We start from the raw sequence: 143,045 nt of genomic DNA, 5'->3' as shown, positions 1-143,045 counted from the left end.
CCTCCCTTGTGCTCCCAGGAAGATTCTGTCTACCAGGGTCTTACAGATCTAAGATGCCCCAAAGCAGGAAAATGACAGCTGCCATGATGGGCAGGGCTCCAGGTGTGGAAGGCTCGGCAGCATGGAGTTTTGACTGAGGAGGGCTTGAACCCAAATCTTTCTTTTGGAGTTACTTCTTGACCTTTAAAGTGGTTTGTGCCCTTACAAAAGATGTGGTTGTTCCACAAAAACACATAGAAACAGAAGAAACAATGCTTCAGAATCCTACCAATCATGGTGGCCGCTATGGACGAGTTGGCATTTTTCCACCCAGTTCTTTTCTGTGCGTTCTTTATAGACTTAGGATCGCAGAGTGCTTTCAGTTTTTTTTCTTTAAATGACACATGATAAACACTGTCCATACACATGCTTTTTTCCCTCTAAGTTTTCATTATTTTATTGTTATTGTTGAGAATATACACAGCAAAACATACACCAATTCAACAATTTATACGTGTACAATTCAGGGACATTGAGTACATTCTTCGAGTTGTGCAACCGTTCTCACTCTCCTTTTCTGAATTGTTCCTACCCCTTTAACATAAACTCTCTGCCCCCTAAGGTTCCTATCTAAAGTTTTGAGTTGCTGTTGTCAGTTTGATCCCATGTACACAGTTCTTAAAAGAGCTTAATGCTTAAGGCAGACCTTTTTTTTACTAGTTAAGCTAAACTATTATTAAGTTTTAAGAAGACTTCAGGGGATATTTTTGGTTTAAAGTTTAAAAATTGTCTCAGGGCTATAGTTTCAGTAATTCACCCATGCTCTATGGCTCCTGAAAGTCTGGGTTCCATGAGAATTTAAAATTCAGTTGTGAATTTTCCCCCTTTTGGTCAGGATTCTTCTATGGCATCTTTGGTCAAAATGTTCTGTAATGCTCACTGGGCATCATCCAGTTTATCTAGTCTCACCACAAAGGAGGCAGTTGTTAATGGAGGCAATTAGCCATACATTCCATATCTTCCTCCTATTCCTGACTCTCCTTGTTCCTCTGTTGCTGCAGGTAATTAGAGACCAACTGATGTGCCTTGAATGTCTGCTTGCAAGTTTTTAAGACCCGAGGCACTACACAATGAACCAGGAGGTAGAACAGAAGCACTAAAGGTGTTATGAGGCCATTTAACTGGGATGTCCCATGAAACTATGATCCTAAACCTCCAAACCAAGGAAGGAAATCCCATGAGGTGTTTGGTTGTACACAGGCAGTTTCAGCAGCTACTTTTTATTTTGTAAATATATCTATCATGAAACTTTTCCCAGTTTAACTTTTTACAAGTGTACAACTTATCGAAGGCAATTACAATAATCAGCTGTGCAACACTACCCTTAATTGATGCAATTTTTTTCATCTCCATTAGCCCTCCCTTTACATCTCCCTCCTGCCTCTGGTAACCACTAATAAACTTCCATCAGTTTATACATCTGCCTTTTCTTGTCTTTTTATATAAGTGAGGTCAGACAATATTTGTCCTTTGGTAATTGGCTCATTTCACTCAGCATAATTTCTTCAACTCCATCTATACCGTAGCATATATCAAGACTTCATTTCTCCTACTGGCTGAGTAGTATTCCATTGTATGTTTATACTGTGTTTTGTTTATCCATTCACCTGTTGATGGACGTTTAGGTTGTTTCCACTTTTCGGCTATTGTGAATAGTGCTACAGAGAACATTCGTATACAAGTGTCTCTTTGTATCTCTGCTTTCAAGTCTTTCGAGTATATACTTAGGGGTGGAATTGCTGAGTCTTATGGTAGTTCTATTTTTAGTCTTTTAACGAACCACCACACTGTTCTCCACAGTGGCTATATTACTTTGTATTCCTACCAGCAATGGATAATAGCATACACATGCTCTTTAACGGCTGCCTAGTACTAGGTTAAATGAAGAAAAGACTGAAGTTGTCAAGGATTTCATTTTATTTGGAGCCATAATCAACACCCATGGGGGCAGTGGTCCAGAAATCAAATGACATATTATTGCATTGGGCAAATCTGCTGCAAAAGAGCTCTTTAAAGTGTTGAAAAGCAAAGTTGTCACTTTGAGGCCTAAGCTGTTCCTGACCCAAGCTATGGTGTTTTCGATTGCTTCATCTGTATTTGAAAGCTGAACAATGAATAAGGAAGATCAAAGAATCTATGCCTTTGAACTATGGTGATGGCAAAGAATATTAAATATACCATGGACTGCCAAAAGAGCAAACAAATCTGCCTTGGAAGAAGAGCACCATGAATGCTCACTAAAAGTGAGGATGGCTAGACTTTGTCTCAAGTATTTTGGACATGTTGTCAGGAGGGATCAGTCCTTGGAGGAGGACGTCATGCTTGATAAAGTAGAGGGTCATCCAAAAAGAGGAAGACCCTCAATGAAATGGATTGACACAGTGGCTGCAGCAATGGGCTAAAGCATAAAAATGACTGTGAGGATGGCATAGGACTGGGCAATGTTTTGTTCTGTTGTGCATAGAGTTGCTGTGAGTCAGAATTGACCCATAACACTTAACTAAGTAGTGTTAGGTTGGTGTTTGCTGCTGTGGAGTTTACCTCTGATTCATGGTGACCCCATGCACAACATGATGGGCTGTTGTGATCCACAGGGTTTTCATTGGATGATTCTGGGAGATTACCAGTCCTTTCTTCCTAGTCCTTCTTAGTCTGGGATCTCTGTTGAAACCCGTTCAGCATCATAGCAACAGACAAGCCTTTCATGAGGTGCATTGGCCAGGAATCCAACTTGGATCTCCTTCATAGATGGTGAGAATTCTTCCCCTGAACTAGCACCGCCCTTTGTGCTGGCTTGTAGGGGGATGTAACCACTGATTTGCTGTCCTCCTGTGGAGCATTTACTTTATTTCCCTTACTTTCAGCCTTCCTGCCTTCTCTTTCCTACATGTGTGTGAGCAAACATCTTTGCTGACATTTCAGGTTGTTTCTTTGGGTTGCCTGCCTTGAAGGGGGACACTGGGTTAGAGACAGGGACAACTTTGTGGATCCAGGTACCTCCTGCTAACAGTTTTCCCACAGCTCTGAGCTCTAGCTCTCATATCCCCACAACTTCCTAGGCTGTAAGTAATAATTTTGACTCCTATGGTCTAATCAATATAAAACCAGTTCAGCTTCTTACCCTCAAATCTTATTTCCAATGATAAATTTAAATCCCCCGGAGGATGGGATGCAGAGGCTAATCATCTATCTTTTAATCATAGAAAATTTTGAAATTAAAATGTAAATTATTTCCACCTAAACATACTCTAAATATGTGAGTGTGCCTGGGTATCTCATCTTCCTCACCCTTGATGAGATGCGTGTCTCAAAGAGAAAGCTCAGGGGAAGCTTCTGAAGGCCTTTCTCCCTCAGTATCATTCTGAACTCCTTGCCAAAAGAATACATTCTGAACTCCTGCAACCCCTCAGAACTCACTGGAATGTGGTGTCAGCTTTGGTCTTAGTTACCTGGTGCTGTTGTAACAGAAACATCACAGATTGGTGGTTTTAAAGAATAGACATTTATTTTCTCACAGTTTAGGAGTCTAGCTGTCTGGATTCACTGGCTCCAGGGGAAGACTCGCTCTCTCTGTCAGCTCTGGGAGATCCTTGTCTCAGCTTCTCTAGCACCCTTCTTGGTGTCCCCTAGTGATCTCCATTTGGTCCCTATCCTTCCTCCACCTGTGCTTGCATCTCTTTGTGCTTAACCTGCTCTTTTTATGTAGTTGTTAAGTTTAAGACACTGATATGGCCTCATTAACATAAAAAGAAAACTCTATTCCCAGATGGGATTACACCCACAAGTATAGGGGTTAGCGTTGTAACACAGATTTTGGGGGACACAATTCAATCCATAACACTATTCATGCAGGCTTCTTTTGTCACTGCAATCACCCCACACCTCCATTCCACCACATCTCTGAAGACCGCCATGAGTGGACTTGACCCTAACGTCAGTGTGCAGGATAGATTGCTTTTTAATCCAGAACACTTAATTGTGTTCCTGAGCAGCCTGTACACAGATCAAGAGGCAGTCATTAGAACAGAACAAAAGGATACTGTATGGTTTAAAGTCAGGAAAGTTGTAGGTCAGGGTATATCCTTTCACTATACCTACTCAATCTGTACTCTGAGCAAGTAATCTGAGAAGCTGGACTATATGACGAAGAATGGGGCATCAGGATTGGAGGAAGACTCATTAGCAACCTGTGTTATGCAGATGACACAACCTTGCTTGCTGAAAGTGAAGGAGACTTGAAGCACTTACTGACGAAGATCAAAGCCACAGCCTTCAGTATGGATTACACCTCAACATAGAGAAAAAAAAAATCCTCACAACTGGACCAATAAGCAACATCATGATAAATGGAGATAAGATTGAAGTTGTGAAAGGATTTCATTTTGCTTGGATCCACAATCAACAACTATGGAAGCAGCAGTCAAAAAATCAAAAGACGTGTTGCATTGGGCAAATCTGCTGCAAAAGACCTCTTTTTTGTGTTAAAAAGCAAAGGTATCAGTTTAAGGACTAAGGTGGGCCTGACCCAATCTGTGATGTTTTCAATCACCTCAAGCCCACAAAAGCTGGACAATTAATAATGAAGTCCGAAGAAGAATTGATGCCTTCGAATTGTGGTGTTGGGAAGAACATTGAATGCACCACCAACTGCCAAAAGAATGAATAAATCTGTCTGGGAAGAAGCACAACCAAAAAGCTCCTCAGAAGCAAGGATGGCGAGACTTTCTCTCACATACTTTGGACATGTTATCAGAAGGACCAGTCCCTGGAGAAGGAAACCACACTTGGTAGAGTGTCATGGAAAAAGAGGAAGACCCTCAATCTGACGGATGGACGCAGTGGCTGCAACAATGGGCTCAAGCATAACAGCAATTGTGAGGACTGGGCAGTGCTTCGTTCTGTTGTGCATAGGGTCATTAGGAGTTGGAACCGACTTGAGGGCACCTAACAACAAGAAACCACATATTTTTTGCCACCCCTACTCACCGATGTTCCTAAAACACATTTAGGCAATGAGAGTATTAAAATGTCTTTATAATACACGTTGGGAAGTGTATGCTTTAGCAATGAGTGCAATCATGGAATCATACGCTCATTCTAGGTGCCTTAGAAAAGACCAGACACAAAAAGGAGATACCAAAAGAGAAGCTGAAAGCTTCACCAACAAAATGCAAATGTTGGAGTCTGTATTTATGTTTTTATGTGGAATAATATGTTACAGTTTTGTCATTGAATGAGTTAAGCTCTCCAAGATTCAGAATTAAAGATCTCTACCAGTCATTAACTGATTAATTATATAATTTAAGGGAAGATTTTGAAAATTTTGATAACAAAACAAATACTGTCAAATAGTCATTATCAAGCAGTTCACTATCGCAGAAGTATTAGAAAGAAACAAGTAGATGACAGAAGTGCTCCAGAAGCATCACTGACTGCCAGAGATCAATTTTGTTCAACCACGTACCATGCTATCATTGACACGCTTGAATCTTGGATTAAAAAAAATGCAAAAGTACATGAACTTCTTTCAAATAGATTTTCCTTCTTAAACGGTGTGGATAACATACTTGACGAAGAATGCATGAAGGCACTCAAGAAGTTGTTGTTGTTAGGTGTTGTCAAGTCAGTTCTGACTCATAGTGACCCTATGTACAACAGAATGAAACACTCCTCAGTCCTGCACCATCCTCACAATTGTTGCTATGCTTGAGCCCACTGTTGCAGCCACTGTGTCAATCCATTTCATTGAGGGTCTCCTTTTTCGTTGACCCTCTACCTTACCAAGCATGATGTCCTCCTCCAGGGACTGATCCCAAGTATGTAAGATGTAGTCTCACCATCCTTGTTTCTAATGAGCATTCTGGCTGTACTTCCAAGACAGTTTTGTTTGTTCTTCTGATGGTCCATGGTATATTCAATATTCTTCACAAACACCATAATTCAAAGGCATCAGTTCTTCTTCAGTCTTCCCTATTAATTGTCCAGCTTTCGTGGGCATATGAAGTAATTGAAAACACCATGGCTTCGGTCAGGGGCACCTTCATCTTCAAGGTGACATCTTTGCTTTTTAACATTTTAAAGAGGTCTTGTGCAACCGATTTGCCCAATGCAATGCATCTTTTGATTTCTCAACTGCTGCTTCTGTGGGTGTTGATTGTGGATCCAAGTAAAGTGAAATCCTTGACAACTTCAACCTCTTCTCTGTTTTTCCTGATGTTGCTTATTGGCCAAGTTGTGAGGATTTTTGTTTTATGTTGAGGTGTAATCCATACTCAAGGCTGTGGTCTTGAATAGACTCATTTTATGGATAAGAGCTGGAGTCCCAGGAAGGTTGTTGCTTGACCAAGGCACAGGGCTGGGGGTGGTGGGGACAGATCAGGTCATCCACACTCTTGCTTCCATCTGCCACCTGCATTTTCTCTCATCTTTACACACAGCCCTGTTGCACTGGAGACCCCTCAAGAGAGTCCACTCCCTCCCTTAGCTGTACTTTGTCTGCCAGAAAAGGCTAGGCTGGCACAACCTCCTAGTGAGGGTGGGGTGGGCGTTACGTAGGGTGGAGTGGGGTCAGGGTCTGCCCTCTGTTCCCTTCATCAGTGCCACCACTATGGAGACAATGCCTAAAAGTGTCCTGGGGCCAGTAGCACCTGGTACCATACTTTATGCTTGTCTTACTAACAGGCACTGAAGGGGTTGGAAGGTTCCCATGAGGCGGCCAAGTCTGGAAGCTGTTGTATGGGACTATGGAGGTGGGGAGAGGAACAGACCCTCAGGGGGCTGAGAGCCATGTGGGGGACTGAGCTGTGACTCCATATGCACCAGGATTAGCAGGACCTCCCAGTTCTCTCCCCTTCCTCCCTCCCTCTGCTCTGTTCTTCCTTCTCCTAGCCCCCCACCCCACACATCCTCAAGTCCCCTCTCCATCTTTCCTTCTTCCCCTTCCCCTTTTCATCCCTCCCCCAGCCCTTTTCCATTTCTCACCACTCTTCTTGGGTCTTGACCTTGTCTCCGCCTGGAGTCTTCCTTTCTCCAGCCCCCCTCGGTGCGCTCCCCTTGTCCTCCTGGTTCTCCCTCTCTTGCAATCCCCCCACACTCCTCATCCCATCCCACCTACAAACTACCCAATGGCTCCAGCTTGGGGCCAGCGCCTGGGGAGTGTGCACTTGCGAGGGACGCACCAGCTCACTGGCGTGACCACTTCGCATGAGTCACTGGAGGGAGGCTCGGGGAGAAGGTGTGACCACTGCAAGAACCGACCTGTTCGGGAACAGTTGCCAGCCCTTTCCCGCCGGGCAGCCAGGAGGCAAGGAAAGAGAAGCCAATAGCAAGGAAGATCTTCGTCCCCAGCGCCCTGAGCCCTCCCGCCTCTCTTCAGCAGCAGTATCCAGCAGTAGGCGGGGCAGCTAGGCACAGGGACAGCGAGAGCACTCAGCACCCTGGACAGCGCAGGGGCCAACAGCCTTCCTCCACCGGCGGCGGGCCGCTCTGGCCTCCGCAGCAGGCGTGTTTGGCCCTGGCTCCCCGCCCCCTCGCGTCCCGCCACCCTTGAGCGCAGGTCTGGCCCGGGGCCGCCTGCTCTAGAACTCCGGTCCTCCGCGGGCGCGTTCGCTCTCAACCTCCGAGATTTCCCCGGCCCTGAGCCTTGAGTGCTGCCCTCAGCCACTGCGGGGAGCCTGGCAAGCCGCGAGCGAGCGCCATGGAGTGCCCGTGGCCATGTGCTGGCAGTGGGGCTTCTGTCCAACGCGCTGGTGCTGCTCTGCTGCGCCTACAGCGCAGAGCTGCTCGCGCGAGCCGCCTTCCTGGTGAACCTGTCGCTGGACCACCTGCTGCAGGTGGGCCTGATTTGCCCTTCAAGCAGTTCTCCATGCTGCGCAGGTGGCCGCCGTCTTTGGCTTTCTGGACACCTTCCTGGCGTCCAAAGTGACGCTGAGCGTGGTGATGCTGAGCACAGACCAGTGGCTGGTCGTGGGTTTCCTGCTGCTCTACACCCCGCTGTTAATCCCCGCTCATCGCCAGCCTGCTGCTGGCCTGAGGGAGGGACAGTCGCTCGTTTTCGCGCTCACCTGGTCGTGGCGCCTTCGCATCCTGCTCTCTGCACCACCTGCCATCTGAGCCCAAGCGCCAGCGTGAACGGCTGCACTCCACACCGCGGGTTTCTCGCTGAGGCTCGTGGTTCACCGCCCCACTCGACTCCGGGGAGTCTACGGCGCACCAGGCAGGCGTTCGGGTGCTGCTTGTCGACCTGCCCTTCAGGTGGCCTCGAGCGCCCACCCAGCCTGGGAGTGGGCTGGCACAGGCCCGCGGCTGAGCCATGGACACACATCCCCCTGCCCCAGGGCTTCTCACGCTGTGGGCTTCTCCAGCCACAGCTCCTGGGTTTCCACGCAGGCTTGTCTGTGCATGCTGGTCAGGCCGGCCTCTGTCCTGGAGGAGTACAGGGGTGGTTGGGGCTGCACATAAAGGGCACTGTCACAGCACCATGGCTGAGAGGTGGGACTGTGCTTCTGCCTACAGCACTCTGGGGCCCTCATCCTGTGACCAGGCTCCCCTCAGTGGTCAGGCCCCGCCCCCGGTGGTCAGGCCCCTGGGCAGTCTCCACCCCCTTTTTCCAGCCCCCCACAGAACCACACCCTGACAGAGGAGCTGTTGGTCCTCAGTCTTCTTGGACTCTGGTCACCTATAGCCCTTGCCTGCTGCCCGAGGGGAAAGACCTGGGAATGGGGTTCTAGGCTCCTGAGTTTGTTCATACAGTGCTCTTGAGGTGGACCACAGGCTCAGATCCTTGAGGGCAGCTTGGAACCTGCAACTGCCTTCTTCAGCACTGGGTCGTTTTCTTATTTGTAAGAGGGGGCCAGAAAGGGACTCAGCCTCCAATTGTGGGGGAAGGGAGATGAGACTATTCTGGTGGGCTTTTGAGGCTGCATTGGACTGAGGCTACAGGGCCAAGTGGACAGGCCAGGAGTGGGGAGAACACCAGGTGGGAACTGGTACCAGAGCACCTGGAGGGGGCAAGGAGGTTGTCACTCATACTAGACAAAGGTGCTGAGAGATGCAAGGTGGCCAGGGTCACCCTACTGGTGGTGGCATAGAGGAGAAACCAGGGGGTGATGAGGGATGTCCCAGGGAGGAGATGTGGACCCGTTTGAGCTTCCAATCCCCAGCGAAAGGGATGACAGGCCCCTCATGGCAGCTGCAGGGAATACTCTCAGTGCTCTGCTCTGGTCTGCCCTGACCTTCAAGGCCACCTGTCCATCTGGATGGCAGTCTGTCCTCCCAGTTAAATTCCTTGTGTTATTAAGTGCTGTCGGGAAAGGGCTTCTGCCGTGAGTGCAGTGGGCTGTCCCTCCCACCAAGTTCCCTTTGAAGTGCTTGGGAATTGGAGTTCAGAATCCCATCTGGCTCAGGAACACCAAGCTGGACTTCTCTTGGGTCACGGGCCCCATCCTTACCCAAGAGAGCCCTGTACAGGCCTTGGATGCGGACACAGGGAACACCTGTTTCTCTGAGTATCCTGTGTCCACGTGTGTGCATGTGTGTGCATGCAAGGAGTTGGTGCTGGGGTTTCAAGAGCTCCTGCAAGTGGACCAAGCTTAAGCATTTACTTTTCAAATTATAAAAGGATAGCAAACAAGCCTGGCTTCCTCAGCCACAGTGCTATGTTCACTCCTGGGTCTTATTTTCATGTAGGATTTCTCTAGAGCAAGACTTTTCGACTTCAGCATTATTTCCATTTGGGGCCAGATAACTCTGTTATGGGGGCTGTCCTTGCTTTGTAGGATATTTAGCAGCCTCCACCCACCAGATGCCAGTAGCATCCACTCCCCATTGTTGACAACTGAAAACATCTACAGACATTATCAGATGCCCCCCAAGGAGCAATCAATATACTACCTGTTCAATACAGTAGCCGGTAGCCACCTGTGCCTGATGATGCTTGAAATATGGTAAATGTGAGTGAGGAAGTGAATTTTTAGTTTTATTTAATCTTAATTGGTTTAATTTTAAATCTAAATGGCTGCAAGCTGTCAGAAGGTAGCTCTAGAATATTATCATACCTTTCTTGAGAAAATCCTTGATGCAGAAGAGTGGCCAGAGCACCTGAGAGAATAGAGAGCTGAGACTTTGTCAAGGTCAAAAAACAAGTTGTGTGCACTAATAAATGTTTGTGTTATAGATTGAGGCGGGGAAATCCATTTCTACTTGTCTCGGTTATCTAGTGCTGCTATAACGTAAATACCACAAGTAGATAGTTTTAACAAAGAGAAGTTTATTTCTTCACAGTAAAGTAGGCTAAAAGTCCAAATTCAGGGTGTCAGCTCCAGGGGAAGGCATTGTGTCTCTGCCTGTCTTCTCATCAATCTTCCCACAGACTAGGAGCTTCCCTGCACAGGAACTCTGAGTCCAAAGGATGTGTTCTGCTCCTGGCACTGCTTTCTTGGTGGTATGATGTCTGCCTGCCTCTGTGCTTGCTTCTCTCTTTCATATCTCAAGAGATTGCCACAACATACAATCCAATCTTTAGATTGAGTCCAGCCTCACTAACACAACTGCCACCCATCCTGCCTCATTAACATCATAGAGACAGGATTTACAACACACAGGAAAATCATACAATACCAGGAATCATGGCCCAGCCAAATTGATACACACATTTTGAGGGGGACATAATTCAATCCGTGACACTACTGAATCTGTCTAAGGAGCCCTGGTACTGCAATCGGTTAAGTGCTTGGCTGCTAACCAAAAGGTTGGCAGTTTGAACCCACCAGCAGCTCCACAGGAGAAAGATCTGATGATCTGCTTCCATAAAGATTTCAGCCAAGAAAAGCCTATACAATCGATTCTACTCTGTCCCTAGGGTCACTGTGAGTCAGAATTGACTCAATGGCACCCAACAACATGTGTGACAAGTTCAGAGCATGTGTGTGTGTGTGTGTGAGCACACGTTTGAGCTTAATTAAGAAGGAGCCCTAGTGGCCCAGTGGTGAAGAGCTTGGCTGCTAACCAAAATGTCAGCAGTTTGAATGTACCAGCCGCTTCTTGGAAGCCCTATGGGGCAGTTCTACTCTGTCCTATAAGGTCGCTGTGAGTCAGAATCGACTTGCTGGCATCGGGTTTTTTTGTTTACTGGCTTCATGAGTCCAGCCTCTTTACCCCGCAAGAGGTCTGCACTGGCATCAGCAAGGAAGCCCTGGATGCAGACCCAGAACCTTGGTGAGACCAAGCTCTGGTATTTACCTGCTGGGCATCCTGGGGGATGCCACTTAACCTCTTTGTCTGTAATGTGAAAGCCTTGCTGAGAGCATTTGTTTCACAAGGATGTGCCAAATGAGAGAGTGGCAGAGGAAAACCTTTGAAATAATACTGATGGTAATAAAAAAAAAAAAAAACCAAATTCCTCACTGTCAAGCCAATTCCAATTCAAGGCTACTCCACTGTTACAGGGAAATGCTTCATTGGGTTTTCTTGGATGTTGCTTTTTATGGATGCATATAGCCAGGCCTTTCTTCCTAGGCACCCCTGAGTGGGTTTGAATAACCATTTTTTGGTTAGTAGTTGAGCACAAACTGCTTATGCCACCCAGGGATCAAGCTACCATTTATTGAGCACCTACTATATGCTGGAGTCTCAGGGTAGTACAAATGGTTAATACATTTGGCTGCTAATCAAAAGGTTGGAGGTTTCAGTCCACCTAGAAGTACCTAGGAAGAAAGGCCTGGTGATCCATTTTTGAAAGATCAGCCACTGAAAACCCCATGGAGCACAGTTCTGCTGTGACACACATGTGATAACCATGAGTCACCGTTAACTCAATGGCTGCTGGTTTATGATGTCCCTGCTTATCATCTCCGTTCCTACAACAACTCCTAGAGGTCATACTGTTAGCCTATTTCGCAGAAGAGGAGCCTGAGCCTCAAAGCTTAGACACCGCCCCTTGGCTAGTAAGAATCAGGACAGTGAGTTGAATTCAAGCCCATGGTTGTTGAACTTTCCTAACCTCTAGAGCAAAGTGGGTGTGTGTGAGTATCTTCCCTGTTGGTAAATTCCCTGCTCACATCCCCTCACAGGTTGGTGGGGCTCCTGCCCTTTGTAGCCTTCAATGCTCACTGGAGCATCCTGAGCCAGAGCTGGCCTTCAGCGATCTAGCTGCTGACCGCTGCTCTGCCAGGGGTTTCCGCAGAGTCGTGGCCGCATCTTGAAACCTGCTGCTGAAGAGGGATCTGCACCCGGCCTCTGCCCACAGCCCCTCTCTGGACACAGAGTAACCTCTGTGGCGACACACTAAAAGCTGGGTGGTGTGGGGGTGGCAGTGCGGTGCGGCTGGCAGGTAATTTGTGAGGCAGAGGTGCAGCGCAGGCAGGCGGCAGTGAACTCAGGAGTGTGGCTGCCTGGTGAGCAGGGCAGGTGGTGAGAAGAGTGGTGGTGGTGTGAAGCGCTTTCTGGAATTCTATTCTTCTTGACATTATCCATAACTTGTTATGATCCACAGAGTTCAATGTCTTTGCCAAGTAAATAAAACACAGGTACACATCTTTCCGGGACCAACAACTTTTAATCTTTTCTCCGTTTATGGTGATGGTGCTTATTGGTCCAGCTGTAAGAATTTTTGTTTTCTTTATGTTGAGGTGTAATCCATAGTGAAGGCAGTAGTATTTGATCTTCTTCAGTAAGTGCTTCAAGTCCTCTTCACTTTCAGCAAGGAAGGTTGTGTCACCTGCATAACACAGGTTGTTAACGAGTCTTTCTCCAATCCTGATGCCCTGTTCTTTTTCACATAGTCCAGATTTTCAGATTATCTGCTCAACATACAGACCGAATAAGTATGGTGAAAAGATATAACTGTGATGCATACCTTTCCTGACTTGAAACCACTCAGTACCCCCTTGCTCTGTCCGAGCAACTGCCTCTATTCTATGAAAAAGGTTCCTTGGGAGCACAATTAAGTGTTTTGGAATTCCCATTCTTCACAATGGTATCCATAATTTGTTATGATCCACACAGTCAAATGCCTTTGCATAGTCAACAAAGCACAGGTAAACATCTTTCTGGTTTTCTCTGCTTTCAGCCAAGTTCCATTTGACATTGGCAATGATATTCCTCATTCCATGTCATCTTCTGAATCTGTCTTCAGTTTCTGTCAGTTCCCTGTCTATATACTGCTGCAGGCATTTTTGAATGATCTTTGGGAAAGTTTTACTTATGTGTGATAATAATTTTATTGTTTGATAATTTCCACATTTGATTGGAACACCTTTCTTTGGAATGTCCACAAATATGCATCTCTTCCATTTGGTTGGCCGGGTAGCTGTCCTCCAAATTTCTTGGCATCGACAACTGAGCACTTCCAGCATTGCATCCACTTGTTGAGACATCTCAATTGGTATTCCGCCAGTTACTGGAGTTTGTTTTTTGCTAATAACTCCAGTACAGCTTGGACTTCTTCCTTCAGTAGCAACATTTTTTTTTCATGTACTGCCTCCTGAATTGGCGGAATGTTGACCAGTTATTTTTGAAACAGTGTATTCCTTCCATCATATTTGTATGCTTCTTGTGTCATTCAATGTTTTGCCAATAGATCCTTCCATACTGCAACTTGAGGCTTGAATTTTTTTTTCTTCAGTTTTTTCAGCATCAGAAATGCAAAGCATGCTCTTCCCATTTGGTTTTCTAACTCCAGGTTTTTGCACATTTTTTAATAATACTTTTGGAAGACAGCTACCCAACCAACCAATTGGAAGAGATCCATTGCCCATTACAAAGAAAGGTGATCTAACAGAATGCAGAAATTATCCAACAATATCATTAATATCTGTCTTAGGGTGGGTTCTCTAGAGAAGCAAAACAAATAAACTGTATAAATGTATATATAGACAGATTTATATCAAAGAAACAGTTTGTGCAATTGTAGAGGCTGAAACATCCCAACTCTGTGGAACAGGATAGAGGCTTCTCTTGATTCACGTAGCCACAAGTGCTGGAGAACCCAAGATTGGTAAGTTGGAGAACAAGGATCTTTCTCACAGGCTGTGAAGATCAATTAATCCTTAAAATGGTAGATAAGGTGATAGCTCAAGTCCCAAGAATGAGAGGTCAGGTAAACAGAAAACAGCCACAGAATTCAGAGTGAGCAAAAAGCCAAAATGTCTACTTATATTCGGATGCAGACCCTCCCCCGCAAGGAAACCCCTTTCAACTGGTTGGCTATTCTCAGCAGATTCAATCATGGGAGTGATCACATGTAAACATTGAGAATCATGGCCCAACCAAGTCAACACACAATCTTAACCATTGCAGTCCACCCCGTGTCAGTTTGGCACATGTACACATCTCCTTAAAACATATATAATCTCTGAATAAAGACAATTGTAAAGTCATACATGAGCCTAACATGATACAACTAACATGCATACAACTGAAAATACACTAGCCTGGGTTACATCTTTTATTTTATAAGTAAAGGAAAAGAATATTTGATGCACACATACAAAGTGGAAGCACTCATAACAGCCACAGTCCTCATTTCTGCAACTGGTCACATGGCCGTAACTGATATTTAGAACTACCTTCTTCCACCACCCGTTTTGTATTCCCTTTGCCCTATGGAAGCACCTCAGTGGTCTTTGCCTGGTGGAATGACCCAAACCTTCATTCCTGAAGGGTCTGGGTCATTAGTAGTCATGTCAGAATTGAGTCATTGTAGTTTTCCATTGACTTTAACCACAGGGCATGGTAGTACTAAGAGAGACCCTAAGGGATCTACTACATTCCATACTTATTATTCTTTACCTCAATTATGTAATATCAATCCAATTTCCTCTTGATAATCAGGATCAGTCACTCCAGCTAGTACAGTAACTCCCCGTTAATCCAAAGGCATAAGGAGCCCAAAGTGGCCAGGTGGCATTCTTAGCTTCCAGTTCAATGGAATCAGTGATGTTTCTCCAGATGAGAGCATTCTTCCCTTTGGAACTAAGACCGCTAGACCTGCAGAACATAAGATTGCAGGAACAGGAAGCAAAAATCTTGTGAGTGGGTCATTCAGGGTAATAGCGAGTGATGCCACTCCCATTTCCATCCTTTGATTCCTGGACCCATGAATCCTGACTATGGGAGAAATAGTGCCATATACTGGACACTAGTTTAGAGCATATACAACCTCCTGGAGAACACTGCCCCAACTGTGCAAGGTATTGCCAACTAGCTGGTGCCATAATTGTGTCTTTAGAAGGCCATTCCATCATTCTATCAAGCCAGTTGCTTCAGGATGTTGGGGAACATGGTAATACCAGTGAATTCCAAGAGCATGAGCCCACTGTGCACTTCATTTGCTGTGAAGTGAGCCTCTTAAGCCGAGGCAGTGCTATGTGTGATACCACGATGGTGGATAAGTCATTCTATAAATCCCTGGAAGGTAGTTTTGGTAGAACTATTGCATGCAGAGAAGGCAAATCCATATCCAGAGTAAGTGTCTATTCCAGTAAGGACAAAGCTCTGCCCTTTCCAGGTTGGAAGTGGTCCAATGTAATCTACTTGCCACCAAGTTGCTGCCTGATCACCTGGAGTGATGGTGCCATATTGGGAACTCAGCATTGGTCTCTGCTGCTGGCAGACTGGGCACTCAGCAGTGGCTGTAGCCAAGTCAGCCTTGGTGAGTGGAAGTCCATTTTGCTGGGCCCATGCATAACCTCCATCCCTTCCACCATGGCCACTTTGTTCATGAGCCCATTGTGCAATGACAGGAGAAGCTGGGGAAAGAGGATGATTGGTTTTCACAGATCATGTCATTCTATCCACTTGATTGTTAAAATCCTCCTCTGCTGGTGTCACCCTTTGGTAGGCATTCACATGAGACTCAAATATTTTCACTTCTTTGGCCCATTCAGAGAAGCCTATCTACGTACCTCTTCCCCGTGAATCATTGTCTCCAATTTTCAAATCATGTTCCTTCCATGTCCCTGACCATCCAGCCAAACCACTGACCACAGCAAATGAATCAGTATATAATTGCACATCTGGCCATTTCGCCTTCCAAGCAAAGTGAACTCCAGATGGACTGCTCGAAGTTATGCCCATTGAGAGGATTTCCACTGTCCTTCAGGGAGGTTCCAGAAAGGGGCCATAATGCTGCCACTGTCCACTTCCTAATGGTGCCTGAATATCGCACAGACACATCTGTAAACCAGGCATGGGTTTTTCTCTTCTTCAGTCAATTGGCCATAAGGAACTCCCCATGAGGCTACAGGTAAAAACTGGGAGATGGAAGATAATGGGATGGGAGTGGAGACCATGGATATTTGGGCCACTTCCCCCTGCAACTACCTTATTCCTTCAGGTCCTGTTGGGTCCCAATCTCGTACATACCACTTCCACTTAATGATGGAGTGCTGTTGTGCACATCCAACCTTATGATTCTGTAGGTGAGACAACACCCAGTTCATGATGGGCAGCTCAGACTACATAGTGACTTGGTATCCCATGGTTAAGCTTTCAGTCTCCACTGAGGCCCAGTATCAGACGAAAAGCTGTTTCTCAAAAGGAGAGTAGTTATCTGCAGAGGATGGTAGGGCTTTGCTCCAAAATCCTAAGGGTCTATACTGTGATTCACTAATAGCGGCCTGCCAATGACTCCAAACAACATCTCTATCTGCCACTGACACTTCAAGCAGAATTGGGTCAGCTGGATCATATGGCCCAAGTGGTAGAGTGGCTTCCATGGCAGCCTGAACCTGCTGCAGAGCCTTCTCTTATTCTGGACCTCACTCAAAATTAGTAGCTTTTTGAGTCACTTGGTAAATAGGCTGAAGTAGCACACCCAAATGAGGAAGGTGTGGCCTCCAAAATCCAAAGAGGCCCACTAGACATTGTGCCTCCTTTTTAGTTGTGGGAGCAGCCAGATGCAATAACTTACCCTTCATTTTAGAAGGAATCTCTCAACATGTCCCACACCACTGGATCCCTAGAATTTTCACTGAGGTGGAAGATGCCTGAATTTTTGTGGGATTAATTTCCCACCTTGTAGCATGCAAATGTTTTGCCAATAAGTCGAGCCATTGATACTTCTTCCTTACTAGGTCCAGTCAGCATAATGTCATCAATGTAACGGACAGGAGTGATGTTTTATGGAAAGGAAAGTTGATCACAGCCCCTGCAGACTAAATTATGACATGCGGCTGGAGACAATGTAGCTCTGAGGTAGGCTAGTGAAGGAGTATTGCTGGCCTTTCCAGCTGAAGATAAACTGCTTCTGATTGTCCTTCAAAACAGGTGTCAAGAAAAAGGCATTAGCCAGATCAATAACTGCATACCAGGTACCCGGAGATGTATTAATTTGCTCAAGAAATGAAATTACATCTGGAACAGCGGCTGCAATTGGAGTCACCATCTGGTCACATTTTCCATAATCTACTGTCATTCTCCAAGATCCATCTGTTTTTTGTGCAGACCAAATAGGCGAGTTGAATGGAGATATGTTGGGAATCACCACGCCTGTATCCTTCAAGTCTTTGTTGGTGGCAGTAACCCCTGCAATCTCTCCAGAAACGTGGTATTGCTTTTGGTTTACTATTTTCCTAGGTATGGGAAGTTCTAATGGCTTCCACTTGGCTTGTCCTACCATAATAGCTCTAACTCCATTTGTCAGGGATCCAATATGGGTGTTCTGCCAGTTGCTGAGTTTATCTATTCCAATTATGCATTCTGGAACTGGGGAAGTCACTACAGAATGGGTTCAGGGACCAACTGGACCTACTGTGAGATGGACATGAGCCAAGACTCCATTAATAACCTGACCTCCATATGCCCCTACTCTGGTGGACCACAGTGATATTTTGGGTCTCATGGAATTAGTGTCAGTTCAGAGCCAGTGTCCAGTAATCCCCAAAATGTCTGATTATTTTCTTTCCCCCAATGAAGAGTCAGTCTCAGAAAAGGCCATAGATCCCTTTGAAGAAGGCTGGGAGAAAGATTAACAGTAAAAATTTTTGGCAGTGTATTGGAGTCCTTACTCAAGGGAACTTGGCTTTCCCTTCATAAAAGGGGTTGCGGGTCTTTAAACTCACTCAAATCTGGGAATTGGTTGAGGGACCGTGACTCTCTATTCTGGCAATTCATGTTAGACTGCTGTTCGCCTGACCTAGAATTCACCCATTTGTACAGTGGACACTTGGCCACTACTACCACAAGATCCAATCAGCCCCATTGTACTTAGGTGTCTTAATTCAGTTAGGGCAGTTCCCACTCTCGAATCTGATTTACATAAAATAGCAATCACAACAATCTTCAAGGATGCTGGATCTGTCTTTGCAAATTTGTTCCTCACAGTTGTGGAAAAAAGGTGTGTCCTCTGGGCACTCCATGTGTGGGTCCATGGGTCTAACTCAATAAATCTACTCTAGCATGCCAGTGTCCCTAAGTCTTTGGATACCTTCTATTACAATATACCAAGGCAGGTCTCGTATTTCAACTTGATTTACCGTAGGCCACCTCGTAATCCATGCTTCAGCAACCTAATCAAATAAGTTATGAAATCCTTTCCTAACTTCCCAAGCTGAAACATTGAATGAAGAATCTGTGCTTAGTGGACCTATATCAATAAACTCAGACTGATTCATCTTTGTATTCCTTGCACGATTATCCAACACCCTTAATAGCCATTCAAACACATATTCCATAGCTTTCTCTTTGTACATATTAGAAAAGCCAAGTAGTTCTTTTGGAGTGTAGCATAACTCCTCCCAGGCCACACTTTGCACTTCAGCTTTTGGGGCTTCATGGGACTTAAGTCTAGTCATAGGTCTAAAAGCCAGTGTGGAATTGTTTTGAGAATATTCAGCGTTGTCTTGTAAAGCATCTGTCTGAGGCAATGCCCCAGACAATGACTCGAGCAAAGGCTCTTTAGAGAGAGCTGGGCTAGAGCTAATGTCATTAGATGGGAATGGAGGGGCTAATGGTTCTTCTGGGCAGGGTAGTCTAGCAGAAAAAATAGGAAATAATCTCTTCAGATGGGAGTGTTTCTGCTGGCAGGAGTGATTCAACAGAATTTAGGGGTTCAGTGTCTCCAGCTCTGATTATCTACCCATATGTCCCCATTCCAAGTTTCAGGAATCCACTTCTTTCCAATCAATGCCCTTACTTTAACTTCCTACACCTCTCAAGGCTGGCATTTGAGCTGGTGGTGTAATTCAGCCACTCTTACGATAAGGGTCTGGGTTTTGTTTTCCACTATTTCAGCTCTATTACTGCAATAAATAAGGCTTTCTCTCAAAGCACAAGTGGAAGCCTTAAGGTCATTTATGTGACACTTGAGCTTTGACTCTGAAGCATTGATTGCATCTCTTTCTTTCACCAGTTTGTCTAGCAAAAGTAGGACCAACCAACCAAATTCCTTATACTTCTCATTCTGACAGAACCATAGAAAGGTATCACACATGTGTTTGCCCAGAGCCTCGCCTTTCACCAATACCCGGTCTACTGGTGGTGATAAAATTTTTCATAATTGTATTGCCACCTCATGCCATGGATTAGCAGTGCCCTCTTTAATGCTGGAAGCAGAGTCTTTAACATCTTTAAGACTAACCAGACATGAGAACCAATTTAGAAAACTCATCCTTACAATTTTGTTTCTCTAGAATCACTCTTGGTAGAAAATGTTTTAGGCTGGGTCCTGTAGAGAAGCAAAACTGATAAAGTGTAAAAATATAGAGAGAGATTTACATCAAGGAAACAACTCCTGCAATTGTAGAGGCTGGAAAGTCCCAAGTCCATGGAGCAGGATAGAGGCTGCTCTTGATTCACATAGCCACAGGGGCTGGAGAACCCAAGATTGGCAGGTCAGAAAGCAGAGCTCTTGTTCATAGGCTGTGAAGATTGATGAATCCCAAAGTCAGCAGATAAGCTGATAGCTCAAGTCTCAAGAACCAGAGGTCAGGCGAATAGGAGACAGCTGCAGGATCCAGGGTAAGCAAAAAGCCAAAACATCTGCTTATATTCAGATGTAGGCCACACTCCCAAGAAAATTCCCTTTCAACTGATTGGCTACTTGCGGCAGATTCAATCACAGGAGTGATCACATACAAACACTGAGAATCAGGGCCATGCCAAGTAGACTCACAATTTTAACCATCACAATATCACACACAAATAAAATCTTGTTGAAGATAATTCAAAAGTGGTTGTAGCAGTGCATCGACAGGGATCTGCCAGAAATTAAAGCCAGATTCAGAAGAGGACATGGACTAAGGGATATCGTTGCTGATATCAGATGGATCCTGGGTAAAAGCAGAGAATACTAGAAAGATGTTTGCCTGTGTTTTACTGACTATGCAAAGGCATTCAGCTGTGTGGATCCTAACAGATTATGGATAACATTCTGAGGAACAGGAATTCCGGAACACTTAATCGTGCTCGTGAGGAACCTGTACATAGGCCAAGAGGCAGTTGTTCTAACAGAACAAGGGGATACTGCAGAGTTTAAAGTCAGGAAAGGTGTGCATAAGGGTTCTATCTTTTCACCTAATTTATTCAATCTACATGCTTAGCAAATAATCTGAGAAGCTTGACTACATGAAGGAGTATGTGGCATCACGTTTGGAGGAAGACTCTTTAACAACCTACTTTAGGCTGATGACACAATCTTGCTTGCTGAAAATAAAGAGGACTTGAAGCCCTTATTGAAGTAGATCAAAGACTACAGCCTTCACTATGGATTACTCTTGAACAAAAATTCTCACCACCAGCAAGCAACATCATGATAAATGGAGAAAAGATTCAAGCTGTCAAATAGGTCTTGGTAGAAGCATAACCAGAATGCTCACTAGAAGCAAGAATGGCAAGACTTCAGCTCACATTCTTTGGACATATTATCAGGAAGGACCCATCCCTGAAGAAGGACATCATGCTTGGCAAGGAAGAGGATCGGCACAAGAGAGGAAGACCCTCAGCGAGATGGATTGACACGGTGGCTGCAACAATTGTTGTTGTTGGTGGTGTTGGGTGCTGTCGAATCAGTTCCAACTCATAGCGACCCTATGTACAACAGAACGAAACACTGCCTGGTCCTGCACCATCCTTACAATCATTGTTATGTTTGAGCACATTCTTGCAGCCACTGTGTCAGTCCACCTTGTTGAGGGTCTTCCTCTTTTCTGCTGATTCTGTACTCTGCCAAACATGATGTCCTTCTCCAGGGACTCATCCCTGGAGTGCTGGCCACACTTCTTCCAAGACAGATTTCTTCGTTCTTTTGGTAGTCCATGGTATATTCAATATTCTTCACCAACACCACAGCTCAAAGGTGTCACTCTTCAGTCTTCCTTATTCATGGTCCAGCTTTCACATGCATATGATGTGCTTGAAAATACCATGGCTTGGGTCAGGCGCACCTTAGTCCTCGGGGTGACATCTTTGCTCTTCAACACTTTAAAGAGGTCCTTTGCAGCAAATTTTCCCAATGCAACACGTCTTTCGGTTTCTTGACTGCTGCTTCCATGGGCGTTGACTGTGGATCCAAGTAAAATGAAATCCTTGACAACTTCAATCTTTTTTCCATTTGTCATGATGTTGCTCCTTGGTCCAGTTGTGAGGATTTTTGTTTTCTTTATGTTGAGGTGTAATCCATACTGAAGGCTGTGGGCTTTGATCTTCATTAATAAGTGTTTCAAGTCCTCTTCACTTTCTGCAGGCAATGTTGTGTCATCTTCATAAAGCAGGTTGTTAATGAGTATCCCTCCAAGCCTGACGCCCTGTTCTTCTTCATATAGTCCAGCTTCTCGGATTATTTGTTCAGCATACAGATTACATAGGTATGGTGAAAGAATACAACCCTGACGCACACCTTTCCAGACTTTAAACCAATCAGAACAGGGGATACTGATTGGTTTAAAGTCAGGAAAGGCTGCACCAATAGGCTCGAGTATAACAACAATTGTGAAGATGGTCCAAGACTGTTGTGCATAGGGTCACTAGGAGTCAGAACTGACTCCATGGTACCTAACAAGAATGACTTATATATCTATATATATAGATATACATGTGTCTGTCTGTCTATCTATCCATCTATCTAATCTACACATAAAGGAAATGGCTCACATAGTTGTAGAGGCTCACAAGTCCCAAGTCCATGGGTCAGGCTTCAGGCTGGAAGCTTCTCCTAACTCACATAGCTGCAGGGGCTGATGAACTCAAGATTGGCAGGTCAGAAAGCAGACTGCTGGCTCACAGTTTCTGGAGGCTGATGAATACCAAGGTCAGCAGGCAATACAGCAGTCAGGTGGCTCAGTTCCCAAGAACCAGAGGTCAGATGGTGAGAGATTGGATGCAGGATTCAGAAAAAGAAAGTGAGCTTTGCTAGAACATCCATATATATATTGGACGCGACCACGCCCCTGAAGAAACTCCTCTTACAACTGATTGATCACATCAGATCGCATCATGGAGAATGGCCACATCATTATGCAACTGCCAAATTACATCATTTCATAACTCCCAAACTCCATCATTACATAACTGCCAGACTGCTGAGAATCATGGCCTAGCCAAGTTGACACACAACCTTAGCAATCACAGTGAAAGAGTGAGTGAATGAGTGAGTTTATGAGTGAGTGAGTAAACAAATGAATGAGTTTTTGAGTGAGTGAGTGAATTAATGAGTGGGTGAGTGAATGAATGAGTTAGTGAGTGGTTGAGTGAGAGAATTAATGAGTGTGTGAGTGAGTGACCATTTGAGTGAAGGAATGAGTGGTTGAGTGAATAAGTGAGTTACTGAGTGGTTGAATGAACAAGGAACTGAGTGAATAAGTGAGTGGTTGAGCGATTGAATGAACAAGTGAGTGAATGAATGAGTGAGTGATGAGTGAGTGGGTGAGTGAAGGAATTCATGAGTGATTGTGTGGTTGAGTGAATGAATGAATAAGTGAATGAGTAAGTACGTGACTGATGAGTGAGTGAGTGAGTAGGTAAGTTACTGAGTGAGTGAATGAATGAGTGAGTGAATGTGTGATTAGTGAAAGAATGAGTGATAAGTGAATGAGTGATTGAGTAAATGAATAAGTGGGTGAGTTATTGAATGAGTGAGTGAGTAGGTGAGTGAGTGAATGAATGGGTGAGCAAGTGAGTGAGCACATGCCCCTCCTCAGCCAGGCTCCTCCTGTGCAGAGTGAATGGTGGGCTGTGTGGCCTGGACATGGATACAGGAGTGCAGGCTCTGCAGTCTCCCCCTAGAGAGGCTCCACTCTTCAAAGCTACTGTGCTCAACTCTCAGCTCCTGGTGGCCAATTGGCTTATTCAGTACAGTCCAGAGCCTGATGGAGCCAGTGTGACAAATTCCTCTCTAAATAATGGGATATTGTTTGGCTGCTTTGGGCCAAGACTCCAAAGGCTCTGGCATGATATGTTTGAAAGTGTTTGTAAATTATAAAGCATGCTTCACATAGAAGAAAGTATTCTTAGGAATAATCACAACTATAAGCATGTGGTCAAAATGCAAAAACAAAAGCCTTTGCAGTCAAGTTGATTCCCACATGTGAGACAGAGTAAAACTGCTCCATAGGGTTTTCTTGGCTGTAATACTTATGGAAGTAGATCACCAGGCCTTTCCTCTGCAGTACTGTTGGATGTGTTTGAACTGCCAACCTTTTAGTTATTAGTCAAGCACAAACCATTTGCACCACCCAGGACGTGCCTGTGATCAGGCAGTAGTTAAAAACCATTGTTGGGTGGGGGAGAAGAAAACGTCCCAGCCAGTTCAATCAAAATATCCCCCGGCTGGGAATCCCAAGTGTGAGATGTGGTTGAAAGGTTTGCTTCCTTTGGTTCACAAAAGGCATGTGATGTGGACCAAAGGCCCCTAGTACATTCCTCCAGGGGATCCCAGGATGGAGTTCCCTAGGGAGGCGGCTTGGTCTGGTCTCTTTGTTCCAAACTTCTGAGCCCTGGGTGTGACTGGCACTCTGAGCCCTCCCTTCCTGTGAACTTCTCGGGGGCAGCAGAAACACGCCAGACAGCTGCAGTGCCCAGCTGTATTTCCAAGTCCCTGCCACGTTGAAATCTGCTGTTACAACCTGAACCATGTTCAAGGAAATATGCGTGCCCTGTCCTGTTGGAAAGTAGAATGGTTAGAAAGAGGCAAGGTTGCTTTTAAGAGATGTAGTCTTTCCCTGAAGCCCCCATGGAGTTTTCCAGACCACTCATACACCTCCCTCTTAGGGGAGTGAGTGCACCCCCTGTGTTTACTTCAGATTAAGCTGCTTTAGTAGCAGGCATTCTAGAACATTCTTTCTGCCCCCCTCTGTCAGCTGTTGGGCTCTCTTTTGCCTTAGGCTTGTGGTCTCCTTTTAATTTGAAAAAGGCTTTTCATGCGAACTTAAATGCATTGCAAAATGATGTGTTCTAGCAACTTTGTGAGCCAGGAAACAGTTTTTTCATAAACTCTCTCATGTCTTTGAGAAAATGGGAAAAACAGTGCCTTCGTACAAGCCTGAAGCCAATTGTTTCATCATCAGGCAGGCCAGCATCCCAAGGTTTCTGAGGGGAGGCCTGGTGGAGGTGGCCCACTGTTGGATGGGTCACCGGACAGGGCCAGTGGTGTTGTGGGTAGACTTGGCCACTTCTTTCTTACCACTTGGCTTGGTGCTATGGGGCTGAGGGAAGGGTGACCCTCATCCTGTGATGTGGAGAGCAGCTCCCTTCCTTGAGGGGCCTTGGGTTAGAGGGTATAACTTCCAATTTATCTGTGGAGTGAGGAGCCTTTTTCTGGAGGTGTTATCCCAGGTCTGCTCTCCGGGTCTCAAAGACTAGTACAATTTATTTAATCAAACCTAGAATGCCTTTGAGTTTAAAGTGTATCATCATTCACGGATGAATCAGAAACCCTTAGAAGAGGATGTCATAAGGGAGCCTGCATAGAGCTGGGCCCCATGAGACTGCAGGCTCTCTGGGAGGGTCTGTGAGAGCTCACCCTGCTGGGGGCGGGGGGGCGGACAATGAGGAACCCATGTGTCTCCACCTTGGCGCTCAGGGGAAGGAACATAGACACCCTGAGAATGTGCCCTTTGGGTGGTGTGAAGGAAGGTGAGTGGTCTAGATGTGCAGCAACCCCCCTCCCAACCTGTCCAAGAAACCCCAGGAAGGGGACTTACAGGGATGTGGTCCTGGGAGGGCAGAGCCCCCAGGAGACTGGCGAGGTGCTTCTGGAAGGAAGAGGCTGCAGCCCAAGGACAGAGAGGGTGGTGTGGGTGTGGGAGTGTGCAACTCAGAATCCATGGTGCCCTCAATGCCAGCCAAGGTCACTTCAGTGCCAGGTGGCTCCAGGCAATGCAGGTACAAGCTCAGAAGACAGGAGGTGTCATCCAGGTGGCTCACCAGTCACCCCAGGCAGGTGACCTGCTGTACAATGTCTTCTGTCATTGTCCTCCCCATCCTCCGGAATGAGTGGCTTGCCCAAGGTCTTCAGGCTGAGCGGTCTGGCTGCAGGTGTACAGACCTCTGGGTGGTGCCTATAGACTGTGCAAGCCAGTTGCCCTGTGGTCTGGGAAAGCCAAGGTCCCAGCAGGGAAGGAACCTGGCCAGATCATCCAACTGGGCTATAGACCCAAGTGCCCTTTGGCATTGTCCCTGGGGCTCATGCACACAGGGTGTAAATACAAGTACGCACATAGGTGTGAGAATTGCCAGCAGGTAGATGTCCAGCTCTGTGGGGGGAATCTCAGCGCAGTCCTGCCCTCAGCAGAGAGGGACCTCTGGGCAGACAGCTCCTGAGGGTTAACACAGCCTTGCCCTCCCCTTTGGCCAGACTCCTGGGCCTCCCTGCTCCCACCTCCCCAGGTGGCTCTGGGCAAAGCAGGCACCAGCTCAGGAGAGAGGAAGTACCACCCAGGTACCCAAGCGTCACTGGCCACCCCCAGGCAGGTGGGGTCTGTACTGGGCTCCCTCCTCCCAGGGCCTGCCTCTGCTCTTTGACTCAGGGGGCAGGTTGGAGGGAGCAGGGAGGGGAGACTTGTGCCTTCTCTACCTCTAAGCCTTCACTCCACCACCAGTATAGCACTCAGTCATCTGAGGATGGCTACCAAGGATGTGCCAGCTCCCTGCTGGGCCCCCGGGTGAGCAAACCAGGGGGACTTTTCCCCAGGGTGCAGGTGAACAGTGCTCTGAGAAGTCGGAGTGGCAAAGGGCACTAGAAGCCACCTGTCTTCCCCCTGGCGTAGAGGTTCCCTCCACAGGGAACCCCTTGGGGGGCTGGTCACAGCCTGGAGATGCATCAGAGGTCCAGAGAGGGCTTCCCTCTCTGATCCTACCCAGGCTCAGAGCGTTGTGACCTGGGCCCGCTCACAGAGGAGTGGGCGGGAGGTGGTGGTCAGCGCTGAGGACCGGGCCTCTGTCCCCGGGTCTGTCCTTGACAGGAGTCAGGGGTTTTAGGCAGGATCTCCTGGGAGTGTGGAAACCAGCTCCCGGCCCCTCAGGTGGGAGGTGAGGAAACTGAGACCCGAGGAGATGAAGTGCACCCCGTGGAGGGGTTGCGGGATGGGACAGTCTGATGGAGTGGCAAAGCTGGGCTGGGGGAAATGCACCTCCTTGGGGCACCGAGCCACTACGGGGAGGGGCAGGACACATCCTCACGGGGGAAAGGGACAGCTGGGGGCGGGGCACCCTACGCCCCGCGGCCTGAGGTTATCCGTTCCACCCCTCCTTCAGTGGTCGGGTTTCTGGCGCGGCCTTTGTAACCTGACTCCGCGGTCAGCTGGAGGCACCCTGCGGGGGACGGGAGCTGCACAGCCCTGGCCGCCCAGCGCCACATCACTGTGCCGCCCCTCCAGCGCACACCATGCCGCCCCCGCCGCAGCAGCTGCTGCTTCTGGATCCTGGCCGCGGCCTCCCGCCCGGGTGCCAGTTGGCGCAGGACCCCCGCCGGTAAGGCAGCGCCTGCTCGGGACGCCTGGACCCTGGGCACTCTCTCCCCATTGGTCACCCGCCTATGGCTACAGCGTCTCCAAAGTGGGCACCGTGAGGTCGTGGACAGTTGGGTGACCTCTTGTTTGCCCCCGGCTCTCTGAGCTGCGGAGGCTGGGACCCCAGGCCGAGTGTGGTGGGCAATCCGGGACTCAGAGGGGCACCGTGCCTGGCAGAGAAGGGGGTCCTTCTCGGTCAGGATACTGCGGTCTGGGCGCCCCTGAAGATGAGTCCCGGAAAACAGGTGCCAGGGCTTTGCAGGGTGATGGGGGGCATTCAGGAGCTGGCCGAGTCTGGGCAGAAGGGAAATCTTTACCCCTCCCTCCCTCCCACCTGGGCTTTTGATTTAGACTTCAACATCTTGGAAGTGTGGACAGGGGCCCTGGAAGGGGGTACAGACCTCTGCCAGAGTGAGTGCCCCTGGGGGGCTCGGGCACAGAGAGGGGATGGACCCAGGGATCCTCTGGGGTCTTTTCTTGACTGAGCAGAAAGCTTGCTCAAGGCACAGAGGTGGGGAAGAGGCTGGTGTCTCCAGTTGGGGCCTGGAGGTCTGGGTAGCCCCTTCCCTCCTGGAGTTTCCCTGGGCATTTAAAGGTGGGTGGTGCAGCTAACCCACCTTCTCAAGCAGACAGTGTACTCCTGGGAGGCTGGGGTCCCCTGGGGCACAGGAACCTGGGCTACAGGTTTGGAATCTGAGTGCTGGTTGGAGACACCTGAGAACTTGCTGGGACCCTTCTCCTATAAGAGGCTGGAGGAAAACATCCCTTTCGGTGTGTGATCCCTGCCTCACCCTGTCCCCCTTCAGGCTGTCCCACCTCAGCATGGCCCTCTCCCTCAGCCTGACCCTACCCATCACTATGGCTGTACTCCTTCCTATGGCCCTCACCCTCACCCTGGCCCTCCACCTAAGCCTGGCCCTCCACCTAAGCCTGTACCACCTCCTCAGCTTGGCCCTTCCCCTTCCTAGGGCCCTCCCCTTCAGCCTGACCCTTCTCTCAGCCTGGCCCTCGCCCACTCTAGGGATTTTCCCCTCCCTATGGCCCACCCCCACCCTGGCCCTCCCTCCACCCTGGCCCTCTGCCTCAGCATACCCCTTCCCCTAAGCCTGTACCACCCTCTCAGCCTGGCCCTCCCCCTCACTATGGCTCTTCTCCTCCCTATGGCCCTCCCCCTCAGCCTGGATCTTTCCCACAGCCTGGCCCTCCCCCTCAGCCTGGCACGCCCCCCCAGCCTGGCCATCCCTCTCATCCTGGCCGTTCACTGCAGCCTGGCCTTCCCCTTTTCCTTTGCCTGTTTTCTGCAGAATGGCCTAGGTTAGGCAGGGGGTCTGTGACTGTGTCTGTGCACGTGTGTGCGCACATGTGTGCAAATGTGCATGTATATGTGTGTGCATGTACATGTCTGTGCACACGTGCCCATGAGTTTGTGAGTGTACATGTACATATGTGAATGAGCTCATGTTTCATGTGTGTGCATGAGTATGTGCACGCAGAGGTATGTGCATTTGATGTTCATGTGCATGTGCCTATGCATGAGTGCATGTGTGTGTACATGTGCATGTTTATACAGCATGCACATGTGTGTATTCATGCACATGTGTGCACAGCTGTTTATGCATGTTCACTTGTGCAGTGCATGCACATGTGTGTCCACCGTGTGTATGCACATACACATGCATGGCGATGTGGGTAGAACTTGGCCATTGTCATAGGTGGACCCTGCCTAGAATGTCTGAGATCCCAAGAAATGCTGTCGGGAATCATTGACTTATCAGGGACCATGGGCCCTTCTCTGGGAAGCCTCCCCGACCTGCCCTTTTCACAGCGAGACACGCAGCAGCTTTCCTTTGGACTTGTGCAGTACCAAGCTGCCTCTTCTCATCTGGTTGTGAACCCCTCTCTCTGAGGGCTGGGCAGGTTTATCTCTGCCTCTGGAGTCTCTCTCCACAAGGTGGCATGGAGGTAGCACCAGAGACTATTTACAGAATCAGCCCTCCATCCAGCTTACTCTGCTCTCCTTATGGATGAGAATGGGGCTCCCAGGGAGCCAGTTCCTTTTCCAGACCACAGGGCTGGCTAGTTTGAACCCAAAGTCCTACACCCAAGGATGGCCATGACCTTGTCTTGCATGTCACAATGGCTCAGAGCAAGTCTGGATCTTTTCTCCTCTCGCCTGCCTTGTCTCTTTGCTCGGTGGAGGAGTGCAGGTCTTCATGGGGAGCCTGATCTGGGGCAAGTTGAATGCTCTTAGGGGGTAAGCAAGTTGGAGTTCAAATCCTGATTCCTCTATTCTCCTCTAGTGGCCTTGGGCATGTCAGAAAGAAACTTTATTCAGATTAGGTCATGAGCAGGTAGGGTTTATTGAAGAACAACCATTTGTGAACAGGGAGTCTCTGCTCCCAAGAGACAAGCTCATCAGATTACAGCTTTAGGGGCTTAAGGAGCCTGGAGCCTTGGTGGTGCAGTGGTTAAGAGCTAGGCCACTAACCAAAAGGTTGACAGTTCAAATCCACCAGCTACTCCTTGGAAATCCTACAGGGCATTTCTACTTTGTTCTACAGGGTCACTATAAGTTGGAATCGACTTGATGGCAACGGGTTTCATTTGGTTAAGAAAGCTGGATGACACCAGTTGTTTGCTACCAGTTGTCAACCCAAAGATTGGTGGTTGGAACTCACCCAGTGGGTCCATAGTAGAAAAGGCCTGGCAAACCGCTTCTGTAAAGATCATAGTCAAGAGAACCCTATGGAGCAGTTCCACTCTATAACACAGGACGTCACCATGAGTCAGGGTACAGCAACCATATATACACAGTACAATTAGGGTCATTCTGCACAGTCAGGGGCTTCCAAGAAGAGAAGTTTTACAGTGATTGGTTGATATTTGCTCCGCTGGCAGAAGGTGGATATCTAAAAGTGCAGCTTCAGTTCAATTGACTCATTAAACTTGTGGATCTGTAATTTATAGTTCAGCTTAAGTTTACTTAATCATTTGTGGTTAGCTGTTATTTTTAAAAAAAGTGTTTAGCTGACTTTTCCCAGAACTATCCTTATCGGAAATTCTCAGTTTTTTGGAAAGGTTCAAATTGTGTTCTTTCAAGGGCTTTTTTTTTTTTTTTTTAACAATGTCCCCTTTTTGGTCATCTTCCTCGTCTTACCTAGGATGTGACCACTCTTGAATACCAGCACTTGTAAGACATCTGTTAGTATTGATCTGATATTGAGTTAGTTGTCTTCTAGTTTATTCAGATGGCTCATTTGAGCTTTATGTTTCTTAAGAAAGGAGGATTAATATTTTAAGGGGTTGGGATCCTTCCGAGAAAGTGAATCTCCAGTCAGAGAGCAGTTATAGTTACATACTCATGTTCATCTTGTCCTTGTATTCTAGATACATGACAGGTTGTGTTTGTTTTTGCATTTTCATTGAAATTAACTGGCATTGTACAATGGGTGAAGGTTTGGTCAGTCAGGGTACTATATAAGTACAACAAAAAGTAAAAGTGATTTAGTGCTTCTGTTCTATCTCCTAGTTCATTGCAGTGTTCCTGGGGTCTTAAAAGCTGGCAAGCAACCATCCAAGGTATGACAATTTGTCTCTATTTGCATGGAGCAACAGAGGAAGAAGGAGAGTGAGAAATAGAAGGAGGATATAGAATGTGAACAACCGCCTCCTTTGCCATGAGACCAGAAGAACTGGGTGGTGCCCAGCTACCACTACTGAACCTTTTGATCAAAGATTCTACAGAATAACCCTGATAAAAGGGGGAAATGAAGAACAGAATTAGATTCACATGGACTCGTGAGTTTCTAGATCCAAGGTGGCTGGATGAACCCCTGAAGCTAATGTCCTGAGATAATCATTAAACATTAAACCAAAAATATCCCCTGAAGTCTTAAAACCAAACAGTAATTTAGTTTAACCAGTAAAAAAAAAAGTCTTCTTTGCACATTATTCTCTTTTAAACACCATCTATATGGGATCAAAGTGACAACAGCAACTTGAAAGATTAGATAGGAATCTTAGGGGGGCAGTGAGTTTATGTCAATGAGGAAGGAACAACTCAGAAAAGGAGGGTGAAGATGGTTGCATAACTAGAAGAATGTAATCAGTGTCACTAAATGGTAGATGTAAAAACTGTTGAATTGGTGTGTTTTGCTGTGAAGAGTCTTAACAACAAAATAAAACAAAAAGTACAAGTAAAACAAACACGCAGCACAGCAAATAGGATAAGTAAGTAGAAGGTCAGTGAAAAAGATGGATTGACACAGTGGCTGCAACAATGGGCCCAAGCACAACGATTGTAAGGATGGCACAGGACTGGGCAGTGTTTTGTTCTATGGTACATAGGGTTACTTTGAGTTGGAGCCAACTCTATGCCATCTAACAACAACAACAATAGGATAAGTCCCCCTAATATAACTCTCGAAACATCTCCTATTGGACCATTCAATCAAGTCTCCCAGTCTGAGGTACAGACCAAACGAGGAAACCATGTTGAATTTTTCTAGTGAGTGAAATATGTTTTAGCTGATTTTTAATTTGGTTGATGTTAATTTCCATTATTCCAGAGAAGTTTATGTAAAAGCAACAATTTTCATGTATTAAAGCACGGGTACCTCCTTGTATTGCCGTTAATAAATCTAACTACAGAAAATTGCCCTGACAAAAGAGCAAGAACCAGAAGCAGGGTCAACTGGAGTATTAACTTTTCAGCTGATGCAAAGGAGCTTAGGGCTGAAACTTCACTAGCATTAAGGGCTTTTAAGAATTGGAGATTTGGAACCAAATATCCTTTTTACCAAGACCTTGCCAATTGTGAGGCAAAGGTGGTAGAGTTTGCATCTGCAATGAAAGTTTCATCGGGTTCCTTTTGGAGATAAGGATAGGTTTTTGTTTGTGTTAAAGCTAGAATGGGTTGAAGAGTGGCTGGAGGTTTTGGCTAGGTTAAGGCACAACTTGCTGCATAAATGGTGACTGTTAAATTAGATGTTGAAGGAGGATTAGACAAAGGAATGCATGACGTTTTAGGACCAGGGGTTATTGTTGTTGGGTGCCATCAAGTTGATTCTGACTCATAGCAACTCCATGTGAGAGAGTAGAACTGACCACAGGGTTTCCTGGGCTGTAATCTTTATGGGAGCAGAACTGCTGCTTTTTCTCTTGCAGAGCTGCTGGTTGGGTTTAAACCACCTGCAGCCGAGCATTTAACCATCATGCCAACAGTGACAAAAAAACCCGTTGCTGTCGAGTTGATTCCGACTCATAGAGACCATATAAGATAGAGCAGAACTACCCCATAGAGTTTTTAAGGAATTGCTAGTGGGTTCGAACTGCTGACCTTTTGGTTAACAGCTGAGCTCTTAACCACTATGCCTCCAGGGCTCCCACCAGGAGCAGGGGCAGGTAAATTGCAGAAACTGACATGGGTACAGTTTCCTAAGCAGTTTCTCACATACTTTGGACATGTCATCAGGAGGGACCAGTTCCTGGAAAAGGACATCATGCTTGGTAAAGAAGACGGTCAGTGAAAGAGAGGAAGAGCCTCAATGAGATGGATTGAGACAGTGGCTGCAACAATGGGCTCAAGCATAACAACAATTGTGAGGATGGCACAGGATCAGGCAGTGTTTTGTTCTTTTGTACATGTGGTCACTATGAGTGGGAACTGACTTGATGTTACCTAACAACAATAACAACATGGTTGACAATATGGTTTAGTTGAAGCCAAACAGTGAGTTCACGTTGTTTCATTTGGTTTAGATGTCCTAAAGACATTCTTTTAGCCCGGTTCCTTAAAATACATAAGGGTTACTTAATGTTGGAAAGGAAGAGGAAAGAAGATCTGCTGTAAGTGCTGAGGGACCCACACACCAGAAATTCATTAACAAAGGCAGCAACTTTCTGGTAGGAGTAAAAGTCCTAGTGGTTCTTTTACAGTTGTGTGTTAACAAATCCAACTTTTGAAAAGACTGGCTGCTACAGTTAAGGTTATAGGTTGTGCATAAGAATGAACGGCTAAACTTAGGTGAAAGCAGAGGCTAAGGAACAGCAGAATCATTCTGGCACCTTGGGTATGGGTAACAAGGATTTTTACTCGCAAAGGGAAAAAAAGTATAGCATACGCCAGATAATGATCAAAGCAATGAAAGTTAAGTTACGTGTAGTCCAAGACTGAGGTTAAGTCCTGAGCTTGATCCATTGTCTCAAGCAGAAGCTGTTTACCTTGTGACACTCTCCCTTACAGGGTGGTTGAAATGCCAGTTTCCTCTGATGTCTTCCCCAAAACACTAAGTCTCCTGGTTCAAGGTTATGTGGGATGCCTCTTTCTTTGGGGTAAGAGTCCTGGAAAGCAGCTTGCTCTTTTTGGGAATAAGCCTGGGAGTGGTACTTTAGTCCTTTGCAGCACTGAATTATGTCAGCCTTTGCAAAAGCCAGGTCTGTGTAATGTATAGATCCTAAATGCATGTGGCATCCTGTCACAACTTCGCAACGTAAGAGTCAATGTTTTCCTGAAGTGTCAACAAAGGACTTTTGGCCAGGGCAACTTTAGAATCTGAGAACCCAGCCAATTTCAGTTTTAGGACTCTATTCATACCTCCTACTTTGTGGATGATAGGGACAATGCAGATGTTGCCAAATTGGCATAACACAGCAGATTTCTCTGATAAATTTTCCCGTGAAATTCATGCCCTCATCACCAGACAACTGGAAGTAATGCCTCGAAGAAGATGGACTTGTTCCAGCAACTTTTTAGGTGCGCTAGTAGCACCTGCCTTCAGCAAAGATAAGCTTCAACCCCTTCAATAAATAAACAAAGAATTACTAACATGTAATCATATCATGTAGGTGGTGGAGGTGGATAAAGTCCACTTGAAATTGTTCAAAAGGTCCAGTTGGCTGAGGTGTAATACCAGGCATGACTTTAAGAGTCTTCCCTGGGTTATGAGTTTGGCAAGTATAACATGGATTGCATATTCTTTGAGCTGCCTTCTTGCAGCTACCCCACCAACATTTGGCCACAAAAAGAATCTTTTTTTTAATTCTATGGTGGGTGATTGTATGCAAGGCTCAAAGAAGGGGCAATTTTAGGGATTCTGGGACGAATGGGTGGCCTTCTGGGCCCTCCCAGAGCCCGTTTCAAGGGCTTATTTTACAGTCCTGGAACTTCCAATCTTGTTTCAATTTCAGGGGCTCCTAACACAGCCTTTCCCAAATCATCTGGGGATATTCCACTAAGAGAAACTTTATCCAGTGTACAGAGTTGTTTGGAAGCTGAAAACATTTGTGCAGCAGTTTATTGAACGTGGTGATCAGCCAAGGCATTTCCTTAATAAAGGATCTGTTTTATGGGTATGAGCCTCAATTTTTATAATGGCAATTTGTTTAGGCAATAATAAAGCATCTAATAATTTAGCTACCTTTTGAGACAGTGGCTGCAAAAATGGGTTCAAGTATAGTGACAATTGTGAGGATGGCCGAGGACCAGGCAGTGTTTCCTTCTGTTGTATGTAGGGTCACTATGGATAAGGGCTGGCTCAATGGCACCTAACAACAACTAGTTTTTTTTTTTTTTAAACTGGGGCTTCAGTGGAGCTGAGAAACTCTCTTTGTTTCCAGAGCATCCCAAAGTCATGTACTACTTTAAAAACATATCTACTATCTGCACATGTGGTTGCAATATGATCTTTTGCCAGGTGACAAGTCCAAATTTGTGTGGTTAATTCAGCCTGTTGGTCAGATTTGTGATCTGGGAGGATTCCCTTTATTTTGAGATCGGTGTAAGTGGTCATGGCATAACCAGCTTGACACTTTGTTTAGTTTTGAAGTGAGACCCATCAACAAATAACATTAATTCAGTGTTTTCAGTTGGGATTTCTCTGAGCCACAAGCGAGTGGTTGACAGTTGGGAAACTGAGAAAAGCAGAAAGCCTTTCATATATTGGATTAGAATGTAGATTCCTTTGGGAATTTTAATTTTTGTACATCCTGTTGGACGGCCAGTGAAAAGTAAGTTGAGTCCTTGGTGCAACCCTGGGACATAACTGTCCAGGCATATTGTTGATTTTGAACCATTTGGGGATGATAAGGTATTGGACTGAGCACGAGGAGGAACCTAAGGATAATGGTCTTATTTATGGCACTGTTGTTGGGTCCTGTGGAGTCAGCTCCAACTCTTAGTGACCCTATGTACAACAGAACAAAACTCAGCCCAATCCTACGCCATCCTCACAATTATTGCTATTTGTTGCAGCCACCGTGTCAGTCCATCTCATTGAGGGTCTTCCTTTTTTTTCACTGACCCTCTACCTTACTAATCATGATGCCTTATCTAGGGACTGGTCCCTGCTGATAACATGTCCAAAGTACATGAGACTAAGTCTTGCAATCCTTGCTTCTAAGGAACATTCTGGCTGTAAGCATTATGGCTCTAAGCTGTTGAATAAACAACAATACCAAGAGATTTCTAAACAGGTAGAATTAGAGGGCTACAGGGACTAGTGCAAGGGACAGTGAGTTCTTTTTTGTCAGTTCCTCAATTATAGGCTTGAAAGACAATCTTTTACTAAGTGTGAGCCAGTAATTCAAGACGGTTTTGTCCTTTTAACAGAGAGAAATGCAAATTCTAGTTTTGCATCATTAACTATTTGATACTATAGCTCTTTATCAATTTTGTAAATAAATCTGTTAAATTTTAACCAATAAATCCATTAATTTTTTGTCCACAACAAAACTTCTTTTCCACAAGCTTCTACAACTTTCCGTATCCATTTAGGTTTTGTCTTATACTTCCCTCTTCTCCTTTCTGGGAAAGTCATTTTACTTTGGGACAAAATTACACTTCTTTCTTAATGAAATACATTGGCATGCCTAGCCTCAGTGCAAGAGTTTAAGTTACTAAAAAAGATCTTGGAAAATGTCTTTAAGCTGGTATACTATAAAACATAACTACTATTGAAATAAACCTTAGAATAAATTTACTTTTATTAATTTCTGGGAATTAGACAAGAAAAAAACAAACACATTGCTGTCAACTCAATTCTGGCGCACAGCGACCCCATAGGATGGAGTAGAACTGCCCCATGGTGTTTCCAAGGCTATGAATCTATACTGAAGCACACTGCCACATCTTTCTTCTGTGGAATGGCTGGTGGGTTCAAACCAAAGACCTTTTGATTAGCTATTTATATAAGTGCTTATTCACCTTTAAGCCAATTAGAATAAAGACCTTTGAAAGGATATTATAATCAAGTTTGGGGATGTCATTGGAGGTAGGAAGATATTACATACGCATACATAACATGCATGTGTATATATATACAGAGATAACAATACAAATATGGATATATGTATATATAGACAGATAACAAACATACACACAAGATACAGCATACATATACACACAGACATAACATACATATACATACAGACATCACAGACATATAATGCAGGCAATACATGCATATACATTCAAACATAATGTACCCACAGACATATTGTACATACAGATATACATATATAGACATCGTATACATATGCATGCTGACATCACATACATACTCATAAAGACATAGCATACATATACGTACAGACATCACATGCACATCCACACAGACATAGCATACACACATACTCGGACATCACATGGACATACACGCAGGCACAGCATACACACAAACTACACAGAGACATACACATACACAGAGACACAGTATGCACACACACTCAGACATCACATACACGTACACACAGACATAGCATACACACACAATAAGATGTCACATACAGATATGAGATACATACAACTCAGACATCACATACACATACACACAGACACTGTGTTAACACACTCGGATTGCATATACCCACAGATACAATATACATACATACTCACACATCACATATACATACACACAGACACAGCATACACACACACTCATATGTCACATACACACAGACATAGCATACACTGGCACTCACACATCACAAACACATACAAAGTATACACTCATACTCAGATGCCACACACACACACACAGCATACACACACACTGAGAAATCACATACACACAGACACAGCATACAAACACACTCAGAAGTCATATATACACAGACATAGCATACATACACACTCAGACATCACATACATATACACACAGACACAGCATACACATATTCATATATCACATACACACAGACTAAGTGTACACACACTCTCAGACATCACAAACACACAGATATAGCATACACGCAAGCTCAGGTGTTACATACACATATAGCATTCACACACACACAGACATCATATACACACAGCTGGGGGAGCAGAAGGACTGTTTCCCCCCCTGAAGTTATGGATTTCACCTTGTCTTCTGCGTGCTTCAGACAAGTTTTAGAGGAGGAATTTTAGAAACAATTTGGCACCCTGTTTTTTTTTTTTTTTTTTTGGAGTGCGTGATCATCCTGTTTCCAGTGCACTTTTCAAATGAACAAGTTTATTTACATTAAGAGTCTCCCAAAGTGGCCAGTGAAGACCCATATCCCCCTTGGTGAAGTTAGGTCTAAAAGGTTTAGGGATGAGAGACCCTATAAGGAGCAGGACTTTTCCCTGGGAGTGGAGAGGACCTCATGAGAGTGGATAACATTTGGTAGGAATGTGATGCTCAAGGACCTGGAGTCTCAGCACTCCGACCTGAGGGTTGTCTGCCTTTGAATACAGACCTGACAATCTATGTCCCCTGGTAGGAGGAAAACCAGAGAGAATGTTCTTTCCGGATCAAAGCCAACCTCTGACGACAAAAAATTGAGACAGAGGAAGAACCTCATCTGGTTTTATAGATGACCCACAGCAAAGATCATTCAAGTAGATGCTGGTCTGTGAGGCTGGCTCAAAAGAGGCTTATGGGACAATGCCTGTGGTCTTCCCTATGATTATCCATAAGAAGGGCATAAGACTTTTAGACAGCACAGCACAAGACAGTAACACTGAAGACAGTGAACAAAGAGGAAAAAGACAAAGCAAATGGGAACCATTAACAAAATTGGAGAACCAAACAAAAGCTCCCCAAAGCGGCCACTGCAAACTGAGGTCATCCTTGTATAGTCAGCCTCCTTCCAGGAAACACGAGGCTCGGGAGTGAGAAAAACATGTGAGAAGTGGGAGTCTTGGGGTTGGAGTGTGGAAGGAGATTCAGGACAGAAGGAGCCCATGCTTAGAGTTCCTGAGACTACTGTATCTAAACTGGGGTCTCCATCAAACAGCTGTCTAAAGACACAGGGATTCATGTGCTTTACCCCAAACAAAGAATAAAAGCACTACTTACCAAGCCTGGTCCTGTCAGCAAGCCCAGGAGCTCAAAATGCCAAGAGAGCAGAGGTAAGATCAGAGAGAGGCTGATCCCTCAGGTTCTGGGGCTGCTGAGGGATCAGTGAACTCAAGCGGTCTTGTGGGAGCTGGGATCCACCACTCACTGGGGTTCATCAGGGGCCTTCTCTGGATCCTGCTTCTGCTGCCAGAACTGTTGGAAACAAATTTAATTCAAAGGAGATTGTGAGCAGATCAGGTTTACTAAAGAAAATTGTTCACGAACAGGGGTTCTTCTCTCCAAAGAGATGAGCTCGTCAGATTAGGATTTTAGCTGGTATGTATACACACTATAAGCTAGAGATTCCCAAAAGGGGGTTACAGTGACTGGCTGATGATTTCTGTTGGTAGAAGGCAGGGCATCTAAAAGCCAGGTATTGGTTCAGATTGGTTTGTTAAACTTGCAGATCTGTGCTCTATAGGTTAGTTTGTTGTCACTGTTGTTGTTAGGTACATTTCAGTTGGTTCCGACTTTTAGCCACCCTATGTACAACAGAATGAAATACTGCCTGGTCCTACACCATCCTCACAATTGTTGGTATGTTTGAGCCCATTGTTGTAGCCTCTGTGTAAATCCACCTCATTGAGGGCCTTCCTCTTTTTTGCTGATCCTCTACTTTACCAAGCATGATGTCCTTCTCCAGGGACTGATCCCTCCTGATAACATGTCCAAAGTAAGGAGACGGAGTCTCACCATCCTTGCTTCTAAGGAGCATTCCGGCAATAAAAAATTTACCACAACAAAAAATAATAAGTAAGTAAAATGATACATTAGTTTAAACTTACTTTATCATTTGTGGTTAGATGCCTTCCAGTTTGCTGATTTTATTTTATTTTTTTACTCCGGCAAATAATAGGTGACAAAATGTTTTCCATTTCTACACTCTTCACATACTGGTTCAGTGGCATTAAATATGTTCATCACATTGTTCAATCCTCCCTGGTACCCTTTCTCAAAGCTTTCCATCATGCTTACAGAACCTTGGTGTCGCCTAGCTCTGAGTCTACCTCTCCTAATCCCTTACTGATCCTTGGTGTCCCCTAAGTGCTGAGCCTTCCTCAGTTCCTCCTTTATGGACCCTCCGTGACCCCTAAGAACTGAATATTCCTCTCCTCCTACCTTACAGAAGCTTGGTGTCCTCTGAGCATTGAGTCTTCCTCTCCTCATCCCTGGACAGAACCCCAGTATCCCCTGAGTGTTGAGTCTTCCTATCCTCCTCCCTTACAAAACCTCAGGGTTCTCTTAGCATTCAATCTTTCTCTCCTAATCCCTTCACAGAACCTCAGTGTTCCCTAAGCACTGCCTTCCTCTCCTCCCCACCACAGGACCTCGGTGTTACCAAAGCGCTGAGTCTTCCACTCCTCCTCTCTTACAAAACCTCAGTGTACCCTAAGCATTAAGTCGTCCTCTGCTCCTCCGTGACAGAAACAGTGCCCCCTAAGTCCTGAGTATTCCTCTCCTCCTCCCTTACAAAACCTCTGTGTCTCCTCAGGGCTGAGAATTCCTCTCCTCCACCCTTAGAGAACATCAGTGTCCCCAAGCGCTAATTCTCCTTCTCCTCCTTTCCAGAACCTCGATGTCACACAATCTCTTAGCCTTCCTATCCTTCTCACTTTCAAAACCTCATTGTTCCCTAAGCCTTGAGTCTTCCTCTCCACCTCCCTTACAGAACCTCAGTGTCCCCTAAGCGCAGCGTCTTTGTCACCTCCTCTCTTATGGGACCTTGGTTTTTCCCTAAGCTCTGAGTCTTCCTCTCCTCCTACCTTACAGAACCTCGGTGTTCCCTTAGCGCTGAGTCTTCCTCTCCTCCCTTGATAGAACCTCGGTGTTTCCGAATTGCTAAGTCTTTCTTTCCTCCTGCCTTACAGGACCTCGGCGTCCTCTAAGCTCTGAGTCTTTCCTTTCTCCTCCCTTGCAAAATCTCAGTGTGCCCTAAGCACTAAGTCTTCCTCTTCACCTCCCTTACAAAAACTCAGTGTCGCCTAAGCGCTTAGTCTTCTTCTCCTCCTCCCTTATGGGCCTTCGGTGAGGCCTAGCGCTGGGTCTTCCTCTCCTCCCACCTTACAGAACCTCGGTGTCCTCTAAGTGCTCAGTCTTTCTCTCCTCCTCCTTTGACAGAACCTCAGTGTTCCCAAACTGCTGAGTCTTCTCCACCTCCTTTACAAAAGCTCGGTTTTCACTAAGCGCTGAGTCTTCCACTCTGCCTCCCTTGACAGAACCTTGGTGTCCTTTATGCGTGGAATCTTCCCTTCCTCCTACCTTGACAAACCTTGGTGTTCCTAAAGTGCTGAGTCGTTGTCTTCTCCTTCTTTACAGAACCTCACTGCCCCCTAAGTGCTGAGTGTTTTCCTCCTCCTCCCTTACAGAAAATCAGTGTTCCCTATGCATTGAGGCTTTCTCTCCTCCTTCCTTACAGAGCCTCAGTGTCCCCCAACAAGTGGCTCTTCCTCTTCTTCTTCCTTGGCAAAATCTCAGTGTCCCATATGCATTGAGTCATCCAATCCTCCTCCCATAGAGAATCTCACTGTCCCCTAATTGCTGATTCTTCCTCTCCTTCTCCTTTACAAAACTTTGGTGTGCCCTGAGCTCTGAGTCTTTCTCTCCTCCTCCCTCGACAGGACCTCAGTATCCCCTAACCACTGAGGCTTTCACTCCCCCTCCCTTAGAGAACCTCCGTGTTCCCCAAGCGTACAGTCTTACTCTTCTCCTCCTATACAAAATCTCAGCATTCCCTAAGTGCTGAGTCTTCCTGTCCTCTTTTACAGAACCTCGGTGTCCCCTAAGTGTTGAGTCTTCCTCTCCTTCTCCCTTAGAAAACCTCAATGTCCTTTAAACTCTGAGTTTTAATCTTTTCCTCCCTTGACAGAACCTCTGTGTGTCATAAGCGCTGAGTCTTCCTCTCCATCTTCCTTAGAGAACCTCTGTGACCCCTACACTCTGAGCCCTCCCCTCATCCTGCCTTACAGAAGATCATTGCCCCCTAAGTGCTGAGTCTTCTTCTCCTCCTCCCTGACAAAACCGCGGTAACCCATAAGTGGTGATTCTGCCTCTCAGCTTCCCTTAAAAATCCTCCGTGCCCTCTAAGTGCTGAATCTTCTTCTTCACCTCACTTGACAGTACGTCATTGTCCTCAAGCACTGAGTCTTCCTCTCCTCCTCACTTATAGAACCTGCCTTACAGAACCTCATTGTCCTTTAAGTGTGGAGCCTCCTTCTACTGCTCCCTGACACAACCTCCATGAGCCATAAGCAGTAAATCTTCATCTCTGCCTCTCTTAAAAAACCTCAGTGTCCTCCAACCACTGAGTCTTCTCCGCCTCACTTGACAGTATCTCAGTGTCTTTTAACCATTGAGTCTTCCTCTCCTCCTCCCTTATAGAACCTCAGTGTTCCCTAGGCACTGAGTTCTCCTTTCCTCATCCCTTGACAGAACCTCAGTGTCCCTTAAGCGCAGAGTCTGCTTCTCCACCTCACTTTGCAGTACCTTGGTGCCCTCTAAGTGTTGAATCGTCCTCTCCTCCTACATTGACAGAACCTCAGAGGCCCCTAAACTCTGGGTATTCCTCTCCTCATTCGTGTAAAAACCTCAATGATCCCGAAGCACTGGGGCTTCCTCTTCTCCTCCTTTTCAGAACCTCAGTGTCCCCTAAGCACTGAGTGTTCCTCTCCTCCTCCCTTATAGAAAATTATTGTTCCCTATGCATCGAGTCTTCCCATCCTCTACCCTTACAAATCCTCAGTGTCCCCCCAAGAGGTGGTTCTTCCTCTCCTCCTTTCTTGACAAAACCTCAGTGTCTCCTAAGCATTGAGTCTTCCACTACTCCCCTGTACAGAACCTCACTGTCCCCTAATCGCTCAGTCTTCCTCACCTTCTCCCTTACAGAACTTTGGTGTGCCCTAAGCTCTGACTCTTTCTCTCCTCCTCCCTTGACAGAACTGCATTGTTCCTGAGCCTTGAGTCTTCTTCTCCTCTTCCCTTTACAGAATGTCCTGTCCCCTATGCACTGAATCTTCCTCTCCTCCCTTGAGAGAACCTCGGTGTCCTCTAAGCACTGTATCTTTCTCTGCTCCTACCTTGACGGAACCTCAATATCTGCTGGGCACAGAGTCTTCCTCATCTTCTTCCTTACAGAACCTCTATGTCCCCTAAGCGCTGAGTCTTCATCTCCTCCTCTCTTTCAGAACTGTTGTGTCCCCTAAGTGCTGACTCTTTCTCTTCTTCCTTACATAACCTCTGTGTACCCTATGTGCTGGGTCTTCCTCTCCTCCTGCCTTACAGAACCTTGGTGTTCCATCAGCCCTGGGTCTTCCTTTTCTCCTCTCTTACAAAACCTCTCTCTCTCCTAAGCTATGAGTCTTCCTGTCCACCTCCCTTACTGAAAATCGGTGTCACCTAAGCCCAGAGTCTTCTTGTACTCCTTCCTTTACAGAATGCCAGTATTTCCTGAGTGCTGAGTCTTCCTCTCCTCCTTCCTTGTAGAACTTCAGTCCCCTAAGCATTGAGTCTTTCTATCCTCCTGCCTTGACAGAACCTCCGTGTCCCCTAAAGGCTAAATCTTTCTCTCTTCCACCCTTGACAGGACCTCGATATCCCCTAAGGTCTAAGTCTTCCTGTTATCCTTCCGTACAGAACCCCGGTGTCTCCAAGCGCTGAGGCTTCCACTCCTCCCTTAGAGAGCCTCAGTGTTCCCCAAGTGTTCAGTCTTACTCTTTTCCTCCTTTACAAAGCCTTACTGTTCTCTAAGAGCTGAGTCTTCTCTTCTTCTCCCTTACAGAACCTCAGTGTTCCCTAAGCATTGAGTCTTCCTCTCCTCCCCCCTTGACAGAATGCCGGTTTCCTGTAAGCTCTGAGTCTTCCTCTCTTTGGCCCTTGACAGAACCTTGCTGTCTCCTAAATGCTGAGCTGTCCTATCCTCCTCCCTTGACAAAACCTCAGTGTCCCTCATCACTGAGCCTTCCTCTCCACCCTTACAGAACTTCGGTGTCCCCTAACTGCTGAGTTTTCTTCTCCTCCTCCCTTTGAAAATCTCAAAGTCCCCAGAGTCCTGAGTCTTCCTCTCCTCCTCCCTTACAGAATTTTGGTGTCCTTTAAACCCTGAGTCTTCATCTCTTCCTCCCTTGACAGAACCTCGGTGTCTCCTAAGCACTGAGTCTTCCTCTCCTCCTCCCTTAGAGAGACTCTGTGTTCCCTAACCCCTGAGTCTTCCTCTCATCCTTCGTTATAGCCTCATTGTCCCGTAAGCACTGAGTCTTCTCCTCTTCCCTGACAAAACCTTGGTGACCCATAAGCTGTGAATGTTCCTCTCCACCTCCTTTAAAATCTTCTGTGTCGCCTAATGGCTGAGCCTTCATCTCCTCCTCCCTCAGTTTCCCCTAGGCACTGAGTCTTCCTCTCCGCCTCACTTGACAGTACCTCAGTGTCCATTAAGTGGTGAATCTTCCTCTCTTCCTGCCATGACCAAACCTCAAAGGCTCCTAAACTCTGACTCTTCCTCTCCTCCTCCTTTACAGAACCCCAGTGTCCCCTAAGCACTAAGTGTTCTTCTCCTCCTCTCTTACAGAAAATCAGTGTTCCCTATGCACTGAGTCTTCCTCTCCTCCACCCTTCCAGAGCCTAGGTGTCCCTCAGGAGGTGGTTCTTCCACTCCTCCTTCCTCGACAAAACCTCGGTGTCCCCTTTGCGTCGAGCCTTCCACCCCTCCTCCCATGCAGAACCTTGCTGTCCACTAATCCGTGATTCTTCCTCGCCTTCTCCCTTACAGATCTTTGGTGTGCCCTAAGCTCTGAGTCTTCCTCTCCTCCTCCATTGATAGAACTGCATTGTTCCTAAGCCTTGAGTCTTTGTATTTCTCCCTTTACAAAACCTCATGTCCCTTATGCACTGAATCTTCCTCTCCTTCTCTCTTGAGAGAACCTCGGTGTCCTCTAAGCACTGAATATTTCTGTGTTCCTGCCTTGACAGTTGCATGTGAAAACTGGACAATGAATAAGGAAGACCAAAGAAGAGTTGACACCTTTGAAGTGTGGTGTTGGCAAAGAATATTGAATATACCATGGACTGCGAAAAGAACGAACAAATCTGTCTTAGAAGAAGTACAAAGTACAACCAGAATGTTCCTTAGAACCAAGGATGGTGAGACTGCATCTTACGTACTTTGGACATGTTGTCAGGAGGGATCAGTCCGTGGAGAAGGACATAATGCTTGGCAGAGTCCGCGGTCAGCAGAAAAGAGGAAGACCCTCAACAAGGTGGACTGACACAGTGGCTGCAACAATGAGCTCAAGCATAACAAAGATTGTGAGGATGGCGCAGGACCGGGCAGTGTTTCGTTCTGTTGTACATAGGGTCGCTATGAGTTGGAGCCGACTCGATGGCACCTAATAACAAAAACCTTGACAGAACCTCGCTGTCCCCTAATTGCTGATTCTTACTCTCCTTCTCCCTTACAGAACTTCGGTGTGCCCTAAGCTCAGAGTCTTCCTCTCCTCCTCCCTTGAGAGGACTGCATTTTTCCTAAGCATTGAGTCTTCCTCTCCTTCTTTCTTTACAAAACCTCATGTCCTCTATGCACTGAATCTTTCCCTCCTGCTCCATTGAGAGAACCTCGGTGTCCTCTCTGGACTGAATATTTCTCTGTTCTTACCTTGACAGAACCTCAATGTCCGTTGAGTGCAAAGTCTTCCTCATCTACTCCCTTAGAGAATCTCTATGTCCCCTAAGCACTGAGTTTTCCCTCCTCCCTTACAGAACCTCACTGTACCTAGGCGCTGAGACTTCCTCTCCTCCTCACTTAAAAAACTTCAGGGTGCCCTGTGTGCTGAATCTTCCTCTCTGCTTGTCTTACATAACTTTGGTGTCCCCTAAGCGCTGAGTCTTCCTCTCCTGTTCTCTTTTAGAACTTCTGTGTCCCCTAAGCCCTGACTCTTTCTCTCCTCCTTCCTTACAGAACCTCCGTGTCAGCTATTCACTGGGTCCTCCTCTCCTCCTCCCTTGACAGAACCTCACTGTTTCCTAAGCAATGAGTCTTCCTCTCTTCCACCCTTACAGAACCTAGGTGTTCTCTAAGAGCTGAGTCTTGCCCACCGCCTAACTTGTCAGAACCTCGGTGTCCTCTAAGGGCTGCATCTTCCTCTCCTTCTTCCTTGACAGAACCTTGATGGCCCCTGAAAGCAGAGTCCTCCTCTCCTTCTCCCGTTACAGAACCTCAGTATTCCCTAAGCCCTTCCTCTCCTCCTTCCTTACAAAACCTCAGTGTCTGCTAAGCACTAAGACTTCCTCTCTTCATTCCTTGACAGAACTATTGTGTTCCCAAGCACCAAGTCGTCCTCTGCTCCTCCCTTACAGAACCTCGGTGTTCCCTAACAGCTGTGTCTTCCTCTCTGCCTCTCTTGACAGAACCTCTGTGTCCTCCAAGCACTTAATTTTGCTCTCCTCCAACCTTGACAAGACCTTGGTGTTCCCTCCGCTCTGAGTCTTCCTCTCATACTCCCTTACAGAATCTCAGTGTCCCCTAAGCATTGAGTCTTCCTCACCTCTTCCCTTAAAAAGCCTCAGTGTTTCCTAAGCATTGAGTCTTCCTTTCCTCCTCACTTACAGAACCTCGGTGTCGCCTAAGAGCCGAGTGTACCTCTCCTCCTCTCTTGACAGAACCTCTTTGTCGCCTAAACACTGAGTCTTCCTCTCTTCTTACCTTGACACCACCTCGATGTCCTCTAAGCACTAGGACTTCCTTTCCCCCTCCCTTACAGAACCTCAGTGTTCCCTAAGTGCTTAGTCTTCCTCTCCCCCTCACTTGTTAGATCATCAGTCCTCCATCAGCGTTTAGTCTTCTTCTCATCCGCCCTTACAAAAGGGCGTCCTTTGAGCTATGAGTCATCCTGTTGTGCCTTCTTGACAGAACCTCAGTGTTCCTGAAACATTGAGTCTTCCTCTCCTCGTCTCTTGACAGAACCTCAGTGTTCTCCAATAGCTGAGTGTTTCTTTTCTCCTATCTTACTGAACCTTGGCGTACCCTAATCCTGAGTCTTTCTATCCTTCTCCCTTACATAATCTCAGCGTTCCCTAATCGCTGTGTCTTATTCTCCTTCTCCATTACAGAACCTCTGTGTCCCCCAAGTACTGAGTCTTCCTCTCTTGACAGAACCTCAGTGTCCCCTAAGGTCTGAGTCTTTCTCTTCTCCACTCTTACAAAACTTCAGTGTGCCTTAAGCCCTGAAACTTCCTCTCTCCTCTCTTACAGAACCTCAGCCTTCCCTAAGGGCAGAGTCTTCCTCTCCTCCCTGATAGAACTTTGCTGTCCCCTAAGCGCTGAGTTTACCTCTTCTTTTCCCTTGACAGAATCTCGGTGGCCTCTAAGCATTGAATCTTTATTCTGTTCCTACCTTGGTAGAAGCTCGTGTCCCCTAAGGGCTGGGTCTTCCTCTGCTCCTGCCTTGACAGAACCTCAGTGCCCCTTAAGCTCTGAGTTTTCATCCCTACTCCCATTACAGAACATCAGTGTCCCCTAAGCATCAAGTCTTCTCCTCCTCCCTTACAGAACCTCGGTGTCCCCTAAGGCCTGAGTCTCTCTCCTTCTCTCTTGACAGAACCTCTATGCCCCTAAGTGTTCTTCTCCTCTTCCCTTGACAGAACCTCATGCTGTCCTAAACACTGAGCCTCCCTCCCAGCTCTTTTGTTAGGACCTCATTATCCCCTAAGGCCTGAGTCTTCCTCTCCTCCTACCTTACATAACCTCAGTATCCCTTAATCTCCGAATCTTCCTCTCATCCTCCCTCATAAAAACTCAGTTCCCCCACACCGATGAGTCTTCCTCTCCTCCTCCCTTGACAGAACCTCAGAGTCTCCTAATCACTGTGTCTTCCTCTCCCGCTTCCTTCCAGAACCTCTGTGTCCCCTAAGCCCTGAGTCTTCCTCTCCTCCTCTGAAACAGAACCTCAGTATTCCCCAAGCATTGAGTCTTCCTCTCCTACACATTTACAGAACCTAAGTGTTCCCCAAGACCTGAGTCTTCCTCTCCTCCTCCCTTACAGAACCTCTGTGTCCCCTGACCAAGGAGCCTTCCTCTCCTCCTCCTTTACAGAGCTTCGATGTCCACCAAGGGATGAGCCTTGCTCTCCTCTTCCCTTCACATAATCTCCATGTCCCCTAAGCGCTTCCTCTCCTCCTCCCTTACAGAACCTCGGTATCCTCTAAGCGCTGTCTTCCTCTCCTCCTCCATGACAGATCCTCTGTGTTCCCTAAGGACTGAGTCTTCTTCTCCTCTTGACCTAGAGAACCTTGGTTTTCCCTAAGAGTTGAGTCTTCTTCTCCTCCTCCCTCTACAGAACCTCGGTGTCCTCTAAGTGGTGTCTTTCTCTCCTCCTCCCTTACAAAACCTCGGTGTCCCATAGCACTGAGTCTTCCTCCCCTACTCGTATACAAAACATAGGCGTCCCATAAGTGCTGAGTCTTCATCTCCTACTTCCTTGACAGAATGTGGGTGTCCTCTAAATGCTGAGCCTTCCTCTGCTTGGCCCTTGACAGAACCTAGCTGTCTCCTAAATGCTGAGCTGTCCTATCCTTCTCCCTTAACAGAACCTCGGTGTGCCCTCATCGCTGAGCCTTCCTCTCTTCCCTTACAGAACTTCGGCGTCACCTAACAGCTGAGTCTTCTTCTCTTCCTCCCTTTGAAAATCTCAAAGTCCCCTAAGTGTTGAGTCTTCCTCTCCTCCTCTCTTACAGAACATTGGTGTCCTTTAAACTCTGAGTCTTCATCTCTTCCTCCCTCGACAGACCCTCAGTGTCTCCTAAGCACTAAGTCTTCCTCTCCTTCTCCTGTAGAGAGCCTCTGTGTTCCCTAAGCCCTGAGTCTTCCTCTCATCCTTCATTATAGAACCTCATTGTCCCCTAAGCACCGAGTCTTCTTCTCCTCCTCTATGACAAAACCTTGGTGACTCATAAGCTGTAAATCTTCCTCTACAGTTCCCTAAAAAAGCCTCGGTGTCCCCTAAGCACTGAGCATTCCTCTCCCCCTCCCTTACAAAACTTCAGTGTTCCCTAAGCGTTGAGTCTTCCTGCCCTCCTCCTTTGACAGAAGGCCATTTCCCAAAAGCGCTGAGTCTTCCTCTCCTCCGCCCTTGACAGAACCTCGCTGTCTCCTCAGTGCTGAGCTGTCCTATCCTCCTCCGCTGACAGAACTTCAGTGTACCCTCATCACTGAGCCTTCCTCTCCTCCTTTACAGAACTTTGGCTTCCCCTAACCACTGAGTCTTCTTCTCCCCCTCCCTTTGAAAATTTCAAAACCCCTACGTGCTGAGTCTACCTCTCCTCCTCTCTTGCAGAACCTCACTGTCCCTAAGTGCGGAGACTTCCTCTTCTCCTCACTTACAGAACCTCAGTGTCCCCTGTGTGCCAGGTCTTCCTCTCCTTCTCCCTGACAGAACCTTGGTGTTCCCTAAGCACTCAGTCTTCCCCTTCTCCTCCCTTACAGAACCTCTCTCTCTTCTAAGCGATGAGTCTTCCTCTCCAACTCCCTTACGGAAAATCGGTGTTGTCTAAGCCATGAGTCAGTCTTCCTCTTTTCCTCCCTCAGTGTACCCTAGGTGCTGAGACCTTCTCTTCTCTCCCCTTGACAGAACCTCAGTATCTCCTAAGCGCTGAGCCTTCTCCGCCTCACTTGGCATTACCTCAGTGTACTCAAAGTCCTGAATCTTCCCCTCCTCCTACCTTGACAGAACCTCAGAGGATCCTAAACTCTGAGTCTTTCTCCCCTTGTCCGTTACAAAACCTCGGTGATCCTGAATGGCTGAGGCTTCCTCCTCCTCCTTGGAGCTGAGTGTTCCTCTCCTCCTCCCTTACAGAAAATCAGTTTTTCCTATGCACTCAGTCTTCCTATCCTCCTCCCTTACAGAATCTTGGTGTCCCCCAACAGATGGTTCTTCCTCTCCTTCTTCCCTGACAAACCCTGGGTGTTCCCTATGCGTTGAGTCTTCCACTGCTTCTCCCCTACAGAACTTCACTCTCCCCTAATCGCTGATTCTTACTCTTCTTCTCCATTACAGAACTTCGGTGTGCCCAGAGCTCCGAGTTTTCCTCTCCTCCTCCCTTGACAGAACTGCATTTTCCCTAAGCCTTCAGTCTTTGTCTCCCCCTCTCTTTACAGAAACTCATGTCCCCTATGTGCTGAATCTTCCTCTCCTTCTCCCTCGAGAGAACCTCGGTGTCCTCTAAGCACTGAATCTTTCTCTGCCCCTACCCTGACAGAACCTCGATATGCGCTGAGCACAGCCTTCCTCTCCTCCTCACTTACATAGCCTCGGTGTACCCAAAGCACTGGGTCTTCTTCTCCTCCTCTCTTTCAGAACCTCTTTGTTCCTACGCACTGACTCTTTCCTCCTTCATTACAGAATCTCGGTGTCCACTATGCGCTGGGTCTTCCTCTCCTCCTCCCTTACAGAACCTTGGTGTTCCTTCAGTGCTGGGTCTTCCTTTTCTCCTCCCTTACAGAACCTCTCTCTCCCCTAAGCGATGAGTCTTTTTCTCCACCTCACTTACTGAAAATTGGTGCCGTCTAAGTGCTGAGTCTTCCTGTACTCCTCCCTTTACAAAACCTCAGTGGTCCCTGAGGGCTGAGTCTTCCTCTCCTCCTCTCCTGTAGAACCTCAGTGTCCCATGAGCTTTGATTCTTTCTATCCTCCTGCCTTGACAGAACCTCGGTGTCGCCTAAAGGTTAAATCTTTCTTCAGTCCTTGACAGGACCTCGGCATCCCCTATGCTCTGAGCCTTCCTCTTATCCTTCCTTACAGAACTTCGGTGTCTCCAAGCGCTGAGGCTTCCACTCCTCCTCCCTTAAAGAACCTCAGTATTCCCCAAGCTTTCAGTCTTAACTCTTTTCCTCCTTTACAAAAGCTCACTGTTCTCTAAGTGCTGAGTCTTCTCTCCTTCTCCCTTACAGAACCTCAGTGTACCCTAAGCGCTGAGTCTTCCTCCCCCCCCCCGTTATAGGACCTCGGTGTTCCCTAAGCACTGAGTTTTCCTCTCCTCCACCCTTGACAGAACCTCTCAGTCTCCTAACACTGAGCTGTTGTATCCTCCTCCATTGACAGAACTTCAGTGTATTCTCATCTCTGAGCCTTCCTCTCCTCCCTTACAGAGCTTCTGTGTCCCTGAACCACTGAGTCCCTGAAAAAACCTTGGTGACCCATAAGCTGTGAATCTTCCTCTCCACCTCTCTTAAAAACCTCCGTGTCCCCTAAGCACTGAGTGTTTCTCTCCTCCTCCCTTAGAGAAAATTAGTGTCCCCTACGCGTTGAGTCTTCCACTCCTCCTCTCTCACGGAACCTCACTGTCCCCTAATTGGTGATTCTTCCCTTCCTTCTACCTTACAGAACTTTGGTGTGCTCTAAGCTCTGAGTCTTCCTCTCCTCCTCCCTTGAGAGAACTGCATTTTTCCTAAGCCTTGAGTCTTCTTCTCTTCCTCCCTTTACAGAACCTCATGTCCCCTACGTGCTGAATCTTCCTCCCCTTCTCTTTTGAGAGAACCTCCGTGTCCTCTAAGCACTGAATCTTTCTCTGCTCCTATCTTGTCAGAACGTCGATGTCCACTGAGTGCAGAGTCTTCCTCATCTCCTCCCTTACAGAATCTCTGTGTCCCATAAGCGCTGAGTCTTCTTCTCCTCCTCTGTTACACAACCTCACTGTCCCTAAGTGCTGAGACTTCCTCTCCTCACTTACACAACCTCGGGGTCCACTAAGTGCTGAATCTTCCTCTCTTACATAACCTCGGTGTACCCTACGCACTGAGTCGTCCTTTCCACCTCTCTTTCAGAACCTCTGTGTTCCCTAAGCGCTGACATTTTCTCTTCCTCCTTGCAGAACCATGGTGTCCCCTATGCCCTTGGTCTTCTTATTCTCCTCCCTTGACAGAACCTCGCTGTCCTCTAAGCTCTGAGTCTTCCCCTTGTCGACCCTTAGAAAACCTCTGTGTGCACTAAGCGCTGAAACTTCCTCTCCTCTCTGTCAGAACCTATGTGTCCCCTAAACGCTGACTTTTTCTCTTCTCCTCCATTACAGAACCTCGGTGTCCCCTATGTCGTGGGTCTTCCTCTCCTTCTCCCTTACAGAACCTTGGTGTTCCCTAAGCACTCAGTCTTCACCTCATGCACTGTTACAGAACCCCTCTCTGCCTTAAGTGATGATTCTTCCTTTCCAACTCCCTTACTGAAAATCTGTGTTGTCTAAGCGATGAGCCTTCCTCTCTTAGAGAACCTCAGTGTTCTGTAGGTGCTGAGTCCTCCTCTCCTCTTATCTTGACAGAACCTCGGTATCTCTTAAGCGCTGAGACTTCTTCCCCGCCTCACTTGACAGTACGTCAGTGTCTCTAAGTGATGTGTCTTCCCCTCCTCCTGCCTTGACAGAACTTCGGAGGCCCCTAAACTGTGAGTTTTCCTCTCCTCATCCCTTACAAAACCTCGGTGATCCCAAAGCGTTGAGACTTCCTCTCCTTCTCCTTTACAGAACCTCAGGGACCCTTAAGCACTGAGTGCTCCTCTCCTCCTCCCTTACAGAAAATCAGTTTTTCCTATGCATTGCGCTTTCCTACCCTCTTTCCCTACAGAACTTCGGTGCCCCCAAGAGGTAGTTCTTCCTCTTCTCCTTCCTTTAGGAAACGTTGGTGTCCCCTATGCTTTGAGTCTTCCACTCCTCCTCCTGTAAAGACCTGGCTGAACCCTAGTAGCTAATTCTTCCTCTCATTCTTCCTTACAGAACTTCAGTGTTCCCTAAGCTCTGAGTCTTCCTCTTCTTCTCTTGACACAACTGCATTTTCCTAAGCCTTGAGTCTTTCCTCCTCTCTTTACAGAACCTCATGTCCCTATACGCTGAATCTTCCTCTCCTTCTCCCTTGAGAGAACCTCGGTGTCCTCCAAGCACTGAATCTTTCTCTCCTCCTACCTCGACAGAACCTTGATGTCCACTGAGCGCTGAGGCTTCCTCATCTCCTCCCTTATAGAACCTTACTGTTCCTAAGCGTTGAGGCTTCCTCTCCTCCTCACTTATATAGCCTCGGTGTACTCAAAGCATTGAGTCTTCTTCTCCTCCTCTCCTTCAGAATCTCTGTGTTCCTAAGCACTGACTTTCTCTCCTCCTTCATTACAGAATCTCGGTGTCCACTATGCACTGGGTCTTCCTCTCCTCCTCCCTTACAGAACCTTGGTCTTCCTTCAGTGCTGGGTCTTCCTTTTCTCCTCCCTTACAGAACCTCTCTCTCCCCTAAGCGATGAGTCTTCCTCTCCACCTCACTTACTGAAAATTGGTGCCGTCTAAGTGCTGAGTCTTCCTGTACTCCTCCCTTAACAGAACCTCAGTGGTCCCTGAGGGCTGAGTCTTCCTCTTCTCCTCTCCTGTAGAACCTCGGTGTCCCATGAGCATTGATTCTTCCTATCCTTTTGCCTTGACAGAACCTCGATGTTGCCTAAAGTCTAAAACTTTCTCTCTTCTGCCCTTGACAGGCCCTCGGTATCCCCTAAGCACTGAGTCTTCCTCTCATCCTTCCTCACAGAACTTCGGTGTCTCCAAGCGCTGAGGCTTCCACTCCTCCTCCCTTAGAGACCTTGATGTTCTCCAAGTGTTTTGTCTTACTCTTTTCCTCCTTTACAAAAGCTCACTGTTCTCCAAGTGCTGAGTCTTCTCTCCTTCTTCCTTACAGAACTTCGGTGACCCCTAAGCACTGAGTCTTCATCTCTACCTCCCTTACAGAACCTTGGTGTTCTGCAAGTGTTGAGTTTTCCTCTTCTCCTTCCTTGACAGTACTCCGGGTTTCCGTAAGCACTGAGTTTTCCTCTTCTCTGCCCTTGACAGAACCTCGCTGTCTCCTAAACGCTGAGCTCTCCTACCCTTTTCCTTTGACAGAACCTCAGTGTACCCTCATCGCTGAGTCTTCCTCTCCTCCTCCCTTAGAGAGTCTCTCTGTCCCCTAATCCCTGAATCTTCCTCTCATCCTGCCTTACAGAACCCCGTTGTCTCCTAAGCGCTGAGTCTTCTCCTCCTCCTGACAAAATCTCAGTAACACAAAAGGTGTGAATCTTCCTCTTTGCCTCCCTTAAAAAACCTCGGTGTGCCCTAATTGCTGAGCTTTCCTCTCCTCCTCCATTATAGAACCTCAGTTTCCCCTAGCACTGAGTCTTCCTCTCCGCCTCACTTGACAGTACCTCGGTGTCCTCTAAGCGCTGAGTCTTTCTCTCCTCCTATCTTGACAGAACCTCAGAGGCTCCTAAACTCTGAATTTTCCTCTCCTCCTCGTTTGCAGAACCTCAGTGTCCCCTAAGCACTGAATGTTTCTTTCCTATTCCCTTACAGAAAATCAGTGTTCCCTACACACTGAATCTTCCTCTGCTCCACCCTTACAGAACCTAGGTGTTCCTGGAGAGGTGATTCTTCCTCTCCTCCTTCCTTTACAAACCCTTGGTGACCTTTATGTATTGAGTCTTCCACTCCTCCCGTACAGAACCTCACTGTCCCGTAAGCAGTGATTCTCCCCTTCCTTCCCCTTTACATAACTTTGGTATGCTCTTTGCTCTGAGTCTTCCTCTCCTTCTGTCTTGACAGAACTGCATTGTCCCTAAGCCTTGAGTCTTCCTCTCCTCCTCCCTTTACAAAACCTCATGTCCCCTATGCGCTGAATCTTCCTCTCCTTCTCTCTTGAATGAACCTCGGTTTCCTCTAAGCACTCAAACTTTCTCTGCTCCTACCTTGACAGAACCTCGATATCTGCTGAGTGCAGAGTCTTCCTCCCCTTCTTCCTTACAGAACCTCACTGTCCCTAAGTCCTGAGACTTCCTCTCCTCCTCACTTACAAAACCTTGTTGTCCCCTAAGCACTGACTCTTCCTCTCCACTTCTCTTACATAACCTGGTGTACCCTAATTACTGAGTCATTGTCTCCACTTCTCCTTCAGAACCTCTCTGTCCCCTAAGCACTGACTCTTTCTCTCCTCTCTTACACAACCTCAGTGTCCTCTATGTGTTTTGTCTTCCTCTCCTCCTCCCTTACAGAACGTTGCCGTTCCCTAAGCTCTCGGTCTTCTTCTCCTCCTCCCTTACAGGTTCTGTCTCCCCCCTAAACAATGAGTCTTTCTCTCCACCTCCCTTACTGAAAGTCCATGTCGTCTAATTCTTGGGTCTTTCTGTCCTCCTCCAGCGACAGGACCTCGGTGTCTCCTAAGTGCTGAGTCATCCTCTCCTCCTCCCTTACAAAACCTCACAGTTCACTAAGCACTGGTCTCCCTCTCCTCTTCCCTTAAAAAACCACTGTGTCCTCTGTATGTTGAGTCTTCTTCTCCTCCTCCGTTGACAGAATCTCAGTGTCCCCTAAACTCTGAGTCTTCTTGTTATACCTTGACAGAACCTGGGTGTCCCATAAGCACTGAGTCTTCCTCTCCTCCTCCCTTGAAAGAACCTCGGTGTCTTCTAATGTCTGTGTCTTCCTCTCCTCCTCCCTTACAGAACCTCAGCGTCCCATAACTCCTGAGTCTTCCTCTCCTCCTCTGAAACAGAACCTCAGTGTTCCACGAGCATTGAGTGTTCCACCCTTATACGTTTACAGAACCTCAGTGATCCCTAATATCTGAGTACTCCTCTCCTCCTCCCTTGCGGTAGCCTCTGTGTCTCTAGATCAAGGAGAATTCCTCCCCTCCTCCCTTACAGAATTTCGATGTCAGCTAAGGGATGAGTCTTGCTCTTTTTCTCCCTTCATATAACCTCCGTTTCCTCTAAGCGCTGAGTCTTCCTCTTCTCCTCCCTTGACAGAACCTCAGTTTCCCTTAAGCACTGAGTTTTCTTCTCTACCGCCATTACCAAACATCAGTGTCCCCTACGCATTGAGTCTTCTTCTCCTCCTCCCTTACAGAACCTCGGTGTGCGCTGAGTGCTAAGTCATCCTCTACTCTCCCTTGAAAGAATGTTGGTGCCCTTTAAACGTTGAATCTTCCTCTCATCCTTACTTGAGAGAACATCAGGGGCTCCTAAACGCTGAGTCGTCCTCTCCTAGTCCTTTACTGAACCTTGGTGTCCTCTAAGCGCTGAGTCTTCCTCTTCTCTCCCTTCACGGAACCTCGTTCTCCTGTAAATGTTAGTTCTTCCTCTCCTAGTCTCTTACAGAACCCAGGTGTCCCCCATGAGCTGAGTCTTCTACTCCTTCTCCCTTACAGAACATCGCTGTTCCCTAAGTGCTGAGTCTTCATTTTGTCCACTCTTGACAAAACCTCCGAGTCATCTGAGCCCTGAATCTTTCTCTCGACCTCCCTTACAGAACCTCAGTGTCCCCTTATCCCTGAGCCTTCCTCTCCTCTCCTTTACAAATCCCCAGTGTCCTCTAAGTGCAGAGTCTTTCTCTCCTGTTCCCTTACAGATCCTCATTGTTCCCTAAGAATTGAATCTTTTTTTCCTTCGAAAACCTGGGTGTCCCCTACTTGGTGGTTCTTCCTCTCCTCTTACCTTACAGAACCTCAGTGTTCTTTAAGCCATGAGTCTTCCTCTATGCTTCTTTTGACAGAACGTCAGTGTCCCGTAATCACTCAGTCTTCCACTCCTTCTCCCTTACAGACCCTCAGTGTTTCAGCTTTGAGTCTTACTCTCCTCCTCTCTGACAGAACCTCAGTGTTCCCTAAACACTGGGTCATCTTCTCCTCATCACTGGACAGAACCTCTGTGTTCCCTAAGCACTGAGTTTTCCTCTCCTTCTCCCATGACAGAACCTTGGTGTCCCCTGAGATCTGAGTCTTCCTCCCCACCTCCCTTGAGAGAACCTCAGTGTCCTCTAAGTGCTCAATCTTTCTCCCCTGCCACATTGACAGAGCCTCGGTGGCCCCTCAACTATGACTCTTCTACTCCTCGTCCCTTAGAGATGCTTGCTGTACCCTAAGAGCTGATCTTCTTCTCCTTCTTCCTTCCAGAACCTCGGTGCTCCCTAAGTGCTGAGTTTTCCTCTCTGCCTCCCTTGACAGAATTTCAGAGTCTTATAAGCCCTTAACCCTCCTCTCCTCCTAACTTGACAGAAACTCAGTGCTCCCTAAGCAGTCTGTCTCTGTCTTCCTCTCCTCCTGCCTCACAGAACCTCCATGTACCCCAAGAGGTGGTTCTTCCTTTCCTCCTTCCTTGACAAACCCTGGGTGTGCCCTATGCGTTAAGTCTTCCAACTCCTCCTCCTGTACAGAACCTCACTGTCCCCTAATCACTAATTCTTCCTCTCCTTTTCCCTCACATAACTTCGGTGAGCCCTAAGCTCTGAGTCTTCCTCTCCTCCTCCCTTTACATAACCTCACTTCCCCTATGCGCTGAATCTTCCTCTCCTTCTGCCTTGAGAGAGCCTCGGTGTTCTCTAAGCACCGAAACTTTCTCTGATCCTACCTTGACAGAACCTCGATATCTACTGAGCACAGAAGCTTTCTCATCTCTTCCCTTACAGAACCTCTATGTTCCCTAAGCGCTGAGTCTTCCTCTCCTCCTTCCTAAACAGAACCTCGCTGTCTCTATGCACTGAGACTACTTCAGCTCCTCACTTGCATAACCTTGGTGTACCCAAAGCTCTGAGTCTTCCTCTCCTCCTATCTTTCAGAACCTCTGTGTCCCCTGAGTGCCGACTCTTTCTCTCCGTCTTCATTACAGAACCTCGGTGTCCCCTATGTGCCGGGTCTTCCTTCCTTCCTTAGAGAACCTTGGTGTTTCTTCAGTGCTGGGTCTTCCTTTTCTCCTCCCTTACAGAACCTCTCTTCCCTAAGCGATGTGTCTTCCTCTCCACCTCACTTACTGCAAATCGGTGTCCTCTAAGCCCTGAGTCTTCCAGTACTCCTCCCTTTACAAAACCTCAGTGGTCCCTGAGGGCTGAGTCTTCCTCTCCTCCTCTCCTGTAGAACCTCGGTGTCCCATAAGCATTGATTCTTCCTATCCTCCTGCCTTGACAGAACCTCGGTGTCGCCTAAAGGCTAAAGCTTTCTCTCTTCCGCCCTTGGCAGGACCTCGGCATCCCCTAAACGCTGAGTCTTCCTCTCCTCCTTCCTTAGAGAACTTCGGTGTCTCCAAGCGCTGCAGCTTCCACTCCTCCTCCCTTAAAAAATCTCAGCGTTTCCCAAGCTTTCTGTCTTACTCTTTTCCTCCTTAAAAAAAAACTCACTGTTCTCTAAGTGCTGAGTCTTCTCTCCTTCTCCCTTACAAAACCTCGGTATCCCCTAAGGGCTCAGTCTTCTTCTTCCCCTCCCTTACAGAACATTGCTGTTTCCTAAGTGTTGAGTCTTCCTCTCCTCCCTTGATAGAACCCCAGGTTCCCGTAAGCGCTGAGTGTTCCTCTCCCTGGCCCTTGACAGAACCTCATTGTCTCTTAAACGGTGAGCTGTCCTATCATCCTCCCTTGACAGAAACTTAGTGTACCCTCATCGCTGAACCTTCTTTTCCTCCCTTACAGAACGTCGGTTTCCCCTAAACTCTGAGTCTTCTCCTCCCTTTGAAAATCTTGAAGTCCCCTAAGTGCTGAGTTTTCCTCTCCTCGTTCCTTACAGGAAATTAGTGTTCCCTATGCGTTAAGTCTTCCTCTCCTTTACCGGTAGTGAACCTAGGTGTCCCCCAAGAAGTGGTTCTTCCTCTCCTACTTTCTTGACAAATCCACTCTGTTCTCTATGCGTTGTCTTCCACTCTTCCTCCCGTAAAGACCTCACTGTCCCCTATTTGGTGATTCTTCCCCTCCTTCTCCTTTACAGAACTTCAGTGTGCTCTAAGCTCTGAGTTTTCCTCTGCTCCTCCCTTGACAGAACTGCATTGTTCCTAAGCCTTGACTCTTCCTCTCCTCCACTCATTACAAAACCTCAGGTCCCCTATGCGCTGAATTTTCCTCTCCTCCCTTGAAAAAACCTCGGTTTTCTCTAAGCACTAGGTATTTCTGTGCTCCTACCTTGACAGAACCTCAGTGTCTGCTGAGTGCAGAGTCTCCCTCATCTCCTCCCTTACAGAACCTCTTTGTCCTGTACGCACTGAGACTTCCTCTCCTTCTCCCTTACACAACCTCAATGTCCCTAAGTGCTGAGACTTCCTCTTCTCCTCACTTACAAAATCTTGGGGTCCCCTAAGCGATGAATCTTCCTCTCCGCTTCTCTACATAATCTCGGTGTTCCCTAAGCAGTGAGTCATCCTCTCCACCTCTCTTTCAGAACCTCTGTGTCCCCTAAGATATGACTCTTTCTCTCCTCCTCCCTTACAGAACCAGGGTGCCCCTTTTAAGCTGGGTCTTCCTCTCCTCCTTCCTTGACAGAACCTCACTGTTCCCTAAGGAATAAGTCTTCCTCTCTTCCTCCCTAACAGAACCAATGTGTTCTCTAGGTGCTGAGTCTTGGCCTCCGCCTCACTTGTCAGAAGCTCGGTGACCTCTAAGCACTGCATCTCCTCTAACCCTTCCTTGACAGAACCTCGGTGGCCCTAAACTATGACTCTTCTACTCCTCATCGGTTACAGATACTTACTGTACCTTAAGTGCTGATCTTCCTTTCCTCTTCCCTTACAGAACCTCAGTGTTCACTTACTGCTGAGTTTCCCTCTATGTCTCCCTTAACAGAATCTCGGAGGCCTCTAAGCCCTGAATCCTCCCCTCCTCCTAACTAGACAGAAACTCAGTGTTAGCTAAGCGCTCTGTCTTCCTCTCCTCCTGAATCACAGAACCTCAGTGTCTCCTAAGCACTGAGTTTTCCTCTCTTCCCCTCTTACAGAACCTCAGTGTTCCCTAAGCATTGAGTCTTCCTCTCCTCCTCACTGACAGAGCCTCAGAGTTCTCTAAGCATTGAGTTTTCCTCTCCTCCTCACTGACAGAGCCTCAGTGTCCTCTAAGCATTGAGTCTTCCTCTCCTCCTTCCTTACAGAACCTCAGTGTCCATTAAGCGTTGGTTCTTCCTCTCCTCCTTCCTTGACAAAAACTCGGTGTCCCCTAAGCACTGAGTCTTTCTCTCCTCCTCTCTTAAAGAACATCGGTATTTCCTCAATGCTAAGCCTTCCTTTCCTCCTCCCGTGACAGACGTTCTGTGTACCCTGAGCACTGAGTCTTCTTCTCCTCCTCTCTTACAGAACCTCAATGTCCCGTAACACCTGTATCTTTCTCTTCCTCTTCCTTATAGAACCTTGGTCTCCCCTAAGTGCCGCACTTTGCTCTCTGCCCCTTTACAGAACTTCAGTGTCTCCTAAGCTCTGAGTCTTCTTCACCTCTTCCCTTACAGAACCTCAGAGTTCCCTAAACACTGAGTCTTCTCCTATCCCTTGCAGAATCTCGGTGTCCTCTAAGCACTGGTCTTTCTCCCGGTCTTCCTTAAAAACCGTGGTGTCTCCTAAGCTCTGAGTCTTCCTTTAATCATCCTATACAGAACCTTCCTGCCCCCTAAACACTGACTCTCAATCTTCTCTTTCCTTGCAAAACTATGGAGTACCCTAAGCCCTGTGTCTTCCTCTCCTTCTCCACTAGAGAAGCACGCTGTCCACTATGCCATTAGTCTTCCTCTCCTTCTCCCTTAGAAAACATCGGTGCTCCCTAAGCCCTGAGTCTCCCTCTCCTCCTCCCTTGACAGAACCTCAGTGTTCCCAAAGTGCTGAGTCTTCTCCTTCTCCTTTACAGAAGCTCGGTTTTCCCTAAGCGCTGAATCTTCCACTCTACCTTCATTGACAGAACCTTGGTGTCCTCTATGCGCGGTATCTTCCTTTCCTCCTACTTTGACAAACCTCGATGCTCCCAAAACGCTGAGTCTTCGTCTCCTCCTCCTTTCCAGATACTCAATGTTCCCTAAGCGCTTACAGAAAATCAGTGCTCCCTACAGGTTGAGGCTTCCTCTCCTCCTCCATTACAGAACCTCGGTGTCATTCAAGAGCTGGTTCTTCCTGTCCTCCTTCCTTGACAAAGCCTTGGTGTCCCTTATGTGTTGAGTCTTCCACTCCTCCTCCTGTAGAGAACCTCCTGTTCCCTAATCGCTGATTCTTCCTCTCCTTCTCCTTTACAGAACTTCTGTGGGCCCTAAGCTCAGAGTCTTCATCTCCTCCTCTCTTGACAGAATCTTGGTATCCCCTAAGTGCCAAGTCTTCCTCTCATCCTTCCTTACACAACCTCAGTGTCCCCTACACTGGGAGGCTTCCATTCCTCCTCCCTCAGAGAACCTCAGTGTTCCCCAAGCATTCAACCTTATTCTTCTCCTCCTTTTCAAACCCTCAGTGTTCTCTAAGTGTTGTGTCTTCTTCTCCTTCTCCCTTGACAGAACCCCAGCTTCCCATAATCGCTGAGTCTTTCTCTCCTCGGCCCTTGACAGAACCTCATTGTCCCCTAAACGCTGAGCTGTCCTATTCTCCTCTCCTGAGAGAACCTCGGTGCACCCTTATCCCTGAGTCTTCCTCTCCTCCTCCCTTACAGAACTTCGCTGTCACCTAACCTCTGAGTCTTCCTTTCCTCCTCCTTTTGAAAATCTCGAAGCCCCCTAAGCGCTGATCTCCCTATCCTCCTCCCTTACGGAACTTCTGTGTCCTTTAGAGTCTGAGTCTTAAGTTCTTCATCTCTTGACAGAACCTCTGTGTGTCATAAGCACTATGTATTTCTCTCCACCTTCCTTAGACAACCTCTGTGTCCTCTAAGCTCTGAGTCTTTCTCTCATCCTGTCTTACATAGACTCATAGTCCCTAAGCGCTGAGTCTTCTCCTCCCTGACAAAACCACTGTGACCCATAAATGGTGGTCTTCCCGTCCTCCTCCCTTTTTAAACCTTGGGGTTCCCTAGACGCTGAATCTCCTTCTCTGCCTCACTTGACAGTACCTCGTTGTCCTCCAAGCACTGAGTCTTCCCCTCCTCCTTCCTTATAGAACCTGCCTTACGGAACCTCATTGTCCTCTAAGAGCTCAGTCTCCTTCTACTCCTCCCTGACACAATCTCCGTGACCCATAAGTGGTGAATCTACCCCTTCGCCTCTCTTAAAAAAACTTCGGTGTTACCAAAAAGCTGAGTCTTCTTCTGCACCGCACTCAACAGTACCTTGGTGTCCTCTAAGCGCTGAACCTTCTTCTCCTCTTCCTTTACATAATCTCAGTGTCCCCCAAGCGTTAAATGTTCCTCTCCTACTCCCTTACAGAAAAATCAGTGTTCCCTATGCATTAAGTCTTCCTATCATCTTCTCTTACAGAACCTCCCTGTCCCTCAAGAGGTGTTTCTTCCTCTCCTCCTTCCTTGACAAAACCTCCATGTCCCCTATGCTTTGAGTTTGCCACTCCTCCTCCCCTACAGAACCTCGCTCTCCCGTAATCACTGATTCTTCCTCTCCTTGCCCCTTACAGACATTCGGTGGGCCCTAATCTCCGAGTCTTCCTCTCCTGCTCCATTGATAGAACCACATTGTTCCTAAGCCTTGAACCTTCGACTCCTCCTCCCTTTACAGAATCTCATGTCCCCTATGCGCTGAATCTTCCTCTTCTTCTCCCTTGAGAGAAACTTGGTATCCTCTAAGCACTGAATCTTTCTCTGCTTCTGCCTTGACAGAACCTTGATGTATGCTGAGTGCAGAATCTTCCTCATCTCCTCCCTTACAGAACATCTCTGTCACCTAAGCGCTGAGTCTTCGTCTCCTCCTCCCTTACAAAACCTCACTGTCCCTAAGTGCTGAGACTTCCTCTCCTCCTCACTTACATAACCTCGGTGTACCCAAAGTGCTGAGTCTTCCTCTTCTTCTCTCTTGCAGAAACTCTTTGTCCCCTAAGCACTGAGTCTTTCTCTTCTCCTTCCTTAAAGAACCTCAGTGTTCCCAATGCACTGGGTCTTCCTCTCCTCCTCCCTTAAAAACCTTGGTGTTCCTTCAGGGCTTGGTCTTCCTCTTCTCTTCCCTTACAGAACCTCTCTCTCCCCTGAGCAATACGTCTTTCTTTCCCTCTCCCTTAGTGAAAATCGGTGTCGTCCAAATGCCGAGGCTTCCTGTACTGCTCCCTTTACAGAGCCTCAATGTTCCCTGAGTGCCGAGTCTTCCTCGTCTCCTCCCTTGACAAAACCCCAATTTCCCATAAGCGCTGGGTCTTCCTCTCTTCAGCCCTAGACAAAATCTTGCTGTCTCCTAAACGCTGAGCTGTCCCATCCTCCTCCCTTGACAGAACCTCAGTATACCCTCATTGCTGAGCCTTCCTTTACTCATCCCTTACAGAACTTCAGTGTCTCCTAATGTCTGAGTCTTCCTCCCTTTGAAAATCTTGAAGTCCCCTAAGTTCTGAGTCTTCCTCTCCTCCTCCCTTACAGAACCTCGGTGTGCTTTAAACCCTGAGTCTTAATCTCTTCCTCCCTTGACAGAAACTCAGTGTCTCCTATGCACTGAGTCTTTCTCTTCTCTCTTTAGAACTTCTGTGTCCCCTAATCTCTGACTCTTCCTCCTCCTCCCTTACAGAAGCACGGTGTCCCCTAAGCGCTGAGTCTTCCTTTCCTCTTCCCTTAGAAAACCTGTCTGCCCCATAAGCTCTGAATCTTCCTCTCCTTGTCCTTTACAAAACCTCCATGTGCCCTAAGCACAGAAACTTACTATGCTTCTCATCTGTGGAACCTCGGTGCCCCCGAACCGCTGTGTTTTCTCTCCCCTCCCCATTACATAACCTCGATATCTCCAAGTGCTAAGAGTTCCTTTCCTCCTCATTTACAAAACCTCATGTTTTAATCTTCTTCTTCTCTTTTTCAGAACCTCAGTGTTGCCTAATACCTGAGTCTTCCCCTCCTCCTCCCTTCACAGAACTTCTTTGTCCCCTAAGTGCTGAATCTTCCTTTCCTCTTCCCTTACAGATCCTGTGTGTCCCCTAAGCTCTGAGTCTTCCTCTCCTTGTCCCTTACAAAACCTCCGTGTGCCCTAAGTGCTGAAACTTCCTCTAATCCTCACTGTGGAAGCTTGGTGCCCCATAACCGTTGTGTTTTCTCCCTGCCCCCCCTTACATAGCCTCGATATGCCCAAGCCCTGAGAATGCCTTTCATTATCACTTACAAAGACTCAGGGTCAACTAAGCGCTGAATCTTTCTCTCTGCTTCTTACATCAACTCAGTGTACCCAAAGCGCTGGATCTTCCTCTCGTCTCTTTCAGAACTTCTGTGTCCCCCTAAGTGCTGACTTTTTCTCTGCTTCTCCATTACAGAACCTTGGTGTCCCCTATGTGCTGGGCCTTCTTCTCCTTCTCCCTTACACAACCTTGGTCTTCCCTAAGCGCTCCATATTCCCCTCCTCCTCCCTTACAGAACCTCTCTGTCCCCTAATCGATGAGTCTTCCTCTCTTTCTCCCTTACAGGACCTCAGTGTTCCCTAGGTGCTGAGTCCTCTTCTCTTCCCTTGACAGAACCTCGGTATCTCCTAAGTGCTGAGCCTTCTTCTCTGCCTCACTTACAGTACCTCTGTGTCTCTAAGTGCTGAATCTTCCCCTCTTCCTACCTTGACAGAATGTCGGAGGCCCCAAAACTGAGTCTTTTTCTCCTCGTCCCTCACAAAGCCTCAGTGATCCTGAATTGCTGAGGCTTCCTCTCCCCCTCCTTTACAAAATGCAATGGTCCCCTAAGTGCTGAGTGTCCCTCTCCTCCTCCCTTACAGAAAATAAGTTTTTCCTACGCATTGAGTCTTCCCGTCCTCTTCGGTTACAGAACCTCGGTGTCCCCCAAGAGATGGTTCTTCCTCTTCTCCTTCCTTGACAAAACCTTGGTGTCCCCTATGCTTTGAGCCTTTCACTCCTTCTCCCGATCAGAACCTCACTGTCCCCTCATCGCTCATTCTCCCTTTCCTTGTCCCTTACAGAATTTGGGTGTGCCCTAAGCTCTGAGTCTTCCTTTGCTCCTGCTTGACAGAACTGCATTGTTCCTAAACCTTCAGTCTTCCACTACTCTTCCCTTTACAGAACGTCCTGTCCCCTATGCAATGAATCTTCTTCTCCCTCTCCATTGAGAGAACCTCCGTGTACTGTAAGCGCTGAATCTTTCTCTGCTCCTACCTTGACAGAACCTTGAGGAGGCTAAGGGCTGAGTCTTCCTCATCTCCTCCCTTACAGAACTTCTATGTCGCCTAAGTGCTGAGCCTTCTTCTCCTCCTCCCTTACAGAACCTCACTGTCTCTAAGTGCTTAGACTTTCTCTCTTCCTCATTTACATAACCTCGGTGTACCCAAAGCGTTGAGACTTCCTCTGATACTACCTTACAGAACCTTGCTGTCCCCTAAGCACTGACTCTCGCTCTTCTCCTCCCTTACAACACTATGGTGTACCCTAAGTGCTGTGTCTTCCTCTCCTCCTCCCTTACAGAAGCACTCTGTCCACTAAGCCATTAGCCTTCCTCTCCTCCTCCCTTAGAAAACATCAGCGTTCCCGAAGCACTGAATCTCCCTCTCCTCCTCCCTTACACAACGTCATTTCCTCTAAGTGCTATGTTTTTCTCTTCTCCTCCCTTTACAGACCCTCAGTGTTCCCAAGCACTGAGTCTTCTCCTTCTCTGTTAGAGAATCTCGGTTTTCCCTAAGCCCTGAGTCTTCTACTCCACCTTCCTTGACAGAACCTTGGTGTCCTTTATGTGCGGAATCTTCCTTTCCTCCTATGTTGACAAACGTCGGTGTTCCTGAAAGGCTGAGTCTTCCCCTGCTCCTCCTTTACAGAACCTGAATGTCCCCTAAGCACTTACAGAAAATCAGTGTTCCCTATGCATTGATGTTTCCTCTCCTCCTCCCTTTCAGAACCTCGGTGTCCCCCAAGAAATGGTTCTTTCTCTTCTCTTTCTTTAACACTACCTCGGTGTCCCTCATGCTTTGTGTCTTCCACTCCAGCTCCTGTAGAGGACCTCATTGTCCCCTAATCGCTGACCCTTCCTCTCCTTCTCCCTTACAGAACTTGGGTGTGTCCTAAGCTCTGAGTCTTCATCTCCTCCTCCCTTGACAGGACCTCGGTATTCCCTAAGCTCTGATGTTCCTCTCATGCTTCTTACAGAACCTCAGCCTGCCCTACTCACTGAGGCCTCCATTCCTCCTCCCTTAGAGAACCTCAGTGTTCCCCAAGCGTTCAGCCTTACTCTTCTCCTCCTGTACAAAACCTCAGTGTTCCCTAAGCGCTGAGTCTTCTTCTCCTCCTCCCTTGGCAGAATCTCTGTGTGTCATAAGCTCTGAGCCTTCCTCTCCACCTCCCTTAGACAACCTCTGTGTCCCCTAAACTCTGAGCCTTCCTCTCATCCTACCACACAGTACCTCATTGTCCCCTAAGCGCTGACTCTCCTTCTACTCCTCCCTGACACAACCTCCGTGACCCATAGACGGTGGAACTACCCCTTCACCTCTCTTAAGAAACCTCGGTGTTCCCTAAGTATTGAGTCTTCTTCTGCACCTCACTCGACGGTATCTTGGTGTTCTCTGTAAGCATTGAGCCTTCCTCTCTTCCTCTCTTATACAATCTCAGTGTCCCCTAGGCGCTGAGTCCTTCTTTCCTCATCCCTTGACAGAACCTCGGTGTCCCCTAAGCACTGAGTCTTCTTCTCCACCTCACTTGGCAATACCTCGTTGTCCTCCAAGCGCTGAATCCTCCTCTCCTCCTACCTTGACAGAACCACAAAGGCCCCTAAACTCTGACTCTTCCTCTCCTCGTGTGTTATAAAACCGCGGTGATTCAGAAGCTCTGAGGCTTCCTCTCCTCCTCCTTTACAGAACCTCAGTGTCCCCTAAGGGCTAAATGTTCCTCTCCTCCTCCCTTACAGAAAACCAGTGTTCCCTATGCATTGAGTCTTCCTATCATCTTCACTTACAGAACTTCTGTGTCCCCCAATAGTGGTTCTTCCTCTCCTCCTTCCTTGAAAAACCTCTGTGTCCCCTATGCATTCAGTCTTCCACTCCTCCTCCCACAGAGGTCCTCTCTCTCCCCTAATCACTGATTCTTTCTCTCCTTGTCTCTTACACAACTTCGGTGTGCCTTAAACTCTGAGTCTTCCTCTCTTCCTCCATTAGTATTACCGCATTGTTCCTAGACCTTGAGTCTTCGTCTTCTCCCCCCTTTACAGAATCTCATGTCCCCTATGCACTGAATCTTCCTCTCCTTCCTTGAGAGAAAATCGGTGTTCTCTAAGCACTGAATCTTTCTCTTCTCTTAACTTGACAGAACCTTAACGTGTGCTGAGTGCAGTCTTCCTCATCTCCTCCTTACAGAACATCTATGTCCCCTAAGCACTTAGACTTCCTCTCCTCCTCACTTACATTACCTCGATGTACCCATAGTTCTCAGTCTTCCTCTTCTCCTCTCTTGGAGAACATCTGTGTCCCCTAAGCAATGTGTCTTTCTTTCCTCCTTCCTTAAAGAACCTCAGTGTCACCTGTGTGCTGGGTCTTCCTCTCCTCCTCTGTTGACAGAACCCCGGTTTCTCATAAGCACTGGGTCTTCCTCTTTTCAGCCCTAGACAAAATTCCCTGTCTTCTGAACCTGAGCTGTTCTATTTTCCTTCCTCGACAGAACCTCTGTATACCCTTATCATTCAGCCTTACTTTACTCATCCCTCTCAGAACTTCGGTGTCTTCTAACCTCTGAGTCTTCCTCTCTTCCTCCCTTTGTAAATCTTGAAGTCCAATAAGTTCTGAGTCTTCCTCTCCTCCTCCCTTACAGAACCTCGGTGTGCTCTGAATCCTGAGTCTTAATCTCTTCCTCCATTGACAGAACATCGGTGTCTCCTAAGCACTGAGTATTCCTCTCCTTTCTTTCAGAACCTCTGTGTCCCCTAAGCGCTGACTCTTTCTCTCCTCCTCCCTTACAGAAGCACGGTGTCCCTTAAGTGCTGAGTCTTCCTTTCCTCTTCCCTTACAGAACTTCTGTGCACCATAATCTCTGAGTCTTTCTCTCTTCATCCCTTACAAAACCTCAGTGTGCCCTAAGCCCTGAAACTTCCTCTAGGCCTCACCTGAGGAACCTCTGTGCCCCAAAACCTTTGTGTTTTCTCTCTGCTCCCCCTTACATAACCTCGATATCTCCAAGCGCTGAGGCTTCCTCTCCTCTTCACTTACAAAACCTCTGGGCCCCCTAAGCATTGAGTCTTCCTCTCCTCTCTTTTAGAACCTCTGTGTCCCCTAAGCACTGACTCTTTCTTTCCTCCTCCCTTACAGAACCTCAGTGGCCCCTATGCCCTGGGCCTCCCCCTTCTCCCTTACAGAACCTTGAAGTTCCCTAACCACTCAGTCTTCCTCTCCTACTCCCTTACAGAACCTCTCTCTCCCCTAAACGATGAGTCTTCCTCTCCATCTGCTTTACTGAAAAGCAGTGTTGTCTAAGCGATGTGTCTTTCTTTCTTCCTCCCTTACAGAACTTCAGTGTTCCCTAGGTGCTGAGTCCTCCTTTCCCCTTCCCTTGACAGGACTTCGGTATTTCCGAGCTGCTGAGTCTTCTTTGCCGCTTCACTTTAGAGTACCTTGGTGTTCTCAAAGCATTGAATCTTCCCCTCCTCCTACCTTAGCAGAACCTCAGAGGCCCCTAAACTCTAAGTCTTCCTCCCCTTTTCCCTTACAAAACCTCGGTGACCCTGTAGGGCTGAGGCTTCCTTTCCACCTCCTTTTCAGAACCTGAGTGTCTCCTAAGCACTGAGTCTTCCTATCCTCTTCCCTTACAGAACGTCGGAGTCCCCCAACAGGTGGCTCTTCCTCTCCTCCTCCCTGACAAACTGTGGGTGTTCCCTATGCGTTGAGTCTTTCACTCCTTCTCCCCTACAGAACCTCACTGTTCCCTAATCGCTCATTCTTACTCTCCTTCTCCATTACAGAACTTCGGTGTGTCCAGAGCTCTGAGAATTCCTCTCCTCCTCCCTTGACAGAACAGCATTTTTCCTAAGCCTTCAGTCTTTGTCTCCTTCTCCCTTTACATAACCTCATGTCCCCTATGCACTGAATCTTCCTCTCCTTCTCCCTTGAGAGAGCCTCTATATCCTCTTAGCACTGGAGCTTTCTCTGCTCCTACCTTGACAGAACCTCGATATCCACTGAGCACAACATCTTCCTCATTTCCTCTGATACAGAACCTCTATGTCCCCTAAGCGCTGAGTCTTCCTCTCCTTCTCCCTTGACAGAACAGCAGTGTTTGCTACACACGCAGCCTTCCTGTTCTCCTCCATTGACAGAATCTCAGTGTCCTCTAAGCGCTGAATCTTTGCTCCTACCTTGATAGAACCTCGGTGTCCCCTAAGGGCTGAGTCTTCCTCTGCTCCTGCCTTGAGAGAACCTCAGTGTCCTTTAAGCGCTGACTTCTCTTCTCTACTGCCATTACTGAACATCGGTGTCCCCTAAGCATTGAGTCTTCACCTCCTCCTCCCTTACAGAGCCTGGGTGTCCCCTAATCGTGGACTCTTTCCCTTGACCTCCCTCACAAAAACTCGGTGTACCCTAAACTCTGAGACTTTCTCTCCTCCCTCCTTATAGAACTTCGGTGGCCCCTAAACACTGCTTATTCCTTCCCTCCTCCCTTACAGAACCTTGGTGTCCACTGAACGCTAAGTATTCCTCTCCTTTTCCCTTCACAGAACCTCTGTGCCCTTAAGCGTTTAATCTTCTTCTCCTTCTGTCTTTCAGAACCTCAGTGTTGCCTAATAGCTAAGTCTTCCTCTCCTTCTCCCTTACAAAACCTCGGTGATCCCAAAGCGCTGAGGCTTCCTCTCCTCCTGCTTTTACAGAACCTCAGTGTCCCTTAAGGGCTGAGTGTTCCGCTCCTCCTCCCTTACACAACATAGGTATCATCTAACTGCTGAGTCTTTCTCTCCTCCTCCTGTGACAGGACCTTGGTGTTGCCTAAGTGCTGAGTCTTCCTCTCCTCCTCCCTTACAAAATCTCGGTGTTCTCTAGCGCTGAGTCTTCCTCTCTGCCTCCCATGACAGAACCTTGGAGTCCTGTAAGTTCTGAATCTTCCTCTCTGCCTACCTGGAGAGAACCTCGGTGTTCCTTAAGCGCTGAGTCCCTCTCTTGTCCTACATTGCAATCTCTCAGTGTCTCCTACTTGCTGAGTCCTTATCTCCTCCTCCCTTACAAAACCTCACAGTTCACTAAGCATTGGCCTTCCTCTCCTCTTCCCTTGCAAAACTACGGTGTTCTCTTGTATGTTGAGTCTTCTTCTCCTCCTCCATTGACAGGACCTCTGTGATCCCTAAATGCTGAGTTCTCTTCTCGTTATCCCTTGACAGAACCTGGGTGTCTCGTAGTCGCTGAGTCTTCCTCTCCTCCTCCCTTGACATATCTCTAACTGTTGAGTCTTCCTCTCCTCTACTGTGGCAGAAACTTTGTGTTCCCTATGGGCTGAGTCTTTTTCTCCTCCTTTCCTAGAGAACCTTAGTTTTCCCTAAGAACTGAGTCTTCTGCTCTCCCTTGACAGAACCTCTTTTCCCTGTAAATGCTAGTTCTTCCCTTCCGCCTCTCTTACACAACCCTGCTGTTTCCCATGCGCTGAGAGTTCTTCTGCTCCTCCCTTACAGAACATCGCTGTTTCCCTAAGCGCTAAGCCTTCCTCTCATCCACTCTTGACAGAAACTTGGAGTCATGTGAAAGCTGAATCTTCCTCTCGTCCTCCCTTTCAGAACCTCAGTGTCCCCTGCCCCGGAATCTTCCTCTGTTCTTCCCTTACAAATACTCAGTGTCCCCTAGTGCAGAGTCTTCCTCTCCTGCCCCTTTACAGAACCTCAGCCTTCCCTAAGTCTCGAATCTTCTCTGCTTTCCTACCTTACAAAACGTCAGTGAACCCTGCTTGGTGGTCCTTTCTCTCCTTCTGCCTTACAAAACCTCAGTGTTCTTTCCACCCTGAGTCTTCCTGTATACCTCCCTTGAAAGAATGTCAGTGTCCTGTAATTGCTGAGTCTTCCTCTCTCCCTCCCTTACAGATCCTCGGTGTCACTTAAGCTTTGAGTCTTCCTCTCACCCTCCCAGCACAGAACCTCGGTGTCCCCTAAGCGCTGAATCTTCCTTTCCTCTTCCCTTACAGATCCTGTGTGTCCCATAAGCTCTGAATCTTCTTCTCTTTGTTACAAAACTTCCGTGTATCCTAAGCACTGAAACTTCCTCTCCCTGTCACTTGGGGAACCTCGGTGTCACATAACCACTGTGTGTCCTCTCCACCCCTGCTTACATAACTTCGGTATCCCCAAGGCCTGAACCTTCCTTTCCTCCTCACTTACAAAACCTCGGGGTCAACTAAGTGCTGAATTTTCCTCTCCACTTCTCTTACATAACCTCGGTTTACCCAAAGGGCTGAGTCTTCCTCTCCTCTCTTTCATAACCTCTGTGTCCCCTAAGCGCTGACTTTTTCTCTCCTCCTCAGTGACAAAACCTTGGTGTCCCCTATGTGTTGGGTCTTCCTCTCCTTTTCCCTGACAGAACCTTGGTGTTCCCTAAGCACTCAGCCTTTGTCTCCTCCTCCCTTACAGAACCTCTCTCTCCCCTAAGCGATGAGTCCTCCTCTCCAACTCCCTTACTGAAAATCGGTGTTGTGTAAGCGTTTAGTCTTGCTCTCTTCCTTCCTTATAGAACCTCAGTATTTCCTAGGTGCTGAGTCCTCCTCTTCCCTCGACAGAACCTCGGTATCGCCTAAGCCCTGAGCCTTCTTCTCCACCTCGCTTGACATTACCTTGGTGTGTCTAAGGGCTGAATCTTCCCCTCTTTCTACCTCGACAGAACGTCGGAGGCCCCTAAACTTTGAGTCTTCCTCTCCTTATTCCTTACAAAATCTCGGTAATCCTGAACCGCTGAGGCTTCTCTCTTCCTCCTTTACAGAACTTCAGGTTTCCTTACATGCTGAGTGTCCCTCTCCTCCACCCTTACAGAAAATAAGTTTCTCCTGTGCATTGAGTCTTCATATCCTCTTCCCTTACAGAACCTCAGTGTCCCCCAAGAGCCGGTTCTTCCTCTTTGTTTTCCTTGACAAAACCTCGGTGTCCCCTGTATGTTGAGTCTTCCACTCCTCCTCCTGTACAAACCTCGCTGTCCTCTTATCGCTGATTCTTCCTCTCCTTGTCCCTTACAGAACTTCGGTGTGCCCTAAGCTCTGAGTCTTCTTCTCCTCCTCCCTTGACAGGAAGGCATTGTTCCTAAGCCTTTGGTCTTCCTCTCCTCCTCCCTTTACAGAACGTCCTTTCTGCTATCCACTGAATCTTCCTCTACTTCTCCCTTGAGAGAACCTCCATGTCCTCTAGGCACTGAATCTTTCTCTGCTTCTACCTTGACAGAACCTTGAGGTCACTGAGCGTTGAGTCTTCCTCTTCGTCTACCTTACAGAACCTCTATGTCGCCTAAGGGCTGAGTCTTCCTTTCCTCTTCCCTTACATAACCTCACAATCCCTAAGTGCTTAGACTTCCTCTCTTTCTCACTTACATAACCTTGCTGTACCCAAAGCATTGAGTCTTCCTCTGATCCTACCTTACAGAACCTTGCTATTCCCCAAGCACTGAATCTCACTCTCATCCTCCCTTACAAAACTACTGTGTACCATAAGAGCTGTGTCTTCCTCTCCTCCTCCCTTAGAGAAGCACGCTGTCCACTAAGCCATTAGCCTTCCTCTCTTCCTGCCTTAGGAAACATCAGTGTTCCCGAATCGTTGAGTCTCCCTCTCTTCCTCCCTTACACAGCCTCGGTTTCCTCTACGCACTAAGCGTTTCCTCCTCCATTGACAGAATCTCAGTGTTCCCAAAGCACTGAGTCTTCTTCTTCTCCTTTACAGAAGCTTGGTTTTCCCTAAGAGCTGAATCTTCCACTCCTCCTCCCTTGACAGAACCTTGGTGTCCTCTATGCGTGGAATGTTCCTTTCATTCTACTTTGACAAACCTCGGTGTCTCCAAAATGCTGAGTCCTCCCCTCCTCCACCTTTGCAGAACCTGAATGTCCCCTAATCGCTTACAGAAAATCAGTATTCCCTATGCATTGGCGCTTCCTCTCCTCCTTCCTTACAGAACCTCGGTGTCCCCCAAGAGATGGTTCTTTCTCTTCTCCTTCCTTGACAATACCTCGGTGTCCCTTATGTGTTGAGTCTTCCACTTCTCCTCTTGTAGAGGATATCGCTATACCCCAATCGCTGATTCTTCCTTTCCTTGTCCCTTACAGAACTTCGATGTGCCTTAAACTCTGAGTCTTCCTCTCCTCCTCCACTGATATTACCGCATTCTTCCTAAGCCTTGAGTCTTCATCTCCTCCTCCCTTTAAAGAATCTCATGTCCCCTATGCGCTGCATCTTCCTCTCCTTCTTTGAGAAAACATTGGTGTCCTCTAAGCACTGAATCTTTCTCTCCTTCTACGTTGACACAGCCTTGAGGTCTGCTGAGTGCAGAGTCTTCCTCATCTCCTCCCTTACAGAACATCTATGTCCCCTAAGCACTTAGACTTCCTCTCCTCCTCACTTACATAACCTGGGTGTACCCAAAGTCCGCAGTCTTCATCTTCTCCTCTCTTGCACAACCTCTGTGTCCCCTAAGCGCTGAGTCTCCCTCTCCTCCTTCCTTAAAGAACCTCGGTGTCCCTTGTGCGCTGGGTCTTCCTCTCCTCCTCCCTTACTAATCTTGGTGTTCCTTGATTGCTTTGTCTTTCTCTTCTCCTACTTTAGAGAACCTCTCTCTCCCCTGAACAATAACTCTTTCCACTTCCCTTACTGAAAATCGGTGTTGTCCAAGCGCTGAGGCTTCCCGTACTCCTCCCGTTACAGAGCCTCAGTGTTCCCTGAGCACTGAGACTTCCTCTCCTCCTCTGTTGACAGAACCCCCGTTTCCCATAAGTGCTGGGTCTTTCTCTCTTCGGCCCTAGACAAAATCTCTTTGTCTCCTGAACACTGAGCTTTCCTCTACTCATCCTTTACAGAACTTTGGTGTCTCCTAACCTCTGAGTCTTCCTCTCTTCCTTCCTTTGAAAATCTCGAAGTCCAATAAGTTCTGAGTCTTCCTCTCCTCCTCCCTTACAGAACCTCGGTGTGCTTTAAACCCTGAGTCTTAATCTCTTCCTACCTTAACAGAACCTCGGTGTCTCCTAAACACTGAGTATTCCTCTCCTCTCTTTCAGAACCTCTGTGTCCCCTAAGTGCCGACTCTTTCTCTCCTCCTCCCTTACAGAAGCACGGTGTCCCCTAAGGGCTGAGTCTTCCTCTCCCCCTCCCTTATAGAACCTGCCTTACAGAACCTCATCGTCCCCTAAGCCCTGAGTCTCCTTCTGCCCCTCTCTAACACATCCTCCCTGATCCATAAACGGTGAAACTACCTCTTCGACTCTCTTAAAAAAACTCGGTGTCCCCTAAGCGTTGAGCCTTCCTCTGCACCGCACTTGACAGTACCCTGGTGTCCTCTAAGAACTGAGACTTCCCTGCTTCTCCCTTATAAAACCTCAGTGTCCCCTAGATGCTGAGTCCTCCTCCCCTCATCCCTTGCCAGAACTTTGGTGACCCCTAAGTGCTGAGTCTTCTTCTCAGCCTCACTTGGCAGTACCTCCGTGTCTTTTAAGCGCTGAATCTTCCTCTCCTCCTACCTTGACAGAACATCACAGGCCCCTAAACTCTGACTCTTCCTCTCCTCATGTATTATAAAACCGAGGTGATCCAGAAGCAGTGAGGCTTCCTCTCTTCCTCCTTTACAGAACCTCAGTGTCCCCTAAGCACTAAATGTTCCTTTCCCCCTCCCTTGCAGAAAATCAGTGTTCTCTATGCATTGAGCCTTTCTATCTTCTTTCCTTATACATCCTCCCTATCCCCCAAGAGGTTGTTCTTCCTCTCCTCCTTCCTTGACAAAACTTCCGTGTCCCCTATGCATTGAGTCTTCCGCGCCTCCTCCCGTACAGGTCTTTGATCTCCCGTAATCACTGATTCTTCCTCTTCTTGTGGCCTTACAGAGCTTCGGTGCGCCTTTAACACTGAGCTCTCCTCTCCTCCTCCATTGATATTACCACATTGTTCTTAAGCCTTGAGTCTTCGTCTCCTCCCCCCTTTACAGAATCTCATGCCCCCATGCACTGAATCTTCCTCTCCTTCTCCCTTGAGAGAACATCACTGTCCTCTAACTACTGAATCTTTCTCTGCTCCTATCTTGACAGAACCTTGATGTGTGCTGAGTGCAGTCTTCCTCATCTCCTCTCTTACAGAACATCAGTGTCCCCAAACACTTAGACTTCCTCTCCTCCTCACTTACATAACCTCAGTGTACCCAAAGTCCTCAGCCTTCCTGTTCTCCTCTCTTGCAGAACCTCTGTGTCCCCTAAGTGCTAAGGTTTCCTCTCATCCTTCCTTAAAGAACCTCCTTGTCCCCTATGAGCCGGTTCTTCCTCTCTTCCTCCCTTAAAACCTAGGTGTTCCTTCAGCTCTTTGTCTTCGTCTTCTCCTACCTTAGAGAACCTCTCTCTCCCCTGAGTGATAACTCTTTCCACCTCCCTTACTGAAAATCAGTGTCATCCAAGCGCTGAGGCTTCCTGTACTGCTCGCTTTACAGAGCCTCAGTGTTACCTGAGCGCTGTGTCTTCCTCTCCTCCTCCATTGACAGAAGCCTGGTTTCCCATAAGCGCTGGGTCTTCCTCTCTTTGGACCTAGACAAAACCTCTCTGTCTCCTGAACGCTGAGCTATCTTATCCTCCTCCCTTGACAGAACCTCAGTATACCCTCATCGCTGAGCCTTCCTTTTACTCATCCTTACAGGACTTCCGTGTCTCCTAACCTCTGAGTCTTTCTCTCTCCCTCCCTTTGAAAATCTCGAAGTCCAATAAGTTCTGAATCTTCCTCTCTTCCTCCCTTACAGAACCTCAGAGTTCTCTGGGTGCTGAGTCCTCCTCTTCTGTTCCCTTGACAACACCTTGCTATCTCCTAAGCGCTGAGCCTTCTTCTCCTCCTCACTAACTTTACTTCGGTGTGTCTAAGTGCTGAATCTTCCCCACTTCCTATCTTTACAGAACCTTGGAGGTCCCTGAACTTTGAGTCTTCCTCTCCTCGTCTCTGACAAAACCTCGGTGATCCCGAAGCGCTGAGGCTTCTTCTCCTCCTCCTTTACTGAAAGTCAGGGTCCCCTAAGTGCTGAGTGTCCCTGTCCTCTTCCCTTACAGAAAATAAGTTTTTCCTGTGCATTGAGTCTTCCTATCCTCTTCCCTTACAGAACCTTGGTGTCCCCCAAGAGGTGGCTCTTCCTCTTCACCTTCCTTGAGAAAACCTCGGTGCCCCCTATACATTGAGTCTTCCACTCCTCCTCCTGTATAAAACCTCGCCCTCCCCTAATCACTGATTCTTCCTCTCCTTGTCCCTTACAGAACTTAGGTGTGCCCTAAGCTCTGAGTCTTCCTCTCCTCCTTGCTTGACAGAACCACATTTTTCCTAAGCCTTCAGTCTTCCACTCCTTCTCCCTTTACAGAACGTCCTGTCCCCTATGCACTGAATCTTCCTCTGCTTCTCCCTTGAGGGAACCTCCATGTCCTCTAACCACTGAGTCTTTCTCTGCTCCTACCTTGACAGAACCTTGAGGAGGCTGAGCACTGAGTCTTCCTCTCCTCCTCCCTTGCAGAACTTCACTGTCCCTAAGTGCTTAGACTTTCTCTCTTCCTCACTTACATTACCTCAGTGTACCCAAAGCGTTGAGTCTTCCTCTCATCCCACCTCACAGACCCTTGCTGTCGCCTAAGCACTGAGTTTCACTCTCCTCCTCCATTACAAAACTACGGTGTATCCTAAGTGCTGCGTCTTCCTCTCCTCCTCCCTTAGAGAAGCACGCTGTCCACTAAGCCATTAGCCTTCCTCTCTTCCTCCTCTAGAAAACTCCAGTGTTCCCGAAGGGCTGAGCCTCCCTCTCCTCCTCCTTAAGTACCTGAGTTTCCTCTAAGCACTATGTTTTCTCTTCTCCTCTCTTGACCCAACCTCAGTGTTCCCAAAGCGCTGAGTCTTCTCCTCCTCTACAAAAGCTCAGTTTTCCCTAGGCTCTGAGTCTTCCTCTCCGCCTTCCTTGACAAACCTTAGTATCCTCTATGCGTGAAATCTTTCATCATCAACAAACCTCCGTGTTTCTGAAACGCTGAGTCTTCCCCTCCTCCTCCTTTGCAGAACCTCAACGTCCCCTAAGTGCTTACAGAAAGGCAGTGCTCCCTAAGCATTGGCGCTCCCTCTCCTCCCCCTTTCAGAACCTTGGTGACCCCCAAGGGGTGGTTCTTCCTCTTCTTCCTTGATGATGCCTCGGTGTCCCCCATGTGTTGAGTCTTCCACTCCTCCTCCTGTAGAGGACCTCGCTGTCCCCTAATCGCTGATTCTTTCTATTCTTCTCCCTTACAAAACTTCGGTGCGCCCTAAGTTCTGAGTCTTCATCTCCTCCGCCCTTGACAGGATCTCAGTATCCCCTAAGATCTGATGTTCCTCTCATCCTTCTTACAGAACCTCGGTCTACCCTACGTGCTGAGGCTTCCATTCCTCCTGCCTTAGAGAACCTCAGTGTTCCCCAAGCATTCAGCATTAGTCTTCTCCTTTACAAAACCTCGTTGTTCCCTAAGTGCTGAATCTTCCTCTCCTCCTCCCTTGACAGAACCTCCGTGTGTCATAAGCGCTGAGTCTTCCTCTCCACAACCCTTAGACAACCTCTGTGTCCTCTAAACTCTGAACCTTCCTGTCAACCTACCTTACAGTGCCTCATTGTCCCCTCAGCGCTGAGTTTCCTTCTATTCCTCCTTGACAAAACCTCTGTGTCCCATAAGCGGTGAAACTGCCCCTTCAACTCTCTTAAAAAACCTCCGTGTACCCTAAGTGCTGAGTCTTCTTCTGCACCTCACTCAAAAGTATCTTCTGTCCCCTATGCCCTGAGCATTCCTCTCCTCTTTCCTTATGGAACCTCAGTGTCCCCTAGGCATTCAGTCCTTCTCTCCTCATCCATTGACAGAAGTACGGTGTACCCTAAGCACTGAGTCGTCTTCTCTGCCTCACCTGGCATTACCTCATTCTTCTCTATGGGCTGAATCTTCCTCTCCTCCTACCTTGACAGAACCTCAGAGGCCCCTAAACTCTGACTCTCCCTCTCCTCGTATGTTCTAAAACCATGCTGATCCAGAAGCGCTGAGGCTTCCTCTGCTCCTCCTTTACAGAACCTCAGTGTCCTCTAAGAGCTAAATGTTCCCCTCCTCCACCCTTACAGAAAAGCAGTGTTCCCTATGCATTCAGTCTTCCTATCATCCTCCCTCACAGAACTTCCGTGTCCCCCAAGAGGTCTTTTTTCTTCTTCTCCTTCCTTCACAAAACCTATGTGTCCCCTATACGTTGAGTCTTCCACTCCTGCTCCCTTACACAACCTCACTGTCCCCTAATCGCTGATTTTTCCTCTCTTTGTCCCTTACAGAACCTCAGTGTGTCTTAAAATCTGAGTCTTCCTCTCCTCCTCCTTTGATATTACTATATTTTTCCTAAGCCTTCACTCTTTGTCTCCTCCTCTCTTTACAGAAACCCATGTCCCCTGTGCACTGAGTCTTCCTCTCCTCCCATGACAGAATCTCCATGCCCTCTACGCACTGAATATTTCTCTGCTTCTACCTTGGGAAAACGTCGGTATCTGCTGAGCACAGCGTCTTCCTCATCTTCTCCCATACAAACCGTCTATGTCTCCTAAGCGCTGAGTCTTCATCACCTACTCCCTTACAGAACCTCAGTGTTGCTAAGCGCTCAAGACTTCCTCCTCTCCTCCCTTCCAGAGCCTCAGTCTTCCCTAAGTGCTGAGCCTTCCTCTCCTCCTCCCTTGACAGAACAGCTGTGTTTGCTACACACGGAATCTTCCTCTTCTGCCCCTTTGACAGAACCTCGGAGTCCCCTAAGTGCTGAATCTTTATTCTGCTCCTACCTTGATAGAATCTCGCTGTCTCCTAAGTGCTGAGCCTTCCTCTGCTCCTGTCTTGACAGAATATCATTGTCTCTTAAGTGCTGAGTTTTCTTCTCTACCACAATTACTGAAAATCAGTGTCCTCTAAGTATTGAGTCTTCTTCTCCTCATCCCCTACAGGACCTCGGTGTCCTCTAAGGCCTGAGTCTTCCTTTCCTTTTCCCTTACACTACCTCGGTGTCCCTTGATCGCTCAATCTTCCTCTCGGCCTCCCTCACAGAAACTCGGTGTACCCTAAGCTCTGAGACTTCCTCTCCTCCCTCCTTACAGAATTTCGGTGGCCCCTAAACACTACGTATTCCTCTCCTCCACTCTTACAGAACCTTGGAGTCCACTGAGTGCTGAGTACTCCTCTCCTTCTCTCTTCACAGAACTTGTTCCCTAAGCACTCAGTCTTCCTCTTGTCCACTCTTGACAGAACCTTGAAGACATCTGAGTGCTGAATCTTCCTCTCGTGTTCCCTTACAAAGCCTCAGTGTCCCCTTATCCTAGAGACTTCCTCTTCTCCTCTCTTACAAATCCTCGGTGTTCCCTAAGTACAGTCTTCCTCTCCTGCTCCCTTACAGAACCTCAGGTTTCCCTTAGCATTGAGTCTTCTTTCCTTTCCTCCCTTACAAAACCTCAGTGTCCCCTACTCGGTGGTCCTTCCTCTCCTTCCACCTTACAGAACCTCCGTGTTTTTTCACCCCTGAGTCTCCCTCTACACCTCCCTTGACAGAACCTCAGTGCCTCATAATTGCTGAGCCTTCTTCTCTTCCTCCCCTACACATCATTGCTGTTACATAAGCTTTGAGTCTTCCTCTCCTCCTTCCTGGGCAAAACCTCAGTATTCTCTTAGCGCTGAATTTTCCTTTCCTCTTCTGCTGCAGATCCTGTGTGCCCTCCATGCTCTGAGTCTTTCTCTCCTCATACCTTACAAAACCTCCGTGTACCCTAAGCTCTGAAACTTCCTCTCCTCCTCACTTTGGAAACTCGGTATCACATAACCACTGTATTTTCTCTCCACCTTCCCCTCCCGAGACTTCCTTTCCTCCTCACTTAAAAAGCCTTGGGGTCCCCTAAGCGCTGAACCTCCCTCTCCACTTCTCTTGCATAACCTCGGTGTACCAAAGCGATAAGCCTTCCTCCCCTCTCAGAACCACTGTGTCCCCCTCGAGCTGACTCTTTCTTCCTTCTTCCCAGAACCTCTGTGCCCCCTATGCGCTGGGTTTTTCTCTCCTTCTCCATTACAAACCTTGTTGTTCCTTCAGCACTTACCCTTCCTCTTCTTCTCCCTTACGGAACCTCTTTCTTCCCTGATCGATGAGCCTTTGCTCCCCCCTTACTGAAAATCAGTTTTGTCCAAGCTCTGAAGCACCCTGTACTCTTCCCTTTACATAGCCTCAGTGTTCCCTGAGCTCTGAGTCTTCCTCTCCTCCTCCCTTGTAGAAACTCAGTGTTCCCTAAGCATTGAGTCTGTTTCCTGTGCATTGAGTCCTCCTGTCATCTTCCTTAACAGAACCTCCGTGTCCCCCAAGAGGTTTTTTTTCGTCTCCTCCTTCCTTGACAAAACCTCGGTGTCTCCTATGCGTTGAGTCTTCCACTACTCCTCCAGTACAAAACCTCACTCTCCCCTAATCGCTGATTATTCCTCTCTTTGTCCCTTACAGAACTTCGGTGTGTCTTAAACTCTGAGTCTTCCTCTCCTCCTCCTTTGATATTACCACATTTTTCCTAAGCCTTCACGATATGTCTCCTCCTCCCTTTACAGAACACCATGTCCCGTATGTGCTGAATCTTCCTCTCCTTCTCCCTTGCAAGAATCTCCGTGCCCTCTACGCACTGAATATTTCTCTGCTCCTACCTTGGCAGAACCTCGATATCTGCTGAGCACAGAGTCTTCCTCATCTTCTCCCATACAAACCGTCGATGTCTGCTAAGCACTGAGTCTTCATCACCTCCTCCCTTAGACAACCTCACAGTTGCTACACGGTGGTGAGTTCCTCCTCTCCTCCCTTACAGAGCATCAGTCTTTCCTAAGTGCTAAGCCTTCCTCTCCTCCTCCCTTGACAGAACAGCAGTGTTCACTACACGCAGAATCTTCCTTTTCTGCTCCATTGACAGAACCTCGGTCTCCCCTAAGTGCTGAATCTTTATTCTGCTCCTACCTTGAATCTCGGTGTCTCCTGAGGGCTGAGCCTTCCTCTGCTCTTGTCTTGAAAGAACCTCGGTGTCCCTTAAGTGCCAAGTTTTCTTCTCTACCACCATTAATGAATATCAGTGTCCCCTAAGTATTGAGTCTTCTTCTCCTCGTCCCTAACAGGACCTCGGTGTCCTCTAAGGCCTGAGTCTTCCTTTCTTTTTCCCTTACACTACCTCGGTGTCCCTTGATCGTTCCATCTTCCTCTGGTCCTCCCTCACAAAAACTTGGTTTACCCTAAGCTCTGTGACTTCCTCTCCTCCCTCCTTACAGAATTTCGGTGGCCCCTACACACTGCGTATTCCTCCCCTCCTGCCTTAGAGAACCTTGGAGTCCACTGAGCGCTGAGTATTCCTGTCCTCCTGTCTTCACAGAACCAGTTCCCTAAGCACTCAGTCTTCCTCTCATACGCTCTTGACAGAACCTGGGAGACATCTGAGTGCTGAATCTTCCTCTCGTGTTCCCTTACAGAACCTCAGTGTCCCCTTATCCTGGAGACCTCCTCTCTTACAAATTCTTGGGTTCCCTCAGCGCAGTCTTCCCCTCCTGCTGCCACACAGAACATTACGGTTCCCGAAGCACTGAGTCTTCTTTTCTTTCCTCCCTTACAAAACCTCAGTGTCCCCTACTCGGTGGTCCTTCCTCCCCTTCTATCTTACAGAACCTCAGTGTTCTTTCAGCCCTGAGTCTCTCTCTTTACGTCCCTTCATAGAACCTTACTGACCCATAATCGCTGAGACTTCTCCTCTTCCTCCCTTACATAGCATTCCTGTTACATAACCTTTGAGTGTTCCTCTCCTCCTCCTTGGAGTGAACCTCAGTGTTCCCTTAGCTCTCAATCTTCGTTTCCTTTTCCCTTTACTGATCCTCTGTACCCCCAAGCTCTGAGTCTTCCTCTCTTCATCCCTTACAACACCTCCGTGTACCCTGAGCTCTGAAACTTCCTCTTCTCCTCACTTTGGAACCCCGGTGTCACATAACCACTGTGTTTTCTCTCCAACCCCGCCTTAAATATTGTTAATATCCCCAAGGGCTGAGACTTCCTTTCCTCCTCACTTAAAAAACCTTGGGGTCTCCTAAGCGCTGAACTTTCCTTTCTGCTTCTCTTGCATAACCTCGGTGTACCCAAAGAGCCAAGCCTTCCTGTCCTCTCTTTCAGAACTACTGTGTCCCCCAAGCGCTGACTCTTTCTTCCTCCCTTACAGAAACTAGCTGCCCCCTACACGGAGGTTTTTTCTCTCTTCCTCAGTTACAAACCTTGTTGTTCCTTCAGCGCTTACTCTTCCTCTTCTCAACCCTTACGGAACCTCTTTCTTCCCTGAGCGATGAGCTTTTCCACCACCTTTACTGAAAATCAGTGTTGTCCAAGCGCTGAAGCACCCTGTACTCCTTTCCCTGAGCACTGAGTCTTCCTCTCCTCCTCCCTTGTAGAAACTCAATGTTTCCTAAGCACTGAGTCTTCATCTCTTCCTCCCCTGACAGTACCTCAGTTTTCCCTAGTGCTGGGTCTTTCTCTCTTCGGTCCTAGAAAAAAACCTCTCTGTCTCCTTTAATGCTGAGCTCTCCTATTCTCCTCCCTTGACAGAACCTCAGTATACCCTCATTGTTGAACCTTCCTTTACTAATCACATCCAGGACGTCGGTGTCTCCTAACTGCTGAGCTTCCTCTCTTCCCTCCTTTGAAAGTCTCGAAGTCCCCTTATTTCTTAGTCTTCCTCTCCTCTCCCCTTACAGAATCTCCGTGTGCTTTATACCCTGAGTCTTAATCTTTTCCTACCTTGGCAGAACCTCTGTGTCTCTTAAGCACTGAGTCTTCCTCTCCTCTATTTGACAGCCTATGTGTCCCCTAAGCGCTGACTCTTTCTCTCTTTTTCTGTTACATAAGCACGGGCCCCCCGAAGCGATGAGTCTTCCTTTCCTATTCCCTTACAGAACCTCACTCTTCGGCTCTCTTAAAAATCCTGGGCACCCCCAAGCACTCAGTCTTGTTCTGTGCCTCCCTCGACAGTGCCTTGATGTCCTCTAGCACTGAGCCTTCCTCTCCCCCTCCAGTATAGAACCTCAGTGTCCTCTAGGCGTTGAGTCCTCCTCTCCTCATCTCTTGACAGAACATCGGTGTCCCTTAAGCCCTGAGCCTTCTTCTCCGCCTCTTGGCAGTACCTTGGTGTCTTCTAAAGGCTGAGTCTTTCTCTACTCCTACCCTGACGCAACCTCAGAGGACCCTAAACTCTGACTCTTCCTCTCCTCGTGTGTTATAAAACCATGCTGATCCAGAAGCGCTGAGGCTTCCTCTCCTCCTCTTTTACAGAACCTCGGTGTCCCCTAAGTGCTATATGTTCCTCTCCTCCCTTACCAAAGTCAGAGTTTCCTACGCATTGAGCCGTCCTGTCGTTCCCCCTTTCAGAACCTCCGTGTCCCCCAATATGTGGCTCTTCCTCTCCTCCTTCCTTGACAAAACCTCCATGTCCCCTATGCGTTGAGTGTTCCACTCCTACTCCCATACAGAACCTTGCTGCCCCTAATCCCTGATTCTTCCTCTCCTTGTCCCTAACAGAACTTCGGTGTGCCTTGAACTCTGACTCTTCCTCTCCTTCTCCATTGATAGAACTGCGTTGTTCCTAAGTCTTGAGTCTTCTTCTCCTCCTTCCTTTATTGAAACTCACGTCCCATATGCACCGAATCTGCCTGTCCTTATCCCATCAGAGAACCTCGATGTCCTCTAACCACTGAATTTTTCCCTGCTGCTACCTTGACAGAACCTTGATATCTGCTGAGTGCAGAGTCTTCCTCAATCTCCTCCCTTACAGAACATCGATAGACACTAAGCGCTTAGACTTCCTCTCCTCCTCACTTACATAGCCTCGGTGTACCCAAAATCCTGAGTCTTCATCTGCTCTCTTTCATAACCTCTGTGTCCCCTAAGCACTGAGTCTTTCTCTACTCCTTCCTTAAAGAACCTCAGTGTTCCCCTTGCGCTGGTTCTTCCTCTCCTCCTCCCTTAAGAACCTTGGTGTTCCTTGAGGGCTTGGCCTTCCTCTCCTCTTCCCTTACAGATCCTCTCCCTTCAGCGATGAGTCTTTCCACCTCCCTTACTAAAAATCGGTGTCGCTGAAGCACTGAGCCTTCCTGTCCTCCTCCCTTATTGAAACTCAGTGCCCCTAGGCGCTGAGCCCTCTCTCCATCCCTTGAAAGGGCTTCGGCATCCCCTGAGCACTGAGTGTTCTTCTTTACCTCACTTTGCATTACCTCATTGTTCTCTACGAGCTGAATCTTCCTCTCCTCCTACATTGACAGAACCTCAGAGGCCCCTAAACTCTGACTCTCCCTGTCCTCGTGTGTTAAAAACCACCGTGATCCAAAAGCGCTGAGTTTTCCACTCCTCCTTTACAGAACCTCAGTGTCCTCTAAGAGCTAAATGTTCCTCTCCTCCTCCCTTACAGAAAAGGAGTTTTCCCTATGCATTGAGTCTTCCTATCATCCTCCCTCACAGAACGTCTGTGTCCCGCAAGAGGTGTTTCTTTGTCTTCTCGTTCCTTGACAAAACCTATGTGTCCCCTATGCGTTGGGTCCTCCACTCCTGCTCCCTTACAGAACCTCACTCTCCCCTAATCGCTGATTCTTCCTCTCTTTGTCCCTTACAGAACTTCGGTGTGTCTTAAACTCTGAGTCTTCCTCTCCTCCTCCTTTGATATTACATTTTCCTAAGGCTTCACTCTTTGTCTCCTCTTGCCTTTACAGAAACCCATGTTCCCTATGCGCTGAATCTTCCTCTCCTTCTCCCTTGAGAGAATCTCCGTGCCCTCTAAGACCGGAATATTTCTCTGCTCTTACCTTGGCAGAACCTTGATATCTGCTGAGCACAGCGTCTTCCTCATCTCCTCCCATACAAACCGTCGATGTCTCCTAAGCGCTGAGTCTTCATCACCTACTCCCTTACAGAACCTCAGTGTTGCTAAGCGCTCGAGACTTCCTCCTCTCCTCCCTTCCAGAGCCTCAGTCTTCCCTAAGTGCTGAGCCTTCCTCTCCTCCTCCCTTGACAGAACAGCAGTGTTTGCTACACACGGAATCTTCCTCTTCTGCCCCTTTGACAGAACCTCGGTGTCCCCTAAGTGCTGAATCTTTATTCTGCTCCTACCTTGATAGAATCTCGCTGTCTCCTAAGTGCTGAGCCTTCCTCTGCTCCTGTCTTGACAGAACCTCAGTGTCCCTTAAGAGCTGAGTTTTCTTCTCTACCACTATTACTGAATATCAGTGTCCCCTAAGTATTGAGTCTTCTTCTCCTCGTCCCTTACAGGACCTCGGTGTCCTCTAAGGCCTGAGTCTTCCTTTCTTTTTCCCTTACACTACCTCGGTGTCCCTTGATCGCTCAATCTTCCTCTGGTCCTCCCTCACAAAAACTCTGTGTGCCCTAAGCTCTGTGACTTCCTCTCCTCCCTCCTTACAGAATTTCGGTGGCCCCTAAACATTGCGTATTCCTCCCCTCCTCCCTTTCAGAACCTTGATGTCCACTGAGCGCTGAGTATTCCTCTTCTTCTCTCTTCACAGAACCTCTTCCCTAAGCACTCAGTCTTCCTCTGTCCACTCTTGACAGAGCTTTGGAGACATCTGAGTGCTGAATCTTATTCTCGTGTTCCCTTACAGAGCCTCAGTGTCCCCTTATCCTAGAGACTTCCTCTTCTCTTCCCTTACAAATCCTTGGGGTTCCCTAATCACAGTCTTCCTCTCCTGCTCCCTAACAGAACCTCCGGGTTCTCTAAGCATTGAGTCGTTTTTTCCTTTCCTCCCTTACAAAACTCAGCATCCCCTACTCGGTGGTCCTTCCTCTCCTTCTACCTTACAGAACCTCAGTGTTCTTTCAGCCCTGAGTCTTCCTCTACACCTCCCTTGACATAACCTTGGTGCCCCATGATCGCTGAGCCTTCTTCTCTTCCTCCATTACGTGTCATTGCTGTTACATAAGCTTTCACTCTTCCTCTCCACCTCCCTGGAAAGAACCTCAGTATTTTCTTAGCACTGCATCTTCCCTTCCTCTTCCGTTACAGATCCTCTGTGCCCCGCAAACTGAGTCTTTCTCTTCTCATCCGTTACAAACTTCCATGTACCCTAAGCCCTGAAACCTCCTCTCCTGCTCACTTTGGAACCTCGGTGTCACATAACCATTGTGTTTTCTCTCCACCCCCACCCCAGACTTCCTTTCCTCCCCACTTAAAAAACCTTCGGGTTCCCTAAGCGCTGGACCTTCTTCTCCGCTTCTCTTGCATAACCTCGGTGTACCCCAAGCACTGAGCCTTCCTCCCGTCTCTTTCAGAACCACTGTGTCCCCAAGCGCTGACTCTTTCTTCCTCCCTTACAGAACCTCGGTGTCCCCTATGCGCTGCATTACAAACCTCGTTGTTCCTTCAGCGGTTACCCTTTCTCTTCTTCTCCCTTACGGAACCTCTTTCTTCCCTGAGCAATGAGCTTTTCCACCCCGTTTACTGCTAATCATTGTTGTCCAAGCGCTGAAGCACCCTGTACTCCTCCCTTTACAGAGCTTCAGTTTTCCCTAAGCATTGAATCTTCATCTCTTCGTCCCCTGACAGAACCCAAGTTTTCCACAAGAGCTGAGTCATCCTCTTTTCGGCCCTAGAAAAAAACCTGGCTCTCTCCTTTAACGCTGAGCTGTCCTATTCTCCTCCCTTGACAGAACCTCAGTATACCCTCATTGCTGAGCCTTCCTTTACTAATCCCTTCCAGAACTTCAGTGTCTCCTAACTGCTGAGCTTCCTCTCTTCCTTCCTTTGAAAATCCCAGACTTTCCTAATTTCTGAGTCTTCCTCTTCTCCCTCCTTACAGAACCTAGGTATGCTTTAAACCCTGAGTCTTAATCTTTTCCTACCTTGGCAGAACATCTGTGTCTCTTAAGCACTGAGTCCTCCTCTCCTCTCCTTACCACCTATGTGTCTCCTAAGCGCTGCCTCTTTCTCTTTCTTTCCCTTAGAAGCACGGGTTCCCCTAAGTGATGAGTCTTCCTTTCCTATTCCCTTACACAACCTCACTCTTCGCCTATCTTAGAAATCCTGGGTGTCCCGTAAGCGCTGAGTTTTGTTCTGTGCTTCACTCGAAAGTACCTTGGTGTCCTCTAAGCGCTGAGTCTTCCTCTCCCCCTCCCTGATAAAACCTCAGTGTCCCCTAGGCGCTGAGTCCTCCTCTCCTCATCCCTTGAGAGAACTTCGGTGTCCCCTAAGCGCTGAGTCTTCTTCTCCGCCTCTCTTGGCAATACCTTGGTGTCTTCTATGGGCTGAATCTTCCTCTCAACCTACCCTGACGCAACCTCAGCGGCCCCTAAATTCTGACTCTTCCCCTGCTTTTGTGTTATAAACCTCGGTGATCCACAAGTGCTGAGGCTCATCTCCTCCTCCTTTACAGAACCTCGGTGTCCCTTATGTGCTAAATGTTCCTCTCCTCCCTTACCAAAAATCATAGTTTTCTGTGCATTGAGTCTCTCTATTACCCTCCCTTACAGAGCCTCCGTGTCCCCCAAGAGGTGGCTCTTCCTCTCCTCCTTCCTTGACAATAGTTTCGGGTCCCCTATGCATTGAGTGTTCCTCTCCTCCTCCCATGGAAAACCTCTCTCTTCCCTCATCGCTGATTCTTCCTCTCCTTGTCCCTTACAGAACATCGGTGTGCCTTGAACTATCACTCTTCCTCTCCTTCTCCATTGGTAGAACTGCGTTGTTTCCAAGTCTTGAGTCTTCTTCTCCTCCTCCCTTTATAGAAACTCATGTCCCGTATGCACCGAATCTCCTTCTCCCTTCAGAGAACCTCGATGTCCTCTAACCACTGAATTTTTCTCTGCTGCTACCTTGACAGAACTTTGATATCTCCTGAGTGCAGAGCCTTTCTCATCTCCTCCCTTACAGAACACCTATGGACACTAAGCGCTTAGACTTCCTCTCCTCCTCACTTATATAGCCTCGGTGTACCCAAAACTCTGAGTCTTCACCTGCTGTCTTGCGTAGCCTCTGTGTTCCCTAAGCACTGAGTCATTCTCTCTTCCTACCTCAAAGAACCTCAGTGTCCGCTACGTGCTGGTTCTTCCTCTCCTCCTCCCTTAAAAACCTTGGTGTTCCTTTAGGTCTTGGTCTTCCTCTTCTCTTCCCTTACAGAACCTCTCTGTCCCCTGAGCGATGAGTCTTTCCACCTCCCTTACTGAAAATCGGTGTGCCCAAGCTCTGAATCTTCCTATCGTCCTCCCTTACGGAACCTCAGTGTCCCCTAGGCACTCAGTCCTTCTCTCCTCATCCGTTGACAAAGTTTCGGTTTCCCCTAAGCACTGAGTCTTCTTCTCTGCCTCACTTGGCATTACCTCATTGTCCTCTATGCTCTGAATCTTCCTCTCCTCCTACATTGGCAGAACCTCAGAGGCCCCTAAACTCTGACTCTCCCTCTCCTCGTGTGTTCTAAAACCATAGTGATTCAGAAGCACTGAGGCTTCCTGTCCTCCTCCTTTACAGAACCTCAATTTCCTCTAAGAGCTAAATGTTCCTCTCCTCCTCCCTTACAGAAAAGCAGTGTTCCTTATGCATTGGGTCTTCCTATCATCTTCCCTCACAGAACCTCCGTGTCCCCCAAGAGGTGTTTCTTTGTCTCCTCCTTCTTCACAAAAACTCTGTGTCCCCTATCCGTTGCGTCTTCCACTCCTCCTTCCGTACAGAACCTCACTGTCCCTAATCTCTGTTTCTTCCTCTCTGTCCCTTAGAGAACTTCGGTGTGTCTTAAACTCTGAGTCTTCCTCTCCTCCTCCTTTGATATTAGCACATTTTTCCTAAACCTTCACTCTTTGTCTCCTCTTCTCTTTGCAGAACCCCATGTCCCCTATGCGCTGAATCTTCCTCACCTTCTCCGTTGAGAGAATCTCCGTGCCCTCTACGCACTGAATATTTCTCTGCTCCTACTTTGGCAGAACTTGGATATCTGCTGAGCACAGCGTCTTCCTCATCTTCTCCCATACAAACCGTCTATGTTTCCTAAGTGCTGAGTTTTCACCACCTGCTCCCTTAGAGAACCTCACAGTTGCTAAACAGTGGTGAGTTCCTCCTCTCCTCCCTTACAGAGCCTCAGTCTTCCCTAAGTGCTGAGCCTTCCTCTCCTCCTCCCTTGACAGAACAGCAGTGTTCGCTACACGCAGAATCTTCCTTTTCTGCTCCATTGACAGAACCTCGGTGTCCCCTAAGTGCTGAATCTTTATTCTGCTCCTACCTTAATAGAATCTTGCTGTCTTCTAAATGTTGAGCCTTCCTCTGCTCCTGTCTTGACAGAACTTCAGTGTCCCTTCAGCGCTGAGTTTTCTTCTCTACCACCATTACTAAACATCATTGTCCCCTAAGTATTGAGTCTTCTTCTCCTCTTCCCTTACAGGACCTTGGAGTCCTCTAAGGCCTGAGTCTTCCTTTCCTTCTCCCTTACACTAGCTCGGTGTTCCTTGATTGCTGAATCTTCCTCTAGTCCTCCCTCACAAAAACTCTGTGTGCCCTAAGCTCTGAGGCTTTCTCTCCTCCCTCCTTACAGAATTTCGGTGGTCCCTAAACACTGAGTATTCCTCCCCTCCTCCCTTACAGAACCTTGGTGTCCACTGAGCGCTGACTATTCCTCTCCTCCTCTCATTATAGAACTCGTCCCCTAAGCACTCAGTCTTCCTCTCGTCCACTCTTTTTTTAAAATAATTTTTATTGAGCTTTAAGTGAACGTTTACAGATCAAGTCAGTCTGTCACATACCAGTTTATATATACCTTACTCCATACTCCCACTTACTATTCCCCTAATGAGTCAGGCCTTCTAGTCTCTCCTTTCGTGACAATTTTCCCAGTTTCTAACCCTCTCTACCCTCGTACCTCCCCTCCAGACAGGAGATGCCAACACAGTCTCAAGTGTTCACCTGATACAAGTAGCTCAGTCTTCATCAGCATCTCTTTCCAACCCATTGTCCAGTCCCTTCCATGTCTGATGAGTTGTCTTCGGGAATGGTTCCTGTCCTGGGCCAACGGAAGGTTTGGGGACCATGACCACCAGTATTCCTCTGGTCTCAGTCAGACCACTGAGTCTGGTCTTTTTATGAGAATTTGGGGTCTGCATCCCACTTATCTCTTGCTCCCTCAGGGGTTTTCTGTTTGCTCCCTGTCAGGGCAGTCATGGGCTGTGGCCAGGCACCATCTAGTTCTTCTGGTCTCAGGATGATGTAATTCTCTTGCTCATGTGATCCTTCTGTCTTTTGGGCTCATAGTTATCCTGTGACCTTGGTGTTCTTCATTCTCCTTTGATTCAGATGTGTTGAGACCAATTGATGCCTCTTAGATGGCCACTTGTTAGCATTCAAGACCCCAGATGGCAAAACTGCAATGTGGGATGCAGAATGTTTTCATAATAGAATTATTTTGCCAATTGACTTAGAAGTCCCCTTAAGCTATAGTCTCCAAACCCCCACCTTGACCCGCTTACCCTCCAAGCATTCAGTTTATCCTGGAAACTTCTTTGCTTTTGGTCCAGTCCAGTTGAGCTGACCTTCCGTGTATTGAGTATTCTCCTTCCCTTCACCTAAAGTAGTTCTTATCTACTAATTAATCAGTAAATAACCCTTTCAGACCCACGCTCCGTCCCCCCCTCGTAACCACAAAAGTATGTGTTCTTCTCAGTTTATACTATTTCTCGAGATCTTATAATAGTGGTCTTATACAATATTTGTCCTTTTGCCTCTGACTAATTTCACTCAGCATAATGCCTCCCAGGTTCCTCCATGTTATGAAATGTTTCACAGATTCTTCACTGTTCTTTGTGGATACGTAGTATTCCATTGTGTGAATATACCACAATTTATTTAACCATTCATCCGTTGATGCATTCCTTGGTTGCTTCCAGCTTTTTGCTATTGTAAACAGAGCCGCAATAAACATGGGTGTGCATATATCTGTTTCTGTGAAGGCTCTTTTTTCTCTAGGGTATATTTCGAGGAGTAGGATTTCTGCGTTGTATGGTAGTTGTATTTCTAACTTTTTAAGAAAATGCCAGATAGATTTCCAAAGTGGTTGTACCATTTGACATTCCCACCAGCAGTGTTTAAGAGTTCAGTCTCTCCACAGCCTCTCCAACATTTATTATTTTGTGTTTTTTGGATTAATGCCAGCCTTGTTGGAGTGAGATGGAATCTCATCCTAGATTTAATTTGTATTTCTCTAGTGGCTAATGATCGAGAGCATTTTCTCATGTATCTGTTAGCTGCCTGAATATCTTCTTTTTGAACACCGTGCTCATAACCTTTGCCCACTTCTTGATTGGGTTGTTTGTTTTTTTGTGGTTGAGTTTTCACAGAATCATAAGGATTTTGGAGATCAGGCCCTGGTCTGAGATGTTATAGCGGAAAATTCTTTCCCAACCTGAAGGTGGTCTTTTTACTCTTTTGGTGAAGTCTTTAGATGAGCATAAGTGTTTGATTTTTAGGAGCTCCCAGTTATCTGGTTTCTCTTCGTCTTTTTTGGTAATGTTTTGTATCCTGTTTATGCCTTGTATTAGGGCTCCTAAGGTTGTCCCTATTTTTTCTTCCATGATCATTATCGTTTTAGTCTTTATGTTTAGGTCTTTGATCCACTTGGAGTTAGTTTTTGTGCATGGTGTGAGGCATCGGTGTTGTTTCATTTTTTTGCAAGTGGATATCCAGTTATGCCAGCACCATTTGTTAAAAAGACTATCTTTTCCCCAATTAACTGACACTGGGCCTTTATCAAATATCACCTGCTCGTATGTGGATGGATTTATATCTGTGTTCTCAATTCTGTTCCATTGGTCTATGTGCCTGTTGTTGTACCAGTACCAGGCTGTTTTGACTACTGTAGCTGTATAATAGGTTCTAAAATCAGGTAGAGTGAGGCCTCCCACTTTCTTCTTCTTTTTCAGTAATGCTTTACTTATCCGGGGCTTCTTTCCCTTCCATATGAAGTTGGTAGTTTGTTTCTCCATCACATTAAAAAATGTCATTGGGGGCGGGACCAAGATGGTGGACTAGGGGGACGCTACCGCGGATGCCTCTTGCAACAAAGACTCAGAAAAACAAGTGAATCGATCACATACATAACAATCTACTAACTCTGAACAACAAACACAGATTGAGAGACGGAGAATGAACAAATACGGGGAGACAGTGATTGTTTTCAGAGCCAGGAGCCAGCGTATCAGGCAGGTGACCTTCGGAGCCCGATTTGGGGCAGAGCCCAGGGGGGCAGACGGCACAGACAAGGGGCCCAGCCATAGCCCTTGAACTTATCCCGGGAGGGAGCCCAGCCGGTTGGCGCGGGCAGAGTGGCGGCGCAGCCAGTGAGAGAAGTCCCCGGGAGGCAGTGACTGGTCTTGGAGCGGGGAGAGCAGCGTCCCAGCCGGGGAACTGTCCCGCCGGGAGTTTGGAGGGGAGTGGGCATGGCAAGACCACGGGGACCAGCTACATTTCCCCAAATTGACCCCGGGGGGGGCCCAGTCGTTCATGTGGACAGGCTCACAATGCAATAGGAAGTCAGAGGAGCAGACTCGAGCAATTAGAATGTAGACTGGGACACCTGGAGGACCAGTGAATCAACACCAACATAGCTGAAAAAAAGTCAGATAAAAGAATTTAAAAAAATGAAGAAACCCTAAGAATCATGTGGGACTCTATCAAGAAGGATAATGTGCGAGTGATTGGAGTCCCAGAACAGGGAGGGGGGACGGAAAACACAGAGAAAATAGTTGAAGAACTCCTGACGCAAAACTTCCCTGACATCATGAAAGACGAAAGGATAACTATCCAAGATGCTCATCGAACCCTATTTAAGATTGATCCAAAAAGAAAAACACCAAGACATATTATCATCAAACTTGCCAAAACCAAAGATAAACAGAAAATTTTAAAAGCAGCCAGGGAGAAAAGAAAGGTTTCCTTCAAGGGAGAATCAATAAGAATAAGTTCAGACTACTCTGCAGAAACCATGCAGGCAAGAAGGGAATGGGACGACGTATACAGAGCACTGAAGGAGAAAAACTGCCAACCAAGGATCATATATCCAGCAAAACTCTCTCTGAAATATGAAGGTGAAATTAAGATATTTACAGATAAACACAAGTTTAGAGAATTTGCAAAAACCAAACCAAGGCTACAAGAAATGCTAAAGGAGATTGTTCGGTCAGATAACCAAAAATATCAGATACCAGCACAATACAAGGTCACAAAACAGAACGTCCTGATATCAACTCAAATAGGGAAAGCACAAAAACAAACAAATTAAGATTAATCCTAAAAAATAAATAAATAAAATAATACACATAACAGGGAATCAAGGAAATCAATAGATAAAAGATCACAATAATCAAAAAGAGGGACTAAATATAGGAGGCATTGAACTGCCAGATGGAGATTGATACAAGGCGATAAAGAACGATACAATTTAGGTTTTTACTTAGAAAAATAGGGGTAAATAATAAGGTAACCACAAAAAGGAATATCAACTCCATAACTCAAGAAAAAAGTCAAGAAAAACGTAACGACTCAACTAACATAAAGTTAAACATTATGAAAATGAGGATCTCACAATCTACTAAGAAAAACGTCTCAGCACAAAAAAGTATGGGGAAAAATGAAATGGCCAAAAAGACACGTGAAAAGACATCAAAATGACAGCACTAAAAACTTATTTATCTATAATTACGCTGAATGTAAATGGACTAAATGCACCAATAAAGAGACAGAGAGTCATACACTGGATAAAGAAACACGATCCATCTATATGCTGCCTACAAGAGACACACCTTAGACTTAGAGACACAAACAAACTAAAACTCAAAGGATGGAAAAAAATATATCAAGCAAACAATAAGCAAAAAAGAAGAGGAGTAGCAATATTAATTTCAGACAAAATAGACTTTAGACTGAAATCCACCACAAAGGATAAAGAAGGACACTATATAATGATAAAAGGGACAATTGATCAGGAAGACATAACCAAATTAAATATTTATGCACCCAATGACAGGGCTGCAAGATACATAAATCAAATTTTAACACAATTGAAAAGTGAGATAGACACCTCCACATTTATAGTAGGAGACTTCAACACACCACTTTCAGAGAAGGACAGGACATCCAGTAAGAAGCTCAATAGAGACACGGAAGACCTACCTACAACAATTAACCAACTTGACCTCATTGACTTATACAGAACTCTCCACCCAACTGCTGCAAAATATACTTTTTTTTCTAGCGCACATGGAACATTCTCTAGAATAGACCACATATTAGGTCATAAAACAAACCTTTGCAGAGTCCAAAACATCGAAATATTACAAAACATCTTCTCAGACCACAAAGCAATGAAACTAGAAATCAATAACAGAATAACTAGGGAAAAGAAATCAAATACTTGGAAAATGAACAATACCCTGCTGAAAAAAAGACTGGGTTATAGAAGACATCAAGGAGGGAATAAGGAAATTCTTAGAAAGCAACGAGAATGAAAATACTTCCTATCAAAACCTCTGGGACACAGCAAAAGCAGTGCTCAGAGGCCAATTTATATCGATAAATGCACACATACAAAAAGAAGAAAGGGCCAAAATCAGAGAACTGTCCTGACAACTTGAACAAATAGAAAGTGAGCAACAAAAGAATCCATCAGGCACCAGAAGAAAACAAATAATAAAAAGTAGAGCTGAACTAAATGAATTAGAGAACAGAAAAACAATTGAAAGAATTAACAAAGCCAAAAGCTGGTTCTTTGAAAAAATTAACAAAATTGATAAACCATTGGCTAGACTGACTAGAGAAAAACAGGAAAGGAAACAAATAACCCGAATAAGAAACGAGAAGGACCACATCACAACAGAGCCAAATGAAATTAAAAGAATCATTTCAGATTACTACGAAAAATTGTACTCTAACAAATTTGGAAACCTAGAAGAAATGGATAAATTCTTGGAAAAACACTACCTACCTAAACTAACACATTCAGAAGTAGAACAACTAAATAGACCTATAACAAAAAAAGAGATTGAAACGGTAATCAAAAAACTTCCAACAAAAAAAAGTCCTGGCCCGGACGGCTTCACTGCAGAGTTCTACCAAACCTTCAGAGAAGAATTAACACCACTACTACTGAAGGTATTTCAAAGCATAGAAAAAGACGGAATACTACCCAACTCATTCTATGAAGCTACCATCTCCCTGATACAAAAACCAGGTAAAGACATTACAAAAAAAGAAAATTATAGACCTATATCCCTCATGAACATAGATGCAAAAATCCTCAACAAAATTCTAGCCGATAGAATCCAACAACACATCAAAAAAATAATTCACCACGATCAAGTGGGATTTATACCAGGTATGCAAGGCTGGTTTAATATCAGAAAAACCATTAATGTAATCCATCACATAAATAAAACAAAAGATAAAAACCACATGATCTTATCAATAGATGCAGAAAAGGCATTTGACAAAGTTCAACACTCATTTATGATAAAAACTCTTACCAAAATAGGAATTGAAGGAAAATTCCTCAACATAATAAAGGGCACCTACACAAAGCCAACAGCCAATATCACTCTAAATGGAGAGAACCTGAAAGCATTTCCCTTGAGAACGGGAACCAGACAAGGATGCCCTTTATCACCGCTCTTATTCAACACCGTACTTGAAGTCTTAGCCAGGGCAATTAGGCTAGACAAAGAAATAAAGGGCATCTGCATTGGCAAGGAGGAAGTAAAGCTATCACTATTTGCTGATGGCATGATCGTATACACGGAAAACCCTAAGGAATCCTCCAGAAAACTACTGAAACTAATAGAAGAGTTTGGCAGAGTCTCAGGTTATAAAATAAACATACAAAAATCACTTGGATTCCTCTACGTCAACAAAAAGAACATCGAAGAGGAAATCACCAAATCAATACCATTCACAGTAGCCCCCAAGAAGATAAAATACTTAGGAATAAATCTTACCAAGGATGTAAAAGACCTATACAAAAAAACTACAAAGCTCTACTACAAGAAATTCAAAAGGACATACTTAAGTGGAAAAACATACCCTGCACATGGATAGGAAGACTTAACATAGTAAAAATGTCTATTCTACCAAAAGCCATCTATACATATAACGCACTTCCGATCCAAATTCCAATGTCATATTTTAAGGGGATAGAGAAACAAATCACCAATTTCATATGGAAGGGAAAGAACCCCCGGATAAGCAAAGCATTACTGAAAAAGAAGAAGAAAGTGGGAGGCCTCACTCTACCTGATTTCAGAACCTATTATACAGCTACAGTAGTCAAAACAGCCTGGTACTGGTACAACAACAGGCACATAGACCAATGGAACAGAATTGAGAACCCAGATATAAATCCATCCATGCATGAGCAGCTGATATTTGACAAAGGACCAGTGTCAGTTAATTGGGGAAAAGATAGTCTTTTTAACAAATGGTGCTGGCATAACTGGATATCCATTTGCAAAAGAATGAAACAGGACCCATACCTCACACCATGCACAAAAACTAACTCCAAGTGGATCAAAGACCTAAACATAAAGACTAAAACGATAAAGATCATGGAAGAAAAAATAGGGACAGCCCTAGGAGCCCTAAAGCAGGGCATAAACAGAATACAAAACATTACCAAAAATGACGAAGAGAAACCAGATAACTGGGAGCTCCTAAAAATCAAACACCTATGCTCATCTAAAGACTTCACCAAAAGAGTGCTAAGACTACCTACAGACTGGGAAAGAATATTCAGCTATGACATCTCAGACCAGCGCCTGATCTCTAAAATCTACATGATTCTGTCAAAACTCAACCACAAAAAAACAAACAACCCAATCAAGAAGTGGGCAAAGGATATGAACACACATTTCACTAAAGAAGATATTCAGGCAGCCAACAGATACATGAGAAAATGCTCCCGATCATTAGCCATTAGAGAAATGCAAGTTAAAACTACGATGAGATTCCATCTCACACCAACTAGACTGGCATTAATCCAAAAAACACAAAATAATAAATGTTGGAGAGGCTGCGGAGAGATTGGAACTCTCATACACTGCTGGTGGGAATGTAAAATGGTACAACCACTTTGGAAATCCATCTGGCGTTATCTTAAACAGTTAGAAATAGAACTATCATACAACCCAGAAATCCCACTCCTCGGAATATACCCTAGAGATACAAGAGCCTTCACAGAAACAGATATATGCACACCCATGTTTATTGCAGCTCTGTTTACAATAGCAAAAAGCTGGAAACAACCAAGGTGTCCGTCAACGGATGAATGGGTAAATAAATTGTGGTATATTCACACAATGGAATACTACGCATCGATAAAGAACAGTGACGAATCTCTGAAACATTTCATAACATGGAGGAATCTGGAAGGCATTATGCTGAGCGAAATGAGTCAGAGGCAAAAGGACAAATATTGTATAAGACCACTATTATAAGATCTTGAGAAATAGTATAAACTGAGAAGAACACATACTTTTGTGGTTACGAAGGGGGAAGGGAGGGAGGGAGAGGGTTTTTTATTGATCAATCAGTAGATAAGAACTGCTTTGGGTGAAGGGAAAGACAACACTCAATACAAAGAAGGTCAGCCCAATTGGACTGGACTAAAAGCAAAGAGGTTTACGGGATAAAATGAATGCTTCAAAGGTCAGCGGAGCAGGGGCTGGGGTCTGGGGAACATGGTGTGAGGGGACTTCTAAGTCAATTGGCAAAATAATTCTATTATGAAAACATTCTGCATCCCACCTTGAAATGTGGCGTCTGGGGTCCTAAATGATAACAAGCGGCCATCTAAGATACATCAATTGGTCTCAACCCACCTGGAGCAAAGGAAAATGAAGAACACCAAGGTCACACAACAACTAAGAACCCAAGAGACAGAAAGGGCCACATGAACCAGAGACCTACATCAACCTGAGACCAGAAGAACTAGTTGGTGCCTGGCCACAATCGATGACTGCCCTGTCGGGGAGCACAACAGAGAACTCCTGAGGGAGCAGGAGATTAGTGGGATACAGACCCCAAATTCTCATAAAAAGACCATACTGAATGGTCTGACTGCGACTAGAGGAATCCCGGCGACAATGGTCCCCAGACCTTCTGTTGGCACAGGACAGGAACCATCCCCGAAGACAACTCATCAGACATGAAAGGGACTGGTCAGTGGGGGGGAGAGAGATGCTGATGAAGAGTGAGCTAATTAAATCAGGTGGACACTGGAGAGTGTGTTGGCAACTCTTGACTGGAGGGGGGATGGGAAGATAGAGAGAGAGGGAAGATGGCAAAATCGGTATGAAAGGAGAGACTGAAAGAGTTGACTCAATAGGGGGAGAGCAAGTGGGAGAAGGGAGTAAGATGTATGTAAACATACATGTGACAGACTGATGGGAATTGTAAATGTTCACTTGAAGCTTAATAAAAGTTAATTTAAAAAAATGTCATTGGAATTTGGATCGGAAGTGCATTGTATGTATAGATGGCTTTTGGTAGAATAGACATTTTTACTATGTTAAGTCTTCCTATCCATGAGCAAGGTATGTTTTTCCACTTAAGTAGGTCCTTTTTAGTTTCATGCAGTAGTACTTTGTAGTTTTTTTTTTTTTGTATAGGTCTTCTACATCTTTGGTGAGATTTATTCCTAAGTATTTTATCTTCTTGGGGGCTACTGTGAATGTATTGATTTGGTGATTTCCTCTTCAATGTTCTTTTTGTTGATATAGAGGAATCCAAGTGATTTTTATATGTTTATCTTGTAACCTGAGACACTGCCGAACACTTCTATTAGTTTCAGTAGTTTTCTGGAGGATTCCTTAGGGTTTTCTGTATATAAGATCATGTCCTCTGCAAATAGAGATAATTTTACTTCCTTCTTGCCAATGCGGATGCCCTTTATTTCTTTGTCTAGCCTAATTGCTCTGGCTAGGACCTCTAGTACGATGTTGAATAAGAGCGGTGATAAAGTGCATCCTCGTCTGGTTCCTGTTCTCAAGGGAAATGCTTTCAGGCTGTCTCCATTTAGTGTGATGTTGGCTGTTGGCTTTGCATAGATGCCCTTTATTATGTTGAGGAATTTTTCTTCAGTTCGTATTTTGCTGAGAGTTTTTATCATAAATGGGTGTTGGACTTTGTCAAATGTCTTTTCTGCATCAATTGAAAAGATCATGTGGTTTTTGTCTTTTGTTTTATTTATATGGTGGATTACATTAATGGTTTTCTAATATTAAACCAGCCTTGCATACCTGGTATAAATCCCACTTGGTCGTGGTGGATTATTTTTTTGATATGTTCTTGAATTCTGTTGGCTAGAATTTTGTTGAGGATTTTTCCGTCTATGTTCATGAGGGATATAGGGCCATAATTTTCTTTTTTTGTGGTGTCTTTACCTGCTTTTGGTATCAGGGATATGGTGGCTTCATAGAATGAGTTAGGTAGTATTCTGTCATTTTCTACGCTTTGAAATACCTTTAGTAGTAGTGGTGTTAACTCTTCTCTGAAAGTTTGTTGGAATTCTGCAGTAAATCCTTCCGGGCCAGGGAATTTTTTTTGTTGGGAGTTTTTTGATTATCATTTCAATCTCTTTTTTTGTTATGGATCTATTTAGTTGTTCTACTCCTGATTGTGTTAGTTTAGGTAGGTAGTGTTTTTCTAGGAATTCATCCATTTCTTCTAGGTTTGCAAATTTGTTCGAGTACAATTTTTCGTATGATTCTTTTAATTTCAGTTGGGTCTGTTGTGATGTGGCCCATCTTGTTTCTTTTCGGGTTATTTGTTTCGTTTTCTGTATTTCTTTAGTCAGTCTAGCCAATGGTTTAACAATTTGTTAATTTTTTCAAAGAACCAGCTTTTGGCTTTGTTAATTCTTTCAATTGGTTTTCTGTTCTCTAATTCATTTAGTTCAGCTCTAATTTTTGTTATTTGTTTTCTTCTGGTGCCTGATGGATTCTTTTGTTGCTCACTTTCTATTTGTTCAAGTTGTCGGGACAGTTCTCTGATTTTGGCTCTTTCTTCTTTTTGTATGTGTGCATTTATCAATATAAACTGACCTCTGAGCACTGCTTTTGCTGTGTCCCAGAGGTTTTGATAGGAAGTGTTTTCATTCTCTTTGCATTCTATGAATTTCTTTATTCCATCCTTAATGTCTTCTATAACCCAGTCTTTTTTCAGCAGGGTATTGTTCATTTTCCAAGTATTTGATTTCTTTTCCCTAATTTTTCTGTTATTGATTTCCACTTTTATGGCCCTGTGGTCTGAGAAGATGCTTTGTAACACTTTGAAGTTTTGGATTCTGCAAAGATATGTTTTATGACCTAATATATGGTCTACTCTAGAGAATGTTCCATGTGCGCTAGAAAAAAAAGTACACTTTGCAGCAGTTGGGTGGAGTGTTCTGTACATGTCAATGAGGTCAAGTTGGTTGATTGTAGCAATTAGGTCTTCCGTGTCTGTATTGAGCTTCTCACTGGGTATCCTGTCCTTCTCCAAAAGTGGTGTGTTGAAGTCTCCTACTATAATTGTGGAGGTGTCTATCTCACTTTTCAGTTCTGTTCAAGTTTCTTGTATGTATCTTGCAGCCCTGTCATTGAGTGCATAAGTATTTAATATGGTTATATTTTCCTGATCAATTGTCCCTTTAATCATTATGCAGTGTCCTTCTTTATCCTTTCTGGTGGATTTAACTTTAAAGTCTATTTTGTCAGAAATTAATATTGCTACTCGTACTCTTTTTTTGCTTATTGTTTGCTTGATGTAAACGGATCGTGTTTCTTTATCCAGTCTGAGACTCTCTGTCTCTTTATTGGTGCATTTAGTCCTTTTTCATTCCACGTAATTACAGATAAGTGTTTGTTTAGTGCTGTCATTTTGATCCCTTTTTATGTGTGTTGTTGACAATTGCATTTTTCCAGTTACTTTATTGTGCTGAGATGTATTTCTTTGTAAATTGTGTGTTCCTCATTTTCATAGTATTTGACTTTATGTTTGCTGAGTCGTTATGTTTTTCTTGGTTTTTATTTTGAGTTATGGAGTTGTTATACCTCTTTGTGGTTACCTTAATATTTACCCCTATTTTTCTAAGTAAAAACCTAACTCGTATTTTCCTCTATCACCTTGTTTTCCTCTCCATATGGCACTTCTATGCCACCTGTGTTTAGTCCCTCTTTTTGATTATTGTGATCTTTTACATATTGACTTCAATGTTTCCCTGGTTTGAGCGTTTTTTCTTTTTAAAATTAATCTTAATTTGTTTTTGTGATTTCCCTATTTGAGTTGATATCAGGATGCTCTGTTCTGTGACCTTGTGTTGTGTTCGTGTCTGATATTATTGATTTTCGGACCCAACAATTTTCTTCAGTATTTCTTGTGGCTTTGGTTTGGTTTTTGCAAATTCTCTAAGCTTGTGTTTATCTGTAAATGTTTAAATTTCGCCTTCATATTTGAGAGAGAGTTTTTCTGAATATATGATCCTTGGCTGGCAGGTTTTCTCCTTCAGTGCTCTATATATGTGATCCCATTGTCTTCTTGACTGCATGGTTTCTGCTGAGTAGTCTGAACTTTTTCTTTTTGATTCTCCTTTGTAGGAGAACTTTCTTTTATCTCTGGCTGCTTTTAAAATTTTCTGTTTATCTTTGGTTTTGGCAAGTTTGATGATAATATGTCTTGGTGATTTTCTTTCTGGATCAATCTTAAATGGGGTTCGATGAGCATCGTGGATAGATATCCTTTCATCTTTCATGATGTCAGGGAAGTTTTCTGCCAACAGACCTTCAACCATTCTCTCCTTGTGCTGGGACTCCAAACACATGCAAGTTATTCTTCTTGATAGAGTCCCACATGATTCTTAGGGTTTCTTCATTTTTTTAAATTCTTTTATGTCATTTTTTCCCCAGCTATATCGGTGTCAATTCCCTGGTCCTCCAGGTCTCCCACCCTGCATTCCAATTGCTCGAGTCTGCTCCTCTGACTTCCTATTGCATTGTCTAATTCTGTAATTTTATTGTTAATCTTTTGGATTTCTGAATGTTGTCTCTCTATGGATTCTTGCAACTTGTTGATTTTTGCACTATGTTCTTGAATAATCTTTTTGAGTTCTTCACCTGCTTTATCAGTGTCTTCCTTGGCTTTTTCTGTAGATTGCCTTATTTCATTTCTGAGGTCATCCCTGATGTTTTGAAGCATTCTGTAAATTAGTTTCTTATATTCTGCATCTAGCAATTCCCGGGTTGTATCTTCATTTGGGAAAGATTTTGATTCTTTAGTTTGGGGAGTTGTAGAAGCAATCATAGTCTGCTTCTTTATGTGTTTTGATATCGACTGCTGTCTCCGAGCCATCACTAAGATGTTGTAGTGATTTATTCTCTATTTGCTCACTGAGTCTTATCTTGTTCTGTTTTCTTTCAATATACGTAGATGGACTACTAGATTGTGCTGTCTTGATTGTTGTAGCCCTTGACTCACTTATGTCCTATTCCCAGATGGTTTGGGCTGTTACCAGATATATAAGCCCAAGAGTCCATTCAATATTCTTCAGTAGAATCTGATTTTGGATCATCAAGTGTGTGGTGCAGACTGTCACCTATCTACCTAGAGAAGTAGTGGTGATAGTGGTGTGCACTAGGTTCTAGTAGCAGCAGGGGTTCACATTCCAGGGGGGCAGGATGCTGACAGGCCTCCCCAAGTGCCAGTGAGGTAGGTGTGTCTCTATTCTTAAAGCACTTTGGTGGGTAGGCTCTGCAGCTGTACCTTAGGCACCCAATGCAAGTACCTCTACAGACTGGTAGCTGTCACCTCCTTAGACCCCTAAGGCAGGGGGCTAGGTGGTCTGGGGGGAGCTTCAGCTCTCAGGTCCCTGTTGTGGGTCAGTGAGGGCTCTGTTGAATACGCAGAGATATCAGACCTGGGAAACTTGTCTTTCCAGTAATCCACTAAAACAATTACAGTCAGATCCCTATCAGAAATGCCACCTTGTTCCCTGTAGGGATGAAAGCCCAGGACTGTGGATCACATATGTTTGGCTGGAGCTTGTTCTGTGTTTTTACTCCAATCAGGGAAGGATTTTTGGTCCCTGGGTTTTTTTGTAGCTGCTTCTTTCAGGCCAGGAGAATGGGTTAGGAAAAGTCCAAGAAAAAAAAAAGGAAAGAAAAGAAAGAAAAACCACAGTGCAGTTCACTCTCTGGCTCTGGAAATTCCAATGTTAATGAAGCCACCTGAGAAGGGAAGGGGAGGGTTCAGATAAATAGGAGAGAGTAGCAGACCAGAACATAGACAAAGTTACTTATCTTGCTTGCGATGACTGTTTTATCTGAGATTCCCGAGGGAAGCGTTGAATGTGTGCACTGGCTGGATAGAGATTGCCCCCGAGGGTGAGGCCCGGGTCCCGAGTTTGCGCTGTCTCAGAAGCCATGGTCAGTTCCTCTGCTCCCAGTCCAAACCCAGCGCCAAGGTTCCCCAGTTGGGATGCTGCACTCCAGGCTCCAAAACCAGTAGCTGCCTCCCAGTGACTTCTCCTGTCAGCCACGTCACTGCGCTGCCTGCGTGCACTGGCTGGGCTTCCCCTGAGATCACTTGTGGGGGTTAGGGCTGCATCCCCTGTTTGCACCATCTCAGGATGCCGTGCTCAGCTCCACTGCACCCGGTCCAAAGCCCGGCGTCAAGGTTTCCAAGGTTTCCTCCAGGCTCCGAAAACAGTCGCTGCTTCCCCAAGGTTGTTCGTTCTCAGTCTCTGTCACTCAGGTCAACTCTTTAGATCTGTGTTTGATGGTAAGGGTTCGTAGATTGTCACATATGTGATAGATTCACTTGTTTATCAGAGTCTTTGTTGCAAGAGGGATCCGAAGTAGCTTCTAACTAGTCAGCCATCTTTGCCACGATCTTCTCTCATCCACTTTTGACAGAACCTTGAAGACACCTGAGTGCTGAATCTTCCTCTCATGTTCCCTTAGAGAACCTCAGTGTCCTCTTATCCTGGAGACTTCCTCTTCTCCTCTCTTACAAATCCTCGGTGTTCCTAAGTGCAGTCTTCCTCTCCTGCTCCCTTACACAACCTCAGGGTTCCCTGAGCATTGAGTCTTCTTTCCTTTCCTCCATTACAAAACTCAGCGTCCCCTACTCGATGGCCCTTCCTTTCCTTCTACCTTACACAGCCTCAGTGTTCTGTCACCCCTGACTCTTCCTCTACACCTCTTTTGAGAGAAGGCACTGCCCCATAATCGCTGAGCCTTCTTCTCTTCCTCCCTTACATATCATTGCTGTTATATAACCTTTGAGTCTTCCACTCCTCCTCCCTGGACAAAACCTCAGTATTCTCTTAGAGCTGAATCTTCCTTTCCTCGTCCGTTACACATCCTGTGTGCAACCCAAACTCTGAGTATTTCTCTCCTCATCCCTTACAAAACCTCCACATACCCTAAGCTCTGAAACTTCCTCTCCTCCTCACTTTGGGACCTCGGTGGCACATAACCACTGTGTCTTCTCTCCACCCGCCTGCCCCTTACATACTGTTAATATCCCCAAGGGCTGAGACTTCCCTTCCCCCTCACACCAAAAACCTTGGGGTCCTTTCAGCGCTGAACCTTCCTCTCCACTTCTCTTGTATAACCTCGGTTTACCCAAAGCGCCGAGCCTTCTTCCCATCTCTTTCAGAACCACTGTGTTCCCCAAACGCTGACTCTTCCTTCCTTCTTTACAGAACCTCAGTGTCCCCTATGCGCTGTTTTTTTCTCTCCTCCTGCATTACAAACGTTGTTCCTTCAGCGCTTACCCTTCCTCCCTTACGGAACCTCTTTCTTCCCTGAGCGCTGAGCTTTTCCACCCCCAATACTGAAAATCGTTGTCGTCCAAGAGCTGAAGGACCCTCACTCCCTTTACAGAGCCTCAGTGTTCCCTGAGCGCTGAGTCTTCCTCTCCTCCTCCCTTGTAGAAACTCAATGTTCCCTAAGCTTTGAGGCTTCATCTCTTCTTCCCCTGACAGAATCCCAGTTTTCCATAAGAGCTAGATCTTCCTCTCTTCAGCCCTAGAAAAAAAAACTCTCTGCCTTCTTTAACGCTGAGCTCTCCTATTCTCCTCCTTTGACAGAACCTCAGTATACCCTCATTGTTGAACCTTCCTTTACTAATTACATCCAGGCCTTCGGTGTCTCCTAACTGCTGAGCTTCCTCTCTTCCTTCCTTTGAAAATCTCAAAGTTCCCTAATTTCTGAGTCTTCCTCTCCTCCCCCTTATAGAACGCAGGTGTGCTTTACACCCTGAGTCTTAATCTTTTCCTGCCTTGGCAGAACATCTCTGTCTCTTAAGCACTGAGTCCTCCTCTCCTCTCTTTGAGAGCCTATGTGTCCCTGAAGCGCTGACTCTTTCTCTCTTTTTCCCTTACAGAAGCACGGGCTCCCCTAAGCGCTGAGGCTTCCTTTCCTATTCCCTTACAGAACCTCACTCTTCGCCTATCTTAAAAATCCTGGGCATTCCCTACGCACTGAGACTTGTTCTGTGCCTCACTCGACAGTGCCTTGGTGTCCTCTAAGCGCTAAGTTTTCCTCTAGCCCTTCCTTATAAAACCTCAGTGCCCCCTAGGCGCTGAGCACTCTTCTCCTCACCCCTTGACAGAAGATCGGTGTCCCCTAAACGCTGAGCCTTCTCCACCTCTTTTGGCAGTACCTTGATGTCTCCTAAGGGCTGAATCTTCCTCTCACCCTACCCTGATGTAACCTCACACGCCCCTTAACTCTGACTCTTCCTATCCTCGTGTGTTATAAAACCTCAGTGATCCACAAACATTGAGGCTTCCTCTCCTCTTCCTCTAAGAACCTCGCTGTCCCCTACGTGCTAAATGTTCCTCTTCTCCCTTACCGAATATCACTGTTTCTTATGCATTGAGTCTTTCTGTCATCCTCCCTTACAGAACCTGGGTGTCCACCAAGAGGTGGTTCTTCCTCTTCTCCTCCCTTGACAGAACAGCAGTGTTCGCCACACGAGGAATATTCCTCTTCTCCTCCTTTGACAGAACCTCGGTGTCCCCTAAGTGCTGAATCTTTACTCTGCTCCTACCTTGATAGAATCTCGCTGTCTCCTAAGTGCTGAGCTTTCCTCTGCTCCTGTCCTGAAAGAACCTCAGTGTCCCTTCAGCGCTGAGTTTTCTTCTCTACCACCATTACTGAACATCAGTGTCCCCTAAGTATTGAGACTTCTTCTCCTCTTCCCTTACAGGACCCCGGTGTCCTCTAAGGCCTGAGTCTTCCTTTCCTTCTCCCTTACACTACCTCGCTGTCCCTTGATCGCTCAATCTTCCTCTCAGCCTCCCTCACAGAAACTCCGTGTACCCTAAGCTCTGAGACTTCCTCTCCTCCCTCCTTACAGAATTTCGGTGGCCCCTAAACACTGCGTATTCCACCCCTCCTCCCTTTCAGAAGCTTGGTGTCCACTGAGCGCTGAGCACTCCTCTCCTCCTCTCTTCACAGAACCAGTTCCCTAAGCACTCAGTCTTCCTCTCGTCCACTCTTGACAGAACCTTGAAGACATCTGAGCACTGAATCTTCTTCTCGTGTTCCCTTACAGAGCCTCAGTATCCCCTTATCCTGGAGACTTCCTCTTCTCCTCTCTTACAAATCCTCGGTGTTCCTAAGTGCAGTCTTCCTCTCCTGCTCCCTTACACAACCTCAGGGTTCCCTAAGCATTGAGTCTTCTTTCCTTTCCTCCATTACAAAACTCAGTGTCCCCTATTCGATGGTCCTTCCTCTCCTTCTACCTTACAGAACCTCAGTGTTCTTTCACCCCTAAGTCTTTCTCTACAGAAAGCACTGCCCCATAATCACTGAGCCTTGTTCTCTTCCTCCTTTACATATCATTGCTGTTATATAACCTTTGAATTTTCCTCTCCTCCTCCCTGGACAGAACCTCAGTATTCTCTTAGAGCTGAATCTTCCTTTCCCCTTCCGTTACACCTCCTGTGTGCCACCGAAACTCTGAGTATTTCTGTCCTCATCCCGTCCAAAACCTCCATGTACCCTAAACTCTGAAACCTCCTCTCCTCCTCACTTTGGAACCTCGGTGTCACATAACCACTGTGTCTTCTCTCCACCCGCCTGCCCCTTACATACTGTCAATATCCCCAAGGGCTGAGACTTCCCTTCCTCCTCACTTCAAAAACCTTGGGGTCTTTTCAGCGCTGAACCTTCCTCTCCACTTCTCTTGTATAACCTCGGTTTACCCAAAGCGCCGAGCCTTCCTCCCATCTCGTTCAGAAGCACTGTGTTCCCCAAACACTGAGTCTTTCTTCCTTCTTTACAGAACCTCAGTATCCCCTATGCGCTGGTTTTTGTCTCCTCCTCCATTACAAACCTTGTTGTTCCTTCAGCGCTTACCCTCCCTCCCTTACGGAACCTCTTTCTTCCCTGAGCGGTGAGCTTTTCCACCCCCCCTACGGAAAATCATCGTCGTGCAAACGCTAAAGTACCCTCACTCCCTTTACAGAGCCTCAGTGTTCCCTGAGCGCTGAGTCTTCCTCTCCTCCTCCCTTGTAGAAACTCAACGTTCCCTAAGCATTGAGTCTTCATCTCTTCCTTCCCTGACAGAATCCCAGTTTTCCATAAGAGCTGGGTCTTCCTCTCTTCGGCCCTAGAAAAAAACTCTCTGCCTCCTTTAACGCTGAGCTCTCCAATTCTTCTCCCTTGACAGAACCTTAGTATACCCTCATTGCTGAGCTTTCCTTTACTAATCGCTTCTGGAACTTCGGTGTCTCCTAACTGTTCTCATACAGAACCTCGCTCTCCTGTAATTGCAGATTCTTCTTCTCCTTCTCCCTTAAATCGTTGGTGTTTTTTCAAGACTTGGTCTTCCTCTTCTCTTCCCTTACAGAACCTCTCCTTTGAGCAATGAGTCTTTCCTTCCTCCCCTCCTAGCTTAGAGAACCTTGGAGTCCACTGAGCGCTGAATATTCCTCTCCTCCTCTGTGCACAGAACCACTTCCCTAAGCACTCAGGCTTTCTTTCGTCCACTCCTGACAGAACTTTCGATACATCTGAGTGCTGAATCTTCCTCTCGTGTTCCCTTACACAACCTCAGTGTCCCCTTATCCTGGAGACCTCCTTTTCTCCTCTCTTACAAATCCTCGGTGTTCCCTAAGTACAGTCTTCCCCTCCTGCTGCCACACAGAACATTAGGGTTCCCGAAGCACTGAGTCTTCTTTTCTTTCCTCCCTTACAAAACCTCAGTGTCCCCTACTCGGTGGTCCTTCCTCTCCTTCTATCTTACAGAACCTCAGTGTTCTTTCAGCCCTCACTCTCTCTTTACGTCCCTTGACAGAACCTTACTGCCGCATAATCGCGGAGACTTCTTCTCTTCCTCCCTTACATACCATTCCTGTTGCATAAGCTTTGAGTCTTCCTCTCCTCCTCCTTGGAGAGAACCTCAGTGTTCCCTTTATCTGAATTTTCCTTTCCACTTCCCTTTACAGATCCTGTGTACCCCCAAGCTCTGAGCCTTCCTCTCCTCATTCCTTACAAAACCTCCTTGGACCCTAAGCTCTGAAACTTCCTATCCTCCTCACTTTGGAACCTCGGTGTCACATGACCACTGTGTTTTCTCTCCAACCCCGCCTTAAATAATGTTAATGCCCCAAGGGCTGGGAATTCTTTTCCTCCTCACTTAAAAAACCTTGAGGTCTCCTAAGCGCTGGACCTTCCTCTCCGCTTTTCTTGCATAAACTCAGCGTACTAAAAGCGCCAAGCCTTCCTCTCCTCTCTTTCAGAACCACTGTGTCCCCCAAGCGCTGACTCTTTCTTCCTCCCTTACAGAAACTAGGTGTCCCCTATGCGCTGCTTTTTCTCTCCTCTTCCGTTACAAACCTTGTTGTTCCTTCAGCGTTTACCCTTCCTCTTCTCAACGCTTACGGAACCTCTTTCTTCCCTGAGCGATGAGCTTTTCCACCACCCTTACTGAAAATCAGTGTTGTCCAAGAGCTGAAGCACCCTGTACTCCTCCTTTTACAGAACCACAGTATTCCGTGAGCACTGAGTCTTCCTCCCCTCCTCCCTTGTAGAAACTCAATGTTTCCTAAGCACTGAGTCTTCATCTCTTCCTCCCCTGACAGTACCCCAGTTTTCCTTAAGTGCTGGGTCTTCCTCTCTTGGGCCCTAGAAAAAAACCTCTCTGTCTCCTTTAACGCTGAGTTCTCCTATTCTCTTCCCTTGACAGAACCTCAGTATACCCTCATTGCTGAGCCTTCCTTTACTAATCACTTCCAGGACGTCGGTGTCTCCTAACTGCTGAGCTTCCTCTCTTCCTTCCTTTGAAAGTCTCGAAGTCCCCTTATTTCTGAGTCTTCCTCTCCTCCCCCCTTACAGAACCCAGGTGTACTTTAAACCCTGAGTCTTAATCTTTTCCTACCTTGGCAGAACCTCTGTGTCTCTTAAGCACTGAGTCTTCTTCTCCTGTCTTTGACAGCCTATGTGTCCCCTAAGCGCTGACTGTTTCTCACTTTTTCCGCTTCAGAAGCAGAGACCCCACTAAGCGATGAGTCTTCCTTATCTATTCCCTTACAGAACGTCACTCTTCGGCTCTCTGAAAAATCCTGGGCACCCCCAGCGCTTGATGTCCTGTAGCACTGAGCCTTCCTCTCCTCCTCCCTTGACAGAACGGCATTGTTTGCTAAATGCGGAATCTTCCTCTTCTCCTCCTTTGACAGAGCCTCGGTGTCCCCTAAGTGCTGAATCTTTACTCTGCTTCTACCTTGATAGAATCTTGCTGTCTTCTAAATGCTGAGCCTTCCTCTGCTCCTGTCTTGACAGAACCTCAGTGTCCCTTCAGCGCTGAGTTTTCTTCTCTAGCACTATTACTGAACTACAGTGTCCCCAAAGTATTGAGTCTTATTCTCCTCCTCCCTTACAGGACCTCGGTTTCCTCTAAGGCCTGAGTCTTCCTTTCCTTCTCCGTTACACTACCTCGGTGCCCCTTGATCGCTCCATCTTTCTCTGGACCTCCCACACAGAAACTCGGTGTACCCTAAGCTCTGAGGCTTCCTCTCCTCCCTCCTTACAGAATTTCGGTGGCCCCTAAACACTGCATATTCCTCCCCTGCTCCCTTACAGAACCTTGGTGTCCACTGAGGGCTGAGTATTCCTCTCCTCCTCTCTTCACAGAACGTGTTCCCTAAGCACTCAGTCTTCCTCTCGTCCACTGTTGACAGAACCTTGAGGACATCTGAGCGCTGAATCTTTCTCCCGTGTTCCCTTACAGAGCCTCAGTGTGCCCTTACCCTGGGGACTTCCTCTTCTCTTACAAATCCTCGGTGTTCCCTAAGTGCAGTCTTCCTCTCCTGCTCCCTTACAGATCCTTAGGGTTCCCTAAGCATTGAGTCTTCTTTCCTTTCCACCCTTATTAAACTTCAGTGTCCCCTACTCGGTGGTCCGTCCTTTCCTTCCACCTTACAAAATCTCAGTGTTCTTTTAGCCCTGAGTCTTCCTCTACACCTACCTAAACAAATCCTCAGTGCCCTATCAACGCTGAGCCCTCTTCTCTTCCTCCATTACATATCACTGCTGTTACATAAGCTTTGAGCCTTCCTCTCCTCCTCCCTGGACAGACCTCAGTGTTCCCTTACCGTTGAATCTTCCTTTCCTCTTACCTTACAGATCCTGTTTGCTCCCAAGCTCTGATTCTTCCTCTCCTCATCCTTTACAAAACCTCCGTGTACCCTAAGATCTGAAATTTCCTCTCCTCCTCACTCTGCAACCTCGGTGTTACATAACCACTGTGTTTTCTCTCCAACCCCGCCTTAAATAATGTTAATATCCCCAAGGGCTGAGACTTCCTTTCCTCCTCACTTCAAAAACCTTGGGGTCCCTTCAGCACTGAACCTTCCTCTCCACTTCTCTTGTACAACCTGGGTTTACCCAAAGCGCCAAGCCTTCCTCCCGTCTCTTTCAGAACCAGTCTGTCCCCCAAACGATGACTCTTTCTTCCTTCTTTACAGAACCACGGTGTCACCTATGCGCTGTCTTTTTCTTTCCTCCTCCATTACAAACGTTATTGTTCCTTCAGCGCTTACCCTTCCTCTTCTCCTCCCTTATGGAACCTCTTTCTTCCCTGAGCGATGACTTTTTCCACCCTCCTTGCTGAAAACCAGTATCGTCCAAGTGCTGAAGGACCCTCACTCCCTTTACAGAGCCTTAGTGTTCCCTGAGCCCTGAGTCTTCCTCTCCTCCTCCCTTGTAGAAACTCAATGTTCCCTAAGCGTTGAGTCTTCATCTCTTCCTCCCCTGACATAACCCCGGTTTTCCATAAGAGCTGGGTCTTCCTGTCTTCGGCCCTAGAAAAAAAACCTTTCTGTCTCCTTTAATGCTGAGCTCTCCTATTCTCCTCCTTTGACAGAACCTCAGTATACCCTCATTGCTGAACCTTCCTTTACCAAACTCTTCCAGAACTTCGGTGACTCCTAACTGCTGAGCTTCCTCTCTTCCTTCCTTTGAAAATCTCAAAGTTCCCTAATTTCTGAGTCTTCCTCTCCTCCACCTTACAGAACCTAGGTGTGCTTTAAATCCTGAGTCAATCTTTTCCTACCTTGGCAGAACCTCTCTGTATCGTAAGCACTGAGTCTTCCTCTCCTCTCTCTGAGAGCCTATGTTTCCCCTAAGCGCTGACTCCTTCTCTCTTTTGCTTTTGCATAAGCACAGGCCCCCCGAAGCGATGAGTCTTCCCTTCCGATTCCCTTACAGAACCTCACTCTTCACCTATCCTTAATATCCTGGACTTTCCGTACTCATTGATCCTTGTTCTGTGCCTCACTCGACAGTATTTTGGTGTCCTCTAAGCACTGAGTCTTCCTCTCCTCCTCATTATAAAATGTCAGTGTCCCCTAGGCACTGAGCCCTCCTCTCCTCATCCCTTGACAGAACATCGGTGTTCCCTAAGCGCTGAGCCTTCTCCACCTCTTTTGGCAGTACATTGATGTCTCCTAAGAGCTGAATCTTCCTCTCAATCTACCCTGAAGCAAGCTCAGAAGCCATTAAACTCTGACTCTTCCTCTCCTCGTGTGTTATAAAACCTCGGTGATCCCCAAGCACTGAGGGTTCCTCTCCACCTCCTTTACAGGACCTCGCTATCCCCTCCGTGCTAAATGTTCCTCTCCTCCCATACCCAAAATCACTGTTTCTTATGCATGGAGTCTTTCTATCATCCTATCTTACAGAACCTGGGTGTCCAACAAGAGGTGGTTCTTCCTCTCCTCCTTCCTTGACAAAACCTCCGTGTCCCCTATGGGTTGAGTGTTCCAGAACTCCTCTCATACAGAACCTCGCTCTCCTGTAATGGCTGATTCTTCCTCTCCTCCTCCCTTAAAATGTAGGTGGTTTTTTAGACTTGGTCTTCCTCTTCTCTTCCCTTACAGAAATTCTCTCCTCCCTGAGCCATGAATCTTTCCACCTCCCTTACTGAAAATCGGTGTCTCCCAAGCAGTGAGCTTTCCTCTCCTTCTCCCTTATGGATCCTCAGTGTCCCCTATGCGCTCAGTCTTTCTCTCCTCATCCCTTGACAGAAGTACGGTGTTCCCTAAGCACTGAGTCGTCTTCTCCGCTTAACTTGCCATTACCTCATTGTTGTCTATGGGCTGAATCATCCTTTCCTCCTACCTTGACAGAACTCTGACTCTCCCTCTCCTCTTGTGTTCTAAAACCATGGTCATCCAGAAGCGCTGAGGCTTCTTCTCCTCCTCCTTTACAGAACCTCAGTGCCCTCTAAGAGCTAAATGTTTCCCTCCTCCACCCGTACACAAAAGCAGTGTTCCCTATGCATTCAGTCTTCCTATCATCCTCCCACACAGAAAATCCGTGTCCCCAAAGAGGTATTTTTTCATCTCGCCCTTCCTTCACAAAACCTCTGTGTCCCCTATGCGTTGAGTCTTCCACTCCTGCTCCCTTACACAGCCTCACTCTCCCCTAATCGCTGATTCTTTCACTCTTTATCCCTTACAGAAATTCGATGTGTCTTAAACTCTGAGTCTTCCTCTCCTCCTCCTTTGATATTACCACGTTTTTCCTAAGCCTTCACTCTTTGTCTCCTCCTCCCTTTACAGAACCCCATGTCCCCTATGCACTGAGTCTTCCTCTCCTTCTCCCTTGAGAGAATCTCCGTGCCCTCTAAGACCTGAATATTTGTCTACTCCTACCTTGGCAGAACCTCAATATCTGCTGAGCTCAGCGTCTTCCTCAACTCCTCCCATACAAACCATCTATGTCTCCTAAGCGCTGAGTCTTCATCACCTCCTCCCTTACAGAAACTCACTGCTGCTAAGCGCTCGAGACTTCCTCCTCTCCTCCCTTCCAGAGCCTCGGTCTTCCCTAAGTGCTGAGCCTTCATCTCCCCCTCCCTTATAAAACCTCATTGTCCCCTAAGCACTGAATCCTCCTCTCTTTATCCCTTCACAGAACTTCGTTTTCCCCTAAGTGCTGAGTCTTCTTCTCCGCCTCTCTTGGCAGTACCTCGGTGTCTTCTAATGGGTGAATCTTGCTCGCCTCCTACCCTGACGGAACCTCAGAGGCCCCTAAACTTTGACTCTTCCTCTCCTAATCTGTTGTAAACCTTGGTGATCCACAAGCGCTGAGGTTTCCTCTCCTAATCCTTTACAGAACTTCGGTGTCCCCTAAGTGCTAAATGTTCCTCTCCACACTTACCGAAAATCAGTGTTTCCTTTGCATTGAGTTCTCCTGTCATCTTCTTTCACAGAACCTCCGTGTCCCCCAAGAGGTTTTTTTTCGTCTCCTCCTTCCTGGACAAAACCTCGGTGTCCCCTCTGCGTTCAGTCTTCCACTCCTCCTCCCGTACAAAACCTCACTGTCCCCTAATCGATGGTTCTTCCTCCCCTTGTCCCTTACAGAACTTCAGTGTGTCTTAAACTATGAGTCTTCCTCTCCTCCTCCTTTGATATTACCACATTTTGCCTAAGCCTTCACTCTTTGTTTCCTCTCTCCTTTACTAAACCCCATGTCCCCTATGCGTTGAATCTTCCTCTCCTTCTCCCTTGAGACAATCTCCCTGTACTCTAAGCACTGAATATTTCTTTGCTTCTACCTTGGCAGAACCTCGATATCTGCTGAGCACAGCGTCTTCCTCATCTTCTCCCATGCAAACTGTCTCTGTCTCCTAAGCGCTGAGTCTTCATCACCTCCTCCCTTACAGAAACTCACTGTTGCTAAGCGCTCGAGACTTCCTCCTCTCCTCCCTTACAGAGGCTCAGTCTTCCCTAAGTGCTGAGCCTTCCTCTCCTCATCCCTTGACAGAACAGCAGTATTCGCTACACACGGAATCTTCCTCTTCTGCTCCACTGACAGAACCTCGGTGTCCCCTGAGTGCTGAATCTTTGCTCCTACCTTGGTAGCATCTCGGTGTCTCCTAAGTGCTGAGCCTTCCTCTGCTCCTGTCTTGACAGAACCTCAGTGTCCCTTCAGCACTGAGTTTTCTTCTCTAGCACCATTACTGAACATCAGTGTGCCCTAAGTATTGAGTCTTCTTCTCCTCCTCCCTTAAAGGATCTCGATGTCCTCTAAGCCCTGAGTCTTCCTTTCCTTCTCCCTTACACTACCTCGATGCCTCTCGATCACTCCATCTTTCTCTGGGAGTCTCGCAGAGAAACTCGGTGTACCCTAAGCTCTGAGACTTCCTCTCCTCCCTCCTTACAGAATTTCGGTGGCCCCTACACACTGTGTATTCCTCCCCTCCTCCCTTACAGAACCTTGCTGTCCACTGAGCGCTGAGTATTCCTCTCCTCCTTCTTTACAGAACGTGTTCCCTAAGCACTCAGTCTTCCTTTGTCCTTTCTTGGCAGAATCTTGAAGACATGTGAGTGCTGAATCTTCCTCTCGTGTTCCCTTACGGAGCCTGTGTCCCCTTATCCTGGAGACTTCCTCTTCTCCTCTGTTACAAATCCTCTGTGTTCCCTTATCGCAGTCTTCCTCTCCTGCTCCCTTACACAACCTCAGGGTTCCCTAAGCATTGAGTCTTCTTTCCTTTCCACCCTTACAAAACCTCAGTGTCCCCTACTCGGTGGTCCTTCCTCTCCTTCCACCTTACAGAACCTCAGTGTTCTTTGAGCCCTGACTCTTCCTCTACACCTACCTAAACAGATCTTCAGTGCCCTATCAACGCTGAGCACTCTTCTCTTCCTCCATTACATATCACTGTTTTACATAAGCTTTGGCATTTCCTCTCCTTCTCGCTGGACAAAACCTCAGTGATCCCTTAGCGCTGAATCTTCCTTTCCTCTTACCTTACAAATCCTGTTTGCCCCCCAAGCTCTGATTCTTCCTCTCCTCATCCCTTACAAAACCTCCGTGTACTCTAAGCTCTGAAACTTCCTCTCCTCCTCACTTTGGAACCTCGGTGTCACATAACCACTGTGCTTTCTCTCCAACCCCCCCCCTTATATACTGTCAATATCCCCAAGGGCTGGGACTTCCCTTCCTCCTCACTTAAACAACCCTGGGGTCCCTTTAGCGCTGAACCTTCCTCTCCACTTCTCTTATATAACCTCAGTTTACCCAAAGCGCCGAGCCTTCCTCCCGTCTCTTTCAGAACCACTCTGTCCCCCAAGCGATGCCTCTTTCTTTCTCCTTTAAAGAACCACGGTGTTCCCTATGTGCTGCTTTTTTCTCTCCTTCTCCATTACAAACCTTGTTGTTCCTTCAGCGCTTACCCTTCCTGTTCTCCTCCCTTATGGAACCTCTTTCTTCCCTGAGCGGTGACTTTTTCCACCCCCCTTGCTGAAAATCAGTGTCATCCAAGCGCTGAAGGACCCTACTCCCTTTACAGAGCCTCAGTATTCCCTTAGCACTGAGTCTCCCTTTCCTCCTCCCTTGTAGAAACTCAGTGTTTGCTAAGCATTGAGTCTTCATCTCTTCCTTCCCTGACAGAACTCCGGTTTTCCATAAGAGCTGGATCTTCCTCTCTTTGGCCCTAGAAACAAACTTCTCTGTCTCCTTTAACGCTGAGCTCTCTTATTCTCTTCCTTCACAGAACCTCAGTATACTCTCATTGCTGAACCTTTCTTTACTAATCCCTTCCAGAACTTCGGTGTTTCCTAACTGCTGAACTTCCTCTCTTCCTTCCTTTGAAAATCTCAAAGTTCCCTAATTTCGGAGTCTTCCTCTCCTCCCCCTTACAGAACCCAGGTGTGCTTGAAACCCTGAGTCTTAATCTCTTCCTACCTTGGCAGAACCTCTGTGTCGCGTAAGCACTGAGTCTTCCTCTTCTCTCTCTGAGATCCTATGTGTCCCCTAAGCGCAGACTCTTTCTCTCTTTTGCTTTTACATAAGCACGTGCCCCCCGAAGCGATGAGTCTTCCTTTCCTATTCCCTTACAGAACCTCACTCTTCATCTATCCTTAAAATCCTTTACTTTCCCTACTCGCTGAGTCTTGTTCTGTGCTTCACTCGACAGTACCTTGGTGTCCTGTAAGCACTGAGTCTTCCTTTCCCCCTCCCTTATAAAACCTCAGTGCCCCCTAGGCGCTGAGTACTCCTCTCCTCATCCCTTGAGACAACTTCGGTGTCCCCTAAGCGCTGAGCATTCTCCACCTCTTTCGACAGTACCTTGATGTCTCCTAAGGGCTGAATCTTCCTCTCAACCTACCCTGACGCAGCCTCAGAGGACCCTAAACTCTGACTCTTCCTCTCCTCGTGTGTTATAAAACCTCGGAGATCCACAAGCACTGAGGCTTCCTCTCCTCTTCCTTTACAGGATCTCGCTGTCCCCTACGTGCTGTATGTTCCTCTCCTCCCTCACCCCAATCACTGTTTCTTACGCATTGAGTCTCTCTATCATCCTCCCTTACAGAATCTAGGTGTCCACCAAGAGGTGTTTCTTCCTCTCGTCCTTCCTTGACAAAACCTCCGTGTTCCCTAGGCTTTGAGTGTTCCACAACTCCTCTTACACAGAACCTCGCTCTCCCGTAATTGCTGATTCTTCCTCTCTTCTCCTCTTAAATCATTGGTGTTTTTTCAAGACATGGTCTTCCTCTTCTCTTCCTTTACAGAACATCTCTCCTCCCCGAGCCATGAGTCTTTCCACCTCCCTTACTGAAAATCGGTGTCGCCCAAGCAGTGAGCTTTCCTCTCCTTCTCCTTATGGAACCTCAGTGTCCGCAATGCGATCTGTCCTTCTCTCCTCATCGCTTCACAGAAGTACGGCGTTCTCTAAGCACTGGGTCTTCTTCTCCGCCTCACTTGGCATTACCTCATTCTTCTCTATGGGCTGAATCTTCCTCTCCTCGCACCTTGACAGAACCTCAGAGGCCCCTAAACTCTGACTCTCCCTCTCCTCCTGTGTTCTAACACCATGCTGATCCAGAAGCGCTAAGGCTTCCTCTCCTCCTCCTTTACAGAACCTCAGTGTCCTCTAAGAGCTAAATGTTCCCCTCCTCCACCTTTACAGAAAAGCAGAGTTCCCTGTGCATTGAGTCTTCTTATCCTCCTCCCTCACAGAACCTCCTTGTCCCCCAAGAGGTCTTTTTCATCTCCTCATCCCTTCACAAATCCTCTGTGTCCCCTATGCCTTGAGTCTTCAACTCCCACTTCCTTACGGAACCTCACTCTCCCCTAATCGCTGATTATTCCTCTCTTTGTCCCTTACAGAACTTTGGTGTGTCATAAACTCTGATTCTTTCTCTCCTCCTCCTTTGATATTACCAAGTTTTTCCTAAACCTTCACTCTTTGTCTCCTCCTCCCTTTACAGAACCCCATGTCCCCAATGCACTGAGTCTTCCTCTCCTTCTACCTTGACAGAATCTCCGTGCCCTCTAAGCATTGAATATTTCTCTGCTTCTACCTTGGAAGAGCCATGATATCTGTTGAGCACAGAGTCTTCCTCATCTCCTCCCATACAAACCATCTATGTCTCCTAAGCACCGAGCGTTCATCCCCTCCTGCCTCCCTGAACCTCCCTATTGCTATGCGCTCTATACTTCCTCCTCTCCTCCCTTACAGAGCCTCAGTCTTTCCTAAGTACTGAGCCTTCCTCTCCTCATCCTTTGGTAGAACAGCAGTGTTCACTACACGTGGAATCTTCCTCTTCTGCTCCATTGACAGAACCTCGGTGTCCCCTGACTGCTGAATCTTTACTCTGCTCCTACCTTGAATCTCGGTGTCTCCTAACTGCTGAGCTTCCTCTCTTCCTTCCTTTGAAAATCCCAAACTCTCCTAATTTCTGAGTCTTCCTCTCCTCCCCCCTTACAGAACCTAGGTGTGTTTTAAACCCTGAGTCTTAATCTTTTCCTACCTTGGCAGAACATCTGTGTCTCTTAAGCACTGAGCCTTCCTCTCCTCTCCTTCACAGCCTGTGTGTGTCCGAAGCGCTGACTCTTTCTCTCTTTTTCCCTTAGAAGCACGGGTTCCCCTAAGTGATGAGTCTTTCTTTCCTATTCCCTTACACAACCTCACTCTCCGCCTATCTTAAAAATCCTGGGCGACCCGTAAGCGCTGAGTTTTGTTCTGTGCTTCACTCGACAGTACCTTGGTGTCCTCTAAGCGCTGAGTCTTCCTCTCCCCCTCCCTGATAAAACCTCAGTGCCCCCTAGGCGCTGAGTCCTCCTCTCCTCATCCCTTGAGAGAACTTCGGTGTCCCCTAAGCGCTGAGCCTTCTCCACCTCTTTTGGCAGTACCTTGATGTCTCCTAAGGGCTGAATCTTCCTCTCAACCTACCCTGACGCAACCTCAGAGGACCCTAAACTCTGACTCTTCCCTTCCTCGTGTGTTATAAAACCTCGGAGATCCACAAGCACTGAGGCTTCCTCTTCTCCCCCTATACAGAACCTCGCTGTCCCCTACCTGCTAAATGTTCCTCTCCTCCCTTACGCCAAATCACTCTTTCTTATGCCTTGAGTCTTTCTATCATCCTCCATTACAGAACCTAGGTGACCACCAAGAGGTGGTTCTTCCTCTCCTCCTTCCTTGACAAAACCCCGTGTCCCCTATGCGTTGAGTGTTCCGCACCTCCTCTGATACAGAACCGCGCTCTCCCGTAATCACTGATTCTTCCTCTCCTCCTCCCTGAAATCGTTAGTGTTTTTTCAAGACTTGGTCTTCCTCTTCTCTTCCGGTACAGAACCTCTCTCTTCCCTGAGTCATGAGTCTTTCCACCTCCCTTAGTGAAAATCCGTGTTGCCCAAGCAGTGAGCCTTCCTCTCCTTCTTCCTTATGGAACCTCAGTGTCCCCTACGCGCTGAGTTCTTCTCTTCTCATCCTTTGACAGAAGTACGGTGTTCCCTAAGCACTGAGTCGTCTTCTCCGCTTTACTTGCCATTACCTCATTGTTGTCTATGGGCTTAATCTTCCTCTCCTCCTACCTTGACAGAACCTCAGAGGCCCCTAAACTCTGACTCTCCCTCTCCTCATGTGTTCTAAAACCATGGTGATCCAAAAGCGCTGCGGCTTCTTTTCCTCCTACTTTACAGAACCTCAGTGTCCTCTAAATGTTCCCCTCCTTCAGCCCTACAGAAAAGCAGTGTTCCCTATGCATTGAGATTCCTATTCTCCTCCCTCACTGAACCTCAGTGTACCCGAAGAGGTCTTTTTTCGTCTCCTCCTTCCTTCACAAAACCTCTTTGTCCCCTATGCGTTGAGTCTTCCACTTCTGCTCCCTTACACAACCTCACTCTCCCCTCATCGCTGATTCTTCCACTCTTTGTCCCTTACACAACTTCGGTGTGTCTTAAACTCTGAGTCTTCCTCTCCTCCTCCTTTGATATTACCACATTTTTCCTAAGCCTTCACGCTTTGTCTCCTCCTCCCTTTACAGAACCCCATGTCCCCTATGCACTGAGTCTTCCTCTCCTTCTCCCTTGAGAGAATCTCCGTGCTCTCTAAGAACTGACTCTTTCTCCACTCCTACCTTGGCAGAACCTCGATATCTGCTGCATACAGCGTCTTCCTCATCTCCTCCCATACAAACCATCTATGTCTCCTAAGTGCTGAGTCTTCGTCACCTCCTCCCTTACAGAAACTCACTGTTGCTAAGCTCTCAAGACTGCCTCCTCTCCTACCTTACAGAGCCTCAGTCTTCCATCAGTGCTGAGCCTTCCTCTCCTCCTCCCTTGACAGAACAGGAGTGTTCGCTTCACGGGGAATCTTCGTTTTCGGCTCCTTGGACAGATTCTCGGTGTCCCGTAAGTGCTGAATCTTTACTCTGCTTCTACCTTGATAGAATCTCGGTGTCTCCTAAGTGCTGAGCCTTCCTCTGCTCCTGTCTTGACAGAACCTCAGTGTCCCTTCAGCGCTGAGTTTTCTTCTCTAGCACCATTACTGAACATCCGTGTCCACTAAGTATTGAGTTTTCTTCTGCTCCTCCCTTACAGCACCTCGGTTTCCTCTAAAGCCTGAGTCTTCCTTTCCTTCTCCCTTACACTACCGTGGTCCCCCTTGGTCACTCACTCTTCCTCTGGGTCTCCATCACACAAACTCGGTGTACCATAAGTTCTGAGACCTCCTCTCCTCTCTCCTTACAGAATTGCGGTGGCCCTTAAACACTGCGTATTCCTCCCCTCCTCCCTTACAGAACCTTGGTGTGCACTGAGCGCTGAGTATTCCTGTCCTCCTCTCTTCAGAGAACCTGTTCCCTAAGCTCTCAGTCTTCCTTTGTCCACTCTTGACAGAACCTTGAAGACATCTGAGCACTGAATCTTCCTCTCGTGTTCCCTTACAGAGTCTCAGTGTCCACTTCTCCTGGAGACTTCCTCTTCTCCTGTCTTACAAATCCTCGGTGTTCCCTAAGCGCAGTCTTCCTCTCCTGCTCCCTTACACAACCTCAGGGTTCCCTAAGCATTGAGTCTTCTTTCCTTTCCATCCTTACAAAACCTCAGTGTCCCCTACTCGGTGGTCTTTCCTCTCCTTTCACCTTACAGAACCTCAGTGTTCTTTCAACCCTGAGTCTTCCTCTACCCTCCCTAGAGAGAGCCTCAGTGCCCTATCACAGCTCAGCCCTCTTTTCTTCCTCCATTACATATCACTGCTCTTACATGAGCATTGAGTCTTCTTCTCCCTGGACGGAACCTTAGTGTTCCCTTAGCTCTGAACCATCCTTTCCTCTTCCCTTACAGATTTTGTCTGCCCCCTCCAAGCTCGGATTCTTCCTCTCCTCGTCGCTTACAAAACCTCCATGTACCCTAAGCTCTGAAACTTCCTCTTCTCCTCACTTTGAAACCTCGGTGTCACATAACCGCTGTGTTTTCTCTCCACGCCCTCTTAAATACTGTCAAAATCCCCAAGGGCTGAGACTTCCTTTCCTCTTCGCTGAAACAACCTTGGGGTGCCTTCTGCCCGAACCTTCCTCTCCACTTCTCTTGTATAATCTCGGTTTACCCAAAGCACCGAGCCTTGCTCCCATCTCTTTGAGAACCACTGTGTCCCCCAAGCGCTGACACTTTCTTCCTTCTTTACAGAACCTTGGTGTCCCCTACGCGCTGCTTTTTTCTCTCCTCCTCCATTACAAACCTTGTTGTTCCTTCAGCGCTTACCCTTCCTCTTCTCCTCCCTTATGGAACCTCTTTCTTCCCTGAGCGATGAGCTTTTCGACCCCCCTTACTGAAAATCAGTGTCGTCCAAGCGCTGAAGGACCCTCACTCCCTTTACAGAGCCTTAGTGTTCCCTGAGCGCTGAGTCTTCCTCTCCTCTTCCTTGTAGAAACTCAATGATCCCTAAGCATTGAGTCTTCATCTCTTCCTCCCCTGACAGTACCTCAGTTTTCCATAAGAGCTGGCTCTTCCTCTCTTCCACCGTAGGAAAAAAACTCGCTGTCTCCTTTAACGCCGAGCTGTCCTATTCTCCTCCCTTGACAGAACCTCAGTATACCCTCATTTCTGAACCTTCCTTTACTAATCTCGTCGAGACCTTCGGTGTCTCCTAACTGCTGAGCTTCCTCTCTTCCTTCCTTTGAAAATCTCCAAGTCCCCTAATTTCTGAGACTTCCTCTCCTCTCCCCTTACAGAACCTCCTTGTGCTTGAAACCCTGAGTCTTATTCTTTTCCTACCTTGGCAGAACTTCTGTGCTTCTTAAGCACTGAGTCTTCCTCTATTCTCTTTGACAGCCTATTTTTCCCCTAAGAGCTCACTTTTTCTCTTTTTTCCCTTACAAAAGCACGGGCCCCCCTAAGATATGAGTCTTCCTTTCCTGTTCCCTTACACCTCACTCTTCGCCTATGTTAAAAATCCAGGGCGTTCCCTACTCGCTGAGTCTTGTTCTGTGCCTCACTCGACAGTACCTTGGTGTCCTGTAAGCACTGAGTCTTCCTCTCCCCCTCCCTTATAAAACCTCATTCTCCCCTAAGCACTGAATCCTCCTCTCTTTATCCCCTCACAGAACTTCGTTTTCCCCTAAGTGCTGAGTCTTCTTCTCCGCCTCCCTTGACAGAAAGGCAGTGTTCGCGACACGTGGCATCTTCCTCTTCTGCTCCATTGACAGAACCTCGGTGTCCCCTGACTGCTGAATCTTTACTCTGCTCCTACCTTGAATCTCGGTGTCTCCTAACTGCTGAGCTTCCTCTCTTCCTTCCTTTGAAAATCCCAAACTCTCCTAATTTCTGAGTCTTCCTCTCCTCCCCCCTTACAGAACCTAGGTGTGTTTTAAACCCTGAGTCTTAATCTTTTCCTACCTTGGCAGAACATCTGTGTCTCTTAAGCACTCAGCCTTCCTCTCCGCTCCTTCACAGCCTGTGTGTGTCCGAAGCGCTGACTCTTTCTCTCTTTTTCCCTTCGAAGCACGGGTTCCCCTAAGTGATGAGTCTTTCTTTCCTATTCCCTTACACAACCTCACTCTCCGCCTATCTTAAAAATCCTGGGCGTCCCGTAAGCGCTGAGTTTTGTTCTGTGCTTCACTCGACAGTACCTTGGTGTCCTCTAAACGCTGAGTCTTCCTCTCCCCCTCCCTGATAAAACCTCAGTGCCCCCTAGGCGCTGAGTCCTCCTCTCCTCATCCCTTGAGAGAACTTCGGTGTCCCCTAAGCGCTGAGCCTTCTCCACCTCTTTTGGCAGTACCTTGATGTCTCCTAAGGGCTGAATCTTCCTCTCAACCTACCCTGACGCAACCTCAGAGGACCCTAAACTCTGACTCTTCCCTTCCTCGTGTGTTATAAAACCTCGGAGATCCACAAGCACTGAGGCTTTCTCTTCTCCCCCTATACAGAACCTCGCTGTCCCCTACCTGCTAAATGTTCCTCTCCTCCCTTACGCCAAATCACTCTTTCTTATGCATTGAGTCTTTCTATCATCCTCCATTACAGAACCTAGGTGACCACCAAGAGGTGGTTCTTCCTCTCCTCCTTCCTTGACAAAACCCCGTGTCCCCTATGCGTTGAGTGTTCCGCACCTCCTCTGATACAGAACCGCGCTCTCCTGTAATCACTGATTCTTCCTCTCCTCCTCCCTGAAATCGTTAGTGTTTTTTCAAGACTTGGTCTTCCTCTTCTCTTCCGGTACAGAACCTCTCTCTCCCCTGAGTCATGAGTCTTTCCACCTCCCTTAGTGAAAATCCGTGTTGCCCAAGCAGTGAGCCTTCCTCTCCTTCTTCCTTATGGAACCTCAGTGTCCCCTATGTGCTGAGTTCTTCTCTCCTCATCCTTTGACAGAAGTACGATGTTCCCTAAGCACTGAGTCGTCTTCTCCGCTTAACTTGCCATTACCTCATTGGTTGTCTATGGGCTTAATCTTCCTCTCCTCCTACCTTGACAGAACCTCAGAGGCCCCTAAACTCTGACTCTCCCTCTCCTCATGTGTTCTAAAACCATGGTGATCCAAAAGCGCTGCGGCTTCTTTTCCTCCTACTTTACAGAACCTCAGTGTCCTCTAAATGTTCCCCTCCTTCAGCCCTACAGAAAAGCAGTGTTCCCTATGCATTGAGATTCCTATTCTCCTCCCTCACTGAACCTCAGTGTACCCGAAGAGGTCTTTTTTCGTCTCCTCCTTCCTTCACAAAACCTCTTTGTCCCCTACGCGTTGAGTCTTCCACTTCTGCTCGCTTACACAACCTCACTCTCCCCTCATCGCTGATTCTTCCACTCTTTGTCCCTTACACAACTTCGGTGTGTCTTAAACTCTGAGTCTTCCTCTCCTCCTCCTTTGATATTACCACATTTTTCCTAAGCCTTCACGCTTTGTCTCCTCCTCCCTTTACAGAACCCCATGTCCCCTATGCACTGAGTCTTCCTCTCCTTCTCCCTTGAGAGAATCTCCGTGCTCTCTAAGAACTGAATCTTTCTCTACTCCTACCTTGGCAGAACCTCGATATCTGCTGCATACAGCGTCTTCCTCATCTCCTCCCATACAAACCATCTATGTCTCCTAAGTGCTGAGTCTTCGTCACCTCCTCCCTTACAGAAACTCACTGTTGCTAAGCTCTCAAGACTGCCTCCTCTCCTACCTTACAGAGCCTCAGTCTTCCATCAGTGCTGAGCCTTCCTCTCCTCCTCCCTTGACAGAACAGGAGTGTTCGCTTCACGCGGAATCTTCGTTTTCGGCTCCGTTGACGGATTCTCGGTGTCGCCTAAGTGCTGAATCTTTACTCTGCTTCTACCTTGATAGAATCTCGGTGTCTCCTAAGTGCTGAGCCTCCCTCTGCTCCTGTCTTGACAGAACCTCAGTGTCCCTTCAGCGCTGAGTTTTCTTCTCTAGCACCATTACTGAACATCCGTGTCCACTAAGTATTGAGTTTTCTTCTGCTCCTCCCTTACAGCACCTCGGTTTCCTCTAAAGCCTGAGTCTTCCTTTCCTTCTCCCTTACACTACCGTGGTCCCCCTTGGTCACTCACTCTTCCTCTGGGTCTCCATCACACAAACTCGGTGTACCATAAGTTCTGAGACCTCCTCTCCTCTCTCCTTACAGAATTGCGGTGGCCCTTAAACACTGCGTATTCCTCCCCTCCTCCCTTACAGAACCTTGGTGTGCACTGAGCGCTGAGTATTCCTGTCCTCCTCTCTTCAGAGAACCTGTTCCCTAAGCTCTCAGTCTTCCTTTGTCCACTCTGACAGAACCTTGAAGACATCTGAGCACTGAATCTTCCTCTTGTGTTCCCTTACAGAGTCTCAGTGTCCACTTCTCCTGGAGACTTCCTCTTCTCCTGTCTTACAAATCCTCGGTGTTCCCTAAGCGCAGTCTTCCTCTCCTGCTCCCTTACACAACCTCAGGGTTCCCTCAGCATTGAGTCTTCTTTCCTTTCCATCCTTACAAAACCTCAGTGTCCCCGCCTCGGTGGTCTTTCCTCTCCTTTCACCTTACAGAACCTCAGTGTTCTTTCAACCCTGAGTCTTCCTCTACCCTCCCTAGAGAGAGCCTCAGTGCCCTATCACAGCTCAGCCCTCTTTTCTTCCTCCATTACATATCACTGCTCTTACATGAGCATTGAGTCTTCTTCTCCCTGGACGGAACCTTAGTGTTCCCTTAGCTCTGAACCATCCTTTCCTCTTCCCTTACAGATTTTGTCTGCCCCCTCCAAGCTCGGATTCTTCCTCTCCTCGTCGCTTACAAAACCTCCATGTACCCTAAGCTCTGAAACTTCCTCTTCTCCTCACTTTGAAACCTCGGTGTCACATAACCGCTGTGTTTTCTCTCCACGCCCTCTTAAATACTGTCAAAATCCCCAAGGGCTGAGACTTCCTTTCCTCTTCGCTGAAACAACCTTGGGGTCCCTTCTGCCCGAACCTTCCTCTCCACTTCTCTTGTATAATCTCGGTTTATCCAAAGCACCGAGCCTTGCTCCCATCTCTTTGAGAACCACTGTGTCCCCCAAGCGCTGACACATTCTTCCTTCTTTACAGAACCTTGGTGTCCCCTACGCGCTGCTTTTTTCTCTCCTCCTCCATTACAAACCTTGTTGTTCCTTCAGCGCTTACCCTTCCTCTTCTCCTCCCTTATGGAACCTCTTTCTTCCCTGAGCGATGAGCTTTTCGACCCCCCTTACTGAAAATCAGTGTCGTCCAAGCGCTGAAGGACCCTCACTCCCTTTACAGAGCCTTAGTGTTCCCTGAGCGCTGAGTCTTCCTCTCCTCTTCCTTGTAGAAACTCAATGATCCCTAAGCATTGAGTCTTCATCTCTTCCTCCCCTGACAGTACCTCAGTTTTCCATAAGAGCTGGCTCTTCCTCTCTTCCACCGTAGGAAAAAAACTCGCTGTCTCCTTTAACGCCGAGCTGTCCTATTCTCCTCCCTTGACAGAACCTCAGTATACCCTCATTTTTGAACCTTCCTTTACTAATCTCTTCGAGACCTTCGGTGTCTCCTAACTGCTGAGCTTCCTCTCTTCCTTCCTTTGAAAATCTCCAAGTCCCCTAATTTCTGAGACTTCCTCTCCTCTCCCCTTACAGAACCTTCCTGTGCTTTAAACCCTGAGTCTTATTCTTTTCCTACCTTGGCAGAACTTCTGTGCTTCTTAAGCACTGAGTCTTCCTCTATTCTCTTTGACAGCCTATTTTTCCCCTAAGAGCTCACTTTTTCTCTTTTTTCCCTTACAAAAGCACGGGCCCCCCTAAGATATGAGTCTCCCTTTCCTGTTCCCTTACACCTCACTCTTCGCCTATGTTAAAAATCCTGGGCGTTTTCTACTCGCTGAGTCTTGTTCTGTGCCTCACTCGACAGTACCTTGGTGTCCTGTAAGCACTGAGTCTTCCTCTCCCCCTCCCTTATAAAACCTCACTGTCCCCTAAGCACTGAATCCTCCTCTCTTTATCCCCTCACAGAACTTCGTTTTCCCCTAAGTGCTGAGTCTTCTTCCTCGCCTCTCTTGGCAGTACCTCGGTGTCTTCTAATGGGTCAATCTTGCTCGCCTCCTACCCTGACGGAACCTCAGAGGCCCCTAAACTTTGACTCTTCCTCTCCTAATCTGTTGTAAACCTTGGTGATCCACAAGCGCTGAGGTTTCCTCTCCTAATCCTTTACAGAACTTCGGTGTCCCCTAAGTGCTAAATGTTCCTCTCCACACTTACCGAAAATCAGTGTTTCCTTTGCATTGAGTTCTCCTGTCATCTTCTTTCACAGAACCTCCGTGTCCCCCAAGAGGTTTTTTTTCGTCTCCTCCTTCCTTGACAAAACCTCGGTGTCCTCTCTGCGTTTAGTCTTCCACTCCTTCTCCCGTACAAAACCTCACTGTCCCCTAATCGATGGTTCTTCCTCCCCTTGTCCCTTACAGAACTTCAGTGTGTCTTAAACTATGAGTCTTCCTCTCCTCCTCCTTTGATATTACCACATTTTGCCTAAGCCTTCACTCTTTGTTTCCTCTCTCCTTTACTAAACCCCATGTCCCCTATGCGTTGAATCTTCCTCTCCTTCTCCCTTGAGACAATCTCCCTGTACTCTAAGCACTGAATATTTCTTTGCTTCTACCTTGGCAGAACCTCGATATCTGCTGAGCACAGCGTCTTCCTCATCTTCTCCCATACAAACTGTCTCTGTCTCCTAAGCGCTGAGTCTTCATCACCTCTTCCCTTACAGAAACTCACTGCTGCTAAACGCTCGAGACTTCCTCCTCTCCGCCCTTCCAGAGCCTCGGTCTTCCCTAAGTGCTGAGCCTTCCTCTCCTCCTCCCTTGACAGAAAGGCAGTGTTCGCGACACGTGGAATCTTCCTCTTCTGCTCCATTGACAGAACCTCGGTGTCCCCTGACTGCTGAATCTTTACTCTGCTCCTACCTTGAATCTCGGTGTCTCCTAACTGCTGAGCTTCCTCTCTTCCTTCCTTTGAAAATCCCAAACTCTCCTAATTTCTGAGTCTTCCTCTCCTCCCCCCTTACAGAACCTAGGTGTGTTTTAAACCCTGAGTCTTAATCTTTTCCTACCTTGGCAGAACATCTGTGTCTCTTAAGCACTCAGCCTTCCTCTCCGCTCCTTCACAGCCTGTGTGTGTCCGAAGCGCTGACTCTTTCTCTCTTTTTCCCTTCGAAGCACGGGTTCCCCTAAGTGATGAGTCTTTCTTTCCTATTCCCTTACACAACCTCACTCTCCGCCTATCTTAAAAATCCTGGGCGTCCCGTAAGCGCTGAGTTTTGTTCTGTGCTTCACTCGACAGTACCTTGGTGTCCTCTAAACGCTGAGTCTTCCTCTCCCCCGCCCTGATGAAACCTCAGTGCCCCCTAGGTGCTGAGTCCTCCTCTCCTCATCCCTTGAGAGAACTTCGGTGTCCCCTAAGCGCTGAGCCTTCTCCACCTCTTTTGGCAGTACCTTGATGTCTCCTAAGGGCTGAATCTTCCTCTCAACCTACCCTGACGCAACCTCAGAGGACCCTAAACTCTGACTCTTCCCTTCCTCGTGTGTTATAAAACCTCGGAGATCCACAAGCACTGAGGCTTCCTCTTCTCCCCCTATACAGAACCTCGCTGTCCCCTACCTGCTAAATGTTCCTCTCCTCCCTTACGCCAAATCACTCTTTCTTATGCATTGAGTCTTTCTATCATCCTCCATTACAGAACCTAGGTGACCACCAAGAGGTGGTTCTTCCTCTCCTCCTTCCTTGACAAAACCCCGTGTCCCCTATGCGTTGAGTGTTCCGCACCTCCTCTGATACAGAACCGCGCTCTCCTGTAATCACTGATTCTTCCTCTCCTCCTCCCTGAAATCGTTAGTGTTTTTTCAAGACTTGGTCTTCCTCTTCTCTTCCGGTACAGAACCTCTCTCTCCCCTGAGTCATGAGTCTTTCCACCTCCCTTAGTGAAAATCCGTGTTGCCCAAGCAGTGAGCCTTCCTCTCCTTCTTCCTTATGGAACCTCAGTGTCCCCTATGCGCTGACTTCTTCTCTCCTCATCCTTTGACAGAAGTACGGTGTTCCCTAAGCACTGAGTCGTCTTCTCCGCTTAACTTGCCATTACCTCATTGGTTGTCTATGGGCTTAATCTTCCTCTCCTCCTACCTTGACAGAACCTCAGAGGCCCCTAAACTCTGACTCTCCCTCTCCTCATGTGTTCTAAAACCATGGTGATCCAAAAGCGCTGCGGCTTCTTTTCCTCCTACTTTACAGAACCTCAGTGTCCTCTAAATGTTCCCCTCCTTCAGCCCTACAGAAAAGCAGTGTTCCCTATGCATTGAGATTCCTATTCTCCTCCCTCACTGAACCTCAGTGTACCCGAAGAGGTCTTTTTTCGTCTCCTCCTTCCTTCACAAAACCTCTTTGTCCCCTATGCGTTGAGTCTTCCACTTCTGCTCCCTTACACAACCTCACTCTCCCCTCATCGCTGATTCTTCCACTCTTTGTCCCTTACACAACTTCGGTGTGTCTTAAACTCTGAGTCTTCCTCTCCTCCTCCTTTGATATTACCACATTTTTCCTAAGCCTTCACGCTTTGTCTCCTCCTCCCTTTACAGAACCCCATGTCCCCTATGCACTGAGTCTTCCTCTCCTTCTCCCTTGAGAGAATCTCCCTGCTCTCTAAGAACTGAATCTTTCTCTACTCCTACCTTGGCAGAACCTCGATATCTGCTGCATACAGCGTCTTCCTCATCTCCTCCCATACAAACCATCTATGTCTCCTAAGTGCTGAGTCTTCGTCACCTCCTCCCTTACAGAAACTCACTGTTGCTAAGCTCTCAAGACTTCCTCCTCTCCTACCTTACAGAGCCTCAGTCTTCCATCAGTGCTGAGCCTTCCTCTCCTCCTCCCTTGACAGAACAGGAGTGTTCGCTTCACGCGGAATCTTCGTTTTCGGCTCCTTTGACGGATTCTCGGTGTCCCCTAAGTGCTGAATCTTTACTCTGCTTCTACCTTGATAGAATCTCGGTGTCTCCTAAGTGCTGAGCCTTCCTCTGCTCCTGTCTTGACAGAACCTCAGTGTCCCTTCAGCGCTGAGTTTTCTTCTCTAGCACCATTACTGAACATCCGTGTCCACTAAGTATTGAGTTTTCTTCTGCTCCTCCCTTACAGCACCTCGGTTTCCTCTAAAGCCTGAGTCTTCCTTTCCTTCTCCCTTACACTACCGTGGTCCCCCTTGGTCACTCACTCTTCCTCTGGGTCTCCATCACACAAACTCGGTGTACCATAAGTTCTGAGACCTCCTCTCCTCTCTCCTTACAGAATTGCGGTGGCCCTTAAACACTGCGTATTCCTCCCCTCCTCCCTTACAGAACCTTGGTGTGCACTGAGCGCTGAGTATTCCTGTCCTCCTCTCTTCAGAGAACCTGTTCCCTAAGCTCTCAGTCTTCCTTTGTCCACTCTGACAGAACCTTGAAGACATCTGAGCACTGAATCTTCCTCTCGTGTTCCCTTACAGAGTCTCAGTGTCCACTTCTCCTGGAGACTTCCTCTTCTCCTGTCTTACAAATCCTCGGTGTTCCCTAAGCGCAGTCTTCCTCTCCTGCTCCCTTACACAACCTCGGGGTTCCCTAAGCATTGAGTCTTCTTTCCTTTCCATCCTTACAAAACCTCAGTGTCCCCTACTCGGTGGTCTTTCCTCTCCTTTCACCTTACAGAACCTCAGTGTTCTTTCAACCCTGAGTCTTCCTCTACCCTCCCTAGAGAGAGCCTCAGTGCCCTATCACAGCTCAGCCCTCTTTTCTTCCTCCATTACATATCACTGCTCTTACATGAGCATTGAGTCTTCTTCTCCCTGGACGGAACCTTAGTGTTCCCTTAGCTCTGAACCATCCTTTCCTCTTCCCTTACAGATTTTGTCTGCCCCCTCCAAGCTCGGATTCTTCCTCTCCTCGTCGCTTACAAAACCTCCATGTACCCTAAGCTCTGAAACTTCCTCTTCTCCTCACTTTGAAACCTCGGTGTCACATAACCGCTGTGTTTTCTCTCCACGCCCTCTTAAATACTGTCAAAATCCCCAAGGGCTGAGACTTCCTTTCCTCTTCGCTGAAACAACCTTGGGGTCCCTTCTGCCCGAACCTTCCTCTCCACTTCTCTTGTATAATCTCGGTTTACCCAAAACACCGAGCCTTGCTCCCATCTCTTTGAGAACCACTGTGTCCCCCAAGCGCTGACACTTTCTTCCTTCTTTACAGAACCTTGGTGTCCCCTACGCGCTGCTTTTTTCTCTCCTCCTCCATTACAAACCTTGTTGTTCCTTCAGCGCTTACCCTTCCTCTTCTCCTCCCTTATGGAACCTCTTTCTTCCCTGAGCGATGAGCTTTTCGACCCCCCTTACTGAAAATCAGTGTCGTCCAAGCGCTGAAGGACCCTCACTCCCTTTACAGAGCCTTAGTGTTCCCTGAGCGCTGAGTCTTCCTCTCCTCTTCCTTGTAGAAACTCAATGATCCCTAAGCATTGAGTCTTCATCTCTTCCTCCCCTGACAGTGCCTCAGTTTTCCATAAGAGCTGGCTCTTCCTCTCTTCCACCGTAGGAAAAAAACTCGCTGTCTCCTTTAACGCCGAGCTGTCCTATTCTCCTCCCTTGACAGAACCTCAGTATACCCTCATTTCTGAACCTTCCTTTACTAATCTCTTCGAGATCTTCGGTGTCTCCTAACTGCTGATCTTCCTCTCTTCCTTCCTTTGAAAATCTCCAAGTCCCCTAATTTCTGAGACTTCCTCTCCTCTCCCCTTACAGAACCTCCTTGTGCTTGAAACCCTGAGTCTTATTCTTTTCCTACCTTGGCAGAACTTCTGTGCTTCTTAAGCACTGAGTCTTCCTCTATTCTCTTTGACAGCCTGTTTTTTACCTAAGAGCTCACTTTTTCTCTTTTTTCCCTTACAAAAGCACGGGCCCCCCTAAGATATGAGTCTCCCTTTCCTGTTCCCTTACACCTCACTCTTCGCCTATGTTAAAAATCCTGGGCGTTCCCGACTCGCTGAGTCTTCTTCTGTGCCTCACTCGACAGTACGTTGGTGTCCTGTAAGCACTGAGTCTTCCTCTCCCCCTCCCTTATAAAACCTCATTCTGCTCTAAGCACTGAATCCTCCTCTCTTTATCCCCTCACAGAACTTCGTTTTCCCCTAAGTGCTGAGTCTTCTTCTCCGCCTCTCTTGGCAGTACCTCGGTGTCTTCTAATGGGTCAATCTTGCTCGCCTCCTACCCTGACAGAACCTCAGAGGCCCCTAAACTTTGACTCTTCCTCTCCTAATCTGTTGTAAACCTTGGTGGTCCACAAGCGCTGAGGTTTCCTCTCCTAATCCTTTACAGAACTTCGGTGTCCCCTAAGTGCTAAATGTTCCTCTCCACACTTACCGAAAATCAGTGTTTCCTTTGCATTGAGTTCTCCTGTCATCTTCTTTCACAGAACCTCCGTGTCCCCCAAGAGGTTTTTTTTCGTCTCCTCCTTCCTTGACAAAACCTCGGTGTCCCCTCTGCGTTTAGTCTTCCACTCCTCCTCCCGTACAAAACCTCACTGTCCCCTAATCGATGGTTCTTCCTCCCCTTGTCCCTTACAGAACTTCAGTGTGTCTTAAACTATGAGACTTCCTCTCCTCCTCCTTTGATATTACCACATTTTTCCTAAGCCTTCACTCTTTGTTTCCTCTCTCCTTTACTAAACCCCATGTCCCCTATACGTTGAATCTTCCTCTCCTTCTCCCTGGAGACAATCTCCCTGTACTCTAAGCACTGAATATTTCTTTGCTTCTACCTTGGCAGAACCTCGATATCTGCTGAGCACAGCGTCTTCCTCATCTTCTCCCATACAAACTGTCTCTGTCTCCTAAGCGCTGAGTCTTCATCACCTCTTCCCTTACAGAAACTCACTGCTGCTAAGCGCTCGAGACTTCCTCCTCTCCGCCCTTCCAGAGCCTCGGTCTTCCCTAAGTGCTGAGCCTTCCTCTCCTCCTCCCTTGACAGAAAGGCAGTGTTCGCGACACGTGGAATCTTCCTCTTCTGCTCCATTGACAGAACCTCGGTGTCCCCTGACTGCTGAATCTTTACTCTGCTCCTACCTTGAATCTCGGTGTCTCCTAACTGCTGAGCTTCCTCTCTTCCTTCCTTTGAAAATCCCAAACTCTCCTAATTTCTGAGTCTTCCTCTCCTCCCCCCTTACAGAACCTAGGTGTGTTTTAAACCCTGAGTCTTAATCTTTTCCTACCTTGGCAGAACATCTGTGTCTCTTAAGCAGTCAGCCTTCCTCTCCGCTCCTTCACAGCCTGTGTGTGTCCGAAGCGCTGACTCTTTCTCTCTTTTTCCCTTCGAAGCACGGGTTCCCCTAAGTGATGAGTCTTTCTTTCCTATTCCCTTACACAACCTCACTCTCCGCCTATCTTAAAAATCCTGGGCGTCCCGTAAGCGCTGAGTTTTGTTCTGTGCTTCACTCGACAGTACCTTGGTGTCCTCTAAACGCTGAGTCTTCCTCTCCCCCTCCCTGATAAAACCTCAGTGCCCCCTAGGCGCTGAGTCCTCCTCTCCTCATCCCTTGAGAGAACTTCGGTGTCCCCTAAGCGCTGAGCCTTCTCCACCTCTTTTGGCAGTACCTTGATGTCTCCTAAGGGCTGAATCTTCCTCTCAACCTACCCTGACGCAACCTCAGAGGACCCTAAACTCTGACTCTTCCCTTCCTCGTGTGTTATAAAACCTCGGAGATCCACAAGCACTGAGGCTTCCTCTTCTCCCCCTATACAGAACCTCGCTGTCCCCTACCTGCTAAATGTTCCTCTCCTCCCTTACGCCAAATCACTCTTTCTTATGCCTTGAGTCTTTCTATCATCCTCCATTACAGAACCTAGGTGACCACCAAGAGGTGGTTCTTCCTCTCCTCCTTCCTTGACAAAACCCCGTGTCCCCTATGCGTTGAGTGTTCCGCACCTCCTCTGATACAGAACCGCGCTCTCCCGTAATCACTGATTCTTCCTCTCCTCCTCCCTGAAATCGTTAGTGTTTTTTCAAGACTTGGTCTTCCTCTTCTCTTCCGGTACAGAACCTCTCTCTCCCCTGAGTCATGAGTCTTTCCACCTCCCTTAGTGAAAATCCGTGTTGCCCAAGCAGTGAGCCTTCCTCTTCTTCTTCCTTATGGAACCTCAGTGTCCCCTATGCGCTGAGTTCTTCTCTCCTCATCCTTTGACAGAAGTACGGTGTTCCCTAAGCACTGAGTCGTCTTCTCCGCTTAACTTGCCATTACCTCATTGGTTGTCTATGGGCTTAATCTTCCTCTCCTCCTACCTTGACAGAACCTCAGAGGCCCCTAAACTCTGACTCTCCCTCTCCTCATGTGTTCTAAAACCATGGTGATCCAAAAGCGCTGCGGCTTCTTTTCCTCCTACTTTACAGAACCTCAGTGTCCTCTAAATGTTCCCCTCCTTCAGCCCTACAGAAAAGCAGTGTTCCCTATGCATTGAGATTCCTATTCTCCTCCCTCACTGAACCTCAGTGTACCCGAAGAGGTCTTTTTTCGTCTCCTCCTTCCTTCACAAAACCTCTTTGTCCCCTATGCGTTGAGTCTTCCACTTCTGCTCCCTTACACAACCTCACTCTCCCCTCATCGCTGATTCTTCCACTCTTTGTCCCTTACACAACTTCGGTGTGTCTTAAACTCTGAGTCTTCCTCTCCTCCTCCTTTGATATTACCACATTTTTCCTAAGCCTTCACGCTTTGTCTCCTCCTCCCTTTACAGAACCCCATGTCCCCTATGCACTGAGTCTTCCTCTCCTTCTCCCTTGAGAGAATCTCCGTGCTCTCTAAGAACTGAATCTTTCTCTACTCCTTCCTTGGCAGAACCTCGATATCTGCTGCATACAGCGTCTTCCTCATCTCCTCCCATACAAACCATCTATGTCTCCTAAGTGCTGAGTCTTCATCACCTCCTTCCTTACAGAAACTCACTGTTGCTAAGCTCTCAAGACTTCCTCCTCTCCTACCTTACAGAGCCTCAGTCTTCCATAAGTGCTGAGCCTTCCTCTCCTCCTCCCTTGACAGAACAGGAGTGTTCGCTTCACGCGGAATCTTCGTTTTCGGCTCCTTTGACGGATTCTCGGTGTCCCCTAAGTGCTGAATCTTTACTCTGCTTCTACCTTGATAGAATCTCGGTGTCTCCTAAGTGCTGAGCCTTCCTCTGCTCCTGTCTTGACAGAACCTCAGTGTCCCTTCAGCGCTGAGTTTTCTTCTCTAGCACCATTACTGAACATCCGTGTCCACTAAGTATTGAGTTTTCTTCTGCTCCTCCCTTACAGCACCTCGGTTTCCTCTAAAGCCTGAGTCTTCCTTTCCTTCTCCCTTACACTACCGTGATCACCCTTGGTCACTCACTCTTCCTCTGGGTCTCCATCACACAAACTCGGTGTACCATAAGTTCTGAGACCTCCTCTCCTCTCTCCTTACAGAATTGCGGTGGCCCTTAAACACTGCGTATTCCTCCCCTCCTCCCTTACAGAACCTTGGTGTGCACTGAGCGCTGAGTATTCCTGTCCTCCTCTCTTCAGAGAACCTGTTCCCTAAGCTCTCAGTCTTCCTTTGTCCACTCTTGACAGAACCTTGAAGACACCTGAGCACTGAATCTTCCTCTCGTGTTCCCTAACAGAGTCTCAGTGTCCACTTATCCTGGAGACTTCCTCTTCTCCTGTCTTACAAATCTTCGGTGTTCCCTAAGCGCAGTCTTCCTCTCCTGCTCCCTTACACAACCTCGGGGTTCCCTAAGCATTGAGTCTTCTTTCCTTTCCATCCTTACAAAACCTCAGTGTCCCCTACTCGGTGGTCTTTCCTCTCCTTTCACCTTACAGAACCTCAGTGTTCTTTCAACCCTGAGTCTTCCTCTACCCTCCCTAGAGAGAGCCTCAGTGCCCTATCACAGCTCAGCCCTCTCTTCTTCCTCCATTACATATCACTGCTCTTACATGAGCATTGAGTCTTCTTCTCCCTGGACGGAACCTTAGTGTTCCCTTAGCTCTGAACCATCCTTTCCTCTTCCCTTACAGATTTTGTCTGCCCCCTCCAAGCTCGGATTCTTCCTCTCCTCGTCGCTTACAAAACCTCCATGTACCCTAAGCTCTGAAACTTCCTCTTCTCCTCACTTTGAAACCTCGGTGTCACATAACCGCTGTGTTTTCTCTCCACGCCCTCTTAAATACTGTCAAAATCCCCAAGGGCTGAGACTTCCTTTCCTCTTCGCTGAAACAACCTTGGGGTGCCTTCTGCCCGAACCTTCCTCTCCACTTCTCTTGTATAATCTCGGTTTACCCAAAGCACCGAGCCTTGCTCCCATCTCTTTGAGAACCACTGTGTCCCCCAAGCGCTGACACTTTCTTCCTTCTTTACAGAACCTTGGTGTCCCCTACGCGCTGCTTTTTTCTCTCCTCCTCCATTACAAACCTTGTTGTTCCTTCAGCGCTTACCCTTCCTCTTCTCCTCCCTTATGGAACCTCTTTCTTCCCTGAGCGATGAGCTTTTCGACCCCCCTTACTGAAAATCAGTGTCGTCCAAGCGCTGAAGGACCCTCACTCCCTTTACAGAGCCTTAGTGTTCCCTGAGCGCTGAGTCTTCCTCCCCTCTTCCGTGTAGAAACTCAATGATCCCTAAGCATTGAGTCTTCATCTCTTCCTCCCCTGACAGTACCTCAGTTTTCCATAAGAGCTGGCTCTTCCTCTCTTCCACCGTAGGAAAAAATACTCGCTGTCTCCTTTAACGCCGAGCTGTCCTATTCTCCTCCCTTGACAGAACCTCAGTATACCCTCATTTTTGAACCTTCCTTTACTAATCTCTTCGAGACCTTCGGTGTCTCCTAACTGCTGAGCTTCCTCTCTTCCTTCCTTTGAAAATCTCCAAGTCCCCTAATTTCTGAGACTTCCTCTCTTCTCCCTTTACAGAACCTTCCTGTGCTTTAAACCCTGAGTCTTATTCTTTTCCTACCTTGGCAGAACTTCTGTGCTTCTTAAGCACTGAGTCTTCCTCTATTCTCTTTGACAGCCTACTTTTCCCCTAAGAGCTCACTTTTTCTCTTTTTTCCCTTACAAAAGCAAGGGCCCCCCTAAGATATGAGTCTCCCTTTCCTGTTCCCTTACACCTCACTCTTCGCCTATGTTAAAAATCCTGGGCGTTTTCTACTCGCTGAGTCTTGTTCTGTGCCTCACTCGACAGTACCTTGGTGTCCTGTAAGCACTGAGTCTTCCTCTCCCCCTCCCTTATAAAACCTCACTGTCCCCTAAGCACTGAATCCTCCTCTCTTTATCCCCTCACAGAACTTCATTTTCCCCTAAGTGCTGAGTCTTCTTCTCCGCCTCTCTTGGCAGTACCTCGGTGTCTTCTAATGGGTCAATCTTGCTCGCCTCCTACCCTGACGGAACCTCAGAGGCCCCTAAACTTTGACTCTTCCTCTCCTAATCTGTTGTAAACCTTGGTGATCCACAAGCGCTGAGGTTTCCTCTCCTAATCCTTTACAGAACTTCGGTGTCCCCTAAGTGCTAAATGTTCCTCTCCACACTTACCGAAAATCAGTGTTTCCTTTGCATTGAGTTCTCCTGTCATCTTCTTTCACAGAACCTCCGTGTCCCCCAAGAGGTTTTTTTTCGTCTCCTCCTTCCTTGACAAAACCTCGGTGTCCCCTCTGCGTTTAGTCTTCCACTCCTCCTCCCGTACAAAACCTCACTGTCCCCTAATCGATGGTTCTTCCTCCCCTTGTCCCTTACAGAACTTCAGTGTGTCTTAAACTATGAGTCTTCCTCTCCTCCTCCTTTGATATTACCACATTTTGCCTAAGTCTTCACTCTTTGTTTCCTCTCTCCTTTACTAAACCCCATGTCCCCTATGCGTTGAATCTTCCTCTCCTTCTCCCTTGAGACAATCTCCCTGTACTCTAAGCACTGAATATTTCTTTGCTTCTGCCTTGGCAGAACCTCGATATCTGCTGAGCACAGCGTCTTCCTCATCTTCTCCCATACAAACTGTCTCTGTCTCCTAAGCGCTGAGTCTTCATCACCTCTTCCCTTACAGAAACTCACTGCTGCTAAGCGCTCGAGACTTCCTCCTCTCCTCCCTTCCAGAGCCTCGGTCTTCCCTAAGCGCTGAGCCTTCCTCTCCTCCTCCCTTGACAGAAAGGCAGTGTTCGCGACACGTGGAATCTTCCTCTTCTGCTCCATTGACAGAACCTCGGTGTCCCCTGACTGCTGAATCTTTACTCTGCTCCTACCTTGAATCTCGGTGTCTCCTAACTGCTGAGCTTCCTCTCTTCCTTCCTTTGAAAATCCCAAACTCTCCTAATTTCTGAGTCTTCCTCTCCTCCCCCCTTACAGAACCTAGGTGTGTTTTAAACCCTGAGTCTTAATCTTTTCCTACCTTGGCAGAACATCTGTGTCTCTTAAGCACTCAGCCTTCCTCTCCGCTCCTTCACAGCCTGTGTGTGTCCGAAGCGCTGACTCTTTCTCTCTTTTTCCCTTCGAAGCACGGGTTCCCCTAAGTGATGAGTCTTTCTTTCCTATTCCCTTACACAACCTCACTCTCCGCCTATCTTAAAAATCCTGGGCGTCCCGTAAGCGCTGAGTTTTGTTCTGTGCTTCACTCGACAGTACCTTGGTGTCCTCTAAGCGCTGAGTCTTCCTCTCCCCCTCCCTGATGAAACCTCAGTGCCCCCTAGGTGCTGAGTCCTCCTCTCCTCATCCCTTGAGAGAACTTCGGTGTCCCCTAAGCGCTGAGCCTTCTCCACCTCTTTTGGCAGTACCTTGATGTCTCCTAAGGGCTGAATCTTCCTCTCAACCTACCCTGACGCAACCTCAGAGGACCCTAAACTCTGACTCTTCCCTTCCTCGTGTGTTATAAAACCTCGGAGATCCACAAGCACTGAGGCTTCCTCTTCTCCCCCTATACAGAACCTCGCTGTCCCCTACCTGCTAAATGTTCCTCTCCTCCCTTACGCCAAATCACTCTTTCTTATGCATTGAGTCTTTCTATCATCCTCCATTACAGAACCTAGGTGACCACCAAGAGGTGGTTCTTCCTCTCCTCTTTCCTTGACAAAACCCCGTGTCCCCTATGCGTTGAGTGTTCCGCACCTCCTCTGATACAGAACCTCGCTCTCCCGCAATCACTGATTCTTCCTCTCCTCCTCCCTGAAATCGTTAGTGTTTTTTCAAGACTTGGTCTTCCTCTTCTCTTCCGGTACAGAACCTCTCTCTCCCCTGAGTCATGAGTCTTTCCACCTCCCTTAGTGAAAATCCGTGTTGCCCAAGCAGTGAGCCTTCCTCTCCTTCTTCCTTATGGAACCTCAGTGTCCCCTATGTGCTGAGTTCTTCTCTCCTCATCCTTTGACAGAAGTACGGTGTTCCCTAAGCACTGAGTCGTCTTCTCCGCTTAACTTGCCATTACCTCATTGGTTGTCTATGGGCTTAATCTTCCTCTCCTCCTACCTTGACAGAACCTCAGAGGCCCCTAAACTCTGACTCTCCCTCTCCTCATGTGTTCTAAAACCATGGTGATCCAAAAGCGCTGCGGCTTCTTTTCCTCCTACTTTACAGAACCTCAGTGTCCTCTAAATGTTCCCCTCCTTCAGCCCTACAGAAAAGCAGTGTTCCCTATGCATTGAGATTCCTATTCTCCTCCTTCACTGAACCTCAGTGTACCCGAAGAGGTCTTTTTTCGTCTCCTCCTTCCTTCACAAAACCTCTTTGTCCCCTATGCGTTGAGTCTTCCACTTCTGCTCCCTTACACAACCTCACTCTCCCCTCATCGCTGATTCTTCCACTCTTTGTCCCTTACACAACTTCGGTGTGTCTTAAACTCTGAGTCTTCCTCTCCTCCTCCTTTGATATTACCACATTTTTCCTAAGCCTTCACGCTTTGTCTCCTCCTCCCTTTACAGAACCCCATGTCCCCTATGCACTGAGTCTTCCTCTCCTTCTCCCTGAGAGAATCTCCGTGCTCTCTAAGAACTGAATCTTTCTCTACTCCTACCTTGGCAGAACCTCGATATCTGCTGCATACAGCGTCTTCCTCATCTCCTCCCATACAAACCATCTATGTCTCCTAAGTGCTGAGTCTTCGTCACCTCCTCTCTTACAGAAACTCACTGTTGCTAAGCTCTCAAGACTTCCTCCTCTCCTACCTTACAGAGCCTCAGTCTTCCATCAGTGCTGAGCCTTCCTCTCCTCCTCCCTTGACAGAACAGGAGTGTTCGCTTCACGCGGAATCTTCGTTTTCGGCTCCTTGGACAGATTCTCGGTGTCCCCTAAGTGCTGAATCTTTACTCTGCTTCTACCTTGATAGAATCTCGGTGTCTCCTAAGTGCTGAGCCTTCCTCTGCTCCTGTCTTGACAGAACCTCAGTGTCCCTTCAGCGCTGAGTTTTCTTCTCTAGCACCATTACTGAACATCCGTGTCCACTACGTATTGAGTTTTCTTCTGCTCCTCCCTTACAGCACCTCGGTTTCCTCTAAAGCCTGAGTCTTCCTTTCCTTCTCCCTTACACTACCGTGGTCCCCCTTGGTCACTCACTCTTCCTCTGGGTCTCCATCACACAAACTCGGTGTACCATAAGTTCTGAGACCTCCTCTCCTCTCTCCTTACAGAATTGCGGTGGCCCTTAAACACTGCGTATTCCTCCCCTCCTCCCTTACAGAACCTTGGTGTGCACTGAGCGCTGAGTATTCCTGTCCTCCTCTCTTCAGAGAACCTGTTCCCTAAGCACTCAGTCTTCCTTTGTCCACTCTTGACAGAACCTTGAAGACATCTGAGCACTGAATCTTCCTCTCGTGTTCCCTTACAGAGTCTCAGTGTCCACTTCTCCTGGAGACTTCCTCTTCTCCTGTCTTACAAATCCTCGGTGTTCCCTAAGCGCAGTCTTCCTCTCCTGCTCCCTTACACAACCTCAGGGTTCCCTAAGCATTGAGTCTTCTTTCCTTTCCATCCTTACAAAACCTCAGTGTCCCCGCCTCGGTGGTCTTTCCTCTCCTTTCACCTTACAGAACCTCAGTGTTCTTTCAACCCTGAGTCTTCCTCTACCCTCCCTAGAGAGAGCCTCAGTGCCCTATCACAGCTCAGCCCTCTTTTCTTCCTCCATTACATATCACTGCTCTTACATGAGCATTGAGTCTTCTTCTCCCTGGACGGAACCTTAGTGTTCCCTTAGCTCTGAACCATCCTTTCCTCTTCCCTTACAGATTTTGTCTGCCCCCTCCAAGCTCGGATTCTTCCTCTCCTCGTCGCTTACAAAACCTCCATGTACCCTAAGCTCTGAAACTTCCTCTTCTCCTCACTTTGAAACCTCGGTGTCACATAACCGCTGTGTTTTCTCTCCACGCCCTCTTAAATACTGTCAAAATCCCTAAGGGCTGAGACTTCCTTTCCTCTTCGCTGAAACAACCTTGGGGTCCCTTCTGCCCGAACCTTCCTCTCCACTTCTCTTGTATAATCTCGGTTTACCCAAAGCACCGAGCCTTGCTCCCATCTCTTTGAGAACCACTGTGTCCCCCAAGCGCTGACACTTTCTTCCTTCTTTACAGAACCTTGGTGTCCCCTACGCGCTGCTTTTTTCTCTCCTCCTCCATTACAAACCTTGTTGTTCCTTCAGCGCTTACCCTTCCTCTTCTCCTCCCTTATGGAACCTCTTTCTTCCCTGAGCGATGAGCTTTTCGACCCCCCTTACTGAAAATCAGTGTCGTCCAAGCGCTGAAGGACCCTCACTCCCTTTACAGAGCCTTAGTGTTCCCTGAGCGCTGAGTCTTCCTCTCCTCTTCCTTGTAGAAACTCAATGATCCCTAAGCATTGAGTCTTCATCTCTTCCTCCCCTGACAGTACCTCAGTTTTCCATAAGAGCTGGCTCTTCCTCTCTTCCACCGTAGGAAAAAATACTCGCTGTCTCCTTTAACGCCGAGCTGTCCTATTCTCCTCCCTTGACATAACCTCAGTATACCCTCATTTCTGAACCTTCCTTTACTAATCTCTTCGAGATCTTCGGTGTCTCCTAACTGCTGATCTTCCTCTCTTCCTTCCTTTGAAAATCTCCAAGTCCCCTAATTTCTGAGACTTCCTCTCCTCTCCCCTTACAGAACCTCCTTGTGCTTGAAACCCTGAGTCTTATTCTTTTCCTACCTTGGCAGAACTTCTGTGCTTCTAAAGCACTGAGTCTTCCTCTATTCTCTTTGACAGCCTGTTTTTCCCCTAAGAGCTCACTTTTTCTCTTTTTTCCCTTACAAAAGCACGGGCCCCCCTAAGATATGAGTCTCACTTTCCTGTTCCCTTACACCTCACTCTTCGCCTATGTTAAAAATCCTGGGCGTTCCCTACTCGCTGAGTCTTCTTCTGTGCCTCACTCGACAGTACGTTGGTGTCCTGTAAGCACTGAGTCTTCCTCTCCCCCTCCCTTATAAAACCTCACTGTCCCCTAAGCACTGAATCCTCCTCTCTTTATCCCCTCACAGAACTTCGTTTTCCCCTAAGTGCTGAGTCTTCTTCTCCGCCTCTCTTGGCAGTACCTCGGTGTCTTCTAATGGGTCAATCTTGCTCGCCTCCTACCCTGACGGAACCTCAGAGGCCCCTAAACTTTGACTCTTCCTCTCCTAATCTGTTGTAAACCTTGGTGATCCACAAGCGCTGAGGTTTCCTCTCCTAATCCTTTACAGAACTTCGGTGTCCCCTAAGTGCTAAATGTTCCTCTCCACACTTACCGAAAATCAGTGTTTCCTTTGCATTGAGTTCTCCTGTCATCTTCTTTCACAGAACCTCCGTGTCCCCCAAGAGGTTTTTTTTCGTCTCCTCCTTCCTTGACAAAACCTCGGTGTCCCCTCTGCGTTTAGTCTTCCACTCCTCCTCCCGTACAAAACCTCACTGTCCCCTAATCGATGGTTCTTCCTCCCCTTGTCCCTTACAGAACTTCAGTGTGTCTTAAACTATGAGTCTTCCTCTCCTCCTCCTTTGATATTACCACATTTTTCCTAAGCCTTCACTCTTTGTTTCCTCTCTCCTTTACTAAACCCCATGTCCCCTATGCGTTGAATCTTCCTCTCCTTCTCCCTGGAGACAATCTCCCTGTACTCTAAGCACTGAATATTTCTTTGCTTCTACCTTGGCAGAACCTCGATATCTGCTGAGCACAGCGTCTTCCTCATCTTCTCCCATACAAACTGTCTCTGTCTCCTAAGCGCTGAGTCTTCATCACCTCTTCCCTTACAGAAACTCACTGCTGCTAAGCGCTCGAGACTTCCTCCTCTCCGCCCTTCCAGAGCCTCGGTCTTCCCTAAGTGCTGAGCCTTCCTCTCCTCCTCCCTTGACAGAAAGGCAGTGTTCGCGACACGTGGAATCTTCCTCTTCTGCTCCATTGACAGAACTTCGGTGTCCCCTGACTGCTGAATCTTTACTCTGCTCCTACCTTGAATCTCGGTGTCTCCTAAGTGCTGAGCTTCCTCTCTTCCTTCCTTTGAAAATCCCAAACTCTCCTAATTTCTGAGTCTTCCTCTCCTCCCCCCTTACAGAACCTAGGTGTGTTTTAAACCCTGAGTCTTAATCTTTTCCTACCTTGGCAGAACATCTGTGTCTCTTAAGCAGTCAGCCTTCCTCTCCTCTCCTTCACAGCCTGTGTGTGTCCGAAGCGCTGACTCTTTCTCTCTTTTTCCCTTCGAAGCACGGGTTCCCCTAAGTGATGAGTCTTTCTTTCCTATTCCCTTACACAACCTCACTCTCCGCCTATCTTAAAAATCCTGGGCGTCCCGTAAGCGCTGAGTTTTGTTCTGTGCTTCACTCGACAGTACCTTGGTGTCCTCTAAGCGCTGAGTCTTCCTCTCCCCCTCTCTGATAAAACCTCAGTGCCCCCTAGGCGCTGAGTCCTCCTCTCCTCATCCCTTGAGAGAACTTCGGTGTCCCCTAAGCGCTGAGCCTTCTCCACCTCTTTTGGCA

The sequence above is a fragment of the Loxodonta africana genome, chromosome Y (assembly GCF_030014295.1).
Source record: "Loxodonta africana isolate mLoxAfr1 chromosome Y, mLoxAfr1.hap2, whole genome shotgun sequence".
NCBI lineage: Eukaryota > Metazoa > Chordata > Mammalia > Proboscidea > Elephantidae > Loxodonta > Loxodonta africana.
The sequence above is the reverse complement of the archived record's forward strand: the minus strand, read 5'-3'. Positions refer to the sequence as shown.